The 144,179-nt window shown below is 44.0% G+C and overlaps 2 protein-coding genes across 4 annotated transcripts; both read right to left on the reverse strand.

The window, feature by feature from the left end:
• Positions 1 to 9,366: 9,366 nt before the first annotated feature.
• CCDC93 (coiled-coil domain containing 93) lies at positions 9,367 to 116,489 on the reverse strand. Of its 3 annotated transcripts, none has more exons than XM_068968087.1 (24): positions 116,372 to 116,489; positions 111,732 to 111,845; positions 109,597 to 109,691; positions 101,410 to 101,521; positions 95,326 to 95,424; positions 94,492 to 94,548; positions 81,787 to 81,887; positions 75,449 to 75,485; positions 72,497 to 72,589; positions 72,175 to 72,222; positions 71,240 to 71,326; positions 44,418 to 44,534; positions 40,589 to 40,651; positions 32,179 to 32,252; positions 31,262 to 31,343; positions 30,324 to 30,395; positions 29,023 to 29,076; positions 27,381 to 27,443; positions 24,624 to 24,732; positions 22,546 to 22,628; positions 20,298 to 20,335; positions 16,491 to 16,575; positions 14,110 to 14,223; positions 9,367 to 9,722 (listed from the first exon to the last, which is right to left on the reverse strand). In XM_068968087.1, the coding sequence occupies exons 1-24, from the start codon at positions 116,411 to 116,413 to the stop codon at positions 9,669 to 9,671; spliced, it is 1,893 nt and encodes a 630-aa protein (XP_068824188.1). In that variant the 5' UTR covers positions 116,414 to 116,489; the 3' UTR covers positions 9,367 to 9,668. The 3 variants fall into 3 exon arrangements, with proteins under 3 accessions (XP_068824188.1, XP_068824187.1, XP_068824189.1); XM_068968086.1 differs by having other exon boundaries at positions 72,175 to 72,225; XM_068968088.1 differs by having other exon boundaries at positions 72,175 to 72,225; positions 111,732 to 111,841; positions 116,372 to 116,471.
• On the reverse strand, positions 64,925 to 65,239 carry LOC138076801 (large ribosomal subunit protein eL42-like). Its single transcript, XM_068969118.1, has one exon. It carries the CDS (start codon positions 65,237 to 65,239, stop codon positions 64,925 to 64,927), a length of 315 nt encoding a protein of 104 aa, XP_068825219.1.
• Positions 116,490 to 144,179: the final 27,690 nt, after the last annotated feature.

Consider the following 144,179-nt stretch of genomic DNA (forward strand, 5'->3'; position numbering starts at 1 on the left):
AGATGGGCTCGATAAAGGACAGAAATGGTATGGACCTAACAGAAGCAGAAGATATTAAGAAGAGGTGGCAAGAATATACAGAAGAACTGTACAAAAAAAGATCTTCACGACCAAGATAATCATGATGGTGTGATCACTCACCTAGAGCCAGACATCCTGGAATGTGAAGTCAAGTGGGCCTTAGAAAGCATCACTATGAACAAAGTTAGTGGACGTGATGGAATTCCAGTTGAGCTGTTTCAAATCCTGAAAGATGCTGCTGTCAAGGTGCTGCACTCAATATGCCAGCAAATTTGAAAAACTCAGCAGTGGCCACAGGACTGGAAAAGGTCAGTTTTCATTCCAGTCCCAAAGAAAGGCAATGCCAAAGAATGCTCAAACTACCACACAATTGCACTCATCTCACACACTAGTAATGCTCAAAATTCTCCAAGCCAGGCTTCAGCAATATGTGAACCGTGAACTTCCAAATGTTCAAGGTGGTTTTAGAATAGGCATAGGAACCAGAGATCAAATTGCCAACATCAGCTGGATCATCGAAAAAGCAAGAGAGTTCCAGAAAACCATCTATTTCTGCTTTATTGACTGTGCCAAAGCCTTTGACTGTGTGGATCACAATAAACTGGAAAATTCTGAAAGAGATGGGAATACCAGACCACCTGACCTGCCTCTTGAGAAACCTATATGCAGGTCAGGAAGCAACAGTTAGAACTGGACATGGAACAACAGACTGGTTCCAAATAGGAAAAGGAGTATGTCAAGGCTGTATATTGTCACCATGCTTATTTAACTGGTACGCAGAGTACATCATGAGAAATGCTGGGCTGGGAAAAACACAAGCTGGAACCAAGATTGCCGGGAGAAATATCAATAGCCTCAGATATGCAGATGACACCACCCTTGTGGCAGAAAGTGAAGAGGAACTAAAAAGCCTATTGATGAAAGTGAAAGAGGAGAGTGAAAAAGTTGGCCTAAAGCTCAACATTCAGAAAATGAAGATCATGGCATCCGGTCCCATCACTTCATGGGAAATAGATGGGGAAACAGTGGACACAGTGTCAGACTATTTTTTGGGGCTTCAAAATCACTGCAGATGGTGATTGCAGCCATGAAACTAAAAGACACTTGCTCTTTGGAAGAAAAGTTATGACCAACCTAGATAGCATATTGAAAAGCAGAGACTTTACTTTGTCAGCAAAGGTCCATCTAGTCAAGGCTATGGTTTTTCCAGTGGTCATGTATGGATGTGAGAGTTGGACTGTGAAGAAAGCTGAGGGCTGAATTGATGCTTTTGAACTGTGGTGTTGGAGAAGACTCCTGAGAGTCCCTTGGACTGCAAGGAGATCCAACCAGTCCATTCTAAAGGAGATGGGTCCTGGGTGTTCTTTGGAAGGAATGATGCTAAAGCTGAAACTCCAATACTTTGGCCACCTCATGCGAGGAGTTGACTCATGGGAAAAGACTCTGATGCTGGGAGGGATTGGGGGCAGGAAGAGAAGGGGAGGACAGAGGATGAGATGGCTGGATGGCATCACCGACTTGATGGATCTGAGTTTGAGTGAACTCTGGGAGTTGATGATGGACAGGGAGGCCTGGCGTGCTGCAGTTCATGGGGTTGCAAAGAGTCGGACATGACTGAGCGACTGAACTGAACTGAAACAGCAAAGGGACTCAGCCATACATATCCATGTATCCATATGTGATTCCTTTTAATACAGAGTATCCGAAATAGAAATCTATTGACAAAATATCAGATTTACAGTAATTATTGCAGGAATTTCCTTAAACCTAGTCTCTGTTCTCCCTCAAATCTCTCTGCCTGTAGGACATGAGGAAGACAAGGTCAGGAAGCTGTAACTGGAATTAATCTTGTCAGGATTTATTTGCTGATTAAGTTATCACTGAAGGGTCTTCATGTCCAAATCCAGTTCCATAAAGTTCCAGGCCTGTAGGGTGGATGTGGCTAACCTAGCAGTTTTATTTTATAAATTTTGTCCTGCATAAAGCATGCTATTTTTCTCCCCTTTATCATGGCCTCCATGTTTCTTCAGGCATGTCTGAGGGAAATCTGGATTCTGTTCACAACTGCTGTCCTCTGTGAGCATCTCTTCCATGTGTGGGTACCACCCTAGGAGCCTTTTCTTTGGCCCCTGACCTGCTCCCTCCGCACTGAAGCTGGATGGTACAGAGGAGTGTCTTTTAAACTCCAGGTCAAGTTGCCATGAAATCAGTTGATGATCATCTCAGTCAGCTATGTTCTCAACATCTGCACACAATCACTGCAGAATCTGAGTGGTGTATAGCAACAAGCCTCCTCTGCTGAGGTGTCTGTGAGCCACTGGGATTTCAGTGGTTCAGGCTGGGCTCTTCTGGGCTCAGCTTCAAGCTGCAGGTTGGTCTCCGTCTGCTCCATGTGTGTCTGAACCTCCTCTGGCCAGCAGGGTAAGTTTTTCTCCGGAGAGGCTACAAGAGGGCCATACACAGCATGTCCTCAGACCTTTGCTCCTGTCAAGGCTGCTAACAACCCAAGACCAGGCCGAGCCCGAAGTCAAGGGGTGAGGAAGCACATTCCACCTGCCAGGGTGCCGTGACAAGGGTGTCTGCTCTGGGGAGTGAAGAATGGAATCCAGTACAGTAGTTAGCATTTTTAAAAAATTAATTAGAACAGGAAAAACATTAGACTGTAGTATGGAAAGGGTATGCACTGTCTCTTTAAACTTCTGTCTCAGGTGTGTTGCATATACATTATCAGTCATTGCTCAGATGGGCTCCCTGCTTCTGCCCCTGCCTCCCCTGCAGCCTGCAGTACCACCAGAGGCGTCTTTGCTGAAATCTTGTCAAAACCCTCCCATGGTTCCCCACACAGGTCCCCTTCCCGCTCCCCAGACTCACCTGCTGTGCGTGCTCCTACCTACACCCTGACACCTGCTCCTCTCTCTGCCTGGACCTCTCCTCACACAGCATCTACCTATGTGACTCATTCCTTCACTGCTGCTGCTGCCAAGTCGCTTCAGTCGTGTCCAACTCTGTGCGACCCCATAGACGGCAGCCCATCAGGCTCCCCTGTCCCTGGGATTCTCAAGGCAAGAACACTGGAGTGGGTTAGTGAGGTTTTGCTTATTAATATTTATTTAGTGGTAAGAACATAGATATCCTAAAGAAGGGGCAGACAATTAAGAAACAGTAATTTTTTCTAAATAGGATTTTCATAATGAAAACATTCGAGTCAAACCTCTAAAACAGAAAAGCACACAAATCTAGAAAAATGCAAAATACCTTTTCTCTTTTACCTGAATTAACCTGAAGTGAAAGTGAAAGTGTTAGTGGCTCAGTCATGTCTGACTCTTTGAGACCCCTGACTGTACAGCTCACCAGGCTCATCTGTCCATGGAATTCTGCAGCCAAGAATACTGGAGTGGGTAGCCATTCCTTCTCTCCAGGGGATCTTCTTGACCCAAGGATTGAACCTGGGTCTCCTGCACTGCAGGCTGATTCTTTACCAACTGAGCCACCAGGGAAGCCCTGAATTAACCTGACGACACCTAGAATATCAACTTTGAGAGTAATTTTAAATCATGAAAAAAATAGTATTTGTAGCATTAAATCATAAAAATGTATCTGGCTTCTATGTGACAAATAAAATGAAAGCAAGTAAAAGTAAACAGTTTATAGAATTCAGAGACAATCAGTGTGTCTAAAAAGTGAAAGCAAGGCAATTAGGGACAGGAGACACTTTGCAAAGCAGAATGCTACAGCGATGTCTACTGCTAGCCTAGATGGAAACAGGAGACTGAACACTGAGAATCAATGATGGGATGGATAAAAGCGTAGTATCTCTAATAGGCACAAATCACCTGGCCCTCTGGTATAAATGTCAGAACATAAACAGAAGCAGTTTTCAGTTAAGAACATAAAGTTGTATTCTCTGACTACTCATTATAAAATTGCAGCCATCACCACCATACTGGACAGTCCTGATCTGCGTCTTTGCTGAGTCAGTGAGTCAGCACATTGACGCAACATGTGACACAATGTATGTGTTACCTGTTTGTATGATTCCCCACAGAAATATAGCCCTAGGAAAACAAGTTCCTTTGCCTGCCTGGATCTATTCCCAGGGCCTGACCCAGAGCAGAACCTCAATTGTTTGTTGGTTGAATGAATGAGTGAACAGGGATTTTTCTCATAAAACAAGAAATATGGAGGCAAGTGGTCCCCAGGTTGGTTTGGAAGTGCGTCATGCTTTCAGGAAGCCAAGCTCTTTTCAGCCTTTCACTCTGCTGAGCTCAGGGTGCTGGGAGGTCCTTTCTGATGCTCTCGAGATGGTGAAGCCTGCTCCAAACCCCATGCCCTTCCCCAACGAACTGCCAGAACAGAAGCTCTTCTCTGCCATCTCGAGTTGATTATCAGTGGGAAAGTCTCCTCTGTACTGGCCATGACTGGGTTAGACACCCATCTGTAAACCAATTCTTGGCAAATAGAATTCACGACTGTTTTCAAACAGCTGTCATGATTCCTCTCCTGGGGCTGCACACATTGCCACCTAGAGCTGAACAAAATCGGTACTGTAAAAACCATCTGGAAAACAAAGGGACGGGCAAGGATCACCCACAGTGTTTCCACGCGAGACAGGTGGGGCTCCCCTTGGACCATGGCTCAGAGGTGCCATCTTCAGTTATTAAAGCCCAAAGCCAGGGGAGCAGGGGTTGGGCTGCGATCCTCAAGAGACGGAGGTGACCATGCAGTAGCCATGGTCTGACCCAGGATGCAGCCACTTCGCCGTCCATCCACCCCTGTCCCCCCGACTGCCACTCAACCCACACAGTGAGAGCAGAGCCACCCCCACTGCTTTGTCTCCCCAGAGGTGTTCTTCCAGAAGAGGAGGCCCCCTCTTCACTTCCCTGTTTTCCCTAAGACCTGAGAAAATGACATCAACCACTTTGGGCTCAAGGACTTCAAATTCCTAAGGAAAGAGGATTTACTGACCAAAAATCTGACATCTTGTTTCTTTTTTTGAAACATGTAAACAAAGTAAAAATTTAAAAACTTTATTTTTGGAATAGATAATACATGTACATGGTACAAAATTCAAAAGGTACAAAACGTAAACCGTGAAAAGTAACCCCCACCCCTCATCCCAGAGGCACCCGAAGCTGTCAGGTTCCTGTGGATCCCCCTAGAGATTCTCCACCTATGCGCACACACACAGAAGTATATATACAGCCACATTTTCCCCACCCTCTTCATTTTCAGAAATAAACACTAGTAAGCCAAGTCTTTATCTCTACTTAACCATGCATCTTAGGGATTATTCCATGGTAGTAGATAGAGGATAGCTTAATATACCATTGTATGGATTTGCCACAATATATTTAACCACTGCCCTATGTTGGTGGCAGTTTCCATCTTCTTGCTATTACAAATAATGCTGAAATGCAAATCCTAGTATATAGGAAAAATCCTTAGATGTAGCATTGCTGACCTGAAAGGTTTGTGCATTTGCACTTTTGATAGACACTGTCTGACTGTCCTCCATGTGGTTGTACCGTGCATACTTCCACCAACACAGTATCCCAGGATGCTTCCCGCTGCTTGGTTTCATGTGGCTCATTCAACCAGCCAGGTTACGTTTATGCACGGTGTACTCTGAGCCAAGACATACTCCTGACCTAATCTCTGAAAATAATACGTTCCCTTTTCCCCCCACTCTCCCCATTTGCATGGGGGCGGGGAACCATCTGCAAAAAGTAATGCCTTTGAAAGGTCTGAAACCTTGGACACCCTTCTCATCTCAGCCATTAAGATTACAGGGTAACAAACACTCTGAAACCCTCTAATGTGGCTGAATAAAATCATCCCCTCATTCTCAAGCTAAGCACAAATCAGATCAAAGGTTCAATCTGAACTCTGCTAATACAAGGATATATAGCTGCAGTTTGGAGAAGCTATTTTATCCAGCCAGTTTCCTAATCATCCACTTTAGTCAGATGCCAGGGAGACTGCAGAGAACAATACAGATGATGTCCCTGCTTTTGCCGCTTACACCCCGGAGTGGAGGGCAGCTAACAGATGTCGCACAGGACTAAGGGAGTGTGCTGTCAGACAGTGTCGTGTGCTGTCAAGATGGAGAGCAGCGGAGAGGGCAGTGTGTGGTCAGGGATGCAGGCTGACGCTGAGGCATCTGTGCGAGCGTCAGGTGTCTGGGAAAGCCCTTGTCCACAATCTTGGATGGAGAGCGGTCCAGGCAGAGGCAAAGCAGCGTGAGCCTGGCACGTCTGAGGAACTGACAAAAGGCTGACATGGAGAGTCCATCGTATTCCCCGTGTCATCAAAGAGGCCGCAGACCAGCTGCCAAATCCCCCCTAACGTTTCTACACATTTACTGTGAGAACAGGGAGACCATAACATTATTTTTTTACATAGCATTTTTAGCCTATCACTGTGTGCTATGAGACAGAACTGCCATGGCTGGGACGAAGGACCAAGAGAAGGCCTGGGGACTCTGAGGACACATCACACAAGGCCCTTCTCTTGGTCAGCGCCAGCTGCTTGGACAGTGGACCCTCGCCCTACGGGGGCTCTTCACGGTCCGGCTGTGCAGCAAGTCGTGCTTAAGGCCACCAACGGCCACGAATGACTCAGAGCACTTCCTTCCTCAGTTTCGTTCAAGTCAGTTAACTGCATCTCGGGCTCAGCCATGGTAACTTATTGCTGAAAGGCCACTTCCCTAATCACCTGCAGAGAGGGCAACATGAGGCTGTGGTGAGCTGACAGGGATCAGACGGCATAGGTTTGCAGGCCATGGGCCCAAAGTGCCCTCAGGCAGGACCGCTCTGGTCAGTGTGACAGCCTGAGGTACCCCTGTCTCCTGCGCCTGGTTTCAGGAGGCCCAGGAGCTGCAGGGATTGTCAGGGAGTGAATCCTCAGCCTGGGAAAGGTCTCCTGTCTACCAGCCCCTCTGCCTTCTGGTTTTGCTGGCAGGACACCCAGCTCTCCACAGAACACGGGCAATGAACCCAGTTAAAACCACACCCTGCAGACTCTGATGAGAGCTTAGGCCTGACGAACTTGGGCTGTGCCCACTCAGGCCCTTGATGAGTAACCTCGGCACCTCCCTTGGAGCAGTTAGCTGAGGGTGACCCAGGAGCCTGAATCCAGACCAAGGACAGTAACAAACGCAACCCGAGTATCTTCTCAGGTGCCTGGAGGTCATCAGTCTGTCCTGCTCACAGTGGCTCTGATTCCTAAGGTGCACATGGGATGGGGCCCCAGGCCAGGGGCTTCCTGAAAATCCCAGGCATCGGCCGCCAGCAAGCTCACTGCCCTGACCGAACAAGGAGGACAGACTGCTCCTGGGGAAACCTCCTTCTCCTGGTAGCACATGTTTTACAGCTGTGACGTATTTTTCATCTCCAGAAAAGCCTGTGGCCTCAGCAGAGCAGCCAGCCATCCTCTGGGCATACAGAACGGGTCCTGGGAGGCCCCCTGACCTCTGAGGCCTGACTATAAAGCACATTTAATGTCCTCTTTACTCACAAAGGCACTATCCGCACTGTGGGTTATCCGTACCAAACAGAATTCTCAAGACTGGCTTCTGCAGTTTAATTCAAGATGTGTTCAAGGAACAGAAACTGATTTATTATCTTTTTCAGGCCTTATCCCTTAGTCCTAAGGGACTGAAAAATGGAAACAACATCTCCTGATACCTCCCTACACCAAAACCGAATGAAACTCTGTTGAAACACAGCCCAAAGTCAACACCCCCACTTCCGGAAGATGCATCAGTTCCTCTGGATTAGCCATGCCCAACCTTCTTCAGTCATCCAGAAAGGAGGGCCACCGTGATCCCCAGGATAACCCATTTCTCCTCCCACCACCTGGGGACAACACACGAATAGCCTACCTGCTCACAAGTTGTTAGGCCTGTGAGCTTCTTGGCAAGATCACCAAGGTACTCTCCTGAACCTGAGACAGTTTACAGTTCTACTGCTCCCACCTTCCCTTGCCCCTGGAGCTCTACCTGTACTCTGGCGACCACTGGCTTCAGCCTCACTGAGTCCTTTTGAAATCCACAGGTTACCGGCACCCACCCAGGCGGAGAAGCACATGACCAGGAACAGTGCCATCAGCACGTGCGGGCACTGGGAGCAGCCTCCTCACTGGGCAGGCCTCGCTGGACCGGCACAGAAGCCAAGGGCCGTTGATCCAGCATGAGATTCTTTAAGTCTGTACACACCAGCCCTGCTTAAACGCACATTAGGGAACTAAAACGAGCACAATGTCCCTGCAGCTGCACACAGCATGCTCACTGCACACTTAAGCTTTTATGTTTCATACCCCACACCTGCTGACTGGTACCTCCAAAGCTTGTGTGGAATGATGTGCAAGCCTTGCCCGTGCTGGGTTCACTGATCTTGAATGATTCCTGAGGGCCGGGGCAGGAGGGGCTCAATTTGGATGGACTCCTTCCAGGGGAGAACATAAAGCCCTCTGTCTTTCCTTCAAGGTTCTGCAAAGGGTGAGTCTCTGCCCACCTTTCCGGACTGGTCTCTAAAGCCTCCTGCAGAGACTGGCCACCCACACCTCTCCCAACAAGCATGCCTTGTACTCTCCCTGCACTCTTGAGTTTTAATCACATCCGTACTTTATCCAAAATGGCTTTCCCACTAATCTCTATTCAACTGTGATTCCTCCTTTGGATCCAGCCCAACCCAGCCATCTCCGTGAAAACCCCTGGATCTCCACACACCTGGCTGCTCTTTCCGCTCGGACACCCTCGGCACCTGCTCAAGGGCGGTCCCTCCAGGATTTACACACCGGCCTGGATGGGGGTGACTGTGGGCGAGCCCACGTCTGGGTCCAGCCCTGACCTGTGCACAGCAGGGAGCATGTGATGTGAGGGGGACGCATGAGACCACCCAGAGTGGCTGAGACTCACAGGAGAGCAGGGCGCGGTGAAGTGTCATTCTTATGTGTCAAGCTGAGGTTTTTTTTTTTTTTTTTTAATTTTTGGTGAGATGAACTTGGGTGAGTGTGATGAAGCCAAGGGCAGACACTGAGTTTTCATTCTAGTTGCTACACCATTAAGGTTGCTGACCAGCCCCCGAGGGACCAGGAACAAAAGGCATCACGGCAAGTGAGAGGCCCAACTGACCAATATTCACATGGGCTGGCCGTTCAGCTAAAAGCCTTGTTTACTAAGAAAAAAAAAAAAGTCCCCGTGGTCAAGCTCTGGGGCCATGTGCTGGAAGCCTGGGTGCAGGGTCTGTGTCCCCCTACTCAGTGCTTCCTCCTTAGCAGCTGCTCAATTAACATTACTGAACAAGTGAATTTCTCTTTATTCAGAGTCCATTCAAACACAGGTACCTTCATATGTGCAATGTTACTGGAGAAATAAAAGTAGAATCAACACAGAGAACAAACACTGCCCACATTTCTTCACTGGAGGACGGGTGTTATCCAAGCCACAATGTCTGCACCGTCCGATCCCATGGACAACCACCACCATGGAGATGAAATGTGAGCAAACAGGAGGAAGGAAATATCCCATGTTGAGATCATCACACCTACATCTCTGCTGTAGTGTCCAGAACCATTTCACCATCTCAGAGCTGATACATGGTGTTTAGAGGAAGACATCAATGACGTGCGATGATGTCTGGGAATGTTCAAGAGGCCTTGGCTCTCACCTTGGACAGCAACATCTCGTTCTTGCGGCCTTCCTGCAGGGGAAACAGAAAGAGAGAGCAGAGAGGTGGGGACCGTGTTAGCGCCCACCTCTGCATCCTTCCCTGTACCCGGAGCGGCCTGTGGGTCAGTGGACAGGCCTCCTTTTCCACTGCCACCAGTATAGGGGAGGTTCCTGGACACATGCTTCAAGGAAGGCCCCAACAGTCACAAAGACCGACTGTCAGACTGAGGACAGGAGAGGATTAGGCACTGTCATCCCCAAAGACTTCAGTCCCCAAGGGGCAGAAGCAGAAAGCAGACGCTTCTCTGCTGATCTTGGATGCCTCCAGTGAGGAAGGGGAGAGTCCCGGACACCATGGCCCAAGGAGTCCTAAGAGACAGCAGATGGAGCATGTAGAAAAGCTCTTACCCCACAAGAGCGAAGGTTAAGAATATCCTCAGCTTTAACAGAGACACCCACAGCAGACAGAGGGACAGAAACATATTGAGGGACACCTCTCCCATAAAGTGAGCTGCAGGAAACCCATCACTGAGGGTGCTGTAGGATGTGGACGAGCTCACGGGCCTCATCCCGTGTGCAGAGTCTGGCATCCAGGGTACAAGGCCATCGCTGTGTTGTTTTGAATCCCCTTCTTCCAGAGCATCTCACTGTGCGTCCTCCTCCCTGTTTGCAGTGGCCTTGATAGCTCAGGATACTTCCGTCTGCTAGCACATGTCCACTTCCTCCCTGGACTTCAAGGAGCCCTGTTTACAGTGAGAGGTGAGCGTGGAAGGGGAAGGACCTCGAGGGGTCGAACCCGAGCCTTCAGTCACCATGCTGCCACTTAGTGTGGAAGAAAAACTTGGTCACCCTTGGCCCTTTCTGCATCCAAGGCGCCCAAAGTCCTCAAAGATGTTTCCCCCTCCCTGGGCTTGGCCAGATGCTCCCACTTCTCTGGAGGCCCTTTGCTCTCGGCTGCAGTGACCCTGGTTCACCTTCAGGGTTTCTGTATACCTTCCATTCAGAGCTGGGGAGGGCTGGGTGGGCGTGAAGCTGAGTTGTTCTGCCAGAAGCAAGATACTCTGACATTTTTTAAGCACATGTTTTTGGAGGGGGAGATAACTTCTAGGGGAGAGAAAGAAGGTGAAGGTGAGTAACATTTGTTGTGTCAGAGAAGTTGAGAAGACAGTTTTCTTATTTAAATGTAAATGGGGAGCAGTAAAGACGAACAAAACAGGCAGAGAGGCACACTATTACACTGGTAGACTGCTTTCTCTAGTTCTGTGTGTTTTCGAAATTTTCCATAAGAAAAAGATAACACAATATAACAAGGAATAAATAAGTTTTAATTGCTATTCACATCACCTTATGAAGGAGGAAAAAACAAAAAATAACCCCAAAACAAAAAACCTTGGAAGCATCAAAACTGCTGCTATGGAAAAGTCCCCAGCAGGGGTCATTCTTCTCATCACACCACACTGAGATGAGCTTCAAGTTTTCAGTAAAGACATTTCAGGCCGTCATGCCTGGTGTGTGAGCACTACTTAATTCATGCAATCTCCTGGAAGCCTTGTAGGAGATGACAGAATGATATTGTCTGTCTGTTCAAAGCAAATACAGAGAGAGTCCTTTAGGTCTTTCTCCGCACGTCTGCTTCTTGCCTGCTGAAGAAAGTATGGGGCCTGTTATGTGCCAGACACTGTGAGCTCCACTCACTCGAGATTACGTGCTCAAACTCAGCATCATAAAAATGTATGGCTGGCCTTCGTCAGAGCCAGGCAAGAATCTAAATATTAGTTTGGGCAACTTGTGAGAAACTGCTTTGAGAAACACGATTAGTTGGTGTAATACTGCCATTAAGGTGTTTTCAGAGTATATGTTTTTTCCCTGGCAGACTTGTTATTAACAAACCCTCCCAGGGAAAGTGAGTTGATGGCATTTTAGAGATAACTCAATGTCTCTACTCAAAAGGGTCTTGATCTCAGAGGAGGTTGGAGTCAGGATGCGGGCATGACCTAGTGCCTACATGGAGCCCACGGGGTCACAGGAGCTCAATTAATGTGGAGTCAACTGTACCCCATAAAGGGATGCTGGGGTGGTCAAAGGGAAGCTGTGGAGGCTCAGTGGTAAGGAATTCGCCTGCCGACGCAGGATATGCTGGAGACTTGGCTTTGATCCCTGGTCGGGAAAATCCCCTGGAGAAGGAAATGGCAACCCACTCCAGTATTCTTGCCTGGAGAATCCCATGGACAAGAGCCTGGCAGGCAACAGTCACAGGGCTGCAGAGAGTCAGACACGACTGAGAACACACGCGTGCCGAGTGGTGGTCAAAGACCATGTTCTGGATGACACTGCTCTGCACGAAGGATACTTACTGCCCAGCATGGTGCTGGGACCAGGAGGCAGGAAGAATTCAGAAGTGGGGAGAAGAAAACCAAGCAGGTCGGGGAAAAACAAGCAGAGGAGGCAGAGCAGAGGGTTCTGGGAGAAGATTCCATCCTGGGATGAAAATCTGATTCTTCAAACTGCTTTTCTCCCTCAAATGAGATCTTACACGAAACTGCAATATGTAAAATGGCAGAATTACTCTAACTGGAAGGAGGCGATGGGAGCTAGGGAGCAGCAAGGAAGCCTCAACACCTGCGGTGGCCCCAACTTACCTCAGAGGAGCTTGAAAAAAATTTCTAAGATTTTAGAATGCTAACTCATGGTTTTAAATTTTTACCAAGTAAAATGATTAAAAAAAAAAAAAAAGGGAGGACACACTGTCACCATCATTTTATAAGAGAGGCAATCGTAGTATCAAAAAATAAGACAATTTTTTTTTTTTTAAAGGTGAGTGCTTTAAGTGAAATCCATGTAGCCATCTGCAGCAAATAGTCCATTCCCCTTCCCCTTTTTCCATCTTGCTTCGGACTGAAGGACACTGAGGCCAGCACCTGGTCTGGGTCTGGGGTCTTCACGGGTTCTGAGGGACCCACCTCCCGTCTCTGACTGACAGTAACTGTGCCAAGGAGGCAGGAACATGGAAATCCTGTCCTTAACATATCTGAGGGAACTGCCTCCTTCAGAGATGGCCCCCAGCCTTCATTCTGAGAGCGTGCAGTGTAGTAACGAGCTTTTCCATCTCACTTTTATTTGCTTTCATTTTGACAGCTTATACTTATCCTCCCAACTCATCTGCTCTTTGTTTCTGCTGTCAAAATGGCAGTGCTAGTGTGTCCAAGCAACGTTTAAGTGTAATTCTTCTCCTCCGGGCCTTTTCTCTTTGTGTGTTATTTGGGAAAAAGAGCTCAGGTGGGGGAGCGGTGGGTCCCTGTTTACTTCCTGTAGCTCTCTTGCTGGCCCTTTGGCTCCAGCCCCTACTGACCAGAGGCTCAGCAGCTCGCCTGGTCACTTTGCCCAAGACTGAGTTCTCACTGGGGAGAGGTCTTCCCTGACCACACCACTACATCAGTCCCCTCAAGGCAAAGGCTGGAATTACTTCTGACTTGTTATTACTTGTTTATTGAAAGGATGAGACATTCTGAAATGCCTACAGCTGTGGCTCTCAAAACTTCCCTCAATAATGGGAAGAAGCGGCAGAGAAGGAAAACAGGAGGGAAGGGAGGAAGGAAGAGAGACGAGCCACAGAAAACATGTAAGAACAAAAACATTGGTATGGAAAGACTATTTTTTATTCCATTGACCACATGCCAGGATACAACTACCTTTAGCTTCCCTGTATCTTCAGCAATCTCTAAATTCACTAAAACTACACAGATTTATATTAGAAAGGGGGAAAGAAGTCCTGAAAATAAAGCTGATGAAATCTTGGCAAGTGACGGAATGAAGTCTCTTTCTGGAAAATCTCTTAAGAAAAGGGCACTTTCCTTTCTGGAATGATGGACAGTAATCCTGCCCAAATGCAAGAGAAAAGACAGGGGTCAACAACATTTGGCAGAGGGTGGGTGTGACAGGTGCCAGACACGTGCACAGCTGGTCCCTACCCATGTGCATAGCAGGCCAGTGGCAGGATGTGAACCCAAGCCTGTCACACTCACAGTTCACTCCCCTCACACAGGGCTTCTCAAGGTTCCTCGCAGCTTAAGACTGGGAGGAAGGGAAATGCTCGATCTGAATCTATAACAAATACTGTTTCCAGGTGGCCCTGCGATGTCATTTTACTTGTGAGTTTAATGTGGCTACAGAGTGTCAAGAAAATGAAGTGAGGTTTCTTGGAATTGAAGTTCAGTTAGAGCTTCAAGATGGGCCACAAAACAACACAATCGTGACCTACTCAGATGCACACTTTATTGCCCGGTCAACTGCCCACTTGCTATTTCCATTTCAGACCAGTGGAAAACCAAAGAAACGCTCTGGTTTGCAGAGGTTCATCTGGGGGCGGTGGTGTTGAACAAGAACCTTGCCCAGCCTCAAGGGCCCCATCCCCCTCTTACCTCCTTGAACTCTTTCACGGTCTTAAAGTACAGCCTCTGTTTTTCTAACAATTCCAAGTACTGGTCGTTCAGCTGGTCTCTTCTCATCTTGTTTTCTTGCTTCTTCTTCTCCATCTGTTGAAACATTTGGGGAAACAGTGATGAAAAGCCAGGTTCTGACCAAAGGTGGCTGACAATGTCCAGAAGGAAACTATTACTAACTTTTCATGGATTTCCTTCCAGTAGTTTCCTTCTATGCATCATTTCTGAGGTTGTTTTTATTTATCTGCATGATACGGCATAGGAACTATAATCTGTTCAGCAATTCTCCTGTCATTGGGAATTAACTGCTTCATCTAACTCTTTCTTTGTGTGTGTGTGTTTGTGTGTGTATGTGTGAGTACAATTTCACAAGCAACAGGTAGGCAGTTTCCTCTTTACTCAGGAGCCTTTCCACAGGCCACAAACACCTATTCTATTACTTGCACTCCCTGCTGGTCTGTTCTGTGTACACCCTGCACCTGCTGGTTCTGGGGGAACCTGTGCTCTGGGGCACAGACACTCCCCTGCCACCTCTATCCAAGCAGAACCCATCATGGTACCCAGATACAGGGGGCTGTGTTTTTGTTTCTTTTAAACAAACACAACAAAAGACATCCACTCAAATAAGTGCTGTTCTGCAGAGCAGACAAGACTTAATCCATTCCAGTGCCAACCAACATTCAAAGTCTACCTGGAACCCTCAATGAGAACTACTTTTGGACTCAATGAATTCACTTGTTCAACAAAGAATTCTTTGGTGCCAACTATGCGTCAGGTGCTGTGCCAGCCACCAGCAACACAGACATGAGAGGAGACAGCCCTCCCCATTCAGGGACCTGAGCAACCTCCTGGTGCCCAGCCACCTCGTGGGGGTACAGACACAGCAGCAGCCTCCTCTGCTGGCCAGTACCAAGATGCCTTCACCATGAAGCTTAGGGCAGAATGGAAGGAATGAAGGAGTCAGGCCCATTTCCTTCCTGGGGAATGCTTCAGATAGTAACAGAAAGGGAAGCCAAAGCAGGGGAAAAAAACCCAGTAACTTCCTCTTGTTCTTTGCTATGAGCAAGACTATCTCCTTGAGGATGAGCATAGTGAGTGGAAAGCCCCTGCACTGAGGGTTGTTACAGGCCTGTGGTTGGCCAGGTTCTCTGCTCCCCACCTCCCTCTAACCCCCGATCATCAAGAAGGGACTCCACTCCCTCCTGCAAGACAGTCTGCCTGCCCTGGGGAAGTGGCCCCACACATGGACAACAGCTGTCTCACTGTGCCCTCATTTTTGTGGCTGAATAGTCTTGTGACCAGTGACACTTTTTTTTTTCTCTTTTGACATGATTTTGTTGACATCCTTAATAAGGAGATGAATATTCTGCTAGAGGGAAAGGGACATGGCAAGCTTTTGTCTGCCATCCCTCTCTGGTGAAATAGGATTACAGACAGCTTGAAGGAGTAGATTTTTAGGACAGGTCCTAAGGCTATTCTTTCATGTGTTTACATTCTGGCCACACTCTCTGGACTACTCTACCCCAGGACTGTGAAAGGAGATGCCCTTTGTCCTCAGGAGGTTTCGCTGCCATGCCCAAGGACCAGGTGTGTGACTATTTGGTCCTACTATTTCTAAAGTAGGACCAAAAGCAAGAGACATTGGAAGTGTTAGTTAGGATTTGTCTGCTGCGGTAGTGGGAGCCTATGGCTGCATGTCTGGCTTCCAGACCATCAGCGAGTCTTCTTTTCTCCTGACAAAGTGTGCACGCGAGGAGCCAGAGTGCAGAAATGCTCACGCTGCCCCTAGCCTGGACAATTCTCTGCAAAGCTATCTCTGGAGCCCCCACATCCCTTTCAGTTCCTCTTTTCTCTTCTGAGGCTCAGTATCCTCTCACTTTAGCAGAATTCAGCAATTACTTGCATTTTTATAGGGGACTCCTGGAAACTAAAATGCTCTTGAGGTGTAAGGAATGGATCTCTGATGGTAAAATGTCAGGAACCAGACAGCCAGTGAGGACTTGATTCTGGGCAAGAGAGAAGGCCTGCTGGTGAAAGCCAGCTTCCCATCTGTGAAACGGGGCACACACTCACGTAAGAGGGCTTCTGGGAGGATGAGCACAGTGCTTGACCCTCGGTGGGTATTACATCCACAGAGCTGTTGGTAACCATCTGAAAGACTGATGCAGGCAGCCTATGGAGCTGGCCTGCCCACTGTAGGGTCAGAGACCTTAGTGGGACCCCTTGCAGAGACATGAAGATGTGTCTTCAGAACTGAGAGCACATCCCCAGGACAACTGGAAGAGACCTGCTTTCTCCAGGGCCTTCTCCCATCACCAGTGTAAAACTCTGGCCACATTACAGAAAAAAAGCAGTCTGACCTTCATTCGACTTTGCTTAATTCCTTCTACGATTTGTTCCATCTGACGTAAAAACTGGTCCCGGGAAGCAGAGGAGGCCATGGCTCTGAAAGAAAGACCAGCAGAGGTATGACCAGCAAACAGGATTCAAGAAAGGGGAGGAATTGAGGAGTCAGTCCAGATAATGCCCCAGGAGGTAGATAGGCCGTTGCAAGGCAGGAAGGACCCATGGGGGCCCTGTGATCCCAGGCAGCCAGAGATTTTAATTTGTGAGCAAGGCATGAAAGTTAGCTTGGTCTTACAAATAAATATTAATCTGTTTTTCCCCCAACCCTCTCTATAGTTTTCTTACTAATAGACACTTTCATAAATAAAATGTGACTGAAATTAACAATTAAAAAAAAATTTTGAATGGTGACAGGTACTGCTTAAGGAATGAATTTCAGTTCAGTTCAGTCGCTCAGTCGTGTCGAACTCTTTGCGACCCCATGAACTGCAGCACACCAGGCCTCCCTGTCGAGTCGGTGATGCATCGAGCCATCTCATCCTCTGTCATCACCTTCTCCTCCTGCCCTCAATCCCTCCCAGCATCAGAGTCTTTTCCAATGAGTCAGCTCTTCACATGAGGTGGCCAAAGTACTAGAGTTTCAGCTTTAACATCAGTCCTTCCAAAGAACACTCAGGACTGATCTCCTTCAGAATGGACTGGTTGGATCTCCTTGCAGTCCAAGGGACTCTCAAGAGTCTTCTCAAACACCACAGTTCAAAAGCATCAATTCTTCGGTGCTCAGCTTTCTTCACAGTCCAACTCTCACATCCATACATGACTAATGGAAAAACCATAGCCTTGACTAGATGGACCTTAGTTGGCAAAGTAATGTCTCTGCTTTTGAATATGCTATCTAGGTTGGTCATAAATTTCCTTCCAAGGAGTAAGCGTCTTTTAATTTCACAGCTGCAATCACCATCTGCAGTGATTCTGGAGCCCAAAAAAATAGTCTGACACTGTGTCCACTGTTTCCCCATCTATTTCCCATGAAGTGATGGGACCAGATGCCATGATCTCCGTTTTCTGAATGTTGAGCTTTAAGCCAACTTTTTCACTCTCCTCTTTCACTTTCATCAAGAGGCTTTTTAGTTACTCTTCACTTTCTGCCACAAGGGTGGTGTCATCTGCATATCTGAGGCTATTGATATTTCTCCTGGCAATCTTGATTTCAGCTTGTACTTCTTCCAGCCCAGTGTTTCTCATAATGTACTCTGCATATAAGTTAAATAAGCAGGGTGACAATAAACAGCCTTGATGTACTCCTTTTCCTATTTGGAACCAGTCTGTTGTTCCATGTCCAGTTCTAACTCTTGCTTCCTGACCTGCATATAGGTTTCTCAAGAGGCAGGTCAGGTGGCCTGGTATTCCCATCTCTTTCAGAATTTTCCGCAGTTTATTCGGATCCACACAGTCAAAGGCTTTGGCATAGTCAATAAAGCAGAAATAGATGTTTTCTGGAACTCTCTTGCTTTTTCCATGATCCAGCAGATGTTGGCAATTTGATCTCTGGTTCCTCTGCCTTTTCTAAAATCAGCTTGAACATCTGGAAGTTCAAGGTTCATGTAATGTTGAAGCCTGACTTGGAGAATTTTGAGCATTACTTCACTAGCGTGTGAGATGAGTGCAATTGTGTGGTAGTTTGAGCATTCTTTGGCATTGCCTCTCTTTGGGAATGGAATGAAAACTGACCTTTTCCAGTCCTGTGTCCACTGCTGAGTTTTCCAAATTTGCTGGCATATTGAATGCAGCACTTTCACAGCATCATCTTTCAGGATTTGAAATAGCTCAACTGGAATTCCATCACCTCCACTAGCTTTGTTCATAGTGATGCTTTCTAAGGCCCACTTGACTTCACATTCCAGGATGTCTGGCTCTAGGTGAGTGATCACACCATCATAATTATCTTGGCCGTGAAGATCTTTTTTGTACAGTTCTTCCATGTATTCTTGCCACCTCTTCTTAATATCTTCTGCTTCTGTTAAGTCCATACCATTTCTGTCCTTTATCGAGCCCATCTTTGCATGAAATGTTCCCTTGGTATCTCTAATTTTCTTGAAGAGATCTCTAGTCTTTCCCTTACTGTTGTTTTCCTCTATTTCTTTGCATTGATCGCTGAGGAAGGTTTCTTATCTCTTCTTGCTATTCTTTGGATCTCTGCATTCAGATGCTTATATCTTTCCTCTTCTCCTTTGCTTTTTGCTTCTCTTCTTTTCACAGCTATTTGTAAGGCCTCCCCAGACAGCCATTTTGCTTTTTTTGCATTTCTTTTCCACGGGGATGGTCTTGATCCCTGTCTCCTGTACCATGTCACAAACCTCCGTCCATAATTCATCAGGCACTCTATCTATCAGATCTAGTCCCTTAAATCTATTTCTCACTTCCACTGTATAATCATATGGGATTTGATTTAGGTCATACCTGAATGGTCTAGTGGTTTTCCCTACTTTCTTCAATTTAAGTCTGAATTTCACTTAATTTTTTAAAATCTGCAGCTTTAGAGGCACTGATCAAGGCACTGGCTGTCCAGTGGTTAAGACTTCACCTTTGAATGCAGTGAGTTGAGTTTGATCCCTGGTGGGAGAGCTAAGATCCCTCATGCCAAAAAACTGTAACATAAATAACAGAAGCAATACTGTAACAAATTCAATAAAGACAAAAAATAAAAGGCACTGTTCAAGACTGGAAGACATTTTCTGAGATTTTCCTAAAACCAGGCTGGTAAAGCTGTTCCTGTTTCCAGGAAGAGCAGCTAAACAAGTGATGACCTAAAAAAACATGCCTGTTCACCTCCAGTCCTGCAGAGGGACTGATACGAGAAGGATCAGAGCACACGATACAAGGATGAGAAGAAATCTTTCAAAGGATGGGCCAAGAGATAGCAGAACTTCCACAAAAACACTCCAACCTCAGCTTCTCTCAATGATCAGGGATACAGATGAAGGCATCATTTTTAGAAATGTCACAAGGTTGTAAGTCACTAACTGAATCTGAATATTAAATGGAGCTGTTTGTTTTCAATTAGAAGTGAAACTTGAAGTTCAGAGCTTGTAATCCAGCTAAGATCTTAGCTGCTGGTCACAGCAGAGTCAGTGCTGGTAAGAGAGGAATTCTTCTGGACAGAGTACCAGCCTGGGGTTGCCTGGATGGCAGACAAGGGAATGGTTATCTTTGAGGGCTGGTATGATTTCAGTAGAGGTGGGCTTTGCTGTTCAGTTTTTAGAGAAAACATTTATATTTGAACACGGTAATTTAGAGTATGCACATGACTTAAAATCTACCACCAAATTTGAAAACTATTTAAAAAAATATATAGATTATTTTATTACCTAGATTTTATTTTTTAATTTACTTTTTTCCCCAACCAAGGATTGAATCCAGGCCCTCCATGGTGAAAGAGTAGAGTCCTAATGACTGGACGGCCAGGGAATTCCCTCATTATCTAAATTTTAAAGCATCTATATGTGTGCAAAAACAAATGTTATTAATCTAATCTTAGTAGGACAAAAGTAATCTACAAAGAAATTATAGTAGTTAGGCATAGTCAAATTATTTGAAAGCTAACTTTTCCCCTAAGCTACTCCTTGGTGTTTTTAAAATTTGCTGTAAAATCATTATGTTTTTGTAAGAACTCAAGGTCTGCATAAACCAAGACACATATGCACACAGCAACAGGGGTGGAAGTATAAGAATCCCAGCCTGGGCACTGAGCTTTGCTGCAAAACGGAGGTGAGCTGACGCCGTGCAGGGCACACGGATGGTGACTGGAAGAGAACACTTACTGTGAGAAGTTCTCATGAATGGAGTTCAGCAGGCTGATCTGGGGAGGAAGGAAGAACAAGAACAATAAGCAAAGGCCAAAAGATGCCTGTGCCACCCCAGCCACTGAAAGCCTGGCGCCTGTCTCTGGATACTGCTGAAAGGAACACACCTTGTTCATGCAGGTAAAAAGTAACACAAAGACAAGAGCAACGTGTTCTCAGCCTCATAGTTTCCCCAGAGCCTCCAGCTGTAACAAGCATGACCTTGGTAGCATAGGAGGAGGGCTCCGCGATGGGACCTAAACCCCAGCTGAGACACATCTAAGCCAACATTAGGGTTCCTTGGGGAAGCTGCACCACTGTCCTTTCGATCTCACCAAACACGGAACTTCATTTTCAGGGCCATCAGTCCAGCGGAGAGTCAGTGAGGGAGGGAAGGTGAGAACACTGTGCCCACCCTACTCCTTCCCACAGAGTTTCTGCCAATGGGTCTGCTGCCAGGCAGCTCTGAGAGCCTCCAAGGGTACGTGCCCCATTCAAGGTCCCTCCCCCATGGAAATGCCGTGGCCCGTACACAAGACCCTTTATCTGCCCCGATGACAGTCCAGGTCAGGGCTCTGAGTCTGGAGTCTAGAAACCTAGGTTGTCTTTCCAGCTCTGTCACTGACCCTCGCCTGTGAGCCCAAAACTAAGCATTTACTATACTTGGACTCAGGTTCACACTCTGAAACATGGAGATGATATTCTTGTCCTTGACTCCACAGGCATGTTGAAAGCTAAAATATCACAAGTATAAATAGATTTGGAATAAAATGTACAATTTACCCAAATGAAAAGTTCTAACTGCATTAATATTGCTTGGAATTAAAAAGCTGCCACCACCCTGCATACTCCTAAAGGAATGCAATAACCTTAAACACTGCTGATGAAGGGAAGTCAATGGGGTTTAAGGCTTTCTCACAAGGAGCTGGCCTGTCCCTGAGTTAGGGGACAAGTCTTCTCCTTACCAGGCGGGAAGACCCCCAAGTCAGGGTATGCAGCAGAGCAATCCCCCAGGTCTGATGAAAATCTCCCAAATGGACTCATCTGTTCAAACACCGATCAAATGTTTGTTATGTGTCTATCACTGTGTAAGGCCCTGGATACAGAGGAAACAGAACCCAAACCCTCCTCAAGGAGTGCCTCTCGGAGGAGAGAGATTGATCTGGCTTGACTGGCAAAAATAGGTAGTCAACAGGGAACTCAAACTGGGGCTATGAAACAACCTAGAGGGGTGGGATGGGGTGGGAGGTGGGAGGGAGGGTCAAGAAGGAGGGGACACATGTCCACCTATGGCTGACTCATGTTGATGTATGGCAGAAACCAACACAAGATTGTAAAGTAATTATCCTTCAATTAAAAAAAACAAACCCCCAAAATGAAAAATAGGTAGTCAAGATAACTATAGCCACAGAGGCTTCCATTTGGGTCCAGGTAAAAGATACATCTGTAATAGTATTCTTATTCAAGTGGTAATTAGTGCAGGCTACAAGATGATAACGAAATAAACAAAGATTCTGTCTCCCTCAAGGTGAGGGGTAGGAAGGAGCTCATACGTATCACTGTGTGCTAGGTACTTCAGGGACACTGTCGCATTCATTCTCTATCACTGTAGGGTATGTGCTGAGGGTCAGGAGAAGGTCAGACTAAAACCCAAACCCAGTGACTCCAGAGCGCCTGCCCCCGCCACCACACTGCTGCATGCTGCAGCTGTAAAGGTGCCGCTGCTCGTTTCTAAATACAGCTGCACACCCGCCCCGAGCCACTGCTTTCCACGGAGGGAGCTGTGAATCACCAGCAGATCTGACCTGAGGGAGAGTCGGAGCAATATGGAGCGGCTGCTCACGGTCAGCCCTGCCACTCCTGCTTTCGATTTTACAATTGAAAGCAATTCTTTCAGTTCATGCCTCTGTCTGACGCTGATGACTAAACAGCCATTTCCCCAGGTCAACTCTGACGGCCCACCTTCCCCATTTCCTTCAGTTGGTTCTTTCCTTCATTTAAAGCTCAAACTCAAGTTTCACCAAGTCCAAGCCCTTCTCCGTATCTACCTCTTGTGCTTCCAGGATGTTTCTTTTTAGGATGGTGCCTCTTGCAGGGCACCATACAACCGCTGCCCACTCTGCACGGTGACAGCCCCAAGGAATCATGCACTTTCTGACCTTGTACCCAGCACTGGGCACATGACACACACGCATCTATGTTACCTTCTTTCTATAAAGGCTCTTACCTCTTTCTCCAAATAAACCTTCTTGTCGTCCAGGGTATTATATAAAGTGAAGAACTGCTTGGTTTCTTTGTGCACTGCCGAAACTGTAAATGCAGAGAAATCAGCGAGCACATGAGTGAGAAAATATGTCAATGATCCCAAGTGCCCTCTCCCTGCTGAGGCTCTGCAGGACTGGGACCTGCCAGGCTGGTGCTCACTCTCATTTGCGAGGAAGCCCCATGGTGCACAGAGGCCGTGTGTGGGGGGCTGCTGCGGGCTGGCAGCAGGTGGCAGCCGTGACAGCCCTGCCAGGACAGGAGCTAGAGGAAGCTCCCTGCCAGCGTGCAGGATGGGGCATTTCTCTGAAGTCCTCCAAGTGAGGGTTCCAGGAGAAAGGGGGCAGGGAGGAAGCAGCCCCACGCCAGCTCTTCCTGTCTGTGTGGCTCCCTCCCTTTCCAGGTTCCTCATGAGCAGGAGCCATAGTTGGCTCACTTTTGTAAACCCTGTGCTTAAAGGGAAAGATTTAACTTAGGGAAGAAACTATTTTCTGCTGAGAAACTGCCACTGTTGACACCTACCCTGATCATCTGAATTAAATGTGAGGACTAAAACATCTGGGTGGGGGTAAAACATAAAAGGAAGCACATATGCTCTGAGGAAGACAGTGCTCCAGCTAGAACTAGGAAGGATGGCTGAGAGGTCAACATCTCAAGGGAAAATTGGGTGTACTTTAGAGAAGACTGGGAGTTTCCCAAGTGGGAACTGTAGGGCCCTGGCCTCCTGGACCTGCAGACCAGCTCACAGGGGTGAGGGACACAGGGACTGCAGGGGCCCAGCTGGACCAGACAAGGCAGGACTCTGCTCAGGATTCTGAAGACTGTCCATCCAGTTATGGAGAGCTATGACATATTAAGGCTTTTAAAGCAAGAGTGTAAAATGATGAAATTTATGTGAGAACGCGCTCTCAGGCAGGAGTGAGGAGAAGGCGGCTATAGTAGGAGTCCAGAAGAAACAGACATGATACTATTCAGAAACAGAATTGGCAGAGCAGCATGAGTCAGAGAAGACAGAGGGTCTAGCCGGGCTCGACAGCAATCACAGTGAGTGAGGGGAAAGATGGGAGGGAGGCAAAGTCTTGTGCCTGCCGAGTCTGAGGTACCCAGGAGATATGCAAGAGTGGAGCCTAAGGAAGGGGTGATAGTCCAGGACCTGTTTACTGAGGGTAAGTGAGGAGGTCCTTGAAGGGTTTGTCTAACAGAATGGAGAAAGGGTCCCAGGTGCAGGTAACAGGAGGAGACAAGGCCTAGGATGTCAAAGTTCATGGTGTGCTGAACAGCAGTGTGTGGACTGGGGAGGAAGAGGACGACTGAGAGCAGGAAGAGGCCTCCTGGCAGGCCACCTAGACTGGGGAGGATCCTGGATAGAATGAGAGCACTTTCCTTCAGTCTAGGGAGCTTGTGTGGGTCTGTCACAGGAGAGAAGTGATGCAACTGGATGGGTGGATGAGAGGGATTCAGAGAAGCAGCTGCAGACCAGTGAATGGTTACTGGGCTATGATACAAGGAAGCAGAGGTACGGCAGAAGCACTGCGAAGAAAACAGCAATGGCAGCTTTGAGGGTCACTCTGAGCCTGATGAGACGTGATCCCTGATTTAGGTTGAGGGACACCCAGTCTTGAATGACACGACGCTGTTAAAGGCAAGGATCACATGAGAAGAAGGTTCACAGAGGAGGACAGTGAGTGAGGACTGATCTAGAGATGCTGGCATCACAAGGTTCCATGTGCAGTTGGAAAGCGGAGTCTTTCCAACTCCAGCTATAGCAGGAGTGATGGCTGATGCGGATGAGGGTGGGCTGAAAGCATTACTCCAAGAGCTCAATCAGCTTAAGCCATCTATCCATGGAGAGGGAGTCAGGCCTCTACAGTGTTGTGCCTGGGATTCTGGGCTACGTGGAATGAGGGGGCCTGGTGATGAGCTAAAGCCCTTTCCAGGGCTGGCTTCCATGGACAGAAACACCACGCTACAGTGGGTCAGAGCCCCTTGACCCCTGCCCCTCCCAGGGCCAGCCTCAGGACAGTATGTGGTCGATGCACCTACTCTGGCGGTAGAGTTCAATAAATCTCTTCTGATACTGTATTAGCTCGGCTCGGCTGGGCACTTCATCAATCTTGCGATGCAAAATTGCTATTTCTCGATTTCTTCGAGCCTAAATGCAAAAGAGATGGGGAGACAACACTATTTGATGAAAGGCCTTATTTGTTCCCACAAAATATTGCCTCCACTCACCCTGTGCCTGCAAACCAGCCCTGGAATGCAGGCACACAACACCAGCTGGCTCCGATTCTGACTCCCACCTGGCAACACAGAGAGAAGGCATGGCTGTGAACTGGTGCCACCTGTGTACACGTGTGCTAAGCTGCTTCAGTCATGTCTGACTCTTTGCAACCCTGTGGACTGTATCCCCCCAGACTCCTCCTTCCTTGGGATTCTCCAGGCAAGACTACTGGAGTGGGGTGCCATGCCCTCCTCTAGGGCATCTTCCCAACCCAGGAATTGAACCCGCATCTCTTAGTCTCCTGCACTGGCAGACGGGTTTTTTACCACTAGCGTCACCTGAGAAACCCCTAAACTGGAGCCACAGGAGGCAACAAATTAACAGGTCCAGAAGGAAGATTCTGAATGGGACTGTAGCCCCGGCCAGCCCACCAGGCCCCAAGGACTCTGGAGCAGCTGATTCCCCAGAGCCAGGCGGGGACCAGGAGCGCTTCCCGGATGACGAGAGACTGATGCCACCTTGCTGTTCCACACAACTTCCAAATCCCTGAGCCTGTCTGAAAAGCTCCTAAAGCATCTTTCTGGCATTTGCCCCCTCCCATGAAATGAACTGGGCTCTATTAGTCAAACTGCTCCTGATTGCATCTGGGAGGCAGAGTAGTGAGCATGCAGGGGAGACCTTGGGCTCTGAGGCAGGGAGTCTTCTGTGGGCAGCACTGGAGAAGGCTGTCCAGCTCCCCGACACACTCACAGTCTCAATGTTGCCCTCTCCTGTGCCTCCGTGTCCCTCCCTCTCCCAGCTACTTTATCACAGTGGCAGATGGGGACCTCTAATTTATTTGGGTACAAAACCCTTTCCAGTGCAAAACCCACTATCAACTCTGGTGACCAAACCAAAATCAGGTCTGTGGCTTGAGCTAGAGAAGAGGAACAGATCTATTTCTCCTTTTGGCCAAGGCTATATTCCTCATGGGTGCTTGGGCTCTGATGCCTATGTTCCGCCCCCTCCCCCCCCCGGAACCTATAGATGTAATCATTCATTCTTTTCACTGCATCTTTAACCTCTCCTTTTCTATTGGTTTCTTTTTACTGGCATTTAAATATGCTGAAGTCCCTCATCCCTTTAAGGCCCTTCCTTAAACCCTGATCAGGGCCTTCTCTGTGGCCCAGTCCTTAAGAATCTGCCTTCCAATACAAGGAATGTGGCTTTGATTCCTGGTTGGGGAACTAAGACCCATAAGCCGTGGGGCAACCAAGCCCTTGAACTGCAACTAGAGCCCATGCACCACCATGAAGACCCAGGACAGCCAGAAAAGAAAGAAAGAAAAAAGGAAACCGCAAAACCAAGTACTCAAGTGTCTCTGACGTCCTGACTCCCCTCCCCACAAGCCACCCTTCAATCCACTGCCGCTGGCTGCTCCCAACACCCACTGGAAATACTCTCGCCAAGGTCACACAGACCTTCTCTGTGCACCTGTGGCAATTCTCAGCCTCCAGCTCCCTTGACTTCTGGCAACGCTGAACCTTCTTTCCACTGAGCCCTCTGCTCAGTTGCCAGGAGACCTCAGACTCCTGTTTTCCCTGGCCTCGAGCTGCCCACTTGGTCTCAAGCCTCACTAGTGGAGTCCTTCTTCCCCTCTTCACAGCCCAGCCCAGACTATTCCTACTTGGTGGAGTACCCTAATCTTTAAAAGCCCCACAGAGATCTCATGAACATTTCTTTTCACTGTCCCATTCCCTTCAGCCCTATCCTTTTTAATTTAGGCTTTTCCTCAATGAATAACACAAGAATCCACGTTAGTGCCAAGTCGGAAATTCTCCACCACCCTGACTCTACTTTTTTCTCTAACCCATCCCAAGTTCCATCGATACAGCTGCTCAGCCTCTCGGCCACCAGTTCACATCCATACACCCTCACTGAGCCAGCCCTAGCTCGGGCTTCAGCACTGACTCCTGTAGCCCCTTGGCCACTCCCACCAGAACCTGGCCTTCCTTTCCCAGAGAGCAGAGAGAAGTTCCGGGCCAAAGTGCAACAAAAGTTAACTCTTGGCTTTTAAGTGTCCCTGAGCCAGAATCTGGCAATGGAAGAGATTTTACAATGCAATTTTGACTCTGCATGAATTTAAAGCCAACTCTGAAGCCTATGTCCCCATATCTGATGGCGTTCTCACCACCCTGCCTCCCCCTGCACGCCCCTGCCACCCCAGATCATCAACTAACAGCTCATACGGGCACTTACTATTTGAAGAAAAGTACTTGACAAGAACATTAGACCTTGAATCCTGCCTCCGGCACTTTCTAGCTGCTTGTATTTAACAGATTTGAGTCAATTTCTTCATACAGAAAATAAGGCTGATAGCTACTCTCCAGTAAAGGTGATAACCAAGTCAAACGAGATGTTGGTGAAATAACAGACCAATGTGAGGTGTTATAACCAACACCTCAATCCAGAGTTACACTCCAGACAGAACAGCAAACAGCCTTATAACTGAGTCTCCCTGGCTCTTAAGACACTGAGATGCTCTTGTTCTGCGACATGCAGACCTAGTCAGATGGGTTTATCAGCTCGCTTTTACTCACCTGTAGTAGACGGATCTTGTAAAGTTTCTCTTTCTCCATGTTATACCGTCTGTCTAGGTCTTCCTGAAATTGGAAAAAAAACTCCACAATTACCTGCAAATTTTTATTTTTTTGATGAAGTCTTTTGAAGTTGAACAGTTTTTATATATCTCCTTCACTGTGAGGCTCCAAATTTCTTTTTTGAAATGGCTGAGTTCAGGGTTGAGTCCTCATCCTGTGAGACCCTCGACACTCTTTCACATCACTTTGTAACAACTCTTTCTTCTTCTGGGACCCAGGCTGATCCCCCAAATCCATGTGCCCTTCCTTCCCTTAACAAAAAAACCATGAGGAGGAGATAACTAATATTTAAAGAGCCTGCAGTTCTGTGTTGCTGTGTTAGATGATGCTAGCTTGCTTATGTTTCTGTTTAGAGCTGCAATGTCCAATGTGATTGCCACCAGGCACATGTGGCTATTTAAATTCATATTATCTAAAATTGAAAAATATTCAATTTCTCAATTGTCCTAGCCAACCTTCAGATGCTCAGTAACCATACACAGCTAGTGGCCACCATATTGGATAGAGCACAGATCGAAAACACATCCACCACTGTAGAAAGGCCTTTTGGACAGTATTAAAAGGCAGAAACCAGCCCCTCACTGAACCCAATGAGGTAAGAAACGTGGCTGGATGGCTCACTGTGCTAGAGGAAGCTACAAAGGTGTCAGAGGTGCCCCTCTCCCCCTGTGTTTTTGCACACACACACCCCTGCCAGCTCCTCCATGGGGCTCAGCTGCAGGCAAACCCCAACAGCCTTCACTGTGGGAGTTCTGAAGTTCCCTCTCTGGGAGCCTCTGAGGGCATGAAGGGAAGAGGAACCTAGAGGAGGTGAATGGTAGAGGCTTTCCTGTTGCTCCTTTCCTCCTCCTCTTCCTTTTCTGTTCCTTTCTCCTGGAAGCATTCCTTTAACTCAGAACAGGGGTTGGCAAACAGCCCAATGGCTAAATCCAACCGCCCTTGAGCCAAATTTGCCTGTGCCTAGTTTTTTTTTAATTTGTAAATTTTTTCACTGAAAGACAACTGCTCCACAGAATTTTGTTGTTTTCTGTCAAACCTCAACACAAATCAGCCACAGGTATACACATATCCCCTCCCACCTGAACCTCCCTCTGTGCCTAGTTTTATAAATAAAGTTTTATTGGAACATAGCTATGTCTTTTCACTTATATATTGACTCTGAGGACCAGAGTGGAGCTGGCCCACAAGGTTGACAATATTCACTACCTGGCCCTTAACACCCCCTGACCTCGAAACGCAAGCCCATAGACACAGCTCTCTCCCTGCACACTGCCCGCCCCTCGAAGCCTGTGGGCTGTGACCAGCAGGTGTGGCCCTTTACAGGGCTTTCCCCTTCCCAGCTCAGAGGCCAGGCTGGAGATGGAATGCCTGGGCCAGGTGCAGGGCCTCAGGGCTGTCCACAGGGAAGCTGTGCTCCACCCCAGGGGCGGGTGTGCAAGATGGACCAAGGTCCTGAGAGCCCACAGACGAGGAGGTGGCCACAGAGATGATGGAAGGCGGTGTGAGAAGCTTTTGAAGACACAAAGCTGGTCACCACGCCCACAGAGGACAGTACTGGTCCTGAGAATGGGCAGGTACTTACATTGTGCGTCATTGCAGAGGTTAAGGCACCATGTGACTCTCCCCCAGAGAGGGTCTGCAATGAGGAAAAGTAAAAAAAAAAAAAAAAAGAAAGAAAAAATCATCTCTGAGGAAAGAAGCTGAGGGTCCAGAAGTAGGAAGGGGTGGGCTGGCAGTTTGCCGATCATGTCTGAACAGGAAACAGCCCATACATGAGTGCTAGATTTTAAACTGTTCTGAAATGTCCATCAGTCACATATTAACAAGCTAAACTCTGTTTCTAAATGCGAGTCAATCCCTCTAGCGAGGTGTGATGGCTAAGAAGAGAAATGCCGCCCTTAAAGTCTGAGTTCTATACAAACCCAGAGGCTGGCTGAGCTGAACTCAGAGTTTCAGTCTTGGAAACAACTGGAAAGTTGGGGTGGTCCCAATTCACCACCCACGGCCCAGCCATACTCTGCCAAAGCTGCACCAGTCCTCATGGCTGTGGCTGAAGTGACAGAACCCGTCACGAAAGGGAGGCAGCACCTCCATGGCCTGTCTCCCTGATAGCGGGGCAGTGTCCATACAGGCCCAGGCCCAGCCCTGGCAGAAGGCCCTGGCTGCTCCAGTCCCCTCCCTTCCCTGAGCCCCAAGTTCCCCATTTCCCCAAGCAAGAGGGTGCAGTTGACGAGGTCTGAGGCCATACCCTGACCTAAGCACAGAGAGCCTCAGCAAAGAAGCTTTGAATGGAGTATGAGAAGGGAAAACAAACCAGTGATCCCTAAGGTCTCATTTGGTGAGAGAAACAGACTTTATTTTCCATCCTTGTCTACAACAGTTCCTTGGAAGATCAAGGCCCCTGTTCAGAGAGCCAGTGGGACCTGTTCTGAGCCAGGTATGCTCCCCACAACCAGAGCCCCGACCTTACATCTCGAGCGAGCTGCTCTCTGCAGCATCCATGTCCCGGGGCAGGAGTGCAGGGCGAAATCAGCAAACTGGCACACAATTGAGAGGTAAATGGGACAAAGGGGACCAGAGCTCCAGGAGTTCCTAGAAACACCCATTCCTAATGGAGGGGCAGCCGGGCTTGTAAACCGGTTAACGCTTGCCCAGGGTTGCTGCCGTCCACACTCAGAGCTGCTTTAACTCACAAAAAGAAGACAAAGTTCAGGAACACATATCAACGAAAACCATTTGAGAAATGAGTGTTCAGAGGACAAGGTTGAGGAAAAGTCTGGTCCCTTTCAGCACCAGACTCTGCTGGGGAGTCCTCTAGAAACCCTTTCATGGTGGACGTCACAAAGCCCCCAGCCGTCTGGAGCACCCCTCCACAGCCCGTACCTTTTCATCTCTGCCTGGCGCCCTCTCAGCCTTCAGGCTTTCGATCTCCTGCTGCAGCCGTGCCATCTCCTCCTTTAAAAGTAATATGAACATTTACAAGATCTGGACAGGCTAGTAACTGGATGTAATGATTTATCTTGATCTAGAGTCTTATTTTCACATTCGCGAGTTTATGTGGGGACAAGAAGTCCATAAAGAACTAGCCCCCCAGGCCTCTGATTTTCAGCCTGGGAACGTCTTTTTAGGAGGGTAGAGGCAGCCGTATCTCAGTCAGAAGGGGTCTTTCTTCCCCAAGGGCAGGTGAGGCTCGCAGTAATCACTGGGACATGGGATGAATGAGTGGCTTAGAGTCAGTCCCAAGCCGCCTCCTCTTTTTCAGCTCTTCCCCACCTTTCCTGGGACCTTCCAGCCTGGAGCCCTGCCTCATCCAGCCCTCCTCCACTCGTCACCCTCATCTGCTTAAGTCAGGTACAGCTTCTAGAGGGCTCCTACGCCGTAGTGGCCTCTCTTCCCCTAGACTCACAGAACTCAGCCCTCTTTTCCTGTCTCCCACATAGTCACCTGTGCACATATCACCCCCACTATTGGACCATGTGACAGAGACATGTTAGGATTTTAGGGCGGCCCTAGTTTCGTATGATACTACTCCTCTTGTAGAACTTTTCTTTTAAATACGCTTGTAAATTAGAAAACACTGTTTGTTAGACTGTGCTCTCAGTTTGGGGTCTGGCACACAGAGTTACTCATCCAAGTCATTTCTGGTGTCCTCTGATCACAACATAAGCACTTTACTCCTCTTGCACACTACCACGTACCTGCCTGGTGAACCTCCTCTTCCTATCACACCTGGATAGGACCCGCAGCAGCACAAGAGGAGGGAAAGCAGGAGACTGTATGAGAATCTTTGTTAACATCTGATGACACCAAGCAACACTTACTCGACAATGTGCTTTAAACTCCTGTTCCTGACTTTTCAGATTTTCATTCATGGCTACAAGGGCTCTCAAGTTCTGCAGGATGCTGAAAAGACCAAAAAACAACTGACTTTCAACAAACCACTATGATTTTATGAATCACAGCTAAAACCAAGACCCCAGAAAAAAAGGAACTTTTTTCTTAATTTCTTTTGTCTCTCCCAAGAGTGTCTAGTAGGCTGCCCACCAATGATAATGACCACCATTTAACAGACATTATTTTTCATCTATAAGCTGAGTCCATCAGGTCACATTCAAACACATGTAACAGAATACAGAATTAAAATATCAACTGCAGAAACATCAATGTGTTTTGAGATTACTGTATATTTTTAATGATACCAACTACTTAAGACTCAGAGCACAGATAGAATCGTAACTTTAATTCCCATTTAAAATTTTAAATGTAAATGTAAATGCTTTTATTTAATTTAAATTGTCTAAAGACAATTAATTAAAAAAAAAACAATCAACCCAAAACCCAGTGTCTTGGTAAAAAAAAGACAACATTTTCATTCTTGAAGGACAGGGTAACATCAGTGCTGTTAAAACCTGGTAACCATGGTTGACTCCAAGGGAGGAGGACTGGGTAGCCGGGGGCAGGGGCAGGAGAAGACTTTTCAGTGTATGTCTTTTTGAACCTTGCAAGTATTACTTACTTTCTAAAAAGGAGGAAACAGACAAAACAAAATACAAAACATAGCTGCTCCCGAGCCAAGGGGAAGTGGGAGGAAGAGGAAGAAGGCAGCCCCGGATCAGGATCAGCGTGAAATAACCGGCAGAATGGCGCCAGCAGCCATGACCTGGGCTCCTCAGCCCTGCTCTCCAACCACCAGCCACACTCACAGAGAAAATAAACACCACGTGTTGAGATCTCCTACCTCGGATCAGCTTTGGCCTCTATCTTCTCGAGAGCTGTCTGCTCTTTGTCCAGTTTCTCACTGTGACCCTTGAGCTATGGGAGAGAAGGAGGCATGTTGCTGTAGACTTGCCAGGACAGGAGGCGAGGGTTTCCATTCTCCTTCCTGGCCCACACCTGTGCCCTCTCTGGACAGGTGGCCCAGCCCACTGGACATGGCCATACATTGAGAAAACAGGTACACAAGGGGAACAGGATGGGGCTGGAGGGACAGCACAGAAACATTAAAACCACAGCCCTCCTGACACAGGCTGTGGGTAAAAGAAACCTTGGCAATACCTTTAAATCACAGCAGCAAGTGGGTGGAAAGCCAAAGTAATGCTGGCAGCAGGTGTCTCTCAGTGGGAAGAAGTAAATAAAAGCAGCAGCTATGAGAGACAGACCTGGGTTTCAATCTCAGGATACCACTATTGGGGCTACTCACAGGGCCAGGGTTAAATCTCCTATCTTGAAAAACTCCATTTTCTTTCTCTGAGTCAGTGGAGACTTTAAAAAGCAAACTTTAAGGAAACTCAGATTTCAATTTTTAAGGAGTGTAGATCTACTGTACAATAGACTATTAAGCTGCTATTAAAAAAGAATAAACAGTTTTTTTATGATGATCTCTAACATTTACTGTAAGCTGAAGAAAACACATAAAACCACTATTCCAGTGTGCATCAGGGAAGGTATACATGTATACATCTTGTATACACATGCATTAAAGAACCCACACGTTATTTGTATATGCACAAAAATTTTCTGAAAAGATTCACAAGTGATTGGTTACCCTCTAGGTAGAGTAGCTGCTTGGGTTACAGGGGGACACCATTTGTACTTTTTGAATTTTGAACTATGTGAATGCGCTACCTATTAAAAAAAAAAGTTAAAGAACTTCCAAGAGTTCTAGCTGAGAACAAGTGGCAGCAAGTCCTTCCTTCTCAAGGCCTGGGAAGTTCAGGTGATTCTGTTTGATGACAGGAGCAGGCACCTTGGGGACAAGAAAGATGGTAGCAGGTAAGACCGGCCAGTGGAGGACCACCGTGTGGATCCGGCAGGTGTGGGAAGAACTGGGCGGCAGGACTGGGGTCTGCATCAGGAACAGCCAGTGGGCTGTGCAGTGAAACCTGCTTCCCTTAACCCAAAAGCTGGCGCAGGAGTCCCAGAGGCAGGGCGGCTCCCAGAGACCTGGCAAGACTCAGGAGGAGGGACAGTGTCCTGACCCCAAATATCAGTTAACACTGGCTGATCTCACCAAACAGCAGGACCCCCTTTCCAAAATAGTTATGTGGAGGATGCTGCATAAAATGAATACAGAATCCACACAGCTGATAACAGAAAATTTCAGAATCACAAACAAGCACACCATTAAGAATTATCATGTATTTTAAGAAAGACAAAACTGTAAGAAAGGTTATCAACTCAACAAATGAATTCTGATCTGAAGGGATAGTTTGTAGATCAAGGAAAACGTTAGACACAGTCAATGCCCTTACGCTGGAGAGGATCCTCCATATATAAAAAAGAGTCAACCTCCACATAAGAAATTAAAGTTGTACTGCTGAAATTAGGAAGTGCACAGGCTAGAAGGGGCCCGCCACTGATGCAGGGCCTGCAGCGCCTCCCCCACACGTCAGGGCTGCCATCCATGCTCCACCTTTCACACCCTGCTTTATTCTCCTATATTCCAGGGAAGGCAGGTCCTCCCTGTTTTCCAGGGCCACTAGGTTTTGCTGAAGAGGTAAAACCTGGCACACTGGCAGGAAAGGGCTCAGAGTGCTCATGTGCCCAGGCCTTGCCTTGAGCAGATAAGGAGACTGAGGCCCAGAGGCAGAGCTCATTACTGATTCAGGGTCCCGGTCTTCAGTCTTCTGACTAAATCAGGCTTCTTCCTACATTGTTCAGCATAGCCTCCCATCTTCCTAGACGAGAATTAGTTTGACTGCCTGACTCCCTGAGAGGTCATGGTGCCAGGTCTCCAGCACTGGAATCTACGTGGCCTTTTTGCCTCAGTTTCTCCAGCAGCACAGCAGGGATATTAACAGTGTGCTGCCAGGGTTGACAGGACGATTCAATGGTAACAAAAATGATGTGCCCACAGCACAGCCAGTACATCGCAATGTTGGTTGCCATTATCATGTGAGGATAGGGAGAGTATCTCCTATTATTAACTTAATTCGAAACTTCCACCTTTCTAGCACATGCAAGGATTCAAAAAATATTTTTTTAATTTATTTTTTTATTGAAGGATAATTGCTTTATAGAAATTTGTTTTCTGTCAAACCTCAACATGAATCAGTCATAGGTATACCTATATCTCCTCCATTTTGAACCTCCCTCCCATCTCCTGCTGCATGCCATCTATCTAGATTGACACAGAGCCCCTGCTTGAGTTTCCTGAGCCATACAGCAAATTCCTATTGGCTATCTATTTTACATATGGTAATGTAAGTTTCCATGCTATTCTTTCCATACGTCTCACCCTCTCCTCTCCTCTCCCTATGTCCGTAAGTCTATTCTCTTATGTCTGTTTCTCCACTGCTGCCCTGAGAATGAATTCTTCAGTACCATTATTCTAGATTTAGAATATTTCTCTTTCTGACTCACTTCACTCTGTATAACAGGTTCTAGGTTCATTCACCTCATCAGAACTGACTCAAATGCATTCCTTTTTGTGGATGAGTAATATTCCATTGTGTATATGTACCACAACTTCTTTATCCGTTCATCTGTTGATGGGCATCTAGGTGGATTCCATGTTCCAGCTGTTGTAAATAGTGCTGCAGTGAACCATGGGATATATGTGTCTTTATCAATTTTGGTTTCCTTAGGGTATATGCCTAGGAGTGGGACTGCTGGGTCATATGGTGGTTTTCATACTGTTCATGGGGTTCTCAAGGCAAGAATACTGAAGCGGTTTGTCATTCCCTTCTCCAGTGGACCACATTCTGTCAGACCTCTCCACCATGACCTGTCCGTATTGGGTGGCCTCACATGGAATGGCCTAGTTTTACAAGACAGTTCCAGAAAAACATCTATTTCTGATTTATTGACTATGCCAAAGCTTTTGACTGTGTGGATCACAATAGACTGTGGAAAATTCTGAAAGAGATGGGAATACCAGACCACCTGACCTGCCTCTTGAGAAACCTATATGCAGGTCAGGAAGCAACAGTTAGAACTGGACATGGAACAACAGACTGGATCCAAATAGGAAAAGGAGTACGTCAAGGCTGTATATTGTTACCTTGCTTATTAACTTCTATGCAGAGTACATCAAGAGAAACGCTGGGCTGGAAGAAGCACAAGCTGGAATCAAGATTGCCGGGAGAAATATCAATAACCTCAGATATGCAGATGACACCACCCTTATGGCAGAAAGCGAAGAGGAACTAAAAAGCCTCTTGATGAAAGTGAAAGAGGAGAGTGAAAAAGTTGGCTTAAAGCTCAACATTCAGAAAACTAAGATCATGGCATCTGGTCCCATCACTTCATGGGAAATAGATGGGGAAACAGTGGAAACAGTGGCTGACTTTATTTTGGGGGGCTCCACAATCACTGCAGATGGTGATTGCAGCCATGAAATTAAAAGACGCTTACTCCTTGGAAGGAAAGTTATGGCCAACCTAGGCAGTAATATTAAAAAGCAGAGACAGTACTTTGTCAACAAAGATCCATCTAGTCAAGGCTATGGTTTTTCCATTAGTCATGTACGGATGTGAAAGTTGGACTATAAAGAAAGAGCCCCAAAGAATTGATGCTTTTGAACTGTGGTGTTGAAGACTCTTGAGAGTCCCTTGGACTGCAAGGAGATCCAACCAGTCTATCCTAAAGGAGATCAATCTTGGGTGTTCATTGGAAGGACTGATGTTGAAGCTGAAACTTTGGCCACCTGATGCGAAGAGCTGAGTCATTTGAAAAGACCCTGATGTTGGGAAAGATTGAGGGCAGGAGGAGAAGGGGACGACAGAGGATGAGATGGTTAGATGGCATCAATGACTCAATGGACATGAGTTGGGTAAACTCCAGGAGTTGGTGATGGACAGGGAGACCTAGCATGCCGCAGTTCATGGGGTCCCAACGAGTCAGACACGCCTGAGAGACTGAACTGAACTCTGTCAAAAATAAGGTACTGATAGGTGCATGGGTTTATTTCTGGGTTTTCTATCTTGTTCCATTGGTCTGTATTTCTGTTTTTGTCCCAGTATCATACTGTCTTGATGACTGTAGCTTTGTAGTATAATCTGAAGTCAGGAAGGTTGATTCCTCCAGCTCCATTCTTCTTTCTCAAGACTGCTTTGGCTATTTTGGATATTTTGTGTTTCCATACGAATTGTGAAATTTTTTGTTCTAGTTCTGTGAAAAATGCCTTTGGTAATTTGATAGGGGTAGCGTTGAATCTGTAGATTGCATTTGGTAATATGTTATTTTCACAATATTGATTCTTCCTACCCAGCAACATGGAATCTCTCTCCATCTATTTATGTTGTTTTTTAGTTTTTTTCATTAGTGTCTTATAATTTTCTGTGTACAGTTCTTTTGTCTCCTTAGGTAAGTTTATTCCTAGATACTTTATTCTTTTTGTTGCAATGGTGAATGGGATGGATTCCTTAATTTCTATTTCTGATTTTTCATTGCTAGTATATAGAAATGGAAGTGATTTCTGTGTATTGATTTTATATCCTGCAACTTTGCTAAATTCACTGATTAGCTCTAGTAATTTTCTGATACTATCTTCAGGGTTTTCTATATACAGTATCATGTCATCTGCAAACAAAGAGAGGTTTACTTCTTCTTTTCCAATCTGGATTCCTTTTATTTCTTTTTCTTCTCTGATTACTGCTGCTAGGACTTCCAGAACTATGTTGCATAACAGAGGTAAAAGTGGACACCCTTGTCTTGTTCCTGATCTTAGGGGGAATGCTTTCAGTTTTTTACCATTGAGACTAATGTTTGCTGTAGGCTTATCATAAATGGGCTTTACTATGTTGAGGTAGGTTCCTTCTATGCCCATTTTTTAAAGGGTTTTAATCATAAATGGGTGCTGAATTCTGTCAAAGGGTTTTTCTGCCTCTATTGATATTATCATATGGTTTCTATCTTTCAAATTGTTAATATAGTGTATCACGTTGATTGTGGAAAAGGAAATGGCAACCCACTCCAGTACTCCTGCCAGGAAAATTCCATGGTTGGAGGAGACTGCTAGGCTACAGTTCATGAGGTTGCAAAGAGTTGGACATGACTGAGCGACCTCACTTTCTTTCTATAGTTCCTTTTGGAGAAGGAAATGGCAACCCACTCCAGTGTTCTTGCCTGGAGAATCCCGTGGACAGAGGGGCCCGGTGGGCTACAGTCTATGGGGTTGCAAAGAGTCGGACCCGACTAAGCAACTAACACACAGACAGATCACACTGACTGATTTGCATATATCGAAGAATCCTTGCATTCCTGGAGTAAACCCAACTTGACCATGGTTTAGATCTTTTTTCTTCCCTTGTGTCTCTTAACTATATAAGTCCGAATGGCAACCCACTCCAGTGTTCTTGCCTGGAGAATCCCAGGGACGGGGGACCCTGGTGGGCTGCCGTCTATGGGGTCGCACAGAGTTGGACATGACTAAAGCGACATAGCAGTAGCAGCAGCATTTGTTGTAAAGCTGGTTTGGTGGTACTGAATTCTCTTAACTTTTGCTTATCTGAAAAGCTTTTTATTTCTCCATCAATTTTGTTTGAACGATATCCTTGCTGGGTACTGTAAGCTTGGTTGTAGATGTTTCCCTTTCAATACTTTAAATATATCCTGCCATTCCCTTCTGGCCTGCAGAGTTTCTGCTGAAAGATCAGCTATTAAGTGTATGGGGTTTCCCTTGTATTTTTTTCTTTGTGTTTAGCCTTTGTTAGTTTGATTAGTATGTGTCTTGGTATGTTTCTCCTTGGGTTTATCCTGCATGGGACTCGTTGTGCTTCCTGGACTTGATTGACTATTTCCTTTTCCATGTTAGGGAAATTTTCAACTATAATCTCTTCAAATATTTTCTCATACCCTTTCTTTTTCTCTTCTTCTGGGACCCCTATAATTTGAATGTTGGTGCATTTGATATTGTCCCAGAGGTCTCTGAGACTATCCTCAGTTCTTTTCATTCTTTTTACTTTATTCTGCTCTTCAGAAGTTATTTCCACCATTTTATCTTCCAGCTCAATGATTTGTTCTTCTGCTTCAGATATTCTATTATTGATTCCTTCTAGATTATTTTTAATTTCAGTAATTATGTTGTTTGTCTCTGCATCTTTAATTCTTCTTGGTCTTTGTTAATTGATTCTTGAATTTTCCCCATTTTGTTTTCAAGGTTTTCGATCATCTTTACTATTATTATCCTGAATTCTTTTTCAGGTAGTTTGCCTATTTCCTCTTCATTTATTTAGACTTCTGTGTTTCTAGTTTGTTCCTTCATCTGTGTAGTATTTCTCTGCCTTTTCATTCTTTTTTTTAATTGATAGTGTTTGAGGTCTTCTCTTCCCAGGCTTGAATTCTTTCTTCCTTTTGGTTTCTGCCCTCCTAAGGTTGGTCCAGTGGTTTGTGTAAGCTTCGTATAGGGTGAGATTTGTGCTGAGTTTTTGTTTGTTTTTCGTCTGATGGGTAACACTGAGTGAGGTGGTAATCCTGTCTGCTGATGATTTTGTTTGTATTTTTGTTGTTTAGATGAGGCGTCCTGCACATGGTGCTACTGGTGGTTGGGTAATGCTGGGTCTTGTATTCAAGCGGTTTCCTTTGTGTGAGTTCTCATTATTTGATACTCCCTAGGGTTAGTTCTCTGGTGGTCTAGGGTCTTGGAGTCAGTGCTCCCACTCCAAAGGCTCAGGGCTTGATCTCTCTCCAAAGACCAGCCTAGATCCAATCTACCAAGAATTTCACCCAAAATGAAAGGGCTTTTGAGTTCCAAAAGCCAGTGCACAGAACACAATGGAGATCTCTGACTCGGCAGAAACTGCCACCCTGCCCCTAGCCTGAGCCACGAGACCTTAGAAGGTAAACAGAAATACTGAGAGCTTGGATTCTTGGAAGAGCTTGGAAACTAAAGCTCAAAATATATTTGATCCAGTGTTTAGTACCAAAAGTGACTTGACAGCCACTTAGGATTTTATCAAGATGTTCTGCCTTGAATGTTTTCCAGACTGTTATACAAAGATGGGTCCATGACTTGGCACCTTTTAAGCCAGGACTGTGGAGTGTGCACAGGAAGATAGCAGCAGGGGTTCCACCAAGCTTCCCATCTAATCCAAAAGGATTGGAGTCACAGAACAGTGTAAAGAAAGTGGATGTGTCCAAATGCAACACGGGCATCTTTAGAAAGAATTTTTAAAAATTCCTCTAATTTGTTATCCTCATGCCTGCCTTCTCAAACATTCTGACAATAACTGAAGAGGCCAGTCCAGGTCAGAATCACAAAGCTTTGCCAGGTTTCTTTGCCAGGTTTATAACAAGTCAGGGAACTAAGTGCTGCATACTGCTAGAGAAACAACCATTTTAAAAGGGCAAATTTCACGTGAAATTTAAAAAATAAAAAAATAGGGACTGCCTTGGCTTCAGAAATGTCTCTGAAGATCAGTCCCATTTCCACATGGTTCAGAAAGTACTAGGACCTCACAGGGATAGATCTTGCCTGAGCACCAAAGTCACAGGGAGGAGAGATTTTCAGACCCGGATGAGGACTAGCTTTCTGTAGAAACAGGGACAGAAATAGAAAGACCTAAACTCCCCTCATGCCAGAGCTGGCATCTTGTGTATTTGCTTTTCTCGCCTGGTTTCCTAGGTAATTGGAAGTGGTGGGTAAGCTATGCTGTGATGCTGATGGAGGACAGCACCACTGCAATCTGGGTTAGGAAATGGATCATGGGGTCAAAACAGACTTGCAACCCTCTTTTCCTCCAGAGACTCCCTCCCCCATTCTACCAGGAGATCTCTGGCAATTTTGAACAACAAATTATACCCTCTGTAGTTGTGTCATTTTACAGAAAGAGACCTTCTCACTCTCAAGGAATCCAGTGTTCTGGTACTTTCTCCAGCCTGTGGCTTGGGGAGCAGGAGTTATTTACCATGAATGATCTTCTGTGTTCTTTCACATGGCAACCCTGCTTGTCAGGCTCTCTGTCCTCAGGAAGCTTTCCTGAGCCTTGCAGCTCATGGCAATCTTCCCCTCCACCCAAGACCCTGATGGTTTAGAACATGGTAGCATGGATAAACATGGCTTGAGACATGCTACTGTGTGACTGTCCTTTGTCCAGATGGACCTGAGCCCTGAGAAAGAGATCGTGACCCCTCCACACGGACTGATGATGTGAGTGTACAGGTCAACAATTCCCAACAAGACCCATGAAGGAAGGAAATCTGCTCACCTCTGTCAGGGTTTTCTTTTTTCCTTCGTATTTGGCTTGTAGGTCAGTATGACTTGCCTGAAGCTGTAAATGAAAGATAAAAGATATTTGCTCTCATTTGATCCTCACAACAGCACAGATACGGTGGTATCCATGTTTCACAGATGAGAAAATGGGAGCTCAGAAAGATTTAAGCTGAGCAAATGTGGACATTTTAGATTCAATTAGCACCAACCATGTGTCAGGTGATGTACTAGGTATTCTGCATGGATCCTAACAATGAATCCTTACATTCAATGGAAGAAGACATTAGTCTTATTTAACAAATGAGAAAGTAAAGATTCAGAAGAGGTAAATCATTCAAGTTTCATAGTTGATAACTGATAAAGCTTAGATTCAAATTCAGGTCTGAGTTTACTATATGGCTACAATCAATTCAGTTAATGGACATGCTGGTTCATAGGATACAAATTGCACTGAAGTACTCAAGAATCTAACATAGAATTTGTGTGTGCATGTTTAGTTGCTCAGTGTGTGACTCTTTGCAACCCCATGAACTGAAGCCCACCAGGCTCCTCTGTCCATGGGATTTCCCAGGCAAGAATACTGGAGTGAGTTACCATTTCATACTCCAAGGGATTTTCTCAACCCAGAGATTGAATCCGCCTCTCTCATGTCTCCTGCATTGGCAGGGGGATTCTTTACCACTGTGCCACCTGGGAAGTCCTAGCATAAAATCTGACAGGAAGGCAAATAATGTCAGATTGGAGAAAGGAGTCAGGACTTCAATGAAGAGAAAGAAGGTGAATTACATTTACTGCTCAAAATCACACAATCATAAACTTACATCTCAAAAATGTCATTTCCCTTTTCTTTACCAAAAAAGGTGTATCCCATGCTGTCTATGAACTTTACAGATATCTGAAAACATTCTATTCAAAACTCAAAGGGTTTGTACATTTCTACTTTTGAAAAGGCGATGTGGTAGAAAACCAGTTAGACTCATCAAACACTTCAGTTGTTATCTGCATACAAATTAACAATGAGAAATTACATCTTATATCTCAACAATTATTTCAAAATAACTCAGCCCATTAAAAATATATATATTCGTTTACTTACTGGCCACGCCATGCTGCCTGTGAGACTATTAGTTCCCCAACCAGAGATTGAACCCAGGCCCCGGAAGATAGAGCAAGGAGTCCTACCCACAGAACCTCCAGGGAACTTTCAACTCAGCCTATGTTTGAGCCCGTAAGTGACCTATTAGAATTACATCATCTACAGATGTAGTTAGAATTAGACCACCTACACCATCACTACTCCTAAATCGTGCTTTGGGTTACCCGTCTTCATGACTGATGCGTTTCCAGCCAGGCCTCTCAGGGAGCCATCACAAGCAGAGGGCAGGAGAGATAAAGGCAGGGGAAGCTGGGAGTTCTGGCCTCTCACTTTGCAAAGGGAGCCATCTGTGCAATGGCCTCCTACTAAACTATCTGTATCACTGGGGGATGAGAGCATTTCTGGAGAAAGTTGTTTTTCTCTTGAAATCCTAATGGTTTAACTCTTGAAGCTCCAGGAAGAGGAGCTGCCATTTCCCACCTGTTTCACCCACCTTCCTGCACCACCCTGCAACCCTGTACCCACCCACCCATCCGACATTTACCCAAGGTTCTGTTCAAATGAAGTGTACGGCGGAAGACAAAGAACACAGCACAAACCTTGCCCCTCAAGATGCTAAACCAGTAAGCTGAAGATTAAAGTATGAGAAGAGCTTGGTCAGAGACAGGCCTGGGGAAGCCAAGGAAAGAGTCATCTTGCTCATCAAGGAAGGCTTCCCCAACAAAAACCCAAGGGGGCTGGATCCTGCCAGGGAAGTAGGAACTTGCTAAGGAAGGGAAGATTCTTCTCTTCTCTTTGATTAACTAAACTAAGAGCTTCCTTCATCTTTGCTCTAACAGGAACTGTCCCAGTAGCTTAGCTAAGTTTTTGTCTTGCTGGAGTCTTCCATGATTCTCCCACCTCCATCCTCTTACTCATCATGAACCCCTATACTGACCTCCCAACACTTAGCCCACTGGTTAATACCTCCTTTGGGTCCTCTTTCCTCAGTCTCAGGTTTCTTGTCAGTTAGCTACTAGCTACCTTCCTGTTCTCTGCCTTTACAGCATATCCCCCTGTTGGACCATGAGATGTTCTGCATTCCTTCCCTTATTGTACTCCTCCCCCCATTTCTCTGTGGCCTAAGACTCGCTCTGTGGCTCCCATCACTAAGGCTGCAGGGGTATCCCAGTTGCCTTCAATCTACAGGACCTTGCAGGAGATCATCTCGGATTTAAAGAGTCTGGATTTTCTCACATACTATTATGTGTAGAAGTGTAAACTAGTAAAATAATTGGTGAATAATTTGACAGTTTCTAGAAAAACTGAAAATGCATATATTTTTTGATCCAGCAGTTCCACTTCCTAAAATCCATTTTACAGAAATATTTACATATTTGCACAAAGATGACTGTACAAAGATGTTCATCATAGCATAAACTTACAACTGGGAAAAAAATCCTGGGGAAAAACCCTCATGAAAAGAGGAACAGGTTAAATAAGCCATAGCACATATGTACCATGTCACACTAGGCAGCATCAGAGAGAAGGAGGTAGACCTATATGCTCTGGTCTTGGCTCTGCTGTTAAGAAGCTGTGTGACCACAGGCAAGACTACTTCACTTCTCTGTTGCCTCAGGTTCCTTGTAAATGAGAATAATAATAGTACCTCCTTCATATGGATGTTACGCGAACTGAATGAGTTAATTATGAAAAGTACTTTGTAATTACTCTAAAAAAAATAGTCCTTTATAGCCATTACTGAGAGATACATGTAATAAAATGAGTGAAAATCAAACTCAGTTTTTATAACCAAACAACCCCCTCTTCCCCAGCTGAATGAGCAGATTTAAGACCTTGCAAAGCCTAGAAAAGTGGGTTGCTTTAAGGAGCGGGACTGGACGAGTACCAGGAGAGTTTAATTTTTATCTTCATACAGTTCCATAGTAGCTGGTTTATTTACAGGGAACTTGGATTATTCCTATAATCTTAAAAAAGGCGGCTGAAGCATTTAAATTGATAAAGACAGAAAAAAGTGATGGCATATGTCTTCCCATCACTACCTCCAGACCCTGAGAGCAGAGATCATAACTTGTTTTTCTTTCACCACCATGGCCTATTTCAGTGCTCGGCACAGCAGTGCTCAGCTAATCTGTGTGAATTAACTAATGCTCTTCTTGCCCTGTGATCTTCTTTTAGAGCAGAGGTTGGGAAATCTTCTCTGTGAAGACCAGGTAGAAAAATATTTTAGGTTTTATAGATCTCAATTCTCCCACTGAAGCTTGAAAAGTAGCCACAGAAAATATGTAAACAAATGCATATGCATATATTTCAAAAAACTATTAATATTTACAAAAACAGGCTTCCCAGGTAGCTCAGTGGTAAAGAATTTGCCTGCCAATGCAGGAGACACAGGTTCAATCCCTGAGTTGGGAAGATCTCTGATGTAGGAAATGGCAACAACCCATTCCAGTATTCTTGCCTGGAAAATTCCATGGACAGGGGAGACTGGCAGACTACCATTTGTGGGGTTGCAAAGAGTTGGACATGACTGAGTGATTGGCATGCATGCATGCATTACAAAAACAGGTGGAGGCTGGATTGCCCAAGGGCCAGATTACATCGATCCCCTGTTCTACAGCCTCCTTTGATCTTTCTGACACAGAGATCTTGACTCCTTGTTAGTTTCTCCCTTCTTGAAGAATGGCTTTATTTTACTAGAATGAAATTATGAAAAGAAAACACCAACCTCTTCCAGTTGTTTGGTCTTCTGCAGAATCTGCTTGTTCAAGGAAATGACTTTTCGCCGATGTAGTTGGGAGATTCCTAACTTTTCTGGACTTTCTTCAGATGACAGTTCAGACTGCTATGGGAAAAAAAAACACAGAAGAACCAAAGGGTTTAATCAGCTCACCTCAGTGGGCTAATCAGCCTGCCTCATCTGGGAGGAACACTGCTGGGCAGGTGTCCACAACCAAGCACATGGTGCCCCGGGGTCCTGTGTAAAACTCACTCCAGAGGAGACTGTGACATAATGACCAAAGGCCATATGGAGAGAATCTACATTTCTGGCAAAGCAAACAGCATGTGCAGAAGCATAGGGATATACAATGGGTTAGGCTGATAATCACATAAGTAATAGGATCTCAATTATGAAGAAAAACATAGTCATCTTAATATCTACTTGAGATTATTCTGGAGCTATCAAAAATGATGAACTGATTCACTTTCATCAAAGTATTATAAGTATATGGTTAAAGAGTTTAACCATTCAGTAGCACTTATAATGAAAAGAAACAGCATTTCAAAGTATTCCCTCATCCATGGGACAATGTGTTATTTCTATTCTTCTGGTGTTCACAGAGGATGGATTTGAAAGGGGTGAGTGTTGCTGAGAGAGACCAGGATAAAGGTCCTGAAACTATGTAAAATGATGAGGGGATGAAGAAGAAGGGCTGGACAGGACATAGAGACTGTCAGGACTGGAGGGGAGGAAGGGAGAGAGTTCTGGTTGGGGTGATGAGATGAATGTAGCAACAATACCAAGAAACCATGCACACAAGGGGGCAGATGGCCACTTGGAGGCAGCTTGGCGCAGATGATGAAAACAAACACTTGGCTCAAGATACCAGAGGGAAGCCCCAGGAAGAAGAAACAAGAAAGATGATCCTATTCCAAGAGAAGTCCTTAAAACCTGTCTTGGGTGATCACAGAATAGATAGCTTCATTCACCTGCCAATGAACACCCATTATAGCCGCACTGCCTTCTCTACTGGAAACATCCCAATTCCAAGCTAATCACTGGTCTGAAGCTCAAGTGCAACAAAACTATTTGAATATTTGATTCTCTGTGGATGTTTTAACAGTGATCATAAGTTTGAAAGTTATGGGGAAGAGACAGAAATGTGAAAAGGAGGAACTGGACGGTACAGTCAGCATTTATATTGGTTAAGAATTTCCCTGAGGAATTCAGAGGCACCATTAACAGACGATGAGTGTTCCTGCTGCTTAACGACTCTGGAGGTGGGAGACAACCAGCTGGATGTGGCTGCCTAAAATGGCAAGAAACATCATTTTCCATCTTGTGAGCAGGGAGGCCATGCCGTAAAGGAAACAGAAAACATAAGCATTTGGTATTACAGCACAGCTAGCCCTGACACCTGAAATTTTGGAAAATGTCAACTAAGATGCTCCAGCTTATCTGAATTTCTTCAAATTGGAGTTAACTTTTAAAAATGTAACATTGGGCACATCAAGATATTTACCACTTGTAGTCTACGGAAGAAGAACTATTTCTGAAAATTATTTGAGAGTATTAAAAAAGGGGGGCGGAAGGAAAGAGCACTCCTTGATTTTCAAGCCACTTGTCAGAAACATAATTATAATTAATTATATCTTGGGCTTTGCAGGTGGCTCAGTGGCAAAGAATCCACCTGACAAAGCAGGAGATGCAGGAATCAGGGGTTCAATTCCTGGGTGAGGGATTCCCTGGAGAAGGAAGTGGCAACCCACTCCAGTGTTCTTGCCTGGAAAATTCCATGGATGGAAAAAGCCTGAAGGGCTACAGTCCATAGAGTCAGACGTGACTGAGCAGCTGAGCATGCACACATACAATCTCACCAGTTATATCTCCTCCATTTTGACTGCATCATCCTGAACTAAGTTATCAATTTGTCCACTTAGCTTGTTACGTATTTAGTAGCTTTCTTCTTAATTTCAGATTTGGGTTTTAACCTTTATCTTAGATTCCTTGATACTGACTTCCAAAATGTCACTGGCATATCCTCAGAGCATTTTATTCAGTACTTTACTAGCAGATTTACACAAACCTTCTATCTCATGGTTAATTGATATCTGAAACGGAATTAACTCCCCAACACAGGGACTACGCCCATGGTGTGTCTCTAGGTTTGACGTCAGGATGCCTTGACTGCCCTGACCACCTCCGACTGTCCTTTTGCCTCTGGATCAGGCCAAACTATGAGCAAGAGGGCTGCAGGGTATCCCCATCTCAGTCACCTCCCAGCAAGGCTTTCTCCAGGCTGCAGGGGTGAGGGGGTAGGGATGTACACATCCAGTGCTATTCTGTACCTGGCATGAGTTGGATGATGTTTCCAACTCTCAGCATGCTTTCCTGCTGGTAAACTGCTTTTATGGCCACAGTCCCGACTACATTTCCCACTTAGCTTTCACACCCTCTTATCAGTGTACCTGGCAACAAACACAGCCTTGTTAGAAACTGTGCCTTTGACACTTTCAAGAAACTTTCTTACAGGAACATCAGTAGCTATCCTGCTATCTGGAAAGAGGACTTCCAGGCTCACTGGCTCTCCTGCTCTCTCTCACTTAAAATTTTTAGTCACATGGTTCTTTAAGATCCTTTCAGGGTTCTTTGAAGTCAAAATACTTTTCACAATGATACTAAGATACAATTTTTTTTCTCTCATTCTCTCATGCTCATACATTGAAATTTTCCAGCTGCTATATGACCATGTGATGGTATCACTGCTCTGATGCTAATGTGTAAAACATTTATCATTATTATTTGCAAGTGAATTAATATGTAAGCTTTTAGGACCTCCTTGAATCCCAGGGACAGCGGAGCCTGATAGGCCGACGTCCGTGGGGTCGCACAGAGTTGGACACGACTGAAGTGACTTAGCAGTAGCAGCAGCAGTAATTTTTAGCTTCCCAGGTTGGTAAGTGGGAAAGAATCTGCCTACTAATGCAGAAGACTCAGGAGATGCAGGTTTGATCCCTGGGTCAGAAAGACTCCTTGGAGTAGGAAATGGCAACCCACTCCAGTATTCTTGCCTGGAAAATCCCAATCCCATGCCTGGTGGGTCAGTCCATAGGGTCACAAAGAGTCAGACATGACTGAGTGATGAACATGCAGTAACTTTTAAGAGTTCGTACAGGCTCTTGAAACTAAAAATTTTGAGCCCTGTTACTTTAAGGGGCCTAGCTAACTCACCGACTGGCACAGCCTCACTAACACAGCTCTACCAGTGCAGTGGGCCCATCTGTAACACCAAGAGGGGACAGTTTTCTGATTCCACTTTTACTAGACAACTGCTTCAAACCAATCAGAGAGAAAATATTTGTAGTTCACAGAAAGGATGCTCAAGTCTCCATATAAACTTACTATTAAACAACTCTCACAACAGTATATGTTCCAAGCAAAAATGGGCTTTCAAAATCCTTTCTCTTGTTGCTAGGTAGCAATTCTCATTGCTCTGTGTAGCCCCTTAAATTTGCATCTGCAAAGCATTCATGTCAGTATATTAAGTGCCATTTCCACATCTGACATTTCTCCAGTGCAATTAACATGAACAATATGCACATGAACAAGCTCCCAGTACATATAAATCTGCGAATTCCTCCATTTGCCTACGTCTAGAGATGGTGCTATGCAAACTTCTTTGTTTAATGGGAAGTTAGTTTTAGAACAGAAAAAATCATTTATTCTAGAGCTGAACTGAAGAGAGTTCTTAATCTAGTCAACAGAAAGCTGATTGTTCTCTATTTGAAACACACTTTCTGTGTTAAGTAACTGAAAATTTTCATTTCTTTCAAATACCCTCCTCAAAGCCAAAAGAACTAGACCAAGGTCTCTGAAACAGTATGGCTCATTTGACATTCTGTTCACTGAGTCTTCTCAAAAGAAAACTGGAACTGACCAAGTTGGATCTTAAAGGATGAGACTACATTGGACAGATGGAGAATAGAAGGGGCTTTATAGTAAATCCTTGACAGAAAAAAATTAAGTTCTTGGGGTAAGTTAACTGATTTCTACTTGAAAAGCCCAATGTCTCTCAAAGAATGCCAACCACCTATAAATATTCCATTTGTGTTTACATTAGAGCAAGGGCTAAAATGCCAATCTAATTTTGTTCAACAATTTCAGATTAAGAACGTGCTTTCAAAATGACAGGGTGGATTAAGATGGCATCTAGTGCAGATTCAGTGTTTTCTAATAACTGACAGATGTTTGCAGCTTCTATTCTAAGGGGAACCAGATATAAATGTCATTCAATAATATTAGTCCAGTTCAACATAGTAAATTCCTAAGAGAAACAAAAAATGATTACTTTAGCTAAAACTATATACTTTCATAATGGAAGACACCCAAAAGGTCATATCTACACATCTATCTTCCTAAGTAAACTCCAGGAGTTGGAGATGGACAGGGAGGCCTAGAGTGCTGCAGTCCATGGCGTCACAAAGAGTCGGAACAACTGAACTGAACAGAACCTTCCTGATACAGGAATCTCTCCTATGTCCCGCCATTAAAATATGGCCACTAAAGCTGTCAATAATAAGGGATCCCTAAAAAAATGAGGGGTCCCTATATCAAGAAGATGCCACAAATTCTCCACACTGAGCAGACGAATTTCAGTTGTTGGACCCTGATGAACCCTCCCACTGAAAACATGTAAACAGGCAATATAAAATATTTATTTTTTAATCTTAAAAAAATCTGTGAGCTAGAAAGGATGTAAGAAATCCTAGAAATCCAAAAAGTGAAAGTGAGAATCCAGGAGGTAGGTGTACCCATGGAGGCTGGCTTTTTTCTTGAATGTGTGAGTGAAGTTGCTCAGTCATGTCCAACTCTTTGGGATCCCATGGACTGTAGCCTAACAGGCTCTTCCGTCCATGGAATTTTCCAGGCAAGAGTATTGGAGTTGGTTGTCATTTCCTTCTCCAGAGGATCTTCCTGCCCCAGGGATCAAACCCAGATCTCCCACATTTCAGGCAGATGCTTTACTGTCTGAGCCACCAGGGAAGCCCTTTTTCTTCAGAGTATTTGCCAAAACCAATTGATCTCAACCTTTAATTTTTAGAATTCAACAACTGCTTTGCATAATCCTTGGCACAGATGTAGGAAGGAAAAAAGTCTGCAATCAGATTTTGTTAGAATGGATTTGCCCTTGTGCAGTTCTATAACCTAAACGCACGCACTACCTAAATGATACCAAAAACCTACTACATGCACAATGGGCCTGAGCTGGGTATGCCCAGGTGCACGTAAGAGCAAAAGAAAATCCTCTCTGGAAGAACAGAGCTCCAATTCCAGGTCTCAATAGAGAAATGTCCAAGCAGAATGAACTCACAGTCAAAAATCAAAAGCACACACAATTTCATGAGCAAGTCAGCAGAAACGAAGAGCAGAAACAGACATGCAAACTCAAACATACATGCTCATTTCTCCCTGAAGCCACAGAGATAAAATATAATCACTCTCATATAACAGTTCAAGTTTTCTAATACAGAAGCATTCCAAGCTTTACAAGAAGATGTCAGCTCCTTTCACCATCTTGGCTGCTCTCCCTTGGACATACCCTAGCTCATAATCCTTTTCAAGCATTCCTGATGGAATCTGAGCATGGCAGACTGGGATGGGACCACCCACTTTCCCTTATCTACATTCTACTCCCATTAATGAAACAGCATACATAAATGTGCTTTTCAATATTCTTGACTCCCACTAATGAAATCCCATGAATTTCAAAGACCCATATTCATGCAGCCTTGGTGAGTTTTTGAAGCATAATTTTGGGCCCCAAGGTGAGCAGAGGCATGTACAAAACCCCAAACATCCTATTTTTACCCACACAAGCTAATGTCAGGTCAGATGGCATGCTCATCAAATCCTGAATTGGTGTAACTTATTTTTCTGAAATAAGAGAGTTCATGCTTACTTAAAAAAAAATAAACTTAATAGTTTGGGCTTAAAATTTCAATCCAAGATATTTTTGAATGTTGATTCCACTCTCTAATGTATTAGTCACCTATTCTTTTCTAGCTTTAAATGACACTTAAATCAGATGAAGCTAATTCCTCTGTCTTCATCCAAATTGCTGAAGAACCTGAAAGGGTATAAGCTATATAGGCTGTGTGGCTTGGGACAATCCCATCAGGCCAGTTCATTAGCTAATACCACAATACCATTCTCTGCACTGTTAGTTTTTGCATATTGCATAACTTAGTCAGAATTTAGGAAATCCTGGAGCAGTTCTGAGACACAAACATATTATTAGCATCATTCTTTCCAGATTTACAGGTTTTTTTGGATTGTTGTTTAGTTGCTAAGTTGTATCTGACTCTTTTGCAACCCCATGGACTGTAACCTGTCCGTGGAATTTCCCAGGCAAGAATACTAGAGTAGGTTACCTTTTCCTTCTCCAGGAGATCTTCTCAACCCAATCTTCTGCATTGGCAGGTAGAGTGTTAACCACTGAGCCACCTGGGAAATTTCTTCATCTCTAAATTTGGATCGGTTTAAATCTCTCTCACCACTTTGTTTCATCAACTAACTTTTACTCAGATCCTATTACATGTAGGACAAAGTGTTAGGCATTTGGAACGTGGAAAAAGACACAAACCTCATCTCTGGACCCTCACAGTCTAGTCAGGTAATACCTGCTCATTTATAAATAAAGGTGTTGTACCTGCCACCTTCTCCCCAAGCCTTCACTGTTTCAGAGAAAGAGAGAGTTTTACATGGTCTTCTGGTTTCTTCTTCCTGCCTTCCTTTCTTTTTTCTTTCCTCCAACAAATGTTTATGAAAACCCCATTATGGCAAAGGTGATATACAATGTTCCCAGCTCTGGTTGACAGCATGCATTCTAGTCCTGGGAAAGAGGCAGAGACAAATGAAACAGTGCCTTGTGAGCAGTGCTATGAAGAAGACAACAGGAGCTGATCCACACATCAGAGGATCCACAGGAGGGAGTTACCCGTAATGGCTATGGGTGAGTCTCCACCGAGGTTGATGGACGACTGGAAGAGGCTTCTGCTGAGTGTTATGATCTGCCAAGCGGCAGAGTGGTTAAGAATCAGCCTGCAAGGCGGGAGATGTGGACTTGGTCCCTGGGTTAGGAACATCCTCTAGAGAAGGAAATGGCAACCCACTCCAGTATTCTTGGCTGGAAAATTCCATGGACAGAGGAGCCTGGTAGGCTGTGGTTTACAGTCACAAGAGTTGGATGTGACTGAGCACAGCATACACACATGATGGGTTAGGTGACAGAAACACAGAGATGGAAGATGAAATCCTGGCCTTCCAGAAGTTTACAGATTTAGAATATGACCAGTCTAGTACCTGTGACCTTATGTAAAGAAATGGGAGTCTAGGAGGAAAGGGTTTAAAAAATCCCTCCCTCGCCAGCCCTCATCACCCTGATTAGAACCTGTGTTCTTCTGTGTCGCAGTAGTAGGGCCCCAAGAGGGCAGCTCCTCTCCTGTATCCTGCATGCCATTGTCGAAATGGTTTTTCTTTTTGGGTGGGGATAGGTGATGAGATTAGAAACATTCACACCTAAGCTTATCAGAAATCACACTGGCTCTAGCTCAGGACAGACTGTCTAGAAGAGTCAGGGACTCCTGGTTGCTTAGCATCCCATGACCTTCTCTGACTCAGCCAAGGTCCTGGGGACTGGTATCTTCACCCAGTCCCTAGCCCTCTTGAACAATCACTTTCCATTTCACCTCAGTGGGGTATAATTTTAAAGTCATCCATTCTGTCTATTAACAGGAGAAAAGTTCAGTATCAAAAATACCCAACTGTCACGTCTCTTTGGGCAGATACTGACATTTCGACTGGCAACACCAATCAAGTAGCAAATGGCTACTTGATTTGAAAACATGAATTACATTATTCCGTAATTCTTTTTACAGGCTGACTGACTTCTACCCAGGGGCTCCTCAGGGGAGCACCATGCCTCAGTGAGAATTTATAACTCTATCCCTGTCCTTATACCTGACACTGCCTGGGACATAGTACTGCTCAGTAGCTGAAGAAAAAGATCATTCCATCCAAGGGGTTAATTCTGTCAGCTGTCTGGCAGGAAAGAAATCATGCTGAAGACTTAAAATACCTATAAATTATAGCAACTTTCTTTATTTTGAGAAGACTTTGTAACACTAATTGGAAATACAACATCAGAGCAGAGAAATAAGAGCATGAAGAGGGCAGATGACATATTAGCCATTGATTCTCGCGGGTCAATGCCTTAGCGAGATGGAATCCCTAAGGACCTTCTGTGAACACAGGCTCCTGGCAGTACCGCCATCACAAATACCCAGCACCCTCTGGTTTAGTAACAGCGATGCCCTGCCTTTGGGGAATCACTGTTTCCCATCCTCTCTCTTGTTCCAGAGGGACTGTCGATCAACAAGCCCACTTCCTGGCCAGAGCAACTGGCTGAGGAGTATGTGACCTGACCTGTAACCAACAAGTGAAAGTGAAGTCCCTCAGTCGTGTCTGACTCTTTGCAACCCCATGGACTATACAGTCCATGGAATTCTCCAGGCCAGAATACTGGAGTGGGGAGCCTTTCCCTTCTCCAGGGGATCTTCCCAACCCAGAGATAGAACTCAGGTCTCCTGCATTGCAGGCAGATTCTTTACCAGCTCAGGCACAAGGGAAGCCTGTAACCAACAAAGGAGAACCCCTTCTTAGGACTTCACCCACAGATGTGGGAGGGTGCTGGAGACTGCAACAGTCTGTGGTGAGGTCCCCCAGGCGACAGACAGGAACGCAGAGTGAAGCAAGTTTTCAAGGGCAAAGAGAGATGACAAGGCAGGTGAGTCCCGGGGACCCCTGCTCTCATGGACACCCCCACTTCCTGTTATGAGAGCTGAAAAGGCTCTTTTTTGCTAGAGTTTTTATCACTTGCAAGCAAAAGGCTCCTAGAAGGCTACTCTTGAGGTGAAATGAGTGACAGAACTTTTGGCAATTTTCTCGGCTGGCTGTACCATGTAGAGCGAACGTGACCATGGTTGAGGGGGCACAAAACCTACTCTAATGCAGCCCACACCTGCCAACGTGGCTGTCTGCTTTCTTTAGAGGAGACTTTCCTTCCGTTGGGTTTTTATATGCGCATCCCTGACCAGACCATGGCCATTACCTCTCTGTGGTTACACCCAGGTCCTAATCACCTAATGAGATGCCCCAAATGCTCTTGAAAAATAAAATTTCAAGACAGAATACAGGCTTCTGATGAAATGCCAGAGAACCGCTCTCAGAATCAAAAGGTCAGAAGTAATTTGTGTCAGAATCTCTTAATTGCTGGACAGGAAAACATTTCAAAACCTACTGAGAAAAAGAATTCCTTCTAAAAATAAGTCTCCTGATGACCCAAAATGCCTCATCTTAGAGTAAGATTGAGATGTTGACAGTCTTCTGGCTAGGATATTACACTCTGGAGAGGTGGATGAGAACATTTCAGTGTGGTATTTTCCAGTGATATCAAAAACCACTCACATACTCCAAATAGAAAATTCCACAGTTTTCAGTAGCTTAGGTGCAACTGTGTGTGAGCGCTTGGGCTGCGTCATTTTCCTTTTTACTTGCTTCTGTGGTTAGTTTCCAACATGACCTGGCCTCTTCACTCCACTCAGCCCAAGGTGGGAGGTTAGACACTGGGAGAGCCTAAAGATGCTTTGTCACTGAAAAAAGCCTGGGAGGCAGACACTAAGGATGGCCAAGGAGGCTGCCCTCTGAGCACACTATCCTGCCACAGAGACTGGTTTCGAAGTCAGCAGGCATGTATGCAAACCTGGGACTTATTATTAGCTACATGGTAGTGGACAAATTTCCACTGATCTTAGTTCCATTTCCTAAATAGATACATTGTCACATGCTTATGTATTGAGTACCAACTCTGCCAGGTGGTTGGTGAGGCTCCAACATTATAGAGAACGGTAAAATGTGATCCAATCTACATAGGTAAAAGTAAACGTATTATTTACTGAGTCATTACTCAGTCATTAGCCCAGCAGGCTCCTCTGTCCACGGGATTTCCCAGGCAAGCATACTGGAGTGGGTTGTCATTCTCTTCTTCAGGGAATCTTCCGGACCCAGGGATCGACCTTGGTCTCCTGCATTGCAGGTGGATTCCTTACCATCTGAGCACCAGGGAAGAGGAGAAGGGGGTGACAGAGGATGAGTCAGTGATAGTATCACTGACTCAATGGACATGAGTTCGAGCAAACTCCAGGAGATGGAGAGGACAGAGGAGCCTGGCGTGCTGCAGGCCATGGGGTTGCAAAGAGTGAGACATGACTCTAAACAACGATAACAATGTACACATAAATCGGTTAACTTCAATTGCATACTGAGTAAGTATAATGACGGAAGGAGGCAGAGGATTATAAGCAAAGAGGCAACATGCTCTTTTGAAAATTAAACAAGAAAATAGTATAAAAAGTATTTGGAATGGAAATTGATAAAGACAGTGGAGAAAGAAGACATGGAATTTACCTCCTCCGTGAATTGTCAAAAATACACTTATATATGGAACAGTTCCTACTGAAAACTAACTGGGAAGTGGAAGCAAGGTCTGTAAGAAAAATCCACATGTAATCAGGCAGGAGAGGTTCCTCGGTGGCTCAGTGGTAAAGAATCCGCCTGCCGATGCAGGAGATGCAGATTCGATCCCTGAGTCAGGAAAATCCTCTGGAGAAGGAAATGGCAACATACTCCAGTATTTTTGCCTAGAGAATCCCATGGACAGAGGAGCCTGGCAGGTTACAGTCCATGGGGTCACAAAAGAGTTGGATACAACTTAGTGACTAAACAACAACAAATCAGGTAGGAAGGGAAGAAAAGTGATCAGGTCAGGTCCCCTAGCAGGGAACGTAGAGGAAAGGGGAGATCACACAAGTGGAGATCCGTCCCAGGGAGTGAGCACTTCAAGCTCATGTTGGGTTCCTCATGGTCTGGGGTCCAGCACACGGAAGATGAGCCCCCTGAGCTGACTGGAGGGCCAATGGGACTAACAGGGGGGCTGTGGCAAGCCTAGACTGTGCTTGTGAGAAGCACATCTGCTTGCTCTCAGGGCAGAGTGGAGGGTGGACTGAGGACTGCTCCAGTGGCAGCCCGGTTTCCTACAACTGCCCTGGCATATGCCCCAGCCTGAGACAAGCAAACATCCCAGCCTCACTCATTTCATATTGCAGCTCCATAAGGGGCTGAGGGTTGTCATGACTCAGGTGAGAGCCCAGCCACTGCTGGCACTCACTCGGGCAGCGCATCAGAAGCAGCTCCAATCTCTGATGGCGCCCAGGCCCCACAGCCTGCAGTCTGATCAAGACTGAAAACCCACACGGGTCCCCATCTGTCCTGTGACATGGCTCTATGACATGGCAGGGGAGGCAGAGGCTGGGGGTAGTGATTGTCTATGAGGGACAACAGAAGACTTGGACCCAAAGCCGTCTGAATAGGGTGGGGGCAGCCTTTGGTGGTGCTTGCACAGGTGGCACTTGGGAGGCAGCCCTGGCCTCTGTCTATGGCTGGCCCACCACAGCCTGCAACCTATCTTGAGCTGAGAGCCCACAGAGGCTCCTCTTGCTCCAGCACTGCTCCCCTGTGAGAAGCATGGGTCTCAGCGCCAAGAAAGGGAAAAGCACACACTTAAAGGGAACAGTTAGCTTGGAGTCAGCCCTCAGGGCTTCTGTTTCAGCAACTGGGGATCTATCCCTGTTCCTGACACAGCAGTAATGGGCACTGAGCAGACGGGAAGCTTTAGCTTACAACTGGCTCCAACTCAAGCCCCTCCAACTACAGCCCCACCTTCTGCCAAGGTGAGAGCTGCCAGTATATCTCTGAGGAAAGACGTGACTTGCTCTGATGTCAAATCCAGCTCTCCCACCAAAGGTAGTAGGCACATGCAGTCTGTATAGGGACACACACATAAAGACACCCTTCATGACTGCAATAGGTAACTATTTCATGTAAATTCATAGAAGAAGAGAAATTTAAGTAAAACGAGAAGGCAGAGGAGCTGGTCTCAATTGAGAGAGCAAAAGAAATCGCTGGGAAAAAAAGAAATACAAATAAACAAATTACCAGATAAAGAATTCAAAGCATTAGTAATAAAAATGCTGACTGAATTATGGAAAAGAATAGATTAATACAGTGAAAATTTTAACCAGGAACTAGAAAATATAAAGAATGAGTCAGAAATGAAAAATATGATAACAAATGAAAAACACACCAGAAAGAATGAAAGCAGACTAAGCAATAAGGAAGAACACAGAAGTGATCTGGAAGACAGAATTACGGAAATCATCCAGTTAGAACAGCAGAAAGAAACTAAATATGAAAAAATGAGAGCAGTTTAAAAGATCTCTGAGATAACATCAGGAGTTATCAACATGGACATTAAGGGATATCAGTAGAAAAGAGAGAAAAGGGAGCTAAAAATATATTGATTAAATTATAGCTAAACATTCCCAAACCTGAAGAAGGAAAGATATCAAGGTACAGGAAGCACAGAGGGTCCCAAACAAGATGAACTCAATCAGACCCAGTGAAGATATAGCATAATTAAAACTGCAACAGTTAAAACTAAAGAGAGAGTTTTAAAGGCAGCAAGAGAAAAACAGAGTCATATACAAGGGAACCTCCGTAAGGCTATCTGCTGAGTTTTCTGCAGAAACTCTGCAGGATAGAGGGAGTGGTATGATATACTCAAAATGCTGAAAGAGAAAATCCTACAACCTAGGATATGCTACCCAGCAAATTTATAACTTAGAACTGAAGTTGAAAGAGAGATAAAGAACTTCTCAGACAAGTAAAAACAAAGAGTTCATCAATACCAAACCTATCCTAAAATGTTAAAGCACTTTCTCTAGAAGGAAAACAAAAGGCTATAACAAAAAGTAAGAATGCATAGAAAAGGAAAAATCCCACTAGGAAAGGCAAATATATAGTGAGGGCTGAGGATCATTCACTTAAATAAGCTAGGATGAAGGTTAAAAGACAAAAAACTGTAAAAGCAACTATGACTACAAACAATAGTGAAGGGAGAGACCTAAAGATGTAAAATGTGACATCAAAACCACAAAATGTTGGGGGGGGGGAGTAAAAAAATTCTTTAGAATTTTCTAGATTCTTTAGAATGTGTCTGAACTTACATGACTGTAAGTTTAAAACAAGTAGATATAGTTGGAAGCCAAGGTATATGAACCCCATGGTAATCACAAATCAAAAGCTTGCAATAGATACACAAAGACTAGAAGGAAACACAAGCATACCTTTAAAGAACAACAAAGGAAGAAATAAAAAAAGAAGAACAGAGAAGAACTATAAAGATAATAGGAAAACAAGTTATAAAATAGCTATGTATGTATAAAGTAGATATGTATAAGTACATACTTATCAATAATTACTTTGAATATCCATAGCCTGGGGCTTCCCAGGTGGCACTAATGGCAAAGAATCCACCTGCCAATGCAGGAGATATACGAGACACAGGTTTGATCCCTGGCTCGGGAAGAATCCCAGGAGGAGGAACTGGCAACCCACTCCAGTATTCTTGCCTGGAGAGTCCTATGGACAGAGGAGCCTGGTGGGGTACAGTCTACAGGGTCACACAGAGTTGGACATGACTAAAGTGACAGCATGCATGCACGGATCCATGGACTAAATGTACCAATCAGAAGACACAGGGTAGATGACTGGATAAAAAAACAAACCCAAAACAAGACTCATCTATGTACTGTTTATAAGAGACTCACTTTACAGCTGGAGACATACACAGACTATAAAAGTGAGGGGAGAAAAAGACATTTCATGCAAACAGAAATGACAAGAAAGTAGGTGTAACAATGTTCATACCAGACAAAATAGACTTTGAAACAAAGTCTCTGACAAAAGATGAAGAAGGGCACTGTATGATGATAATGGGATCAATACAAGGAGAGGATATATGTTAACAGATACACATCCTATATAAGAGCACCTAAATATATGAGGAAAATATTAACAGACACAAATGAAGAAACCAACAATAATACAACAGTAGTAGACTTTAGCACCCCACTTATATCAATGGACGGATCACCCAGAGAGAAAATCACTATGCTAACAGAGGTCTTCAATGATATAACCAACCAATTGGATGTAACAGGTATCTACAAGACACTCCATCCCAAAGCAGCAGAATACACATTCTTTTCAAGAATACATGTAACACTCTCCCAAGACAGATCACATGCTAGGCCACAGCTAAGTCTCAACAACCCTAAGAGGACAGAAATTGTATAAGCATTTTTTTTACCCCACCACAATGGTATAAAACTAGAAATCAGTTATAGAAAGAAAAACAAGAACAGCACAAACGTGAAGACTAAGCAACATGCTACTAAAAAACCAATGAGTTAATGATAAACTCAAAGGGAAAATCAGAAAATAACTACAGACAAAAGAAAATGGAAATACAACTTTTACTGCAGCAAAAGCAGTTCTAAGAGGGAAGTTTACAAGAAACAAGAAAAACAGGTCTTCTCCAAGAAACAAAAAAGGTCTCAAATAAACAACCTAGCATGTAAAGGAATCAGAAAAAGAACAAAGCCCAAAGTCAGCAGAATGAAGGAAATTATAAAGATCAGAGAGGAAATAAACAACATAGAGATCAAAAGAACAATGCGGGGTGGGGGGTGGGAGGAGGGAATCAATCAAACTAAGAGCAGTCTTTTTTTCTTTAAAAGATAATCTTAACTGAATACATTTAGCCAGGCTTATAAGGAAGAAAAAAGAAAGAGGACTCAAACAAAATAAGAAATTAAAGAGAAGAAATAACAAATGATGCCATAGATATATAAAACTCATAAGAGAATGGTATAACTAGTTATATACAAACAAATTGTACAACTTAGAACAGGCAAGTTTCTACTAACATACAGTCTGCCAAAACTAAGTCAAGAATAAATAATTTGACAGACTACTGGATATGAAATAGGAAAAAAAACCACCTCTGTAAACAAAGGTCAGGACCAGGTGGCTTCACTGTAGAATTCTACCAAACATACAAGGAACTTATACCTATCCTTCCTGAACTATTCCAAAAAAAATTCAAGGATAGAACACTCACAAATTCATTCTATTAAACCATCTTTATTCTGCTATCAAAACCAAAGACACTGTCAAAAAAGAAAATTACAAGCCAGTATCTTTAATGAATGTAGATGCAAAAATCCTCAGTGAAACATCAGGAAACTGAATTCAACAATATATACAAAGAACCATTAACTGTGATAAGTGGGATTTACTCCAAGATTGTAAGTATGATCCAACATTTGCAAATCAATGTTATAAACCACATTAACAAAAGGAAAGATGAAAATCATAGGATCATAGACACAGAAAAAGCACTTGACAAAATTTAACATTCATTCATGATAACAACTCTCAAAATGGGTATAAAGGGAATATATATCAACACAATAAAGGCCAGTTATAACAAACCCACAGCTAACATCATACATAATGGGAAAAAGCTGAAAGCCTTTCCCCTAAAATCAGGAAGACGACAAGAATGTCCACTCTTACTACTTATATTTAACACTGTATTGAAATCCTAACCACAGCAATCAGACAAGAAAGAAAGAGAGAGAAAGAAAGGGTGAGGAAGGGATGGAGAGGGAGACACAGACAGAGAAGGAAAGAAAGAAAAGGCATCAAACTGGAAGGGAAGATGTAAAATTGTTATTATTTTCAAATGACATGGTACTATATATAGAAAATCCTAAAGTCTCCACCAAAAAACAATTAGAACTAGTAAGTGAATTCTGTAAGGTTTCAGAACACAAGATCAATATACAGAAATCTGTTACATTTCTATATGCTAATATGAATTATCAGAAAGTTAAAACAAAATCCCATTTAAAACCACATCCAAAAAAGTTACCAAGGAATAAACTTAACCAAGGAGGTGAAAGACCTGAATGCTGAAAACTATAAAACACTGAAAAGTGAAAGTGAAGATGATTTAAATGGAAAAGATATCCTGTGCTCTTGGATTGGAAGAATTAATATTATTAAAATGACCATATTACCCAAAGCAATCTACAGATTTAATGTAATCCTTTTCAAAATACCCATGACACTTCCACAGAACTAGAACAAATAATTCCAAAATTTATATGGAACCAGAAAATACCCCAAATTACCAAAACAATCTTGAGAAAAATGAACAAAGCTAGAGGTATCACGCTCCCCAACTTCAAATTATGCTACAAAATTACAGAAATTAAAAACAGCATGCTACTGGTACAAAAACAGACACATAGATCAATGCAAACAGAAAGCTCAGAAATAAATCCACACACCTATGATCAATTAATCTAAAACAAAGGAGGCAAGACTATACAATGGCTTTTAAAAGATTCTTTACAAGTAGTTCTGGGGAAACTGGATAGAAACACATAAAAATATAAGATTAGAACATTTCTTAACACCACATGCAAAAGTAAACTCAAAATGTATTAAAGACCTAAATGTAAGACATGAAACCATGAAACTCCTAGAAAAGAACATTGGCAGAACACTCTTTAACATAAATCATGGCAATATTCTTTTGGACCTGTCTAAGGCAAAATAAATAAATAAAACTAAAAATAAACAAATGGGACCTCAGTTCAGTTCAGTTCAGTTGCTCAGTCGACTCTGAGACCCCATGAATCACAGCACGCCAGGCCTCCCTGTCCGTCACCAACTCCTGGAGTTTGCTCAAACTCATGTCCATCAAGTCGGTGATGCCATCCAGCCATCCTCATCCTCTGTCATCCTGTTCTCTTTCTGCCCTCAATCCCTCCTAGCATCAGGGTCTTTTCCAATGAGTCAACTATTCGCATCAGGTGGCCAAAGTATTGGAGTTTCAGCTTCAGCATTAGTCCTTTCAATGAACACTCAGGACTGATCTCCTTTAGGATGGACTGGCTGGATCTCCTTGCAGTCCAAGGGACTCTCAAGAGTCCTCTCCAACACCAGAGTTCAAAAGCATCAGTTCTTCGGCACTGAGCTTTCTTCACAGTCCAACTCTCACATCCATAGTTGACCACTGGAAAAACCATAGCCTTGACTAGATGGACCTTTGTTGGCAAAGTAATATCTCTGCTTTTCAATATGCTATCTAGGTTGGTCATAACTTTCCTTCCAAGGACCTAATTACATTTAAAAGCTTTTGCATAGCAAAGGAAACCACTGACAAAATGAAAAGACAACTGTCGGAATGGGAGAAAATATTTACCAGTGATATGATCAATAAGGGATTAGTGTTCATAATACATAGACAGCTCATACAACTCAATCTTTTTTTAAAAAACCCAATTAAAAAATGGGCAGAAGGTCTGAACACACATTTTCTCAAAAAAGATGCACAGATGGCTAACAGGCCCATGAAAAGATGTTCAACATCACTAACTATTAGAGAAATGTAAGTCAAAACCATAAAAAGCTATCTCACATCTGTCAGAATGGCTATCATCAAAAAGCCTATAAATAACACATATCAGGGAGGATGTACAGAAATGGGAACCCTTGTACACTACTTATGGGGATGTAGACTGGTGCAGGACCTATGGAAAACAGAATGGAGGTCCCCCAAATGCGTAAAAATAGAACTACTATATAATCCAGTAATTCCACTTGTGGGTATATATCCCCAAAAACCATAAATGTTAATTCAAAAATGGTACATGCACCTCAATATTCACAGCAGCATTACTTAAAAGTCAAGATGTGGAAGCAACCTGAGTGTCCATCAACAGATGAATGAAAATGATGTCAGTGTACATACACATGCACACAAAGGAGTGTTCAGTTCATTCAGTTCAGTCGCTCAGTCGTGTCCAACTCTTTGCGACCCCATGAATTACAGCACGCCAGGCCTCCCTGTCCATCACCAACTCCTGGAGTTCACTCAAACTCAGGTCCATTGAGTTGGTGATGCCATCCAGCCATCTTATCCTCTGTTGTCCCCTTCTCCTCCTGCCCTCAATCCCTCCCAGCATCAGAGTCTTTTCCAATGAGTCAACTCTTAGCATCAGGTGGCCAAAGTACAGGAGTGTCAGCTTTAGTGTCAGTCCTTCCAAAGAACACCCAGGACTGATCTCCTTCAGAATGGACCGGTTGGATCTCCTTGCACTCCAAGGGACTCTCAAGAGTCTTCTCCAACACCACAGTTCAAAAGCATCAATTCTTCGGTGCTCACTTTCTTCACAGTCTAACTCTTGCATCCATACATGACTACTGGAAAAACCATAGCCTTGACTAGACGGACCTTTGTTGGCAAAGTAATATCTTTGCTTTTGAATATGCTATCTAGGTTGGTCATAACTCTTCTTCCAAGGAGTAAGCATCTTTTAATTTCATGGCTACAGTCACCATCTGCAGTGATTTTGGAGCCCCCCAAAAATAAAGTCTGCCACTGTTTCCCCATCTATTTGCCATGAAGTGATGGGACCGGATGTCATGATTTTAGTTTTCTGAATGTTGAGCGTTAAGCCAACTTTTTCACTCTCCTCTTTTACTTTCATCAAAAGGCTCTTTAGTTCTTCACTTTCTGCCATAAGGATGGTGTCATCTGTGTATCTGAGGTTATTGATATTTCTCCCAGCAATCTTGATTGCAGCTTGTGCTTCATCCAGTCCAGCGTTTCTCATGATGTACTCTGAATATAAGTTAAATAAGCAGAATGACAATATACAGCCTTGACATACTCCTTTTCCTATTTGTAATCAGTCTGTTGTTCCATGTCCAGTTCTAACTGTTGCTTCCTGAACTGCAAACAGATTTCTCAAGAGGCCGGTCAGGTGGTCTGGTATTGCCATCTATTGAAGAATTTTCCACAGTTTATTGTGATCCACACAGTCAAAGGCTTTGGCATAGTCAATAAAGCACAAATAGATGTTTTTCTGGAACTCTCTTGCTTTTTCCATGATCCAGTGAATGTTGGCAATTTGATATCTGGTTCCTCTGCCTTTTCTAAAACCAGCTTGAACATCTGCAAGTTTACGGTTCACATACTGTTGAAGCCTGGCTTGGAGAATTTAGAGTATTACTTTACTAGCGTGTGAGTTGAGTGCAATTGTGCAGTAGTTTCAGCATTCTTTGGCATTGCTTTTCTTTGGGATTGGAATGAAAACTGACCTTTTCCCGTCCTGTGGCCACTGCTGAGTTTTCCAAATTTGCTGACATATTGAGCACAGCACTTTCACAGCATCCTCTTCCAGGACTTGAAATAGCTCCACTGGAATTCCATCACCTCCACTAGCGTTGTTCTTCGTGATGCTTCCTAAGGCCCACTTGACTTCACATTCCAGGATGTCTGGCTCTAGGTGAGGGATCACACCACTGTGATTATCTGGGTTGTGAAGATCTTTTTTGTATAGTTCTGTGTATTCTTGCCACCTCTTCTTAATATCTTCTGCTTCTGTTAGGTCTATACCATTTCTGTCCTTTATTGAGCCCATCTTTGCATGAAATGTTCCCTTGGTATCTCTAATTTTCTTGAGATCTCTAGTCTTTCCTATTCTATTGTTTCCCTCTATTTCTTTGCATTGATCTCTGAGGAAGGCTTTCTTATCTCTCCTTGCTATTCTTTGGAATTCTGCATTCAAATGGGTATATCTTTCCTTTTCTCCTTTTCTTTCTGCTTCTCTTCTTTTCACAGTTATTTGTAAGGCCTCCCCAGACAGCCATTTTGCTTTTTTGCATTTCTTTTTCTTGGGGATGGTCTTGATCCCTGTCTCCTGTACAATGTCATGTACCCCCGTCCATAGTTCATCAGGCACCCTGTCGATCAGATCTGGTCCCTTAAATCTATTTCTCACTTCCACTGTATAACCATAAGGGATTTGATTTAGGTCACACCTGAATGGTCTAGTGGTTTTCCCTACTTTCTTCAATTTAAGTCTGAATTTGGCAATAAGGAGTTTACGATCAGAGCCACAGTCAGCTCCCAGTCTTGTTTTTGCTGACTGTATAGGGCTTCTCCATCTTTGGCTACAAAGAATATAATCAATCTGATTTTGGTGTTGACCATCTGGTGATGTCCATGTGTAGAGTTCTCTTTTGTTATTGCAAGAGGGTGCTTGCTATGACCAGTGTGTTCTCTTGGCAAAACTATTAATACTATGTATAAAATAAATAAGCAACAAGGGTACCCTGCATATCAAGGATACATTACAGCCATTATTTTGTAATAATTTTAAAAGGAGAGCAGTCTATAAATATATTGAATCACTACACTGTATACCTGAAAGTAATATAATACTGTAAATCAACTATATTTAATAAAGTGTTTTTAAAGTACCTGGCAATGATATGGAACTTAGGGTGGATTCTTTTTTTTTTTTTTGATGGCACTTTTATTTCCCTTCTAAAAAAACCAACTGAAACTAAATGAAGTAAACAATCTCAAATTTTTATTGTCTTTATAATAAAACAAAATATGAAGCTCAAAACTAGATCACTTGGCCCTTTCTCTTTTTATCACTTCCCAGCTCAAAATTCTTGCATCTCTTAATAGCCAGCATGCTCTTCAATCTGCAGTTGGGCTCAATGCATTCAAGACTCAGTACAATCTTCTTTGTAGTTTTAGCCTTTTTCCAGAAAATCGGCTTAGTCTGCCCACCATGCCCACTCTGCTTCCTGTCATAACGCCAGTTTCCCTGGGCACACAGAGAATCCTTGCCCTTCTTGTACTGTGTCACTCTGTGGGGCTGGTGCTTCCCACACTTCTTACAGAAAGTCTGGTGGGTTTTTGGAACGTTCACCATGTTTGCGAGAGCAGTAACGGCACGGAAACAAAGCAGGGTAGATTCTCCTGATTCCCCAACAGACTTGCGATCTACAAAATGGTTTCATATCCTGTCTCAGGGAGACACTGACCAGGAAAGACTTAGCTGCATGAGTCAAAATGGTGTACCGCTGGTTAGCACGTGGCACTGAGTAAGAGTCCCTTCCTGCCCTTGCCTGGCTCTGCTTCCTTCCCCTTCCTTCTGGTATAGTAGAGTGGAAGTAATTTGGGGACAGCCAAACCCTTTGTTTTCTGCAAATCACACTACTAGATTCCTCTTCCCTCTAACAGTGAATGATAAGATGCAGTAAGCATGTTAGACAGCAGTACCACAAGGCACAGTGATGACTCAGCAAGCACATTCTGGGAAGGGTGCACCTTCTGGAAACAATCAGAGATGGAGCTCCCTGGCTGGACTCTGTCAACGCTCATAAATTACGTACATGGAAGCTTCTTTGTGTTCTTCTTCCCTATTGCTTTACAGGAACCATATTAAATTGAGTTACACATCTCAGGGACTTGCTTTGAAACACATGAATTAGGTACCATGCTATACTGTTATAAGAACTGCTCAACTTTACCAGTGAAAGAGAAGCCTGCATGTTTTTCACTTCATTTTTATTTTTCAGTGCCTGCTGACCATCCAATGACTTGCACCAAGCAGGCTGTTTGATTCATTTCTGAGGCACAAAATCATTTTCACACTTTCATCTTCTAAAAATTATTGTTCCTTTTCTTCACTAAGCAAAAATTCATCCTGATCTCAGCCCAATTTGAGTTTCTTTCAAGTTCCACCAAAAGGCTTTCCTCTTGAGCATTCTTCAATTCCATCTTTACTTTCAAGCATTTCATTACTGAGGCCCTGAAGGTAGGGGCATGGATTTTTAGATGAATTGCCTTATTTCAGTCCAATTTATGGCAATAAGATTAAAGAGAAAAACAAACACACCATGGTGGACAACTCTGACAGAGCCCCACAGTCTCTGCAAACATGGTGGGATGAATGTGACCACATGCACATCAATACGTCACATAAAACTAACGTGTGGAGGGGCTTCACTTGCTGAAACAAGTGGTGAGGTTGGAGAGGCATAGCTGGCAAGGGACTGAGGGCAGTCTCTAGCTGACAGCCAGACCCGCTGACCTCAGCTGACAGGTGCCGAAGGACTGAATGCGGCCAAGCACCATGTGAACTTGGAAGTGGATCCTTCCCCAGTCAAGCCTCAGATGAGACTACTGCCCAGGCCAGCACCTTCACCAACTTTTTAAGAATCTGAAACTAAGGACCCTGCTATACTGTGCCAAACACAGAAACCATGAGATAATACACTATGTTATTTTAGGCCACTTATTTGTGTAATATTGCTATGTAGCAACACATACTAAATTCACAGAGAAAGAGAAAAGCAACCCCTGACATTTGAAAGCCAATCTGGTACTCAGCAAGGCCCTGGTGTTGCTGGGAGCTGGGCTGCATTCACACTAAGCTTTTGTGTTAAATATAAATAACTCCAGAGGACATCAACATCAGACAGGGTCACAAGGATCAAGGAAAGAGACATGACCACTCTGTAATGCTTGTATATGGGCAAAAACATGAACACTATTCAAATCCCCTAAATGATCAAACATCCCCCTATATTGGCTAACATGAACACAGAGCTTTAACCATGATTCTTTTCCCTTGGCCCATAGAGAAGATTTCTTTAGATACTCATTCACCGAATTATCCCTCCTTAATGCATCTAACACAGAGCAAAGCTCTACTTTCTCTAATCTTCCTCTAAATCACCTAAAAGAAGTCTGAATCCCCTAAGTCTTTTCTAAGGCCTCCTTATTGAGATGCTGTATGATTCCCCACTGCTGTGTGGTCTCCTTCACTACAACCAGTAATAAGCCCAACTTGTCTAACTATGGGTGTGTTCCCAGGGATCTTTGACTGGAGGACACTGACAACAGCAAAAAAAGCAAATTAAGAAAAACAAAAAGCAAACATGACTTTTTCATGGTATGTGCATAAAAACAGAAGCATAAACCAAGAAAGCAAGAAAATACAGAGCTTAAATTAGATCTAAAAAAAATTAAAAAAAAGTATCTCCAAATGAGTATAAAGAAATTATTTGATAAACAGTATTAAGGTAAGTGGATAAGAGCAGGAAAACTAGACGGATCCAGATTGTGGACTAAATAAGAATGAACTCTATGTAGCATAAAGGATTAAACATAAATAAAAAATTATGAGCTGAAATGTAATGAATTACTTATCAGATCAATGTAAAAAGAACACTGCCATTTTGAAACAAAAGGACTGATCAATTTGGGTACCAATGCCTTGCATGAAAAGAAAAGCAATAAACAAATCAAAGAACAGCCTGAGAAATATGTGCATCACCGTGACAAAATATTTAAATCTAGAATAGAGATTTTAATCAAATTTACAAGGAAAACATCAGATACCCAAAGGATAAGTGAGTAAAGGCTTCAACAGATCAGTCAAATAAGCAGAAAATAGAGCAAACAAAAACATGCAATCATGTTCAAGCCACTCAGTGGTCCAAAGAGGTACTATTTTATAGCCACTAAGGCAGCAAGTTAGACAAATGAACAGAGGGGGAGACGCTTGGATCATCCTGGAAGCCCCTTCATGGAGGCAGTATTTTATATTGCCACAACTTATTTATGAAGCAACACAGAGGAGTCAGAATCCAATCTTTAGACTCCTAGGAAATCTTTCCAAAGAAACCGTTTGTTCAGATTTTACAAGAGGATTATCTATAATGGTAAACAAAAGTCTAACAATAGGGAAATGTTTAATGAATTGTGCTAGATTATCTAGTATTCACACAATTATGAAGACTAGAAACATGGAAAATATTTAGGACTTAATGTGACCCAAAAAATGCAGTTTATAAAAGTATAAATAAAGGTTACCATTAGCTGCATGGCTATAATGTGCCCCAGGCACTGTTTTGGGCATTTTCGTCACATTTCACTTAATCTTCACAATACCCTGCCACCCTGCTAGGAGAGTTACACTATTCTCATTTTATAGATGAAGATACTAGGGCAAAGCGATTAAATAAAGTGGCCAAGGTCACAGAGCTGGGCAGCTGAGGAGACAGACATGAACCAAGATAGGACTCCAATGCTGTATTTGTAACTGCTCTGTTTTACCTCTTTTACATACACATGATGGCTGCAACTAGGTGCCACCATGGGTATCTGGGACACATACTGGATTAAATATGCAAATGTGTAATAACTGTGATACGGGAATAGGATTAAAGTCAATTTAATTACAAAAACCCTCATCTTTAATGATATATGATCTACCCAATACAAACAACATTATCAAGCAATGAACTGCTGCTGCTGCTGCTGCTGCTGCTAAGTCGCTTCAGTCGTGTCTGACTCTGTGTGACCCCGTAGATGGCAGCCCACCAGGCTCCTCTATCCCTGGGATTCTCCAGGCAAGAACACTGGAGTGGGTTGCCATTTCCTTCTCCAATGCATGAAAGTGAAAAGTGAAAGTGAAGTCGCTCAGTCATGCCCAACTCTTAGCAACCCCATGGACTGCAGCCTACCAGGCTCCTCCGTCCATGGGATTCTCCAGGCAAGAGTTGCTGGAGTGGGTTCCCACTGAACTCCAATTTCATGAGAAGTTTTAATTATATGTATGCGTGTGTGCTCCGTCATACCTGACTCTTTGCAATCCCATGGATTGTAGCCTGACAGTCTTCTCTGTCCATGGAATTTCCCAGGCAAGGATACTGGAGTGGGTTGCCATTTCCTACTCCAGGGGATCTTCCTGATCCAGGGATCACACCTGTGTTTCCTGCATTGGCAGGTGGATTCTTCACCATTTAGCCACTAGGGAAGTCTTTTAATTATACACATCCTTTGAAAAAGACCTGTCCGAAACTACTTCTAATTTCATTCTTTCCTGGCAGGGCAGAACAGAAGGACAGAATACAGAATATAGCCATCAGATAACTGCACAAGGGTGAGGGAAGGGAAGCCCAGGGATACAGCAGGAAACATCGAATCGCAGAGCTGATGGGGAAGACAAGTTAGCTTCATGACTACCAGGCAAGGACATGTGTACTAAGGAGACCTATTTGCTTCCCCTCTTATAATAATCTAAGCTCCTATCTACTTAAAGTGGGCAGGTATAAAGATAAAAGTCAGAGTCCCCAGAGGAAGAGCAGTGAGTACCCCGCATGTTTGTCTTTCTGTAAAAACTGAATCAGTGATGCTATGTAGCAACCTAAGGGCAGGTACAAGCTCACCCCCTTGTCATCCAGGTGTGTGTGTGCTGACAGCAAAGCAAGACACTTCTTCTCAGGGCAGTGAATTAATCACTCTTGCCCACAACTATGTCTTTACGTTTTTTGATTCTACTGGTACTTTCAGGATGACCTAAATCCTTGGTCAAATGTCAGATGACACTCTAACCACTGTCACCTTTTCTAGGTGGTAAATTAAAATAAGAGGATGCTTTGGATACTATTAGGCTTCCCTGATAGCTTAGTTGGTTAAGAATCTGCCTGCAATGAAGGAGACCCGGGTTCGATTCCTGGGTCGGGAAGATTCCCTGGAGAAGGGATAGGTTACTCACTCCAGTATTCTTGTGCTTCCCTTGTGGCTCAGCTGGTAAAGAATCCACCAGCAATGCAGGAGACCTGGGTTCGATCCCTGGGTTGGGAAGATCCCCTGGAGAAAAGAAAGGCTACTCCCTCCAGTATTCTGGCCTAGAGAATTCCACGGACTGTATAGTCCATGAGGTCACAAAGAGTTGGACACAACTGAGCGATTTTCACTTTCTTTCACTTTGGATTCTAATATGAAAGTTGGATCAGAAAACCTATGTTAAGAAGCACAGACTTTGGGGGTGGCGAAAACAAGAGAACCCCATCCCTAGACATTCTATGCTATTTTTTCTTAAGTTGACTTGTAACATGAGTTTTTATTTTTATTTCAACTTTATTTCTACTTCTGGAAGTGAGCTCACCAACAAAAGTTTGATTTCCATCCTTCACCATATTACTGACCCCCTTTACCCATTTCACCCTCCCTCTGTTCCCTTCCCCTCTGCTAAACACTACTCTGTACCATTTTACTCAGTCTTGCTCAGAAAGCCCCTCACTTTGTGTGAGATGACCACTGTTGTGCTTAGAGCTGATTATAACTCCCAGATTACAGGTGACATCCACTGTCCAACTACATCATCTGTGCAATCTCTTCAGAAGACCATTGCACAGAGGGTCAGGGCAGAACTCATTTGTTGTCAAGGCTTTTGAGACAGGGAAAGTGAAAGTGGATGCTTGAACAGACATCAATGTTTTAGGCGGGCAGAGGGAGCAGGGTTGGGGAAGGGAGGATGTGAAACAAGGCCCTGTAAATCTGATTTTACTGATACTATATCTCGGCCAGACCAGAATCAGTTATGTGCAAAATGATTAATCACTGTCTCCCTGAAATATTCAAGGTCTTGCTGCCTATTCTTAGGATGGAAAAAAAATCTAATGCTGAAATATGACTTTCAGGCTTTTGCTCATTCTATACCCTTTTAATAAAGCAGGACACAAAATTTTGCCTTGGGCTTGGCTGAGTTATGGGGTTTATCTCCTAAGTGGCAAAGCTTCATCCCTCAGCCTCATCCACCAAACTGTGCCCAAGTTATAGGAAGCCTGCTAGAGAAGGAAAAATGTGGGTGCTGTCCCTAAGGCATCCATCTATCAGATGCAATAATTGCTCCAAGAGACAGGTTTTCTCTTTATATTTATAGAAAAATAGTCACTGCAGAAGAAAATGAATTTAGCTAATGGGCAAATGTGGATGGCACTGCATGGTGGATATTCTGACAAACGTGGCTGATGAATTACAACTTGCCTCCATCACTGCTGGGAGGGCTAGGGAAGCAGAAGGACAAAGTCTTGGGCATTACTGAGGCGACGGCTTCAGCTGGGTCCCCACCTACCTTTTCTGCATACTCAGACACGATCTGCTTGATCTCGGCAGAGCATAGGCCCACGATCTGGCCCACGGAGCTTGCGGTCAGCCGGCTCTGCAATCACAAGGCAGGGTGTGCCCTCAAGGACATGCACTGGCTTTCACACATTGGAAACCCTGAGCATGACTACAGTAAAACAGATAACATTCCTGGGGGGAAAGTAATTTGGCTTTTCCTCATGTGTTCATCAACAAGGGAGAAAACAAGCCTCAGGACAAAGGTTACCTCACCTCACTCCCTCCTGAATCACTCAGCAAACTCTGTTAAGATTCTCCTCGGACCCTGGGTATCTCTAGAAAATCATTCTTCACCATTTACACCCCATCCCACGGTTTTTGTTGCTGAGGATCACTAAAAAGAGCCTAAAGGGAACTTGGCAGGCATAGGACTCAGAGGAAGAAAGTGGAAATGGGAGAGCAAGAGGGATCCTAGAATTCTTGAACTATCTCCTGTCACAGGTCTTTCCTGCCGTAAAGAGGAATTCTCTTTCAAAGCACCTGGATAGACCTTCAGGACAGGTCGTGAGCTCTGAGAAGAGAGAATATAAATTCAATGCCCTACCATCTACCCAGATGGTATAGGGAAGAAACAGGAGACAGGGGCTCCTGTGGCCTGAATGCCACATGTGGTTGTGGACAAGCAGAGGTGAACCACAGCTCTCCCACATGGGTCCTGTGATGCCATCCAGCTGGGACATCCTGTCTTCACAAAGGTCCTTCAGGTCTCCCTCCGAGAGGTTCCCGTGAATGGCAACACTGTGCATGTATAAAAAGTTCCCCAAAGAATATCCCAGGAAACAAGAAGCAGACTGCTAAAAAGCGAGGGCCCTCCATGGCAGAGCAGGCTGGTTCCAAGCCTCCCTCTCCACACCGCGCCCACCCTCGTGGCCACGCCCGCCTCACCTCCGCATGCGCCATGGCGGTCATCTTGGTCATCAGGGCCTGAATACGCTGCTAAAAGAGGAATGGGGAGAAGCGGCAGTGAGCAGGTCTGCCCACAAAAGGCTTAAGCTGGGTATCTAAACAGGGCTTTTCAATGGAATCCAAGGGCCGTTTTACCCAGTCTCATTTTATGGTGAATTTCATGAGAAGTGATGGAAGGAGACTGAAAACTGTGAAAAGACAGCCAACGGTAGCTGGCCATTCTGGAAAACTGGAGATGAAAGTGACATTTCTCCCCAAAAGATTTATGCAGAAACCCTAGAGGGCCACACGGAGCACTCACCTCTTCAGCAGCTTGAAGCTCATCCTCCTCATGGGCATCAGCTTTTCCTGCAGTCAACAGCCCTGTCGGAAGTGCTGCTTTCTTGTCCTCAGCCTGGAAGGGAAGATGAGAAAACTGCAGCTGAGCACTATCAGTGGAGACGGTAGAGAAAGGGTAACACTGAAAAGAGCCATAAGTCAGTGAAAGAAAACACATAGATCTGGACAAATGACCCAGCCCCTGGGAAAGGATGCAAAAATCCAGAGACTTTAACCTCCACTCCAACCACATGCAAAGCAGGTGGAGTCTTGGGCCTTGTTCAATGCCTGCCTCCATCTCTGAACTACTCGCTGATTAAATTCCTATCAGGCCATACACCTTTGCCAGACTTATCCATGCACTGTGATTGGGTCTTCCCTTACTTTAATTTCTTTAAGACTAGATCACTGCCTTTTTTTCTGCTGAGGTGCATTAGCGGATATGAAAGCAATTTAGCAGGTATGCTGCTGCTGCTACTAAGTCGCTTTAGTTGTGTCCGACTCTATGCGACCCCATAGACAGCAGCCCACCAGGCTCCCTCGTCCCTGGGATTCTCCAGGCAAGAACACTGGAGTGGGTTGCCATTTCCTTCTCCAATGCGGGAAAGTGAAAAGTGAAAGTGAAGTCACTCAGTTGTGTCCAACTCTTCGCGACCCCATGGACTGCAGCCCACCAGGCTCGTCCGTCCATGGGATTTTCCAGGCAAGAGTACTGGAGTGGGGTGCCATTGCCTTCTCCATTAGCAGGTATGGCTGGCATCTAAATAGAAATAACAGAACATATTAGAGTGCATTAGATGTAGTAAAGAGTACTGCTTTGTGAAACTTGCTTTTAGGGTTGCGTGTGTGTGTGTGTGTGTGTGTGTGTGTGTGTCTACTAAACCATGATGAAAACTGCTTTGTGAAACTTGTTTTTGGGGTTGTGTGTCTGTGTGTCTATTAAACCATGATGAAAATAACCCCTACTAACAAGAGCTGTCAACAAAGTTTGAAAATCGCTGGTTTAAAGGATAAGACTCTAAGCTGCTTGTCCTGATGCTCAAGCTCCATGCTATAAATCCAGTTCAGGCTCAAAATGTACCACACTCAGGACACCTGGAATCATGGCTGCTCCCCAAGCCTGTGCTATGAGTCTAGAGTTCTTGGTTTTAGCTCCATCTTTGCCATTCACAAGCTGCTGATCTCAGATTTACCTTCTCTGGATATTAGGATCTCTTGGGGTTGAATGAGAGGATTGGCCTCAGATATCCCTCTGAGACCATCCCAATTCTGGGATGTGCTTCTATAACAAGCATATGACTGGCTCCAGGAGCTGGCCTGAGCACTTGTATATATCTGCAGGGGAAAAGACTGCCAGTTCAAATGTACCATCTAACACAAGAATGATAGTCAAGGCCAATGTGAATAATATTTCATGGACATCTCATAATTTTTCCAACCATAATCAAACTGCCTTATTTCAGAATACAGTCATATACATGGACATTCTTTTCAGACCTAAAATTATATATACACATACACATCAAATTCTTATGTACAATACAGTTACCCCATGACACTCTAATCCAGAAAAGCCTTGCTTTGGAGGAAATGGCTGTTTGGTTGAGTGAAAACACAAATGTGGAAATGAGAAAACCAAAAAAGATATCATAATCAATGCATAAATGATTATTAATGATAATAATGATGACAGTTTACACTTAGTAAATGTGCACTATGAGTTGGATTATTCTACATCGTTTACATTTTAATCTTCACAACAGTGTTGTGAGATGGTACAACTTCTGTCCCCATTTTACAGATGCCATAAACTGAGGTGCAACAATTAAGTGTACGGACGGAAATCACGCAGTGAAGGGGAGGAACTAGCATTTGAAACCAGCCAGTCTGGCTTTAGAACGTATGCACCTCAGTGCCCTCTGAGGACTGAAACAATGACCACAGGAAGCACAGGGAGGCTGGGGTCAGGGAAGGCTTCCGGGAAGCACTGGGAATGGGGTCTAGACAGAGGAGGGGCGGCGGGAGAATTGTAGGAGGAGAGTGTCTCACTCAAGAAAATCTAGGGGTCAGGTAGGGGATGAGAGAACAGGTTTCCTGGACCTCAAGCTGTGGACTCTTTAAGAGGTCACCAGCCGCTTTGGCCGGCACGTTAATACTGAAAAGGCAGTAGGTAAGAGCACAGGTTTTGATGTCACACAGACCTGGGTTCAGATTCTTTTTATGGCACTTTAGGAGCTGTGTGATCTTGGACAAATCACTGAGCCTCTCTGAACCTCAGCTTTTTGATCTGAAAAACAGGAATGAGTATCTTCCTCACAGAGTTGTTTAGCCTGACCAAAGGGCCTGGACCCAGGAAAGGGTAGCACTATAAGATTTATATGCCTGCCCTGCTGCTCTCAATTAAGAATCATGAATAGACACCGTTCCTCCTACACAAAAAAATATATGAATGAAGAGAAAACTTTGAGACACCTTTATGAAGTTATAAAACCCCATCTGGACTTCCTGTTTTTTCTACTCCAGGCTTAGTACATAGCCAGCCTGTAATGTACACCACGCTCTCTCTCACTGCCAGCAGGCTGTTCACACCCATCTAGGGTGTCTCTCATCAGATGAGGATGCTCAGGCCCCCATTTTAGAGTTATTAAAGCCCACGTTTGACCCCGGGGCCATGATTTTCAATCACCCTTCACTTCCAGTCCCATGATGAGGAGTTGTCGCAGTTCCCCAACCTGCAGAGGCAGCAGATTGGGAACGCCAGGAGGGAGATGCAGGGATCAAAAGCAGCTGGTACACCCCTGCTGATCGGGTTGCTCAAGGACCAGAGCCTTGTTGTCCCATCCCTTTTGGGAGCCTGTCAGTGTCAGACAGAGGCAAAGTAGAGGGATACTTCCATATCTCAAATGTGCTTTCCCATTAGCCAAGCATTTCTTACCTTTTCTGTTTTGCTCTGGCGGCTAAATCCATATCTCCTGCAAGCCACAGAAGGGAGGAGCTCAATTATTACTCCAAAACAACAAAAAAAGTTGATCAAATGAATTTTAGTTGCACTTTTATATAAAAAGCACCAAAGAGAATTTTGGCTATTTGGTGACTAGAGAACGTGTTTCAAGTGCCAAAACCACAAACATATTTCACTGTTTTTGAATAAAGGGCCCAGCATTCAATTTGCCACATAAATACTATCAATATAAATGGGAACTCTCCATGCAAAGCACAGCATTCTCATAAAGTGTGATTACTACTGTTTGAATCAGGAACTGTACCGATCCATAGTTTAAGCTAGAAGCCTTAAAAATATCTGTATATGTGAATGTGTTTACTCAAGCTTAACATGCTCTCTAATGACTACTTTCATAAACTCACATACAGCCCATTTTTTATTCTCAAACACAACCCAAGCACAATGCCAAAAGTGTTGTATGCTCACTTCACGCAAGTTTAAATTCAAAGACACTCACAAATGCACTTTAAACTAGCTTATTTTCAGGTTCTAATTAATATCTTTTTTTTTTTAAAGGAATACAAAAACCATTCGACCTAAAACAAAAGCCATAATGCAAAACACCCAAACTCACTTACCTTTAAATGGTTTATAAGGAAACAAAATCACACACAACCATTTAAGAAAAACAAATTAAGGGACCCTGCTCTGCCCTCACTCACAGTTCACCCCACTTGCTGGGTTGTGTGCTGGCTTCTGCCCTTGTCTCAAGGCTCCACTTCCACTCTCCCTCCCAATCCCTTATTCAACCTCCTACTGGCCTTATAAGCATCTGGCAAGGCAGGGAACAGAAGCCCCCCTGGTGGGCACTGTCACTAGGGCCTCCCTTCCATGGAGCCAGCTAACAACCGCTGAGCCTCACCCCAGCAGCTCACCTCCTCTGCTCCTGGGCATCGGCGCCCCGAGCAGAGTTCTGCGTATACTGTGCTGTTCTCCTGTCTCCTGCTACCGTTCTATCCACTCCTCACATCTCAGCTTTAAAGCCACCTTTTCCTCTGAAGCCTTCTCAGACTTCACTTTGGATGCTTTTGGTCATTTCCAAAAGTCAGTTCCAGTCAATCCGAAAATCTCAATCTAGGACCAGTGCTTTGCCAGACATGTGATGAGTGTGAAGGCAAACACACACTTGGGCACAGGATTTCTCAGGACTGGGCTGACAAATCACAGGCTTAGTTTATAGTTGGATCTAGTGTACAGAGTAGGTTGGATAGTAGAAGGTCAGGGTTTAGATTCTTCACCCTGATGACAGCCAGTTCTGTGACATGGGGAAACTGCTTCACCTCTCTGAGCTTATCTGTACCACCATACCTGTACCACTGACACGGGATTATAGACATGATCTCAAGCCCTGTTTAAACAGCTTCCATATGATTTCTATAAATTACCACTGACGGTATAGGAGGGTTAGAAGGAGACACAAACTACAGGCTGCGTAGTTTGCGTTGGACACTAAACTACACCAGCGCTCTGCCCTGGCTGATCTATCCCTGCGCCTGTATGTGTTCCCCCTACTTTCTGATCAGCAATCATATCCAGCTGCCTGTTTGCATGTCTGCATCCTTCTCCAAGAAAATGCAGAAATCAAGAACCCAAATGTATCACCTGTCCTTGCAATAGGCTGTCTTATAACTGGAGAGACTAGAAGTCATTGCCAGGTACACTGTGCCCATCCACAGATCAACAGGCCCATAGTGCAGGAGATCAAAGTTCAATTCTGAGTGTCCACCCAAATCCTGTACAAGACCTTACGGCAGATTCTGTGAACTGGCTTAGTCATCTTTCTATACTGTACAGGCCAGAAAACCAACAGCTCTATTTTCCACATTCTCTTGTACCCAGAGTTCTGAATACTATTTAAGTTCCATCAATGAGATGTTATTGCTGGAGTTTTGAATGTGCAACAGTTAGAGCAGGAAACTGAGAGCATAAGGGGTTCACTGTACTCATGGGGATCATAGCAGAAGTAACCTGATTCTGGGCCAGAAGCTGTGACAGTGGTTTTCTGATCTTGGAAAAAGCGGGTGGCTCTTTTGCCAGCAGCTGTGGTACCAGCTTCCCAGAACCACAGGCTACCTGCCAGCTTCTTGACCACAGAGGCAGCAGCAGCATCCTCAGCAGCCCAGATCTACTGTGATGCTTGGGCAGTAACCCTGCTCAGTCCAGATCACGTGCCTTAACTCTTCCCATCCACCCCTGTAATCAATCCCTTCTGCTGGACCTAGTGGGCGGGTGCTGAGTCCTGAACCAGGGACTCAAACCAGCTGACCAACAGAGGGTCTCTCCAAAGTTTGCCACTCCTTGAACTGTCCTTGCACCCCGGGTATTCTTTTGTTTCCCAAGCCTTCATTCTCTGGAGACTTTTAAGGGCAGAAGACATACCCTCAGACAGGCAGGTCTTATCAAAGATCCGGGAACTTTATGGATTTTCCAAATAAAGAAGTAAACAACTAAATATGAGTAAATTCAATTCCCAGGTCCAAGCTACTTCTCCTTAAACACAGAAGCTGAGGAAGACTTTTCTGACCACCCCAAACTAGGCTTCTGTGCCTGTCCACCTGTATGCTCTCACTGTTTCCTCCTCTAACTGCTGCACTTTCAAAACTCCAGAAAATGTGTCTCAAGGGCAGAACCTAAATAGTATTAACAACTCTAGGTGCAAGGGAATACGGAAAATAGAGTTGCTTGTTTTCTGGCCTGCACAGTATAGAAAGGATGCTGGATGTTGACTAAGTAAAGTCTTGTACAGGATTTGGGTGGACATGCGCTTCTGTGTTGACGCCAAAAAAGCACCTGCACTCACCCCACAGGGTACAATTATTCTGTATCATATGCACTCTGTCTGTTGAGCCCTGGAGGGGAGGAAATCTTCTCCACTCACTTTTTTTCTCTATACTTTTAAAGGTGAGGTTTAATTCATACAACATAAAATTCACCATTTAAAAATGCATATTTTAGCAGTTTTTAGTGTATACACTTCTTTGTGTAACCACTGCTGCGCCACACATATAACTTTAGTATTCACCTACCCAAGTTATTCCAAACATATTTAAACATACTCAAATAACTAAAGCGTGTATTTAAAAATTTAACTTCATTATTAAGATTCTGTTTCTAAGCCACACTAGTCACAGTGTAAGTGTTCAACAGTCACAGGTAGCTAGTGACCACTACATTGGACATCATCATTCTAGAAAACAAACATTCTAGTCTTCTTCCCTGGGGCACATTAAGACAGATATCAAATTATCTGGAACCCAGAACAAATCAGGGACATAAAAAGACCTGAATACTGAAGACAATGGATTCTGTTCTTTGTTCATTCAATGAACATTTACTAAACACCTTCTGTGAACATGTCATGGGCCTTCAGAAGGGACACAGGTTAGGAGAGATATGTTACATGCACTTAAAATGCACTTCCTCACTGGCAGTTTCATAGTCTGGTTAGGTGTGTAAGTTAGCTCCTAAAAGTTTACTGAACCCATAATATAACTGAAATATTATAAAGACACCATTGTGTTTCAGTCTAAAATCAAAACTGTGAGTCTTGTCTTTCCAACAACATAGTATTTAAAGAAATATACCTAAACATGTTTTTAACAAGACATACAGTCCTTAAGGCCCTCAGCAAGTTGTCCAGGTTCAAAATCTACCCTTGAGCAACTGAAAGTCAAAAAAGGGAGGAGAAACTGAGATGCTGGTCTCAAAGCCAGATGTTTTGTGGACCTAGGCTGAGTGACCTTTAACTGCAAAGAGGATACACTGTTTTCAGACCTTCTTACTTAACAGTCAAAATATTTTCCCTCTCATCAAGAGGAGAAGTGAAGAGGAAAACAAGCACTGACAACAAATGAGGGATTTAGAGTCCTGGGGGGGGGGGGGCGGCAACTAAGGGATGCCACAATGGTGAGGGAGAGGCTGGGAGGAGCAGAGTGAGTCCCAGAACAAGCAGGGGGCCAGCCCTGCTTGATGAGGAAGGGAAGCAAAGAGGGTAAGGCTTCTCTTAAATGGGCTGGAGGGAGGACTAGAACTGGGGGGGATGAGAACACAGGGACAAGGAAACCGAAAAGAGAGGCTCAGGATAGGATTCTCATTTGAATCCAAAAGCTCGTATTTATGAGCATCTGAGAACCAAAATCTGCTGCTGCTAAGGATAATGAAGATGATGGTGGTGGTGGTGAAGATGCTGCTGCTGCTGATGACGTGGTGGTGGCGGTGATAGCATCTAATAGTTGACATTTACTGTTTTCTACGTGGAACAGACTGTCAAAGTCCCTCATAAAGACACTGTTATATGACCCTCATCTAATGGGAAAGATCTCCATGCAGTGGAGAGCACTGACTAGACCCCTACGAGTCAAACAGCCAGATAGGAGGATAGGGGCCTTCCCAAGGGAGGGGAATAAATGAACCACTTCTCTGGGCTGTAAGTTTCATCCAATTTGCTCTGTCAGTTGTAATAACTCTTTAGTTGTTCAGTCTTGGAGCAAACTAAAAAGACTGGGCCTGTCTTCCTACGACCAAGAACCAAATTCTCACCAGAGGCTCAAACAACATTTTTAGATAATGATGATGACATGCTTTTGGAGTCCAACAGACCTGAGCTTAAGTTCCAGTTTGAGGCTCTTACTAGTTAACAGTTGACCTTGGGCAGGTTACTTTTTAACCTCTGTGAATGCTGTCTTCATCATTCTCAAAAAGGGGAATGAACTGAATAAACCACCAGAATTCCCCACCTTCACAAATTCATCCTCCCCTTATCAGAAAAGCTAAAAAAAAAAAAAAAAAGAAAGAAAAGAAAGAAAGAAAAATAACCCATCTCCTAAAAAACAACAACAAAAAAAGCCTTCACCAAGCAGCTACCCCAGGCTTAGAAACCAGGAGCCAGCATGACCCCACCAACAAGAACTAAGGTGAGTACTGAGACACATATTGGATATTGGAAAAAATGAAGGTATGAACCATACAAACTAACAAAAACACATTTCCCTGAGTTGCTTTTGGCTCTAGGACATGTGAGACTCACAGAGGCTGTCTCCCCAGCTCTGGCTCCTGTGGACCAGCACAGCCTTGTCTGCCCTCTTACAGCTGGGGGGTGGCTAGAAAGCCCCCATCACAGTGTCCAGTTGCACAAGGTCCCACACCTCAAAGGACCCCACACTTGGTTGTTGTTGCTATCATGAAATTCTTAATGGTTAATCATTACTTATAACTCTTAACATGGGACCCTGCATTTTCATTTTATATTGGCCCCTGCAAATTATGGAGCTGGTCTGGAGGTGCCTGATTCAGAAGAGGAGTTCAATTCACAGCAGCAAATGGTGAGCATGGGGCAGCCCTCACATCTAAATAAGGGCCAGAAATAACTTCCTTTTAATGAAACAGACTAGCTTTCATTCTTAAGAGCCAGCATTACTCTCTCAAAAACAAACAAAAAGTGGCAATTGCAATTCCATTTGAGAGATGGAATTAGTAAGGCAATTAAACCTTAATTTCCTGCTGGTTCTCTCCAGCATCCTAGAGGGAGAAGCCACAGATGCTCACTCGGAGACGCTAGCGGCAGTGCCCTTAGCTCCAGCCCCCCGGTGAGGGCTGGGTTATAGCAGAGCAACACACAGCAACCACTCAAATGAGAGCGGAGGAAAGCACCAGGAGACATACTCACATCAAGGAATCAGTGACCCTAAGTAGAAAATGCAGGACATAAAGGAAGGTTAATACTCAGAGTCGAGCAAAAAAAAATTCAACGAGGAAAGGCACTTCTGTGTGTTTAAGTGAAAACTGAGGCCAGAAGAATTTTTTTTTAAATTAGAGATATTTTTAAGAAGTGACAAAACAACTTTTAAATTCTTCATTTTTCTGGTCAGGACAATTCACAGGAAACCAAAACTAGTATCTAACACAAAGTGAAGCTGCTTTAACTGAGGTTTCCCTGAAGATGTTTACAAATGGCAGGGACAAGGAGGGCAGCCCACCCAAGCCTCCATGAACACCCCCACATGCCTTGACTCCCCGAGGAGGGCAGAGCTGGGGTGAAGGAGGAACTTCAGAGATCAGGCTTCTACCACCATCAGGGAAGCTACCCACAGAAACTGGACTCATTTAACACCGGAGGGAAAAGTACTCGGTGTCGGAAATCTCGGGCCCAAAATTGTAAACTTGACCAGGTGAAAACCAACCAAGTTCATCCCAATGAAGTGATTTAAATCAGCTCTTCTTTTCAACGGTTTTATCAAATAGACACTTATAGACAGGGCCCCCTTCGTTACCGGCCATATTCCAAAAGCGTGGCATGGATCCGCGACTCTTCATCTAGCAGCTCCTCTGCTCCCTGCTGGCGTTTGTATTTCCGACGAGGTTTGTAAGCATCCTAAGAAGTGGATGAGGTGGAGAATTACCAAGGGTGAAGAGGCGAGTCTGGCCTCTCAGGGGCGGGCCTTGCTCCCCGTGGTGGTGGGTGTACAGCTCCCCTGCAGGTAAACAGCCAGCTGGGGTGGCTGCCTTCAAGGCGGCTGCCCTTTATTTTATGTTGTAGCAAATACTTCCACCCAAGCCACTACTGTCAACTTTATCTTGGCTGGGGCTTTTTCTATCCTATGATGCTTTAATATTTCATGCCGTCAAATTCATCAATCATCTTTTTTCCTAACTCAGGGAGTGGTTTATATGTTACTTTTATAGATTATATTTAGCCTTTTAATCTATTTAGAATTTTTTCTGGTATAGTGAAAAGTTGGTATGTATAGATATATTTTTCTCTGAATGGAAAACTAAGAATCCCAACATCATAAATTTAATAGTCTATCCTTTTCTTGATTTAAAATGGCAAACATATATACACATAAAACATGTACCAATATTATCCTCTGCACTTCTTGTTTAATGAGTATCCTGTATCCACTATTCTTTTTCAAATTTCCTGGACATTCTTACACATTTTCTCTTTCAAATGAATTGCAGTATCAGCTTGTCAAGTTCATTATGAACAACTGTTGAGCTTGGATTAGAATCACACCAAATTTATAGATAACTTTGGGAAGATCCGACATCTCTATAATACTGAATCTTGCCTTGAAAAGCAAGATTTATCTCTATTTAAATCTGTTTCATCCCTTAATAAAATTTTCCAGAAAGAAATACAAATTTTTCACAGTCCCTACATATACAGACCTTTCTACCATCCAGAGACATAAAACTGCAACAATCACCGATATAGACGTTAACCTAGTATACTTAAAAATATTCTTTCATGGCAAAAGAAATCTCAAATTCTTAAACTCTAATACCAAAAAAGGAAAGTTGATATAAATCCTTCAGAGATATATCTATTTTTACAGAAGTGTTTGAGGTTTATCCTCAAAAAAAAAAACATAAAACACAAAATGCATTATAAACTTCCAATGACTTTTAAATTATTAAGAGTATTATTTAGTTATAAATATAGAAATAAATATAGATCCATCTTGTGTAGGGCACATACTGAAACTGCACATATATATATTTTCTAAACAAAGTATATGGCATGCAGTAGGTGCTCAATTAATTTAGGTCGTCACCCTGAGATGACCTGGTTTACCATTCTACCCCAAATATACGTCCTTCTTGACTGCCAACTGGCATCAAATAATACCTTAATAATATTTGTTCAGGGCTCTAGGTACAAGTAGGCAGTTGTTTGTGCAAGGTATTTCAGTTTGCTCCTGGATCTTTTCTTTCCCACTGGCAGAGTTTGCTTGGTGGCTCAGATGGTAAAGACTCTGCCTGCAATGTGGGAGATCCAGGTTTGATCCCTGGGTCAGGAAGATTCCCTGGGGAAGGTAATGGCAACCCACTTCAGTATTCTAGTCTGGGAAACCTCATGGACAGAGGAGCCTGGTGGGCTACAGTCCATGGGGTCACAAACAGTTGGACATGACTGAAGCGACTCAGCACATACACATACATAAAATCTCCACTTGGACATCAGCAGGACAAGTGCTACCATCTGGTTTCTCCAGACCATGGTATTTTTAGGCTAATCAAAATTGTTCCCCTCTTGATAATTCTGGTTAACTATTATCATCTCACTTTTTATTAAAAGTTTCAAGCATACAGAAAAACATCCTTTCTGTAACATCTATAATTTCAGCTATTTTGTGAAAAAGAAATGAAACAGGTTCTGGGATGATCCTGGAGGGTTGTTATAACTCACTGCCACAAGTATTCCTGTTTGCTGCTGGTGCTTACATGAACATGAATAGGAAGCTATAAATAACAAATCAGATTTATGGGGAAATGAAAACCATAATAAACTGGTATGACATCAGTTACTGTGTACAATTTAATTTCCATGGAGCTCTACTATTACAGCAGCACTATATAATTGAGCTTAACTGCTACCTTCCTTAGTTACCATTCATAGAATCAATGACCCAGACAGGAAGTTGGGCTCTTCTAAAAAAGGACTGACTCCAAAACAATAGCATACTTGAAACCAACAGCACAAGGACCTTTTATTCAGCCAAACAATGACAACGTTGGCCTTTGTGCAATTATTCCTTATACTTTCAAGCACCTCATACACATCTCACTTTTTGCATTTTATAACTACACTGTGGGCAGAAGCACAGTAGATGCTATTACCTCCACCTTGCTACTAAAGAAGCAGAGAACAAATAATTTGCACAGGATTGCTCGAATAGGTACCCAGGTTGCTAGTCCCAAGGTTTCCTACTATACTAACTTGCCTCAGCCACTAGTCACTTCAGCTGAGCCATCTCACGAGACTAGACAATGTGAAGAGGCCACATGGATCATTACAATGGTTTGCTTAAGTAAAGGACCTATATGTTCCCAGGCCAAGTATAAAGAACTATTACTAAGTCACCCTTTAAAGAAATGAGTCAGGAACACTGATGTCTAGTCCTGTCTCTGTCATTAACAAGCTGTATGACCCTGGGACCCAGTTTCCCTCAATGGACCTTTTTCCATATCTACACAATGAGGGGTGGACTAACAGATTTTGAAGGAGACTCCTAGTCTCTCATTCTTTGTGTTCTTTTAACCCTGAAAAGATGAGTTGATAGCATAATTCCATCAGTAATTTAAAGTCAGAGGTTATTTTTTAACTATTCTTTCTAAAAAACATGACATCAACTTCTCTTTGGCCATTCAGTTCAGTTCAGTTGCTCAGTCATGTCTGACTCTTTGCAACCCCATGAATTGCAGCACGCCAGGCCTCCCTATCCATCACCAACTCCTGGAGTTCACTCAAACTCACATCCATTGAGTCACTGATGCCATCCAGCCATCTCATCCTCTGTTGTCCCCTTCTCCTCCTGCCCCCAATCCCTCCCAGCATTAGGGTCTTTTCCAATGAGTCAACTCTTCGCATGAGGTGGCCAAAGTACTGGAGTTTCAGCTTTAGCATCATTCCTTCCAAAGAAATCCCAGGACTGATCTCCTTCAGAATGGACTGGTTGGATCTCCTTGCAGTCCAAGGGACTCTCAAGAGTCTTCTCCAACACCACAGTTCAAAAGCATCAATTCTTCGGTGCTCAGCTTGGTAGTAATAGTAATTGTTATCACTTATTGAATGTGTGGTATGTGTCAGGCATATACTGCTCTATATGCGCTACCCACTTGATCTTCACATCCACGAGGGCAGTTATCTTTGTCTTATGTATACAGATGATGGAACAGGCACAGAGGTTAGACAGCTTGCCCATGGTTACAAATGCAATAAATGAAAGAGAAGACTTCAGAACTGAGACTCTCAAGCATCTGCATGATGTGTCCTACCTCAACTGTGATCACCCTTCATGCTGGACCCTGATCATCTGCTCAGCATATGGCAAAGGAAACTTGAGTGTCGTTGGGGTTAAAAAGTTAAGGTGAACCCTCTGTAAAGCAGAGACTTGCGTACAGTGAGTGGCCCAGCTCTCCACTTCGCAGGACTGGCTACAAGTCAGGTTCACCCATCAGAGCCATTCCTCTGGGTCACATTCCAAATGGCAGGGAAGGGGTGGAAAGAGTTCAGCTGTGTCCGCAACAATGCCCCAGTCACTGCCCCTCAGCTACGGCAGGCGACCCCTTCATGAAATAACCAGTGGGCAGCAAGACAGCCACCGACAGCCACTGCCCTCCAGAGCTCCAAGGGGCCGGACCACACCATACTCTGCAGGAAGCACATCTCATTTTCCCAGAGCTCACCTGGCAGCCCAAAACTGACTCTAACAGATAACTCCGCCCACCAGTCGCTGAACAAACACTGCCTTCCACCTAAAGGGGCTCCGCCGATGTCCCCACCAGCAAGCACAGGGCCCTAAAACATTTCCTAAGAAAAAATTATTCTGAGACAAACAGGTTTGTCTTCATTTTCGCATTAATAAAACCACCACTACCACCACCACAAAAACGCAGCCCCTGGGAACTGAGCGGAGGGAATGATGAGATGGATGGATGGCAGTCATGTCTGTGGGTAGGAAAGTTAGCTGGGGAGGAAGGTTTTCTCCAGACATCCCCTAAATCTTGTTCGTTCACTATTCTCTCTTACAAGAGCTCTGGTGTGCAGGTCTGTGTTCTGCTGTGAGGTCTAGCGTAAGTCCCACTTCAGACCCCCTTCAAACTGTATCAAACAGCTTAACTCGGTGGGTAAGAAAGAGGCTGCTGTTTCGTATACATGAGCCAAGATGGCTTCTGTATATTGACTCCTAGGTTTATTTCTTCACAGCATGCTGAGACCCACTGCTCAAAACCCTCCAACTCTTTACACACCCAATTATTCACAAGATGCCCCACTAAGCAGAGTTTTAGCCGTTTACAGCCTGTCCACACTGCATGCTCTGCAAAACTGCCCCATCATTTCTGAACCACAGATAGGAGAAGCCCAAGACTATAAAAACCCCAGACTGCAGCTGCCCTCAAATATCTCTAATCCACCAGGGGCTTCCTGCCCCAGCCCTGCCCTGTGTTCCCTTGCTTTCTTTCCTCTCCTTCTGGACTGTGGCCCCCGTGCCTAGGCCTCAGGATGGCTGCACACTGTGAGAGCCTCCCCACCCTGCAGGCAAACCTCTTAAAGCATTGCCTAAATAGAGCCTGAGGTGCTACTGACTCTGACCCATCACATCTTTCCCCCTGATGAGCCCCAAAGTCCCCTGCATCCCTTATAGCTGCAGTGTCCCTACTTCCAGCCCACACTCTAGAATGCAGCTGGGCACACAGTGAATGCCTAGTTATTAATGCTATTACTGAATGAACATATGGAGTCAGACAGACAGGGTTTAATCCTTGCCCCTTTGCTATCAGTCTGGTTTGGGGCAAATTAACCCCTGAGGTTTACCATCTGTGAAACAGGTATATGGAGAGAGACATAAGGATCAGTCAATCTATCTGTTTAACATATCTGACACAAGGAGATCCAGCCAGTCCATCCTAAAGGAGATCAGTCCTGGGTGTTCACTGGAAGGACTGATGCTGAAGCTGAAACTCCAATACTTTGGCCACTTGATGTGAAGAGCTAACTCACTTGAAAAGACCCTGATGCTGGGAAAGATTGAGGGCAGGAGGAGAAGGGGAAGACAGAGGGTGAGATGGCTGGATGGCATCACCGACTCGATGGACATGGTTTGGGTGAACTCCGGGAGTTGGTGATGGACAGGGAGACCTGCAGTGCTGCGGTTCATGGGGTCGCAGAGTCGGGCATGACTGAGTGACTGAACTGAACTGACACACATTAAGGGTTAAGATATACATACATGTGTGTTTTTGCTATTATTAATAAAATGTACCAATACATATTTTTTCTCATGTTGCCATATGTACATTTTACGTCCTAGGTGGAAAGGCCCCCCTCGTGGTGTTTCCCATGGAAGAGCACAGTGGAATTTTAAATTACATAGTCTTTTAGGGGACCAATAAGAAGTCTTTTTTTTTTTTTTTAATTCTGTCCCCTCTGGTCTCATACAGAATTCTAAACATTACCAAAAAATGCTCAACAAACCATAACTAAACATATTTTGGGGGCTCTGGATAAAATTTCACAGCTGTTCTTTACTCAAGGCTGAGATGGAGCAAAAGACCTCACTGCACAGGTCCCAGGTACTTCATGAATATGTAAGGTTGACAGCTCAGAAAAGGAGGAAGTAATCTGTAAAATAGCACATAAGGTGAGACACATAAGCAATTATGATGCTGAAGTGGAAGGGGTAAGGGGAGGACTGTCCTGGGTGGCAACAGTTTCATTTTTTCATATCCTTTGAAAATACCACCTCCCATCAAGCAGGCCTTCTACAAACCAGTCAGTTATTCTATAAAACAGGGATATGGCAAGCCAAGAAAAGAATACATTTCAAAGGTGAAGCAGAAGTACTGGGAATAATCCCTAGGAGGAAGTAAAATGAGGCCAAGACAAAAAGAGCTCAGAAGTTAAAAGTTCACACAACAGCCTTTCTGCCAGGCAATCTGGCAAGAGGTCCTACAGACTGGGGCATAACCTCTGAACCAATTTCACTTCAAGGAAATGTAACCCAAGCAAATAATTAAAGATGAAAAAAAGTTAGCTATGGGGATGCCCTACATAATAGCCAGAAAAAAAAAAAAAAAAAAAAACCCCAAACCAAAGAACAAAACAAAACCCAAAAAAAACAAACTAAGCTAGTTAAATTAGTTCCACACAATGTGTAATGTTCAACCACTAAAAATGCTGCGGGGGCTTATTTACTGGCATGGAAATATAACCTTGATTATATTCTTGAGCAAAACAAGCACACAATAAAACAGAATATACAGTACCGTGCTATTTTTTTGTAATCTCTAATTCTCTATATTAATATCCATAACTCTCATATTTCCTACTTGGAATATCAGTGGTTATCCCTGGCTGGTGGTACCAAGGGTGATTTAGTCTTTGTACTCTTTCTCCATTTCCTAATTTTTCCTTATTATTACTGCAGCACTAGTATATAAGAAAAACAATATTTTGTAAAATTAAAAATCATGCACCAAAAAATACAGATGAGCCACACAACCAAGGACAAGGGCAGAAAATTGGAACAGTCCTACAAAGATGGATAAAGACAAGAATAAGCTAAAAATTTTTGAAAAAATTAAACATTTAATATTTATTTTTGAAAGGATGTTATATCTAAGCAAGAGTAAAGTCTGCTTATTGAGGCACAATGAAACATGTTAATAGATGGGAAAAAAGGCAACACAACACAACCGTCTCCACTTGGCATCCATTCTCCAGCTAGACAAACGGTCTTCAGTGGGGCAGGCACAGCAGATGCCCTCGTAAGGGCAGTGCACCCAGCCACTCTGCATGCATTTGACTCTCTGGGACCCTGATGACTACTATCCCAAGGTCCTGAAATCAGTCAGGAACATTACTGCAGAGTTAGTGTCAGGGATACGTGCGAAATAAGACACCAGGTGAAGAGTGAGAAAACTAGAGAAGCACCAGCACCTGTTGTGTCTGAGGAGTCAGATGGAAAATCAAAACCTGGCTGCCTCTTCTCAGCTCTGCAACTGTGCACGGATTTTACTAGCTTTTCTCAGTTTCAACTTCTTATAAAATGGAAAAATAACACATAAGTCCTTGAGTGTTGATGAGAACTAAATGAGATAATGCTTGTACACCTAATTATATGCCAAGCACACAGGAGGCATTCAATCAGTACATGGTAGCTGCATTCATCTTTTATAAAAGGCTGGCTCTAGAAACCTGCCACCATATGTTAAACTGAATTATAATCCTTAATTTATCATTCAGAATTTAAATTTGGGATTCTACGGAATAGACTGGCCTGTAAGGGGCAGGTAAGAAACAGTGATGAACCATGTGGAGGGCAGAACTGGGGAGGAGAAGAAAACATCCTTCAGAACCTGACACTTGCAAAGAACCACACCCTGGTAATGTAGGAAAGACTTCATTCCTTTTCCTTGCTTCCCTGGTGGCTCAGACAATAAAGAACCTGCCTGCAATGTGGGATGCCTGGGTTCCATCCCTGGGTTGGGAAGATCCCCTGGAGAAAGGCATGGCAACCCACTCTAATATTCTTGCCTGGAGAATCCCATGGACAGAGGAGCCTGGTAGGCTACGGTCCATGGGATCGCAAAGAGGTGGACACGACTGAGCAACTTTCACACTTCACACTCATTTCTTTTACAAGGGGAGGGACTCTCTGTGAGGAGAGTGACTAGAAACAAAACCCAGCAAGCTGTTCTATGTCTTACAGGGGTCACAAGAAGATAACTGAGATGCACACTTGACTGTCTGACAAGTTCCTGGGAACTTGTTCCTTGTCTCATTCCAAGGCTGCAAGGAAGCATGTGCAGAGCTGTGGGTGAGCAGGAAGGAAATTAATGGCAACAGGGTTCAATTAAGAAACCTAAGAAGGCAGCATCTGGAAGTAAGAAGTACTTTCAGTAGACAAAGAAGAATATAAACAAACAAAACCCAAAGGCCACCTCTGGCCATCCATAAAAATTCTTTATCATTACAACAGTAATGTAACACCAGATGGTCAATACAGAAAACAGACTGATTATATTCCTTGCAGCCAAAGATGGAGAAGCTCTATATAGTCAGCAAAAACAAAACCAGAAGCTGATTGTGGCTCAGATCATGAACTCCTGATTGCCAAATTCAGACTTAAATTGAAGAGGCAAAAACCACTAGACCATTCAGGTATGACCTAAACCAAATCCCTTATGATTATACACTGAACGTGACAAAAAGATTCAAGGGATTAGATCTGACAGAGTGCCTGAAGAACTATGGACGGAGGTTCATGACATTGCACAGGAGGCAGGTATCAAGAAAAAGAAATGCAAAAAAAAATGGTTCTCTGAGTAGGCCTTGCAAATAGCTTTGAAAAAAAGAAGAGAAGAGAAAAGCAAAGGAGAAAAGGAAAGATAAATGCATTTGAATGCAGAGTTCCAAAGAATAGCAAGGAGAGATAAGAAAGCCTTCCTCAGTGATCAATACAAAGAAACAGAGGAAAACAAGAGAATGGGAACCACTGGAAATCTCTTCAAGAAAATTAAAGATACCAAGAGAACATCTCATGAAAAGCTGGGCACAATAAATGATAGAAATGGTATGGACCTAACAGAAGCTAAAGATATTAAGAAGAGGTGGCAAGTATACACAGAAGAACTACACAGAAAAGATCTTCATGACCCAGATAACCATGATGGTGTGATCACTCACCTAGAGCCAGACATCCTGGAATGCGAAGTCAAGTGGGTCTTAGGAAGCATCATTACGAACAAAGCTAGTGAAGGTGATAGAATCCCAGTTGAGCTATTTCAAATCCTAAAAGATGATGCTGTGAAGGTGCTGCACTCAATATGCCAGCAAATTTGGAAAACTCAGCACTGGCCACAGGACTGGACAAGGGCAGTTTTCATTTCAATCCCAAAAAAAAGCAATGCCAAAGAATGTTCAAACTATTGCACAATTGCATTCATCTCACACACTAGCAAAGTAATGCTCAAAATTCTCCAAGCCAGGCTTCAATAGTACATGAACTGAGAACTTGAAGATGTTCAAGCTGGATTTAGAAAAGGCAGAGGAACCAGAGATCAAATTGCCAACATCTGTTGGATCACTGAAAAAGCAAGAGAGTTCCAGAAAAATATCTACTTCTGCTTTATTGACTACACCAAAGTCTTTGACTGTGTGGATCACAACAAACTGTGGATAATTCTTAAAGAGATGGGAGTACCAGACCACCTTACCTGCCTCCTGAGAAATCTCTATGCAGGTGAAGAAGCAACAGAACTGGACATGGAACAACTGACTGGTTCCAAATCGGGAAAGGAGTATGTCAAGGCTGTATATTGTCACCCTGCTTATTTAACTTCTATGCAGAGTACATTGTGAGAAATGCTGGCCTGGATGAAGCACAAGCTGGAATCAAGATTGCTGGGGGAAATATCAAAAACCTCAGATATGGAAATGACACCACCCTTATGGCAGAAAGAGAAGAACTAAAGAGCCTTTTGATGAAAGTGAAAGAGGTGAGTGAAAAAGTTGGCTTAAGACCCAACATTCAGAAAACTAAGATCATGGCATCTGGTCCCATCACTTCATGGCAAATAGATGGGGAAACAGTGGCAGACTTTATTTTTTTGGGCTCCAAAATCACTGCAGATAGTGACTGTAGCCATGAAATTAAAAGACACTTGTTCCTTGGAAGAAAAGCTATGACTAACCTAGACAGCATATTAAAAAGCAGAGACATTACTTTGCCAACAAAGGTCTGTCTAGTCAAAGCTATGTTTTTTCTAGTAGTCATGTACAGATGTGAGAGTTGAGCACCGAAGAATTGATGCTTCTCAACTGTGGTGCTGGAGAAGACTCTTGAGAATCCCTTGGACAGCAAGGAGATCCAACTAGTCCATCCTAAAGGAAATCAGTCCTGAATATTCTTTGGAAGAACTGATGCTGAAGCTCCAATACTTTGGCCATGTGATGTGAAGAACTGACTCATTTGAAAAGACCGTGATGGTGGGAAAGTTTGAAGGCAGGAGGAGAAGGGGATGACAGAGGATGAGATGGTTGGATGGCATCACCGATTCAATGGACATGAGTTTGAGTAAGCTCCACGAGTTGGTGATGGACAGAGAAGCCTGGCGTGCTGCAGTCCATGGGGTTGCAAAGAGCTGGACACGACTGAGCAACTGAACTGAACTGAACAACAGTAAATGTACTGGCAGTCAACTGAGGAGTAAGTTCACACATTTCAAAAAGGAAATAAACTAAGCAATTTGAACTATTAATCAAAGAAGACCTCCAATTTTTTCTCCATTTTCCTGTATCTTGATTTTTTAAAGAGCTGCAGACAGCATTTTATCTAGCATTTTTTTGCATCCTGGCTCTGTCATCACCAATGTGACCTTGGGCAACCTAAATAACCAATCTGTGCCTTAGTTTCATCAACTGTCAAAAAAAAATACTATTACTTCATAGGGCTGTTGTGAGGATTAGATAAGTTACATACAAATGTTTAGAACAATGTTTGGACACTACATATTTGTCATTATCTCCTTAAATTCCTTTAAGAATTTAAGTCACGTTGCTAAGCAGAAGACAATTTTCTTTAAAAACTCCACTACAAATGAAAAGAGGAAATAATGTCTCTAGAGGACTGAAATATTTAATAGGTAAAGGGATATCAGGCCCAGTTTCATTGACAGGATAATCAACAGCTACCCTGGCCTGTTTAATTCTTGGTGACACAGTCAAAAAATGTAATGTTTCTCACTCTCTCTTAAGGGCTCCAAGTGAGATTTACACATGAGGATATTCAATAAACATGAACTGTTGTTTTTTTTTTAACTTTTGGGCTTCCCCGGTGGCTCAGTGGTCAAGAACCTGCTTGCAAACGCAGGAGATGTGGGTTTCATCCCTGCGTCAGGAAGGTCACCTGGGGAAAGAAATCGCAACCCCCGCCAGCATTCTTGTCTGGAAAATCTGAGGGACAGAGGAGCCTGGTGGGCTACAATCCATGGGCTTGCAAAGAGTCAGACATGACTTAGCAACTAAACAACAAATTTTTCATTTTACTGTTTTTGAAAAGGTGATAAGAGATTTAGTATAAAATTCAAATAGGACAGAGTTTATGGGGAAAAGAGAATTTCCCTTCCTCTCCTGCTCCTGGCTCCCCAGCTCTCTGTATCTGAGGTAACACTGTCATCTAATTCTCAGTTCTTTCCAGAAATGAAGCATCACTTAAAACAAGGGAAAGCAATAGCGCACCCAACCAACTGGTTATTATTTGTCATGAAAATGCGATCAGGAGAAATCTTTAACAGCATACGATGCTCTACCGGTGAGGAGGGAAAAAACTATAAATTTATATTCAAAGTATAATTCTAATTCACTGTAAAAATACACATTAAAAACACAGAAGAAATCTGTCCAAAAGTGGCTGTTTCTGTATCGTTAGATTAAGGCTGACCTTTTTTCCTCTGATTGATCAACTTTTTCAAAGAAAACTTTAAAGATGTTCTAAACTCAACATCTATTTCACAACAAGGAAAAAAAATTACTCTGTTTTATCATATATTCTTATTATTAACACTTAATACTGCCACCAAATCTGAAAACCACATCCAGGTTCAGAATGTAACTAAAAGGTTTTCCATACCTCACATTTCCCAAATGGAATTGTGGGAAGATACAAATTATAACCATAAGCTGACAAGACTTTTAAATGAGCATTTCATGTCTTTCATCCTCAAGCTACTGTTACTCTTTTCAGAGTAATCACCTGGGAAGATTACATATTTATTCTTAAAGTTAAAAAAAAGGGGGGGGGGGCAAAATAATTCAATACATTATTTTCTAAAGAAAGAAGAACTTACACCTAGGCATTGAGGCTTCATTTTCATGTAGGAAGGGTGGGGGGGTGAGGAGTGGGTGGCGCTGACTAGGTTCTGCTGGGCTCTGGCCCTGAGTGTTTAGAGAAGGCCCAAAGCTCTCCTCTGGCCCTTGTGCTGGGTAACTGCGCATGTGGATACAGACCCTGTGGTTGAGGCACGCTGCAAATGGGACAAAGGTCATCTCAGAGTTTCCCACACAAAGCTCAGAAGCTGCCTTTCCAAAGCCACCAAGGCAGTGATAACCTCTGCATCAGTTTTAGTTCGTCATTTGTTCTCTAGAGCTATGTGAAGTTTGAAGTTTATAGTGACCACTGGCACAAATGAGGAAGGGCTCTGAGTCTGAAAACTAAGGAAAACACAGGGCAGCGGCTGTGGCACGTTCTACCCTGAACGCCGGCATTAGATACTGGGCACGCACAGCAGGCAGCACCTCCCTCACACATTGAGGTCGGCTGCTGGGCAATCCCCACAGACAGAAACCTCAGGGAGTGCTGGTAGGGGGGCGGTGGGGGCAGAGGCTTCTGCGATTTAAATCAAAGGGCTACTTGGAAGCTATGACCCTATGATTTTCCCTGACAGGAGAACTCGGGCAGGGAACTCACAGAGAGGTCAACAACTGTCCTGATGGCCTTTTCTTTCCTCTTGATGAAGTCATCATCCTGCAAGACAAGAATACACAGGGATGAAACAAATCCTGTGAAAAGACTGAAACTCAATTAGACTGCTCAGCAATTCGTCTTATAAACTGACTTCTCATCACAACTTTGTCTGAAAAAGTCTCCATTTTCTAATAAATTGGAATACACTGAGCGTGAAAAAAGTAAGGGCCTCTGTTAAGGGCTCCAAAACAGATCCCTACAGCTGGTAAGAAAAAAGGGGACCACAGAGTGTAGAGGCGAAGACAAGTGTTCTCAGCTCAAATCCTCTGAGTTCTGAGACCTCAGCAAGTTACCTCACCTCTAAGCCTCAGCTTCTCCAGGGGTGGGAGCGATCATAAGGATCAAGAAGCAGAAGGCATGTAGTGCTCTGGGACTGGAAAGTAGCAGGTACCTGACAGGAATCAGCAGTTACTGTTGCTGTCATTATCACTCAACTGCTTCTACAGCTGTGTTATCCTAAGCAGAGAGTCTCTTGAAAAGCTTCATACAATTATACAGAAATATGCTCATGTTCTTGTAATTCAATAAAAGGTCTGGATCAAGTACCAAAATTGAGAGAAAAGGACAAAATTATAGAGCTTGGCACTCAGTGCCCATTCAAAGAGCACAATTCAAATGAACCAAGAGGTCCAGTTTCAGTGCTGACCAGGTGGGCGCAGAGATGCCATACAGTTGGGTAGGAGCACAGGGGAGCCTGAGCTTACTCTGCTTCTTCCAGGGGGTCCCTAACTGTGCACTCAGGTTCTCAGCTGGACAAGAAAAGAGCAGAACACTGACCTCAGGCAGACTGTAGGTTTTCTGGAACTGGGATATGGAGTAGGAGCGGATGTAGTCACCCATCTCTTCTTTTGTTTCTATAGCTCGCTTCACCAGCCACTGGGGAAGAAAGTGCAGAAATGTGAGCTAATGGGGATGAAACGCGGCGAAGTAAAGGGTAAAGACCAACTCAGTGATGGCGCAGGTCCTGAACCTGAATCACAGAACATGAAGTAACCAGATGACAAGCAACCATCAATACACACTGCCCTGCAGGGAAATCAGCCACTGGTCATCTGGATGCTGAGATCAGGCGGATTGGAGCTGACAGCCTCAGAGAAACCTTTGAGCCTTGCTCCAGGTGCCCAGGCCTCAGTTTCCTTCTCTGCTAAAGTGGAGGGCAGAGTATCATTTCCTTTCACCTCACAGAGCGACTGCAGGAGCAATGAAACACAAGTACCAGATGGCTCTGTAAATACTGGAGCCCAACACAAACACAGCTGCTCCCCAAAGCTTCCTGCGTCTAATGGCAGACCTTAATGGAACCCTCTCCAACTTGTGCTGCTTGTGCCACAGACCAGAGGACGGAAAGAGAGCAGTGAGAATACCTAGCATAACCCTTGTCTGATTGATAGGTGAAAAAATCCCTTGGATATTCAGATTTGAGACCACGTGTACCAAGGACAAGCCTCAGACCTCAGATGTAGCTTAGCACTCACAGCATTCATACAACACTGTAAGCTAATGGGCACTGACCGCGTTTTACAGAACTAGCTCAGAGGGATGACATTAATCCGTCTAGTGATCCATAGCCAGCAGCTGCTGGCCACAACCTGGAGGGTCCACCACAAGGACATGGCATGTCTGGGCTTCATGCAATGTTTCCCAGATCTACGGAGCTGACATGTGCAAGGAGCCACTCCTCATGTCTGCTGACTTACACCTCCAGGGAGCTGAAACATTTCCCTACACACACCCACACCCCACAACCTGTGGAAGGCCCAGCCACTCTGAGCGTGAGAATGCAAAGTACAAAGACAACCTTTACTTTTCCTCCTGACTCTGCACTCATTCCCATTATTACTGAAGACCTTTGTGGAGGTGTGCCATGCTCTCTTCAGGGAGCTACAAAATTTCAGGGGAAGTTTCTATACAGCTGTTGTGCTGCCTCAGAAGGCACAGCTGCACACAGTACAGGGCTCCTGCTCAGGAATGGCAGGAAACTCAAGTAAAGGAAATGCCAGGAAGCAGTTTGCCCACAAAAGCAGTTCAGTTCAGTCGCTCAGTCACATCCGACTCTTTGTAACCCCATGAACTGCAGCACACCAGGCCTCCCTGTGCATCACCAACTCCTGGAGTTCACTCAGACTCATGTCCATCGAGTCCGTGATGCCATCCAGCCATCTCATCCTCTGTCGTCCCCTTCTCCTCCTGCCTTCAGTCTTTGCCAGCAGCAGGGTCTTTTCCAATGAGTCAGTTCGTTGCATCAAGCGCCCAAAGAATTGGAGTTTCAGCTTTAGCATCAGTCCTTTCAAAGAACACCCAGGACCGATCTCCTTTAGAATGAACTGGTTGGATCTCCTTGCAGTCCAAGGGACTCTCAAGAGTCTTCTCAAACACCACAGTTCAAAAGCATCAATTCTTCGGTGCTCAGCTTTCTTCACAGTCCAACTCTCACATCCATACATGACTAATGGAAAAACCATAGCCTTGATTAGATGGACCTTAGTCAGCAAAGTAATATCTCTGCTTCTGAATATGCTATCTAGGTTGGTCATAACTTTCCTTCCAAGGAGTAAACGTCTTTTAACTTCATGACTGCAGTCACCATCTGCAGTGAGTTTGGAGCCCAAAGAAATAAAGTCTGACACTGCTTCTACTGTTTCCCCATCTATTTCCCATGAAGTGATGGGACCAGATGCCATGATCTTCGTTTTCTCAATGTTGAGCTTTAAGCCAACTTTTTCACTCTCCTCTTTCACTTTCATCAACAGGTTCTTTAGTTCCTCTTCACTTTCTGCCATAAGGGTGGTGTCATCTGCATATCTGAGGTTATTGATATTTCTCCTGGCAATCTTGATTCCAGCTTGTGCTTCTTCCAGTCCAGCATTTCTCATGATGTACTCTGCATATAAGTTAAATAAGCAGGGTGACAATATACAGCCTTGATGTACTCCTTTTCCTATTTGGAACCAGTCTGTTGTTCCATGTCCAGTTCTAACTGTTGCTTCCTGACCTGCATACAGGTTTCTCAAGAGGCAGGTCAGGTGGTCTGGTATTCCCATCTCTTTTAGAATTTTCCACAGTTTCTTGTGATCCACACAGTCAAAGGCTTTGGCATAGTCAATAAAGCAGAAATAGATGTTTTTCTGAAACTCTCTTGCTTTTTCCATGATCCAGCAGGTGTTGGCAATTTGATCTCTGGTTCCTCTGCCTTTTCTAAAACCAGCTTGAACATCTGGAAGTTCATAGTTCATGTATTGCTGAAGCCTGCCTTGGAGAATTTTGAGCATTACTTTACTAGCATATGAGATGAGAGCAAATGTGTGGTAGTTTGAGCATTCTTTGGCATTATCTTTCTTTGGAATTGGAATGAAAACTGACCTTTTCCAATCCTGTGTCCACTGCTGAGTTTTCCAAATTTGCTGGCATATTGAGTGCAGCACTTTCATAGCATCATCTTTTAGGATTTGAAATAGCTCAACTGGAATTTCATCACCTCCACTAGCTTTGTTCATAGTGATGCTTTCTAAGGCCCACTTGACTTCGCATTCCAGGATGTCTGGCTCTAGGTAAGTGATCACACCATTGTGATTATCTGGGTCGTGAAGATCTTTCTGTATAGTTCTTCTGTGTATTCTTGCCACCTCTTCTTAATATCTTCTGCTTCTGTTAGGTCCATATGATTTCTGTCTTTACTGAACCCATCTTTGCATGAAATGTTCCCTTGGTATCTCCAATTTTCTTGAAGAGATCTCTAGTCTTTCCCATTCTGTTGTTTTTCTCTATTTCTTTGCACTGATTGCTGAGGAAGGCTTTCTTATCTCTCCTTGCTATTCTTTCTTTGGAACTCTGCATTCATATACTTATACCTTTCCTTCTCTCCTTTGCTTTTCACTTCTCTTCTTTTCACAGCTATTTGTAAGGCCTCCTCAGACAGCCATTTTGCTTTTCTGCATTTCTTTTTCTTGGGGATGGTCTTGATCCCTGTCTCCTGTACAACGTCAGGAACCTCTGTCCATAGTTCATCAGGCACTCTATCAGATCTAATTCCCTTAAATCTATTTCTTACTTCCACTGTTTCATAAGGGATTTGATTTAGGTCATACCTGAATGGTCTAGTGGTTTTCCCTACTTAAAGCAGTGGCCAGAAGTAACTCTAGGAGTACTCTTTTGTTGCTAGAATCCTCCATCTGTTTCTATCACTCCACTCCATCCCAACTCCAGACAGTAACCTCAGGCACTGACTAAAATCCAGAGGTGCAGGGGCTGAGGATCAGATGACATTTGGGGCTACTCCAGCCCCTCATCCACACCCCAGCATGGACCCTGTACATCTCAGGAGGCTGACTCCTGCTCAACTCAATTTCACTCTGCTTTCTTTCCCACCTAGAGATCCACTTTCTGACCTTCATAGTTGTTGCCTTTTCAAATCTGCCTCTGTTAATTAGATCTACATTGAGTTATTACTTGGCTGGATCCTGGAGAACGTGCTCTGATGAGGAGGGCAAAGCCCACTGATTCACAGGATTCCCTTAGAGACACCATGGCTCTGTTTCAGAGTTCCCAACCTGAAGAGCTGAGGAGGGAGCCTCTAGGAGAGCCAAGCTCTGCCGCAGGGCCCTAGCCTTCAAGAAAAATATCTACCTTCACAGGATTCACATGCCTCATGTAGGAGAAAAACATGTGACCTGGAACATGTGACCATTTCCACTGTCCTGCTGCATTCAGAGTCACCACAGCTGTGCCAAACGGCAAGAACTCGGGTGGTGGACCTAGACCCACACAAGAAAGCTGTCCAGCAGGTCCCCGCGGCTGGTCGACAGCTGTTCTCTCACTGGTGTCCAACGAAACAGGAAACAAAACCACAGGCATGTGGTGAGTTCCTCGCAGTGCTAAATGTGTTCATTTGGAAAGACTGTTCTTTATTCTCAGAGTGAGGGTTAAATGGCCTTTCTTTCAAGAAATGATAGAAAAAGCAAAATAACTGTTACTTTTAACAATGTCCTTGCCTGCCAAAATACAGGTGGCAACCACAGATCAACCTCCATTTTTGCTTTAAAATTTTGCAGGTCCACAAAATTAAGAAGGCTGGTAACCACTAGCTGAGGCTCTCATGTCCAGCGAGGAAGCCCTCAGGCATTCCATTCAGAACACAGACCATCAGACACTCAGGATACCCAAACCAACAGCAGAAAATCACCTTCACACTCTTCTCATATGTGGACTATCATTTTGGTCCTCCAACTTCTAGCACAGGACTGAGTAAAGTCTAGTCACAAGAGATTCAGGTTGAGGCAGAAAAGGCAACAACTTCACAATATGATAGCGTTGAAGGTTTTGGTAAGAATTTCTACAAGGTCCCTATTTCCTATTTTCACAAAAGGATGGGGGTACCATCCTCTAACGAACATTCACATCAAATCCTGAGTTAAAGTACTGGCCTCAAATGTACAAATTTAATTTAGAAATTTCATAGTTAATTTGAAGTCTAGTTCAGGGGAAGATTCCCAGCAGCAGTAACTACCACAGAAACAACTACGTAACCCTTAGAAAGCACTGACTGAGACACACCAGCCCTTCAGCCATGTGCTTTACACACAATAACTTATTCAACCTTCATTCTATCAGGTAGCTGCTATTGTTATTTTCCGCTTAACAGGTAAGAAGTGAAGACAGCTGCCAAGATCAGACAGCTGGAAAGTGGCAGAGTCAGGATCTGAACCCAGAGAGTCTCCACAGTCCAGGATCTTAACCGCTACACTACATAACTTTCACAGAATCAATGAACTTCTCTAGCAGGGGCTGGGTGGCTGCACGGTGGTAGAGGGGGAAAGTTCAGGCTTAAGGACAAGGAAAAATTTAGAGCAATCTGCCTCTTCACTCACTAGTTCTCTGTCCGTAAGTCAACTGATTATCCACTATGAGTCGCACTTTTCTCAAATGTAAGACTGGGATTACAACAGGTGCTTCAAGGAACTCTATTAGGACCTGAGGCTAAGTCCTGTCCATATAGCAGGCAACAAAGTGAGTCCTTGTACTCCTCCTCTCTCTGTGGTATCTGGAGGAAAGGCTGAGGCACAAAAACCACACAGCATACAGGGACCTGCACAGCATGAGCCACTTCATTACGGGGCCTCAGAAAAAAGCTGGGCTAGAGATAAGTCTCTTGTTAGAAATTCAGTCCTCAAATAAGGACTGAATGCCTACAAAGTGCCAGACATTCCATGAGGTGCCAGAGACACAGGACTGAGCAGGACAGCCCTGATACCGGCCCACGAGAGACAGAGATAAATAACCGGACACTCTGACGCACATGGTCACAAATGTGGTGAGGGAGATCCCTGTGAAGGTAGGGAATATGCTGCGTAGAAGGATATAGCAAAAGAGCCTGCTCTAGATCTGGGGGGTCAGGGGAGCTTTCTTGAGCAGACATGGAACTGAGAGCTGAAGGATGAAGGAAAGGAGAGAAGGGAAGAGCTTCCCAGGCTGAGAGAAAGGCCCCGTGACAGGAAAGACGTATAGTATGTGGGAGGAAACTGGAAAGAAAGCCAGGGGGGCTAGAACATAAAGAACAAAGAAAAACAAAGAATAAATTGAGGCTGGAGAGACAGAAGGGAACCAGAGCATGGGGGCCTCCCAGAAGGGCAATGAAAAGCTACTTGTGGGAAACATTCAAAGATCAGAACAGGTGACTGAGTGGAATGAAGGTAGACTGAATATTGGCAACTTCTGCGGATAACATTAGGGAGTGCAGTCATGCTGAGGCCACCAAATCCATGCCACGCCCATCAGATCCAGGATCTAGGCCAGAGAGCCCGAGAGCCAGACCCGTTACAGGAATGCCAGTGTTCAGAGGACAAGAAACCCCTCAGACGCTCTCACCTGGACAACAGGAAATATGTGAATAAAATCCATCCCCTGGATCTGGTGGGGCTCCAGCTGGTGTGGACATTTCATTCTTGGCAGGACAGAGACGATTTTTTCTGATAGAGCTCTGCTCGGAGGAAAACAACAAGCCAAGAGTGAGAACACACTAAGCGGCTCTTAAGACATCTCTACCATCTGGGCTGCATTCCAGAGGGATCCAGGGCTTCTCAATACCAGACCAGGACCACATTTCTCCTGGCTGACAGCAAAGTGAGAAAAATAAGCACAATTTAGACCTGTGTGCATGTAAGGCCACAGAAGGAAAACTGCATTTACCCTTAATTCCAAGATCATGTTCATCCTACTTTTTATAAGAAAATATTTTGTTTCTTCATGAAGTTATGGTGGTAGCCATTTTTTTAAACATCCTTACATGGCAAAGTAAACAGTTATTAGTGCTGCATGTTCTCCATTTCACTTTGTAGTCTTTCTTTTTGCAAAAGTCTGCAAACCACTAGGTTAAACATTTTTTAAAAATGTTCTAAGTATCATTCGTGTGTGCTTAGGTGCTCAGTGGTGTCTGACTCTTTCGTGACCCCATGGACTGGAGTGGGTTGCCATTCAATCCTCCAAGGGATCTTCCCAACCCAGGGGTTGAACTTGGTCTCATGCATTGCAGGTGGATTCTTTACTGTCTGAGACACCAGGGAAGTTGAAAAATCATCCGGGCAACAAATTAATTACCAGACTTTGTGCCAAGTGCCCAGAATATTAAGACAAAACATGAGGTCTCAGGCTTGTGTAGAAAAAAAAAAATTGAAGTTTCTACTCTGTTAAGAAATATTTTTGAAATAAATAATAGCCTTTAATTTTGATACTCTAAAATTAATCCTAGATTTGGAGGAACCACTCTTTTTCCAAAGAAGAGGAGTTTTCAGCTTCTCACAAGGGACATGACCCCTCTCCTCCACCTTGCGTGGTCCTCCCCTGAAGTGGCTGGAGGAGAGCAGGAGGCAGGCTCTCTGAAGCCCAGAGCATATCTGACCTCAGTCAGGAGGTGAGTACCCACCCCCACTGGATGCCCAGATGAGCCCTGGCCCGGGTGGGACAGTTTCATGGCAGGAGTGAAAGAAGAACTTATGTGCAAGTTCATTTCACCACAGATTTAAATCTGTGATCAGCTGCTATTTGATCTCTGATTATCTGGTTTCTATTTCTTGTATCATAGTCAGATCAGATTAAAGAGGAGAGAGAACAGAGGTTCAGTGGGCTTGCTAACCCACAAAGCCATGGTACACAGCCTAGGAACTCCGAGAAACAGTCCAAGCTGTGGTCTTGTGGGGCCATATGGAGAAATGGGGGCTCCTGGCTCAGCCTACATGGACAGTTTAGGTTATATCCTCATTTAAGACATTAAAAAATTTCAGCCAGAGTGGCCTCATCTACAAGTATCAGACTATTTTCTAGCAGATAAAGGCCATGGTTACAAGGTTAGCAGGTTCTTACTAGAGGCTTCAATTACAGCAAGTTTTGGGTCTATCTACCGAAAAGGTATCTTTTGTGCAAAGAAATCTTGCACACTTTTGTCTTTCTGCAGTTCCACAATCCTTTCCAGGAGACAGACACCCATAGGACCAACACCTAACTCAGGCCCAGATAAGAGAAAATATCTAACTTAAGTTTTCCTTAGCACATTTCATGCCCTCGCTCTTGGCAGGAACTAAGTAACCTTGAAACAGAAGCCAAATGACTCCCAGAGAAGGCTCCCCAGAGAACACATCACACAACCATGTTTGTATCTACAGTAGCGTCACAAGGCAGGACGAAGCTTAAAACTGCTGAGTGGAAACAGTCATAATCATAACATCAAGTCCAATATGTTAAGAGAAAAACATGTGAAGAGGCGAAGTCTGCTCCCTTACTGCACACACTCACAGAAGGCAGGACTACCCACCTTCCAGGAGGGAAGGATGCGGGAGGACATGTTCACTGCAAACAGAAGCGGGCTGTGATTCATGCGAAAGGTCTGAGGCGTGGAAGCAAAGTGTCATCTGACTCCCAGAGCCCCTGTGGGCCTCCTTTCTGAGTAGCTCGTCCACAGGACACAAGTATCTTCTCTGTCCCAGTAGGGAAGCCTGTGGTTGCCCAGCTTCTCCTGGGGTCTGAATGGGACAGTTTGGTAGAAAGGACTGACACAGTCATTTGGCAATGTTATCTAAAGCTCTCTCTTAAGTTTTACTTTTTAATTTAATGTCCATAAGACTCCCATGTCTTGTTCCTTAATTTCTTTGAAATTTGTGAGGGGAAGAAATGGGTGCTTAATTGGCTCTGCTCCCCAGATTCCAAGCTTAGCAAGTGAAGATGGTCACACTCTGGCTTCCAGTCCTTGCTTGGGCAGGTCTAAGAATTCACTCACACCGGGACCACCTAGTCAAGTCGTGTTTTGGTTTGGTAGGAAGTGAGCTCCCTCTAGTGGCTACAGATTTGTGGCGCTATGCAGGGAGGGTTGCTGATAGCCCATAACCATTCAGAAGCTTAAAAATCAGAGGCTGACACCAACACCATCCAGCCAACCCTCCACCTTCAGGCAAGGTTCTCTCTGGCCACTCTTCAGAGACGGCCCACTCTCCCAGTTCATAAAGGCCCTGAGGGAAGGATGCCTAGGGTCATCTTGCAGTTTATAACCCTGTTAAACCTGCCTCCCAGAAATGACTGCCAAGTGTGCAGCGTCAGCAGCGTGTAGAAGCTGAAGGCACTATTACTGCAAAGGGCCGTGGGGATGTGGGAGAAAACAGGCTGGCTTGGGGGCAAAAGTCAGGAAGACTTCCGACAGAAACCTACCAGTCTCCTTTTGGCTTTTCCCTGGGGCTCAGAGTGGATCCTCTGACTTTCTGAAAATCAGGGAAAATAACAAGTGCAGAGGTCACCAGACAGGCTTCCCAGTCTATGCTTTTAACACACCCACTTTTCATTACTGGAGGTAAGTTCGGTTCCTTTAGTTTTCTAAGGGTTCATGCACTGTTTCCTCCTCCACTGCACAGTTTGAAAGAGAGCGAGTTAAACCAGGGTCTAAATTCCAAGCTCCATCACCCACTCTGGTACTTTTGGCGAGCCACCCGGTCCTTCTGGTCCAACACTACAATCATAAAATGAGGGTTAATCTCTGTCCTGCCTATTCAAGGGTTGCTATGAAGGTTAAATAATAAAGGGCACGTGATCTGTACACAGGTGCCTAATAATGTGTGTTGACGTGCATTGTAGAAATGAATCGGTTACAAGCCTAAAATCTTATTTATGGACCTTGGAACACAGCACTTTGTGGTGATGGGATTTCAGGACAAGCTGGGGATGCAGAGGGGAAGCTCAGGGAACCCAAATGAAAGAAGGATCAAAAAGGAGGATGAGGCCCCAATGGAGGCCCATCCACAAATGAGGCCCATCTGGGCCCCAATGGAGCACAGATGGAAGATAAGCATGCCCTATGAGGCGAGTGCGTACTTTAGGGATGCTGCTGCCCCCTCCCATCTGCTGGGATGCACAGAGGCACTGCAGCACACGGCAATAATATCTGAGTTGTACCAAACCAGAAATTTCGTGGGAGGTCCCTAAACGCAGAACACAGACTCAATGGACACGAGTTTGAGCAAACTCCGGGAGGTGGTGATGAACAGGGAGGCCTGGCATGCGGCAGTCCATGGGGTCACAAAGAGTCAGACATGACTGAGCGACTGAACTGAACTAACTGTAGCAAACCAGAAACTTCGTGGGAGGACCCCAAACACAGAACACGTCCCAAAACCAAACAGAAAAGATTTTGGATAATTCAGTGCCCTGCGGCTATGACATTTCTTCTACAGATAATAAAGAATCAACTGCCTGATGAATCTGCTAGGAGTCTGCTGGGTCTTTACAAGTAAACCCAGTCCCCAGCTTTGCTTTCACATCAAGTACTTATCAGGAAAAATAATACACCCTCCACTCCTTAAACAAACCCTGTGGGGGCAGATGTGCTTCAGAACTCACAATTCTTTAGATGTTGTAGCTTAGTAGATTAAGGAGTATATACTATGTATTCCAGATGTTCAAGCTGGTTTTAGAAAAGGCAGAGGAACCAGAGATCAAACTGCCAACATCCAAAAAAGCAAGAGAGTTCCAGAAAAACATCTATTTCTGCTTTATTGACTATGTCAAAGCCTTTGACTGTGTGGATCACAAGAAACTGTGGAAAATTCTGAAAGAGATGGGAATACCAGACCACCTGACCTGCCTCTTGAGAAACCTATATGCAGGTCAGGAAGCAACAGTTAGAACCGGACGTGGAACAACAGACTGGTTCCAAATAGGAAAAGGAGTACGTCAAGGCTGTATACTGTCACCCTGCTTATTTAACTTATATGCAGAGTACATCATGAGAAACGCTGGGCTGGAAGAAGCACAAGCTGGAATCAAGATTGCCGGGAGAAATATCAATAACTTCAGATATGCAGATGACACCACCCTTATGGCAGAAAGTGAAGAGGAACTAAAGAGCCTCTTGATGACAGTGAAAGAGGAGAGTGAAAAGGTTGGCTTAAAGCTCAATATTCAGAAAACAAAGATCATGGCATCTGGTCCCATCACTTCATGTCAGATAGATGGGGAAACAGTGGAAACAGTGTCAGACTTTATTTTTGGGGCTCCAAACTCACTGCAGATGGTGACTGCAGCCATGAAATTAAAAGATACTTACTCCTTGGAAGGAAAGTTATGACCAACCTAGATAGCATATTGAAAAGCAGAGACATTACTTAGCCAACAAAGGTCCGTCTAGTCAAGACTATGGTTTTTCCAGTAGTCATGTATGGATGTGAGAGTTGGACTATGAAGAAAGCTGAGCACCGAAGAATTGATGCTTTTCAACTGTAGTGTTGGAGAAGACTCTTGAGAGTCCCTTGGACTGCAAGGACGTCCAACCAGTCCATTCTAAAGATCAGCCCTGGGTGTTCTTTGGAAGGAATGATGCTAAAGCTGAAACTCCAGTACTTTGGCCACCTCATGTGAAGAGCTGACTCACTGGAAAAGACTCTGATGCTGGGAGGGATTGGGGGCAGGAGGAGAAGGGGACGACAGGATGAAATGGCTGGCTGGCATCACTGACTCGATGGACGTGAGTCTGAGTGAACTCCGGGAGTTGGTGATGGACAGGGAGGCCTGGTGTGCTGCAATTCATGGGGTCACAAAGAGTTGGACACGACTGAGCGACTGAACTGAACTGAACTATTTATTATGTAAGACCCACTGAAATCCACAACAGCATCCTATCATCAAAGAAATGAGTATTTCTGTAGCAAAACTTATGAATATTCACATAAGTGGGATCAATAAAGACCATAAATAACCTTAAGTCAGTCAGATCATGTTTTGCTTCCAATTAAAGTTTTATATCCACACTTCAAAGAAAAAAAAAAAAGCACCAACATTTTCACTTTTTTTTTAGATTTCAGAAATACAGATTGAGAATCCTAGCTCACAAAGAATGCAAAAGAAATCCCAGAACATCAGAGGTCCCACAGGTGTAAGAGGCAATCAGCTCAGACTGGAACAGCAAGAGGCTTCAACCAAGAGTGTACTCGAGAAGGCAGAGAATTCATGTTAGTCAACAGACTGATTAAGAAGCTGGCTGATCTCAGCTACAGGTGAAAGTACATGCTTCTTTGTCAACAACAACAAAAAAAAGGCAATCAGAAACGCAAGGGGGAAAAGAAGCTTTGTAAAAATGCAGTGTGCTTGATTCTCAATGACTTGCAGAGACCACCTCCACTTGCTTGGGCCAAATACTTCAAAGTCATCCTCCATGCTCCTCTTACTCACACTCTAAATCAAATATGCCGTGAGATCCTGTTGGTTCTACCTTTCAAACAGATCCAGAATGCCACCACTACTGGCACACTGCCCAGGGGAGGATTACTGTAACATGCTAAAGAATCTCCCTGATTGTACCTTCACTCCTTTAATTCAGTATTCAGATGAGGGGTCCTTCTTAAACACAGAACAAACCGTGTTCTTGCCCTGCTCAACGCCCCCTACCCCCGTGGATTTCCCACCTGACTCAGAGTAAACCCCAAGTCCTAAACCTGACCTACAAAGCGCTACCTGATCTGTCCCATGACCTCTCTGCACTTCGGTCTGCTGCTGCCCCCTCCCCATGGCCCCACCCCCCACCACAGTACACTCTAGGCAAGCTTCTGCATAGGCCTTCACACTGGCAGTTCCCTCTGCCTGGAACCCTCATTCCTCAAGTCTTAACTCTGGTATCACTTTCTCAGTGAAGCCTACACCGACTTAAACCACAACTGCTTGCCATCCTACGTCTCTCCTCATACCCTTTCCTGGGTTTAGTTTTTTTTCATGGTACATATGTCTACACATACTGTACTTATTTATTAGATTAGTTTTTGTCTGTCTCCTCCAACAGACTCTAAGTTCCATGAGGATAGCACATTTTTCATTAATGCATCCAGAACATTATGAATGTAAGGGTTCAATAAATATTTGCTGATTCAATGAATAAATGAAAAGAGATTGCTTTTGACTGCAATACTTCAAATATTCTCCTTTAAACAGCACCATTACAGTCCAGAAAATTACCGTTCTTTTTCTGACCCCATCACAAGTCTTAGTTCTTATTGAAAATACTGTTTATAGATTTACTTTTAGAATTTACCTGTAGATAAAGCATGCACAACTTAACTGCTACTATAGAACAGACTATAAACAGGAGAAACTACTTTATATTAATGGGTCAAGAAATAGAAACTTAAGTAGAGCAAAATTATGCAAGCGATCATAGAAAAGAAAGATAGTAATTAAGAGCGGAAGTTGGAAGACAAAGGGGATGTCGTGAGTGGTACAGGTGAGCCAACTTCCTCCTCTCGTTGGACTTGAATGAAACCGAGTATACAAAGGTGGAGACATATCAGTGACCACGATGAAGAATCTAAAACCTAGACAGTCAAAGATGACTCTTTCCAGGGAATAAAACTAGGGTGTAAAATGGCAAAGAGGAGAGACATCAGCTGCATGTTTTGCTCCCTTTGGTAGTATCTGAATGTTTCTTGTACGTTCACGTATGTAACACCTTAATAAACAAAAGAACAAGGACACACTCCCCTGCTGGGTTGGACTGGATCATCGGGAGTACAGCCACACACCTGGACTCCATTGGACCCCCCAGGTGAACTTTTCTCTGTGGGTGACTGGACATGATGCCACAGCCTCACACACACAGGTGTCAGGATGCAGCGCCCACTATTCATGGCCGGGCACTGATGGCAGTATTACTGTGTCAAACAGCATGAACTCCTTAACAAGGAGCCAAGAATGCCTTTTGGTCTTAGTGTTAAGGATTTTGGTGATTCCCAGGGACTTGCTTTTCTTCTACTATATGGAAAGTATAAATTGGATAATTTATTTTTTCTTCTTTTGATGTCTTTTTCTTCTTTTCAGCCAAATCTGTGTCCCATCCTTAGGAAAACAGGGCCTTCTGGCTCCTCACAGTTGTGTTCTTTACCCTCAACTCTGCCTTTCCTTCCCTTTTTGCTTTGCTTCACTTTTCCACTATTACTGCTCCCTCATGCGTGCTCATAAACCATCTTTAATCCATTTAGGGGAGGACAAGGCTTCAGAAAAATAAGTAAGTAAATCACAGACTCCTATAGATCTGAGATCACAAACCCTCTTTCTGTACATAAAGGAAGGCTTGCCCAAGGTCACACAGCTGTCCACTGGCAGGGCTGGCAGAACTGGGATCCCAGTGATCTCATGAAATCACCAAGTCCCTGGTGAGCTACAGAAGATCAGCCAGGGCACCCTTCCAGGATGTCTTTGGCAAGGACACAGGCAAAGTGAGGCTCTGCCTCATGCAGAGGCAACAGGGCGGGGAAGATTCCCCTCCCTTCAACTATCCAACTTCCATCCAAATTCAATGCCTTTGGAAGGAGATATTCAAGCAATCAACAGAAATTCTGATCAACAAAAAACACCAGCAATAGCCTATTAACATCGTAATAATATTAGATGACTCTCATGTGTTAGCTGTGTGACCTTGGCTTCTTTTAGTCCATGAGTGAAGCATCTGACACAACCTTTGGCACACAGCAAATGCTCAAGATTTATCTCCTTTTTCACTGTTCAGGCTCATCCATGGAAAGCCCAATAACTTACATTTTCTGACCTATTGTAGAGTTCTCCTGAAAGAGTAAATCAACATCCACGTCAAAGTTGCAAGTGGTGATGCACCAGGTCATTCCTCCCACCACCTGCAAGACATAAAAAAATACCTATTTTCTCTTCCTAGTTTGGGAAGAAGCGAAGAAGTGCAAGGCAGATAAAATAGAAACAGTTTTTATATATAAAATTGTGTATCCTCAGAGAGAGACAATATGTGTCCTGGCTCCATCCACTGCAACTCATCTAAACAGCTGCTGCTGCTGCTGCTAAGTCACTTCAGTTGTGTCCAACTCTGTGCGACCACAGAGACAGCAGCCCATGAGGCTCCCCAGTCCCTGGGATTCTCCAGGCAAGAACACTGGAGTGGGTTGCCATTTCCTTCTCCGATGCATGAAAGTGAAAAGTGAAAGTGAAGTCGCTCAGTCGTGTCCTACTTTTAGTGACACGATGGACTGCAGGCTACCAGGCTCCTCCATCCATGGGATTTTTCCAGGCAAGAGTACTGGAGTGGGTTGCCACTGCCTTCTCCCATCTAAACAGCACTGCTGAATAAAGCTTTCTGCCAGAACAGGAACAGTCTGGATCCACACTGTTTAGTGTGGTGCTTCCAGCCACACATGGTTACTGAGCACTTGAAACATGTGGCTAGTAGACTGAGAAGCTGCCTTCTAAGACTAAATGGATGTATGATGCAGATTCTCTTTATACCAATGGGGACAGACATTAACTCTCAGCTGAGAGAAGCCTTAATCCAGTTAAAGTCAAGTGCAAGACGGCAGAAGAATTACGAGTTTTATGGACCAGATATGTGGGTAGCAAGGGGCACATTCTGTGGCTTATTACTTAATTTCCATACATCCCATATTTTCTTTTACCTAAAGGAGATGAGAATCTGTACTCTATTTTGTCATGGGACTTCTCTGAGATGCAAATGAGACCAAGGCTAAATATCCATTTGAAACAAAACCTTTATAGACACAGCTTGATCTTAGAAAAGATCAACAATGAATCTTATCCCTGGCTATAGTGTAGACTCATGCGAGATGCCTAATAAAATACAGATCCCAGTCCCCAGCCCACACCTAACAAACCAGAATTTCAAAGGCTGAGACCTATACATCTGTATTACAAAAGAACCTGTTACATGCAGACAGGGCTTTGGCCCACTGGCGAACTCAACGCTTCCTTCTACCAGGAAGCTTGCCTGGCGTGTCCTGGTTGATCTGGATGCTTCACTTCTGTGCACAGTTCATTGTGGCACTTAATGAATTGTGCCACTTATTCTACGTGTGCTGGTTTACCGTCTCTCTTTCCAGCTCTTCAGAAGTCAGGCTCTTTGAGTACAAGATCTTTGTTCTTATCCTTGTGCTCTCAACCCTACTACTATTCCTTATGTGTAAGAACTGTTCAAGGTTCGGCCGAATTAAATGACTTCATCCAATAGCAACTTCTTTCTTCTCCAAACCTAGCATTCAGAGCCCAGAGTATACCTGGCAACTATCTGTGAGCATCCCAACTTGGGAAGAAAGTGAAAGTTAAAGCTGCTCAGTTGTGTCCAACTCTTGGTGACCCTGTCGACTGTACAGTCCATGGAATTCTCCAGGCCAGGATACTGGAGTGGGTAACCATTCCCTTCTCCAGGGGATATTCCCAACCCAGGGATCGCCCAGGTCTCCCGCATTGTAGGCAGATTCTTTATCAGCTTTATCAACTTGGGATAGCTCCCTATTAACTCAAATTACTTTATCTTATGGACTTCCCTGGTGGCTCAGACGGTTAAGCATCTGTCTACAATGTGGGAGATATAAGCTTTATTTTCCCACCCAAACTTTAAGCTCCTTGAAAGGAGAAACTATTTTGCTTATGTGTACTTCTCAATCTTCATGCACAACATGACTTGAAGATGTATTTTACTGATACATGATTATTTTCTTTTAATAGGAAACAAACACTTCCATAATGAATCTGAATCCTGGAGAAATGCAACATGGGTACAGAGAAAGAAAAATACAATCTCTTCTTCCTTTCCACGGTAAACCATGCCATCCTAAAAAAAATACCCTGCTGCCACAGTAAACCATGAGATCCTGACAAAGACTAGCCTAATGGTTAGAAAGATTTCCTCTTACCTTGTCAAAAGGTGATAAGCCTTTAATTCTTGCCCTGAAATACCCAGCTGCAACCAAGAGCTCCAGAATTTCAGTCAACTTGACATTCTGCTCTTCATCTTCTCTTGTTTCTACCTAAAACGAAAGCAAAAGGCTGGTAAAAGCTACCTTGAATAAAGGAACACCAGGTCTATTCCCTGATACCACAGACTCACTGCCACGGAGCATATGATATTGGCAATTATCACTGTGTTCATGCAGTAGCGTGGGGACACAGTGCTGCCAGAGTCAGACAGAACAAGGTCCCTGCTCAACAAGCTGTTAATCATCATAGATGGGGGAGAAGACATGCACAGGTGTATCGACTGTTCAGCAGCTGCTGAAGGAATCCAGGGAAAGGAAGACTTCAGCACATTCACCACCCTGTTCTCTAACATGTGACTTATATAGCAGCTTCTCAACTGGATTATAAACTCCTTTCAGATGGAACAGGTGGTTTGTTTTGTTTGAACTTTACACTCATCTTGGTTCTAGAAGTTACTGACAAGAGGGGCAAGAACAAAGAATTCAATCATGTGCCCCCTCTGCACTTTGATCTCTATAGCAAACACAAGGAAGGCTTTCAACACAGACACATTACAGGGCGATTACTACCATGTAACAGGGCTGCCTTAAAGATAATATTTACTGGATACATTTAAATAGGGATTTGATTTAAACATTCTTTATTTATATCCTACCTTCACTCCAGGCTGTTAACTCCAAGTTCAATACATCTAAACAGACTAGTACTTTTGCCTCCATACACTTTACTGAACTGTACCTTTCCTGTCTTCCATTATTGCAGAAAATAAACAACTGCCTCTCTACAGAAAACAATGTCAAGATACCCTGGTTCATAGCCTCATACCCACCTCTGACTATTCCCTTAGCCAACAATGCCTGCTAAATCTTCCTTAATTATGCAACTCACATTTCTCCTATCTTCCATTTGCATGTCATGCCAGGACAATGGCAACTGCCTCTCAATCTTTCTTCCCTAATAGTCTATCCTGCTCACTCCTTCCTAAATCACAGCTTTCTCATCACCCCTCTTTAGCGCCCAGCCCTCATCATTAAGGCATCACTCACTGTCTACCAGTTAAGTTCCAAATGTCTTGGTTTTGCATTCAGATCTTGGGTTGCAACCTATCTTTTCAGCTCCATCCTTTAGCTCCCACCAAAACAATCCAGACACAGCTGTGGCCAACCTAAACAAGCCCTGCTCATTCTCATTCCTTCACTGATCTCCTGATATTCTCCACCCACCCAGATACCACCTTCAAACTCCAGCTCCCATTCAATGTCATCTCTGCAGCTTAAAATGGTCATTCCTTTGCATTTCTATTTTATTTATAGTCTGTCATTCATACAATTACTAACCTCTTTTGAGTGGCATGCCTGTCTTTCCAAACAGACTATTAGCTGGTTGCGTGAGGGGTGGCATATATTCCATCTATTAGCCACCCATGTTTATCTCTCTATTCTGAACAGCATTAGGCTCCAAGGACACACTTATTAAATATGGAATGACATGCTTAACCATCAGTCACATAAGCTCCATGACCTAAGCCAGTCATGTATTAACAACATATTTTCATAGTCATGACACTGATAATGGAAGGTCAAGTTTATTTTAAAAAACAAACTTTCAGGCGAAGGAGCACACATGTTAACACATAGTCGAACATGGAATTATTAAAGACACTGTTTATCTCCTGCAACAGGCAGTGCTGGAGCGGACAGCCTTGCAACACTGCTCATTTCACTTCCCTCTCAAATGACGCTGGTCCAGGCTAGCAAAGATTCTTTTTTTTTTTTTTTAATTTTAAAATATATTTTATTGATTTTAATTTTCAAAAAATATAAATTTATTTATTTTAATTGGAGGTTAACTACTTTACAATATTGTATTGGTTTTGCCATACATCAACATGAATCCGCCACAGGTATACACATGCTCCCCATCCTGAACCCCCCTCTCTCCTCTCCCCCCCGCACCCTGTAACTTCCCTCTGGGTCGTCTCAGTGCACCAGCCCCAAGCATCCAGTATCATGCATCGAACCTGAACTGGCGATTCATTTCATATATGATATTATACATGTTTCAATGCCATTCTCCCAAATCATCCTACCCTCTCCCTCTTCCACAGAGTCCAAAAGACTGTTCTATACATCTGTGTCTCTTTTAGCAAAGATTCTGAAGGTTAGCATTCACTAATTCCTAGCAGACATGCAAAAATAAATATTAATTATTCACACCTTCTCTTCCTTGCAAAAGGTTTGTGATGGTTGAGAACCATCTACAAGTCAAGAGATTCAAATAAGAGAAAATAAAGAACAGTTATGGTTCACAAAAATAGAACAGAAAAGGAAAATGGGATAATATAAGTATTTTCTTAAAACTCCTGGGATGTAAAAAAGGAATCCTTCATTTATTCAATCACGTATCATGAAGATACTTCCAAGAAAAGGACAATACATCAGGACAATCCGGGAGGGTCCTCCCTGCCACACCTAATGGGCACCCTCTGCCCACACCTTGGGGAGTGCATGGCCCACACTTCCCATCCACCCACCCTCAGAATGGAGAAGTGTACTTCTGCAATATACCTTGTGAAGTAATTTTCTTGCACAACACAATGAATGGGGAATGTTAATAAGACACCAAATCCATTTCATAGGTTAACATTAAAACAAAATGCAAAAGGGTCACTAGCTAATATGCAGTGAAAGAAAGAATACTCTAGCTTGAAGCCATAAACATCACCAGGCTGGGTAACACATCCAACTCTTAAAACTAAAATTCGAATAAAAAGGAATGCTGTAAGCTGTTAAACTAGGAACACTAAACTGTCAGTTGTCTTGGACCATAGTTCATGTAAGCTGGAAGGCAGGGCCACGTCTAGCTATCTCTCTTTCCTTCACGTACATAAAAGCTTTTACAAAATTAAATTTAATGAAATAACCAGACTAGTGACAGCTTAATGACACATACTATTCATATTCATACATACTAGTCTTTGAACTAAGTGAATCCTCTTTGCCTAATTGCCAGGAACTTGGAAAAGCGACAAATTAGACCCAGTCTCCTGACAGTGAAAGATTAAACAAAGGACAAAGGAGGTGCAAGTTGTTGTTGTGCTGTTTTTTTTTCCTAGAAAGACCCTACTGGTGGTACACTGGGGCAAAGAATTGAAGGGATTTGAGTTAGAACCTGGGAGATCAGACAGAGTCCACGGCAAAGTGCCAGGCAAAAAACCTGATGAGAGCCTAGAATTTAAAAAGGCAAAAAAGAAATATCAAATCAAATCAAATCACAGAACAGATTCTAGTCTTCACAAACCCTGGTCCATCAAAGCAACTCGAATGTCAAGTGTTAGCTAACAGAAGGGTTCTGACATTACACTTGCTAGGTTTCCTGAAGATGCTGAAATAGATTTCCATTCTGGGAGCAAACACTGACAGATAAGTCTGTTCTGCAATCGCTACATCTCCAGCTTTTACGCACAGAACAGTGTTCCCTCAATAAATGGTACTAGCGGGATTTAAGAACTAAAGGATTTGGGGAGGAAGGCAAAGAAGCAAGACTGGCCCCAGGCAGTTAAGTGTGAAGGGACCACGCACCATGTCAAGGAATCAGTCCCTCTGACAAATACCTGCTTCAGAACCTTAGGAAGGGGACAGAGGCGCAGCATGGACTCCATTTCTTTCAAGAATCTAGTAAGCTAGACTAGTTTTTGAGTAAATCAACTGGAAGAGAGCACAGATGCAAATTGTCTAGATAAGTGATATTTGCAGCCAAAAGGAAATGCACTTTTCCTCTCCTCCCAGATAATGTGTATATAAATCCAGAAACCGCTGATCACCCTGTCCCTCGGGATCGACTGAGTACTTAATAACAAACATCTCTGGAAGGAGAGGCACCCGCTCTCCCTTCTGGAGAAGCAGCGACGTTTCCGCCCGGCCACTCCGCACGGACGGAGAGCGCGTCTCCACCGCGAACACCGCGGTGCGCTGACCCGGCCGGACACGACCTGGCGCGCGCCCGGCTCCCAAACTTCCTCCAGCCAGCCTGGCCCAGCGTGGGGACAAACGCAGGGAGGCAATCCCCCCCGACACTACGGAGGCGGGTGCCGGCCGCCAGGACCCCGTGGGCCCGGGGGAGGCGGCGATAGGCGCCACAAGGTCACCGCCCTTTGCACAACCCGAGCCCGGACCGTCCCAGCGCGCGTCTCGTGACTATTGGGCGCAGAAGCCTCGGTCCTCGGGGCGAGCCGTGCGGCGCCGGGGGTCGGAGAGAGACTGCCGGAGGGAGCCAGAGAGGTGGGGATCCCAGGGCCTGGGACGCCTGGGGCAGCGTCGGGGCAGGTATTGGCCAGAGAAGGCTCCCTCCGTCCCAGGAGACCCGGCACCGTTTGAAGCTGGTCTCCGCCCATGTCCACACTGGGGAACTAGCTTGGCCCCCAGAGGACAGGGCCGGTGCTTGGGGAAGAGGTCACACCTGAGAAAGGAGGCGGGGAGCCCTAATCGCTGCCGGATCTCCCAGTGCTTGCGACCCCGCAGGCTCGGCCCTCGCTCGGAAACCCGGACGTGTCAGGGAGGGAGGAGGGGTTCCTTACCTCCGGGAGACCCTGGCCTTCCGGCCCCTTTGACAACCCCATGATCCCGTCAGACCGCCCTGCGGCGGCAGCGAAGCCCGCGGAGCGTCCAGAGGAAGCTGTCCCCGGCCCCGAAGCTGCTACCGGGGTGGAGGGCAGAGCGGAAACTTCCTCCGCGGCCGCTGCCGCCGCAGCCGCCGCCAGAAGCCTGGAGCGCAGGGGCTCGGCGGAGCATGCGCGCTGGGGCGGGAGCGCTGCGCGATTGCGCCTGCGCGAGGGCAGCCCCGGGCCAGGCCCGGACCCACGCCGGCGAGGAGGTGCAATCCAGGCCTCTTGTTGCGGTCGACGTTCCGCGTAGCTTCGCGCCGGGGCTCTGCATGTTCCTCCGAGGTGCTTTATAAAAGGATTATTCCTCAATCCTGGGGAAGATTTGCATCCTGCCTCCCCTCTCTGCTTCTCAGAGGCATCGGATGCCCCAAGTGGGTTTGGTCCTCTCCGCGAGCCGAACTTCGGAAGCCCGGTTGCTCCCGGATCAAGGCTTGAGCAATGATCATCTTGGCGATTCAGACCCGGGCTGGTTCTAGTTCAGAATCGGGGTGTCCCCTGAGTTACACGCACTTGGGCAAACTTCTTGATATACGGACCAGGGAACCGAGTCCCCCAAAAAAGAATTGTTAGGCTCACTGCCTTCCCTCCAGCCAGTGAGTACATCGTGTTCACTCACCCTAACCACCCTCCGTTTCATGTTCTTCCTGAGAGGAAAGTCATCTCTGAGGATGCAACTCCTGTAATGATGTCATTTTAGTTACACCATTTACCTGAAGCACACCTTGTCTGTCCCAGAGAATGGCATTTATATAAAGGAGTTATGTACCTAGCCACAAGCCTTGGGCACCAGCTCTATAATCATTTACTTTAAGCGATGAAGGAAGAGGTGACGTGTGAAAACTTTTCCTATAGAAAAGTTTCCTCTGTGAGTGTGTTGGGTGGGAGGGGCCGAGTGAGGAATGTGAGGTTGTGAGTCCCTTAAACTCAAAGAGGTTGTGTGTGTGTGTGTGTGTGTGTGTGTGTGTGTGTGTGTTTCTCTCCTCATACCTAGCATCTTAAAAAGCAGGTACTCAATTAATGTTTCTTTGAAGAAATTCTCTGCGCCTTTTGCACTCCTCCTGGGCATTTTCTTGACAGAGGAGAGATTTCTCTGGAACCAGAGTATACAAGAGGTTGGAAGCATCGTATGAACGACCATTTCCTTTTAAAATATACTTAGTAAATATTGCTAACAATATTTAGCAGTAAGTTGAGAAATTTGAATATGCAAATTATGGTGTTATGAGACTAGTCTTGCCTGTGCTGTGTGGCAGTTTACTCTTATCCACTGAGAAGCCAGGGAAACAATGTCTAAGGTGCCCACTTTCATAACTTCTTCAGTTTAGTTCAGTTGCTCAGTCATGTCCGACTCCTTGTGACCCCATGGACTGCAGCATGCCAGGCCTCCCTGCCCATCACCAACTCCCAAAGTTTACCCAAACTCATGTCCATTGAGTCAGTGATGCCATCCAACCATCTCATCCTCTATCATCCCCTTCTCCGCCTACCTTCAATCTTTCCCAGCATTAGAGTGTTTTCCAATGAGCCAGTTCTTCACATCAAGTGGCCGAAGGATTGGAGTTTCAGCTTCAGCATCAGTCCTTCCAGTGAATATATAGGACTGATTTGCTTTAGGATGTACTAGTTGGATCTCCTTGTAGTTCAAGGGACTCTCAAGAGTCTTCTCCAACACCACAGTTCAAAAGCTTCAATTCTTCGGTGCTCAGCTTTCTTTATAGTACAACTCTCACATCCATAATCACTGCTGGAAAAACCATAGCCTTGACTAGATGGACATTTGTTGGCAAAGTAATGTCTCTGCTTTTGAATATGCTGTCTAGGTTGGTCATAAATTTTCTTCCAAGGAGCAAGCATCTTTTAATTTCATGGCTGCAGTCACCATCTGCCATGATTTGGGAGCCCCCCAAAATAAAGTCTGACACTGTTTTCACTGTTTCCTCATCTATTTGTTATGAAGTGATGGGACTAGATGCCATGATCTTAGTTTCCTGAATGTTGAATTTTAAGCCAACTTTTCCACTCTCCTCTTTCACGCTTATCAAGAAGCTGTTTAGTTCTTTGTTTTATGCCATAAGGGTGGTGTCATCTGCATATCTGAGGTTATTGATATTTCTTCCGGCAATCTTGATTCCAGCTTGTGCTTTCTCCAGCCCAGCGTTTCTCATGATGTACTCTGCATATAAGTTAAATAAGCAGGGTGATAATATACAGCTTTGACGTACTCCTTTCCCAATTTGGAATCAGTCTGTTGTTCCATGTCCAGTTCTACCTGTTGCATCCTGACCTTCATACAGGTTTCTCAAGAGGCAGGTCAGGTGGTCTGGTATTCCTATCTCTTTCAGAATTTTCCACAGTTTATTGTGATCCACAGTCAAAGGCTTTGGCATAGTCAATAAAGCAGAAATAGATGCATTTTTGGAACTCTCTTGCTTTTTCGATGATCCAGAAGATGTTGGCAATTTGATCTCTGGTTCCTCTGCCTTTTCTAAAACCAGTGTGAACATCTGGAAGTTCACGGTTCACGTACTGTTGAAGCCTGGCTTGGAGAATTTTGAGCATTACTTTACTAGCGTGTGAGTTATTTTTGTAATCTTAAAACTGTCCTTCCCTGAGATGGCATAGGATGAGGGGGACTAAAGGTGGATAATTTGTAGCCACTGTTGAATGACCAGGCAGGTACTGATGCCAATGGACTTATAGCGCTAACTCCCACAGCAGAAAGCTGTATTTAAAGCAGCCTGGGGAATAGGGCCTGAAGAATAATAGGAATCAGGTAGGCCACACAGGAGTTCCCTGTTGTAAATGCCTTTATCATGCTTTAAATAAACATGAGCAGCTATCTTTCCCAGTAAGAAACCATACTGTTTTACTGTTTGTGTAGATTAACAGTAGCAGAGTCAGTGTGCCCTCGACCCCCACCATTTTTTCAAAGATTCAGCAAGTCAGCCAAGACAGCATTCAAAAAAGTTTGAGTAGCTCATGTTTACCTTGGAGAAGGCCTCAAACAGACTATATCAGAAGGAGGTTTGTGGGGACTCAGTTAAATGCATCTCTCCTCTTCTGGCTCAGGGTACCCATACACATATTTTACTTCCCAACTGGGATATTTGGGGATTAGGGATCAGTTTGCCTCTCCTCTGCACATCCAGTACAGAAATGTGTGATGTTCTTTTAAGTGTGAGATTCTCAGAAACCTTGAAAATGCTTTCCTTTTCTAGGTAAAATGTTGCCATGGTAAAGAGCTTTCTGTTCAGTTCAGTTCAGTCGCTCAGTCGTGTCCGACTCTGCCACCCCATGAATCGAAGCACGCCAGGCCTCCCGGTCCCTCACCAACTCCCGGAGTTCACTCAGATTCACGTCCATCGAGTCAGTAATGCCATCCAGCCATCTCATCCTCTGTTGTCCCCTTCTCCTCCTGCCCCCAATCCCCCCCCAGCATCAAAGTCTTTTCCAATGAGTCAACTCTTCGAATGAGGTGGTCAAAGTACTGGAGTTTCAGCTTTAGCATCATTCCTTCCAAAGAAATTCCAGGGCTGATCTCCTTCAGAATGGACTGGTTGGATCTCCTTGCAGTCCAAGGGACTCTCAAGAGTCTTCTCAAACACCACAGTTCAAAAGCATCAATTCTTCAGCACTCAGACTTCTTTACAGTCCAACTCTCACATCCATACATGACTAATGGAAAAACCATAGCCTTGACTAGATGGACCTTAGTTGGCAAAGTAATGTCCCTGCTTTTGAATATACTATCTAGGTTGGTCATAACTTTCCTTCCAAGGAGTAAGCGTCTTTTAATTTCATGGCTGCAATCACCATCTGCAGTGAGTTTGGAGCCCAAAAAAATAAAGTCTGACACTGTTTCCACTGTTTCCCCATCTATTTCCCATGAAGTGATGGGACCAGATGCCATGATCTTCGTTTTCTGAATGTTGAGCTTTAAGCCAACTTTTTTGCTCTCCTCTTTCACTTTCATCAATAGGCTCTTTAGTTCCTCTTCACTTTCTGCCATAAGGGTGGTGTCATCTGCATATCTGAGGTTATTGATATTTCTCCTGGCAGTCTTGATTCCAGCTTGTGCTTCTTCTAGCCCAGTGTTTCTCATGATGTACTCTGCATATAAGTTAAATAAGCAGGGTGATAATATACAGCCTTGATGTACTCCTTTTCCTATTTGGAGCCTGTCTGTTGTTCCATGTCCATTTCTAACTGTTGCTTCCTGACCTGCATACAGGTTTCTCAAGAGGCAGGTCAGGTGGTCTGGTATTCCCATCTCTTTCAGAATTTTCCAGTTTCTTGTGATCCACACAGTCAAAGGCTTTGGCATAGTCAATAAAGCAGAAATAGATGTTTTTCTGGAACTCTCTTGCTTTTTCAATGATCCAGTGGATGTTGGCAATTTGATCTCTGGTTCCTCTGCCTATTCTAAAACCAGCTTGAACATCAGGAAGTTCACGGTTTTGTTAGGATCATCGTTATTCTGGGTGCATTTTTATAAAGCCTCAAACATGCTGTCCTCATGTTTCTTGCAGCTTTTCCACTCTAGGACCCTTGCTATAACCAAGAAGGGGAATTGTGAATTCTTGAAGCAGGAACTTGGAAGGCAGCTATGGGTGTTTAGAAAAGTAGAGTGACACAGTTTAGGATACATAGCACATTATTGGCAGTGCTAGAACTAGAGCCTCAGATTTCTGATTCACAGTGTCCTTTTATCCTTCTGTCATTCATTCATCCAACCATCAATCCAACAAATATTCCTGAGTTCCTTTTACATTGGTGGCTCTCAAACTTGTCTGCACTTTAGAATCACCAAGGGAGTTTTAAAAGTTACAAATACCTTGGGTTCCACCTCCAGAAATTCTGGTTTAATTGATCTGGAAGGAAACATGAGTATTGAATTTTTCCCTTGGAATATATTGTTTATACACAAAACAATGCAGGTATGTGTACTCCGGCAACATGATAGTAATTAGTGACTACATTGTTATTGTTAGGTTTCTTTTTAGATTACTGTGGCACACAAAATTTAAGATCTGTAAGCAAGCTAAAAGTCTTTAAGTGAGTTCTTCTTGGAAATTCTTAATTGTATGCTGATCTGTTCTCACACAGTAAAATTTTACAACACACATCCTATATTAAGCATGTCATATTTCTATAGTAAAAAAATAGAGGCACCAACAGTGTACCATTAGTGTACTCTATTTTGTGTACCAAAAATAGAGGCAGAAGCAAACCTAACCCCCTCTGCTTTCAGACCCAACCCAGCATGTGCACGCACACACACACACACACACACACACACACACACACACACACACACTTGGATGAGTTCTACTGCATCTTTCCAAACATTATACTTTTATTAAAGAATTCCAACAATTTCCATCATTTTCACAACCACAGTCTATTAGCAACATTAGAAAGGACTTGGCAAAGATCCAGCTACACAGCAATGAATAAATGCTTGAGAACATCTGTTATATTCTGTATCTCCTGTAGAAAATGATATCCAACTTTTTCTTGATAAAATTATTTAACATTGCTGCTGCTGCTGCTGCTAAGTCACTTCACTTCTGTGCGACCCTATAGACGGCAGCCCACCAGGCTCCTCTGTCCACGGGATTCTCCAGGCAAGAATACTGGAGTGGGTTGCCATTTCCTTCTCCAATTATTTAACATTATACATTTCTTATTTGGGGGAGGAAGTGAATTTTTGAAACTTCACTGGTGACTTCGGTGAGCAGCCAATCCGAGAACCACTCTTTTTGTGCCAGAGACTTTCCTGTTGCTGGATATATTGCAGTAAGCAAACCAGATGAGATGATTAGTGACAGCAATTAAGTATGTAAATTAATGTTAGTATTGGATAGGTGTAAGTGGTCTTCAACGAAAAGAAACAGTGTAATGTGATAGGGAGTAATGCATTGGAGTCAGAGGCTCTTTTAGATCCAACAGCATGTACATCTTCTAAATAAAGGGGTCAGGATAGTGTTCTTGGGAGCCATTTGAGGGAAGACTCCAGTCTTGAGAAGGTGCTATGGCAAGAGCTCAGGGAAGAGCATTCCAGGCAGAAGGAGCATCTAGGGTGTTCTGGAAACCTCTGTTTGCCCCTCCAGACCCACTCTCGCCCACCCCACCCCCACCCCACCTCACCTTGCCTGCTGCCGTACAAGGCTGGCTGGTAAGGGTTCATCAGCAGGGCCTGGGGTGTGGCTGACTAGGAGATGAAGATCTGAAGTGTGGAATCCAGTGTGGGGCCTGGAAAGCAGAGTATCAGCAATAATTTGACAGACTGTATCAAGAACTGAAAAAATATCCTTGGATGTGATACTTCCACTACTAAGACTTAAGTACAAGATCTTCACCATAGGACTTCCCTGGTGGTCCAGTGGTTAAGACTTTGCCTTCCAACGCAGGGGGTGTGGGTTTGATCCCTGGTTGGGAAGCTAAGATCCCACATGCCTCCTAGCTGGAGAACCAAAACAGAATAGAAACAGTATTGTAACAAATTCAATAAAGACTTAAAAAAATGGTCCATATTAAAAAGAAACCTTAAAAAAAGAGATGGTCTTCATCATAGTATTATTTATAAGAGAAAAACCTGTAAACCATGTAGTTCAGTTCAGTTCAGTTGCTATAGCCCACTAAAAGGGAATGGGCAAATACATTATAGTATATATGCTTTTGGTGCAACACCATGTTGTCAGTAAAAATATTCACTGCAGCAGACCAGGAAGGAAAAGGGTAAGAGATGAGGCTATGTAAATATTAGCAATGTCTGCCCGTCAGAAAATCATTAAAACATTTAAAAGACAAACTAGGAAAATATTCCTTACCCGTGACAAGAGTTCTTGCAAATGAGGAAGAAAAATTTAATAGGAAAACGAGCAGAAGACTTGAATAGAGAAATACTCAAAGCAATTGTCACTAAGTATATGAAAAGAAAAAAATCCAAAGCTTCATATTAAAAAGTTGTAACCTTTGCCTGGAAGAAATAATGTTGTAAGGACATTAAACTAATTGCTGTAACACTCCCTCATCATTGAGTAAAATTTTCAAGGGTTCTGGAGGGCAGTTTGGCAAAGTTAATTCTGCCAAACTGTCCCCAATGGATATCAAATATCCATTGAATATTTGTGCCAGTGACTGAGAAGGGTTCTTAGTGGGGGTGAGGGGACATGATTCAGCACCCAAGGAGAATCTGCAGTTTTCACAGTGACTGGGAGGGATTACCAACAATTTAGCATCCAGCTACTATGGATGTCAAGTGTCCTGTATTGACTTTGAGTCAAAAGATTGATTTGGCTGGAAGAATGTGGGAAGATATGAGGTTGTGCCGGTTCTGGGCAGAGATACTAAGAATCCTTCTGTTCATTCTGTCCATCATTAGAATATACCCCGGCAGCCACAGCTCCTTCTGCCTGGGCTCTTGAATGAGAAACAGAGAAGGGAGAGGACCTGAGACCCAACCCTGCCAAACCCAGCCCAGTCAACTCCCTGAGAGGGCTGTCAGTATTTGCAGTGAGCAGCGAGATTTGGACGGAGAAGGCAATGGCACCCCACTCCAGTCCTCTTGCCTGGAAAACCCCATGGACGGAGGAGCCGGGTAGGCTGCAGTCCATGGGGTCGCAAAGAGTCGGACACGACTGAGTGACTTCTTTCACTTTTCACTTTCCCGCACTGGAGAAGGAAATGGCAACCCACTCCAGTGTTGTTGCCCGAAGAATCCCAGGAACGAGGGATGCCGTCTATGGAGTCGCATAGAGTCGGACACGACTGAAGCGACTTAGCAGCAGCAACAGCAGTGAGATTTCAAGGTTGTTTGCTAACATTGTCCTCACAGTGTAGTCTGACTCATTCACCACACAAGGAGGAACTGTCCCTCCAGATGCCACAAGCACCCCCAAATCTCTGGCGGAAACACACTGGATACATAAAATCAACAAAATGGAGATGACCGTGCACAGTCAACAAATAATCACATCAAAACTGCATGACCGTATGTGAAATAAGTGCCATCAATGGGAGGTGGAAACGCAGAAAGAAGAGGAGGAGCAGGAGGAATGGTTTGAAGTGGAAAGTCAGTGAGAATTACTCCACTGAAGCCTGGGCGGGATAAGAGGCATAGCAGGGGAAAACCTCTGGGCTGAGGGACCTGTGTGGGCGGAGAAGGGAGGAGCTGGGTGAGCCTGAAGGGATGGAGCCCCGAGAGCAGTGGTGGAGGGGCTCCACTCCCCAACCACCCAGTACCTTGTGGACCACCCCCAAGGTGTTTGGATTTCACTTAAGCACAGGACAGGTATCAGAAGGTTTGAAGATAAAGTATTTCATAAACATGTTCATCTTATCAGTAGAGTCACTTTAGCTTTTGTTCTACAGAGATGGACTCTGATTACTCATGTAAAACTCCTACCATTTTATGTTATGAAAAGCCATTCATGTTATGGGGATTCCAGTAAACAGCAACAGCTGAAACCCAACCCTTACACCATCTGGAAATGGTAGGAGAGGAAACAACTGACTCAGGAAATGTACTTCTAAATAAACTGCATTTATATAACATTTTCCAAGGAATGACAGTTTCGTCAAGTTTCCATGTGAAGCTAAACGAGAAAATCCAAAATGACTTTAGGAGAGAGACCAAAAAATGAGTTTTTCTGGGTCAGTAGGAGAGACTTCTTAAATAGTCGTAAGTAGAGATATATTATGCTTTCATTATCTTGAAATCAAATAAAATGGAAATAATTTACAAGTGAAAGTCACAAATATGTTGTATATTTCTGAAATTTTATCCTAAGACCCTTTACATTTCTTGTAAAAGACAAAAGATTGCAGCCGTGTTTCTGGATTGTTTAGTTGGATTTGTTAAAACAACAAAAATAATCTGCTACACCTACAAATGGAACGACATAGAAGTCATTAATTTGTAAGATTGGCACTTAAATCATCTAAAACTATGAATACCATCCTAAACATTATAATTCTAATAGGCTTCTACTTGAACCATTGCATGGATACATACTAAGTTGGTTCAGCTGTGTCTGACTCTTGCGACCATAGCCCGCCAGGCTTCTCTGTCCATGGGATTCTCCAGGCAAGAATACTGGAATGGGTTGTCATGACTTCCTCCAGGGGATCTTCCCAACCCAGGGATAGAAACTGAGTTTCCGGTGGCTCCTGCATTGCAGGCAGATTCTTTGCAGCTGAGCCACCAGGGAAACGTTATTTGAACCATTACTTAATAGCAATAGTTAGTTAAGTCACTCAGTCATTTCCGACTCTTTGCAACCCCATGAACTGTAGCCCACCAGGCTCCTCCGTCCATGGGATTCTCCAGGCAAGAATACTGGAGTGGGTTTCCATTTCCTTCTCCAGGGGATCTTCCTGACCCAGGGATCGAACCCAGGTCTCCTGCATTAGAGGCAGACACTTTAACCTCTTAGCCACCAGGGAAGAGCCTTTTTTTTTTTTTTCTTACTTTTATTGCTATTAAGTAATTCTGATTTCTTTTTTCTTACTTACTTAATAGCAATAAAAGTAAGAAAAAAAGAAATCAGAATATATTAGTAAAGAGAGAAGAAATAATGTTGTGTATTGTAAAGTAAAATAAAGTAAAATATTTTAAAAAATAAATAAATTTAAAAAATAAAAAATAAAAGAACTCTATAACGTCTGAGGAAAAAAAAATATTGTTGTAGTTATGGATGCTCAGAAGTAGACTCATTACACCGTGGCATCAACTTGGCAGGTAAGTAACTTCTGTTCTCAGGTTGTGTGGATAGAGGACTGAATCCAGTGTTTAGGGCAGTGCATTTCTTGTCTCCAGCAGCGGATGTGATGGGCTGGCAAAGACCCTCAATAGACAGAACTCTTGGGAAGTTTCTTCCTCACTTTCCAGAACAGGGGCAGGACAGAGGGTCCTCTTTTCGAAAACTACACATGTGAGCAAGGAGATGTACATGTGATTGTTCATGGCAAGCATTGTTTGGGATAGAAAAATACTGACTGTGACCTAAATATTCATCATATGAAGGCTGAATATATATAATTCAGGATATCTTCATGCTATGGTTTAATATCCAATGGTGAAAATGAACTAGAGTTATATGTTTGACTATGAATAAATATGAAAAATACAAAGTTGAATTTTTAAGGAAAGCAACTTTCGTAATGATTTTATGAATTTACAACCATTCAAAATAATATTATTCAATGCTTGAAAGTGAAAGTGAAGTCACTCAGTCGCGTCCGACTCTTTGCAACCCCATGGACTGTAGCCTACCAGGCTCCTCCATCCTTGGGATTTTCCAGGCAAGAGTACTGGAGTGGGTTGCCATTTCCTTCTCCAGAGGATCTTCCCAACCCAAGAATTGAACCCGGGTCTCCTGCGTTGTAAGCAGACGCTTTACTGTCTGAGCCACCAAGGAAGTCATTCAATGCTTATGGATACATAAATATGAACTGAAAGCATGGAAGTCTGCGTGGGAATTATGCCCATGATTGTGATTCTCCCTGGGGGCAGGGAGGAGATGGGTCAGGAACAGAGTGGGAAGCATGGCCACAGAGCATCTTTTCAATCTCTAATGCTTTACTTCTTGGGGAAAGAAGATCTAAGGCAAGTATGATATAATGTCAATATTTGATAAAGGTGGGTGATAACTTGGGCAATTTTATTATTATTTTCTGCATATTTTAATTATTTATGAGACAGGGTGCTCAGGGCTGGTACACTGGGATGACCCTGAGGGATGGGATGGGATGGGGAGGGGGGTGGGAGGAGGGGTTCAGGATGGGAAACACATGTTCAACCATGACTGATTCATGTCAATGTATGGCAAAAACCACTACAATACTGTAAAGTAATTAGCCTCCAATTAAAAATAAATAAATGTAATATATATTTTATATATATATGAAAATGAAATTAAAAACTTTAAATTATCAGCAAGAAAGAGAGGACAGAGGGTACAGACTCCTCTGGAGAAGCTTACTTATGAATTGAAGGAAAGGAATAAGATGGTAAGGAGTACATGATTGATGGAAAGTTTGTTTATTTGGATTTTTTTAAAAGATGGCAGAGACATGAGTATCTTTTATTAAATTTCAGGGGAAAAGCCAGTTGAGAAAATAAAAGTTAAAAATACAGACTTGAACCTTAGTCCCTAAGCTCTTACAAATCACCCTGAAATGCATGCATATTTTTTGTCTCCCCATTACACTGTCAGCTCCTCAAGGACAGGAGCTGAAGGGCAGGAGATGTGTGTTTTCTGTTTTTCTTCATACCCCGAACGTGCCTTGAACAAGTGTACCAGGTACGTGTAGATGGGTGATAGACTGATGGAAAGCTGTAGGCCAGGCGTGGTAATATTAGCATAATGTGTGCATCAGAATGACCACCAGGTGGCAGACGTGTCAGTCAATGATCTGGCAAAAGAGTTCAGGTGGGCCACAGTTAAAACTGTTCTCCGAGGTAAGCTAATGCAAGTGAAATACACCAATATTTAAATGGGAATTTGAGACTATCCTACCATCTATCGATCTCTCATTTCAAATATCAATAGGTTAGCTTATTCTTGGAAAAAGCTCTGGGAGTAAAAAAAATGCAGTTGCATTGATCTGTGGTTGGAAAAGGGACTGGACATGTGTGCCCATCTTCTCTCTGCCCTGAAATGCAAATAAAATGATAGCAAGAGTATGATTCCACAAGGACAAAGGGAATGGAAGAAAATGGAAGAGGAAACAAATGTGCCATTATATCCAGGTCATTAAATGAGTTATACTCAATAAGGTGCAAGCAGGAAGCAACCTGGGTGTCATCCTAACCCTCTTTAAGTTGTTGTCAGAGTTCCTTTCTCCTGCACATGGATCAGACCTGTGCATACGCTCTTATGGGCACTTTGGGAGGTTAGAATCATTTCCTTTTTGGGTAATTAAACAGTTCAGTCTAGTCTCACCTTCAGTCTTTCTTCCAATTCATACCCTCTCCCCCTTGAATCTGATCCAGAATTCTGCAAAATGAAAGTGGGGCATTCATGGACTATTCTTTTATCACTCTCACCCTACTTATTCCCACATCCACTAACTGATGCTTCTGCCCCTCCCAGTGTCATGCCTAAGGGAAGCTGAAATTAGAAGGACACTGTATTTAATTGGGCTATCCTGCCTGTCACTGATGCCTTTGTGTGATAGTTGCCCCAAGCTGATCCTTTCTTTTTTTTTTTTCACAGAAATAAATACAGCATTTATTGGGTAAATGTTTTAGACAAACTTCCTACATTTTGCTTATTTCAGTTCAGTTCAGTCACTCAGTCATGTCCGACTCTTTGCGACCCCATGAATCGAAGCACGCCAGGCCTCCCTGTCCATCACCAACCCCCAGAGTTCACTCAAACCCATGTGCATCAAGTTGGTGATGCCATCCAGCCTTCTCATCCTCTGTCATCCCCTTCTCCTCCTGCCCCCAATCCCTCCCAGCATCAGGGTCTTTTCCAATGAGTCAACTCTTCACATGAGGTGGCCAAAGTATTGGAGTTTCAGCCTCAGCATCAGTCCTTCCAATGAACACCCAGGACTGATTTCCTTTAGGATAGACTGGTTGGATCTCCTTGCAGTCCTAGGGACTCTCAAGAGTCTTCTTCAACACCACAGTTCAAAAGCATCAATTCTTTGGTGCTCAGCGTTCTTCACAGTCCAACTCTCACATCCATACATCACTACTGGAAAAACCATAGCTTTGACTAGAAAGACCTTTGTTGGCTAAGTAATGTCTCTGCTTTTGAATATTCTATCTAGGTTGGTCATAACTTTCCTTCCAAGGAGTAAGCGTCTTTTAATTTCATGGCTGCAATCACCATCTGCAGTGATTTTGGAGCCAAAAAAAATAAAGTCTGCCACAGTTTCCACTGTTTCCCCATCTATCTGACATGAAGTGATGGGACCAGATGCCATGATCTTAGTTTTCTGAATGCTGAGCTTTAAGCCAACTTTTTCACTCTCCTCTTTCGCTTTCATCAAGAGGCTTTTTAGTTCCTCTTCACTTTCTGCCATAATGGTGGTGTCATCTGCATATCTGAGGTTACATTTTTTTAAATGTGGTATGCTCTCCATGATTTTCTCTAGCCATTTTTAGCAAAACTTACACATACATAGATAAAATTATTTTTTCTTTATTTCAGTAACCACATGTTTATATATAATGCATGTAATATGTGCACCAGAATTTAATTTTATCAATCACTATTTCTTGACATAGAACTAGTTTGCTTTTTTTAAAATTTTTTAAAAATTTATTTTAGTTGGAGGCTAATTATTTTACAGTATTGTAGTGGTTTTTGCCATACATTGATATGAATCAGCCATGGGTTTACATAAGCTGATCCTTTCTGGTAGTACTTCTTGCCTAGGAAATTTTGACCTTGTTCTGTTCTTCCCACACTTCATTGAGAGGAACACCATGTTGCTGATGTCTCATGCTGTTACCCCTGTTCTTCCATCTGCTTGTGCAGAACTGTTAGGTGGTGGTGGTGGTGGTGGGGTACTTTCAAGCTCTTACTTTCCTGGTTTTCCACTTAGTTCCTGGAACTCAGGACTCATCCATTCTACTTCCTTCCCTTCTCTCTTGTATGAAAATTTAAACCATTTCCACTATACTCTCTTATTTGTCCTACACAAGTATTACCAGACAGTCTCAGGTGACCAGAAGGCACTAACCTCTCTGCCCCCACCCAGCTGACCCCCTAAGTCCAGAGGACATGGATCTAGTTCTCCCCTAAAGCTCTCTCTCCCCAGACTTTGCCAGTTGCCTAAGTGGCAGCATAGGTAGGTCAAGCCCACAGGGGCCTGCAGCTTAGCAGAAGCTGGCTGGGGCCCAAGATGCTGGTCTCCACCCATGGCACACAATCCCAGGGGACTTGAGTGTGTGTTGAGAAGTGTCTCCTGGGTGGGCCTGAGGGAGTCGGGGGAGGAGAACCATCCACATGTTCCCACTCCCATGTATACATTTCTTTAAAAAAAATCTTGACTCACTTTGAAAAGTCTCTAGCCTTTCTCCCTTCCCTCCTTCCTTTCTTCCTTCTTTGTTTCCTCCCTTTCTCTCGTCCTTCCTTCCTTCTTTCCGTTCTTCCATGCTCTCAACCTCTGTTTCTCCCTCCCTCCCTTCACTCTTCCCTCCCCTCCTCTTTCTTACTTTCTCTTCATATATGCACTTGAGCTGAGAGGTAGACTAAGAGAACAAGACCTGTTTTACTGTCTCATAGTGAGCCTTGGGTGATGGTCTAGCATCTCTCTTTGGAATATAGGGGTACATTACATTCTGGGTTTTAAACAAGGGTTTTCAACTCCAAATTTATTTTTAAAAGCCTCACTTAACAACCTTGTATGCTCTAATTATATAATTATAATTATCATTCATTACTAATTATAATTAATAATTCAGATATGAAAAAGTTCTCAGTGATTAAGAAAACGCTGACTAAAAATTCAGAAACAAAAGGTATTAAGAAGAGGTGGCAAGGATACACAGCAGATTTATACAAAAAAGGTCTTAATGACCCAGATAACCATGATGGTGTGATCACTCACCTAGAGCCAGACATCCTGGAGTGCAAAGTCTAGTGGGCCTTAGGAAACATCACTACCAACAAAGCTAGTAGAGGTAATGGAATTCCAGCTGAGTTATTTCAAAGCCTAAAAGATGATGCTGTGAAAGTACCAGACACAATATGCTAGCAAATCTGGAAACTCAGCAGTGGCCACAGGACTGGAAAAGGTCAGTTTTCATTTCAATCCCAAAGAAAGGCAATGCCAAAGACTGCTCAAACGACCGCCAGTTGCACTCATCTCACACACTAGCAAAATAAAGCTCAAAATTCTCCAAGCCAGGCTTCAATAGTATGTGAACTGAGAACTTGCAGATGTTCAAGCTGGATTTAGAAAAAGCAGGGGAACCAGAGATCAAATTGCCAACATCTGTTGGATCATGAAAAAAGCAAGAGACTTCCAGAAAAACATCTACTTCTGCTTCACTGACTACACTAAAACCTTTGACTGTGTGGATCACAACAAACTGTAGAAAGTTCTTAAAGGGATGGGACTCCCAGACCACCTTACCTGCCTCCTGAGAAATCTGTATACAGGTCAAGAAGCAACAGTTAGAACCAGACATGGAACAATGGACTGTTCCAAAATTGGGAAAGGAGTACATCAAGGCTGTATACTGTCACTCTACTTATTTCACTTCTGTGCCCAGTACAGCATGCAATATGTCAGGCTGGATGAAGCATAGGCTGGAAGGTGACACCACCCTTATTGCACAAAACGAAGAAGAAATAACGAGCCTCTTGAAAGTGAAAGAGGAGAGTGAAAAAGCTGGCTTAAAACTCAACATTCAAAAAATAAAGATCATGGCATCTGGTCCCATCACTTCATGGCAATAGATGGGGAAATAATGGAAACAGTGACAGAATTTATTTTCTTGGAATCACTGCAGAACTGAACTCAGTTCAGTTCAGTTCAGTCACTCAGTCGTGTCCTACTCTTTGTGACCCCATGAATTGCAGCACGCCAGTCCTCCCTGTCCATCACTAACTCCCAGAGTTCACTCAAACTCATGTGCATCAAGTTGGTGATGCCATTCAGCCATCTCATCCTCGGTCGTCCCCTTCTCCTCCTGCCCCCAATCCCTCCCAGCATCAGAGTCTTTTCCAATGAGTCAGCTCTTCGCATGAGGTGGCCAAAGTATTACACCCATGAAATTAAAAGATGCTTGCTCCTTGGTAGAAAAGCTATTACCGACCTAGACAGCATATTAAAAAGTAGAGACATTACTTTGCCAACAAATGTCTGTCTAGTGAAAGCTGTGGTTTTTCTGGTAGTCATGTATGGATGTGAGAGTCAGACAATAAAGAAGACTGAGCACCAAAGAATTGATACTTCTGAACTGTGGTACTGAAGAAGATTCTTGGAAGTCCCCTGGACTGCAAGGAGATCAAACCAGTCAATCCTAAAGGAAATCAATCCTGAATATTCATTGGAAGGACTGATGCTGAAGCTGAAGTTCCAATCCTTTGGCCACTTGATTGGAAGAACTGACTCATTTGAAAAGACCCTGATGCTGGGAAAGATTGAAGGCAGGAGGAGATGGGGATGACAGAGGATGAGATAGTTGCATGGCATCACCAACTCAATGGACATGAGTTTGAGCAAGCTCCAGGAAATGGTGAAGGACAGGGAAGCCTGGCGTGCTGCAGTCCATGGGGTCACAAAGAGCCAGACACAAGTGAGCTACTGAACAACAGCAAAAAATTCAATAGAAGAGATGAAAGATAGAAGGAAATGTCCAGGAGGACAGACATTGTAATAGAAGACAATAGAGGATGGAATTTTCAAAGAAATAATAAAAGATTGGAAAGATCCTCCAAATGCCAGGCATAATGAATGGAAAAGTAATCCACATCAAAGCCCAGTAGAATGACATTTGAGAACACTAGCTATGAAGAGAAGATGCCAAGATTTTGCAGAAGGAAAGACCAGATCACAGAGAAGTGAGAATTAGAATGTCATGATTTCACAAGAGTCAATGGAACAGCGTGTTCAAAATTCTAAAGAAAAATTATTTTAACCTAATAGAATCTGTACCCCAGTAAGATGTTAATTAATCAGGGCAAAAAAATAAACATAAGCATGCAAAGAGTACTTGCTACTCAACTGTGATGTCCCTTCTTCCTTGATTCCTTTCTAGTAGAATCTGTTGGGTGCAAAAGTATGCTCAGTTAATCTTCTGTTAACTAATCTTGAAACCTTCCTCTGTCTGAAGAAAATAAGTCCCCCCTTTGATCAAAGTTGCTGTCTTAATATGTTTTGTTGGTGCTTGTATTCCCAATGCCCAGCAGAGTAGGTTTTCAATGGCAAGTTTTTAAAATGAATAAATGAGTCAAATAGTGAAGATATATCATCCTTTTCTATCATCTTCCACGATATTCCCTCCCTCCTTTAAGACTTTAGCATTGAATTCATACTTTTTCCTCACCATCTTTGGCTCACAACCTCCATAACTTCAACACCCACAAGATCCTTCCAACCTCAGACCTCACTATGCCTTGACTTCTAAAGGGATGAATTAAATGATTCCTAAATTCTGCTCCTTTTTGCATCTTTATTTTCTTCTTCAATGTTTGTTTTTTTTATCGCCTCTCAGTAGAACAATTACCTTTCAGTACTCTTTCATCCCATGGCACAGCCACCAGATTTATCATTTGAACAATGCAGCCCCCTCATTTAAAAGATCATTTATTAGAAATAGTCTGTGGGCTTTGTTTCTTCTACTCAGTCTCATCCCAGCATGTCCTCCTCTTATCACACACAGCCACCCTAATTTCTCACCTCTTCTCAAAACCTACCTAGAATCACCCTCATTCTTTGCAATTGTTTGTACTTTTCACTCTGCCTGAAATTGAACTACTCACATTCTCTCCAGCCCTTCATCTCAGCCAATTAAAAATGTACCCCTTAAAAAAATGTACCCATTGCCCTAGAACTTGTTCCAATGCCATTTTCTCCCATGAAGCTTTCCTCAATGATTCAAGTAGAATTAATCCCTGGAGCCTCTATGACTGCCAAACACTTTGGTATTATGTCTATAACAACATTTATTATGAGAGTTAATACTATGCATGGGTACCTGCCCATGTACACTTATTGAGGATGTTCCATTTCTGTGATACTCCAAGACTTAGCACATAGTGCCAGGCACATAGCACATACCAAACAATTGTTAGATGAACTGAATTGAAATTCAAGGAGCTATCTCTGACTGCGATTTAAGTCTAGTGACTTGTGGAAATAGGCAAGGGCAATGCATATCTACTCCCTTAGGAACATTGCCTCATAATTATTTTAAAAGTTTTCTATTTTATCAAAGAGCCTTAGAAACTGCTCCTTTTCAAAGCTCCACCAAAGTATTATTTTCCTAATTAATTATTGCAGAAGGATAACTATTGCATAAATCAATTTTCAACTTAGTTTGATCGTGACCACTAATGAAATAGATTGAAGATCTGGAGCCCCAAAGAGAATGTTTTCAGAAGAATAATATATTTTATTTGTCAGCAGTCCTTAGGCTCAATTTATGGTGAAATTAACTGAAAGTGGATTGCATATAATTGTCAGTTCATTGTCAGTCTGCATTTCCAAGGCCCAGAGTAGATAGAATGACGAAAGGTAATTTCGTTTTTCTTCGTAATTGCTTCTGGATAATACCAGAGCCTTTGAAAGAGAGCGTGAGGCTCTGCATTTTGAAAATTGCAAAGAAAATGCAAAGCTTAGGTTGAATACTAAAAATTCTGAATATGTCAGCTATAGCAGAATTTCTAGATTTTTTTTTTTTTTTTGCAGTCTGTTTCATGAAAATTGTCTACAACAGGTAACACAATTTGGGACTTGAGATATGGAAAACACTGTTTTATGTGTCATCATTGAGAGGATGGAGATCTGAGCCCAGTTAGCTTTATGATAATTTCTAAAAAGGGTTAAAGATCAACAAACTTTCTTTCAAACAATACAAGGAGTTGGTGGAAGTTTTTTAGGTACTTGAAATTACCAAGGAGGAGAATAATCTACAGCCAATCAGATGAATGAGCATCCAGTGAACAAATACAGAAGATGACCAGATGATGGTGAAGGAAGAATTAGAACTTGATGAAAGACAAAAATAAAATAACAACTGTAGTGTTCTGTCATTTATTTATATTTATTCTGAAACTAAATTGAGATAAGGGAGGCTACTGCTTGCTGTAATGTCATGAATCATAGCTAGTTAGAGGGACTGGAACGCTATGCTGTCAGACTTCACATCACCGTTTCTCAGAGCATGTTCCGCTGAATAGTACCTTGACTTGCCAACCTTATTTACTCCACAAAAGGGCTCCATGGTTCAGATAAGTCTAGAAATGTTCCATATTGTTTCCAACCCACCCACCCTTAGAGAGTCAAAATGCATGTTCACACAGGAAACACGTGGAGAAGTCCTACAATAGAAAAACGGTGTGTGTTGTCTGCTTCACAGGTGTGTTTGGCTGTAGAGACTGACTGCTGCCTCTTGGAGCACTGGTGTTTCCATGGGAGCCTGGCTGGGCAATGGTGCACTCGAGGACTGTGCTGGCTGTCATGCAGGCGGGTCTGGGTTTGTACATCCCAAATGTTGTATCTGGGAGAGGCGTGCGTGTACGATCCTATGTTCGTGTCAGTCTTCACTCAACAGCACTGTTGTCGTGCACAGAATGGGCAGGAAAAGTGAGAGAGAAGTTATATTAAATGAAGGTGTCTGTATTAAATCAGGGGATCCCCAAATGCAAATTGGACGATAAAGTGTTGCTACAGAGACCCTCAGTTGTCAACTCAGTCTGTAGGAAAAGTACATTGAACACCCACTGATTTCTAAAGAATCTATAATGCGGCTCTCTAAAGACCCCTCCACAGGTCCCTAGTGGCTCAGACGGTAAAGAATCTGCCTGCAATGCAGGAGACCTGGATTTGATCCCTGGGTTGGGAAGATCCCCTGGAGAAGGGAATGGCAACCCACTCCAGTATTCTTGCCTGGAGAATCTCATGGACAGAGGAGCTTGGTGGGTTACAATCTATAAGGTAGCAAAGAGTTGGACATGACTGAGAAATACTTTCACTTTCTACAGGTCCCAGAGCTGAGCGCCACACCTTAACAACAGACTGAACGTGGCTGCCTGGCTCTTCACACGAGCCTCGCACCGCTCCCTCTTGTTGCTCCAACCTTTCTGGTTCTCTTTCCCATCTTCCAGAAGTCAAGCTCTTCTCTCCTCAGTACCTCCTGCAGGCTCATCTCTTTGAACCCCTTTTTTCTATTTCCGACTTCCTTGGGGAAGTCATGCCCCAGGTCAGATCAGGTCCTCTTGGAGGCTTGGCAGCACTTAAAAAAAATTATTTATTTATGGCTGCATTGGGTCTTAGTTGTGGCATGTAAGATCTTTTGTTGTGGTGTGCAGACTTCTCTCTAATCAAGGCTAGCAGGCTTAGTTGCCCCACAACTATGATCTTAGTTCCCTGAACAGGGATCAAACCCATATCCCCTGCTTTGAGAGAGGATTTTTAACAACTGGATCACCAGGGAAATCCCTTCTTGGTAGCACTTATTACAAATGATTAGCTTTCCTGGTGGCTCAGACGGTAAAGAATCCACCTGCAATGCAGGAGACCTGGGTTCGATCCCTGGGTGGGGAAGATCCCCTGGAGGAGGGCATGGCAACTCACTCCAGTATTCTTGCCTGGAGAATCCACGTGGACAGAGGAGCCTGGTGGGCTACAGTCCATGGGGTCACAATGAGTCAGATGTGACTGAGTGACTAGGCACACACACCCAACTATATATGGGGTTGTTTTTTAGCATTGTATTGTGGTATAACATACACCCAGTGAAGTGGCAAAATCTTGAAAAATTTTTGTATGTCTCTAAATCCGAAGTGCCACCACCCCGATTAAGCACAAAACATTTCTAATATCCCAGAAGGCAGGGCTCTCTTCTTCCATAAATGATTTTCTATTTTAGCTTTTATCATCATAGGCTAGTTTTCCTATTCCTGGACTTCTCACAGATGCTCTCCACTGTAGCTGCGAGAGGCACCCAGATTAATGTGTATAACAGCATTTTATTTTACTGCTGTAGCATTTCACTGTGTGAATGAACCACAGTTTATTTATTCTAAATATTGTTGACTCTCAGGGCTTCTGGAGAAGGCAATGGCACCCCACTCCAGCACTCTTGCCTGGAAAATCCCATGGACAGAGGAGCCTGGTAGGCTACAGTCCACGGGGTCGCTGAGAGTCGGACACAACTGAGTGACTTCACTTTGACTTTTCACTTTCATGCACTGGAGAAGGAAATGGCAACCCACTCCAGTGTTCTTGCCTGGAGAATCCCAGGGATGGTGGAGCCTGGTGGGCTGCTGGCTATGGGGTCACACAGAGTCGGACACGACTGAAGCGACTTAGCAGCAGCAGCAGCTCGGGGCTTCCTTGGTGGTCCAGTGGTTAAGAATCCACCTTGCAATGCAAGGGACACCATTTTGACCCCTAGTCCAGGAAGAACCCACATGCCACGGAGCAACTAAGTCCATGGGCCCCAGCTACTGAGCCAGTGCTCTAGAGCCTGTGAGGTGCAACTACTAAAGCCTGATCTCGCAGAGCCTGTGCTCCGCAACCGGAGAAAGCCACTGCAATGAGAAGCCCACACATGACAATGAAGAGGAGCCCCCGCCGGTCTCAGCCAGAGAAAGCCCGAGTGCAGCCCCGAAATCCCCACCACAGCTAAAAATAAATATATAAATAAATCTTAAAAGAAAACAGTGTTGACTCTCATCCCTTCTATACTGTAAAGTTCATGAAGCTGTAGAGCAAGTGCCTGGAATGTCCTTGGGCTTAGAATTGTACTTGGCAAAGAGAAGGAACCCAGACTTTCTACTGAATAATGGAATGTTTTGTTGTTGTTATTGCTGTTGGTGTTAATCCTTTTAAAAAGGTAACACAGTTCTCTCCTTTTATGGATACAGCATTAAAACCTGAAACATACAGTGAAGCTAATGCTAAAACAAATTCTCAAATCCAATCACATACAGCTATGCACCTGCACTGCAGGAAATGGCACAGATGGCCAGCAAGCTGCTGGAAGCCAGGAAGAGACAAGAAAGGGTTCCCCTGTAGGTCTCAAAGGGAGCATGGCCCTGCTGACACCTTGATCTAGACTTGGAGCCTCCAGAGCTGTGAGATGATAAATTTCTGTGGTTTGAAGGCACCTAGCGTATTGTATTGGGTTGGCCAAGATGTTCCTTCTGGTTTTTTTTTTTTTTTTTCCATACAGTGTTATGGAAAAACCCAAAAGGACTTTTTGGCCAACCCAATTCTTTGTTATGGCAGACCTAGAAAACCAATACAGAGTGTGGGAAGAAGGAAAACCGTAGGTCTCCCCCGGCCCTCCTGGCTGAGGGCACCTTTGTGGCGCCTGGAGAACACACCTCCTGGATCCCCCACTGCAGTGAGTGCAGTTTGCCAGAGGCTCTGATGCATCATTGCACTGACCTCAGGCCCATGCCACCCCGCTCCAGCGACTGGGTGCAGGAGAGGCACTCAGGACACTTCCAGGCAGCTTCGACTCAAGGACTCCTTCCCTCCTCTCCCTAACTTCCTCTGTAAGATGGGAAAGGGGCGGGGTGGCTGCAGTGGGGGCTCTGGCCACCTCAACCTCAGTGATGCACGCGACCTGTCAAAGAGGTTGGAGCCTCCCACCGCAGAGCTGTGTACATGCATGAGCCTGAATTGGGAGAAGCCGGAGGAGATCCGTGGGGCTAGAGGAACTGCCCTGCACCAGCAGAGTGAGCCTGCAGACCCGTGACAATGTGTGGGGCTAAAGTGGTGAGCATAACAGAGGCTGTTTCCCTTTTCTTTTTTCCAGACTTCACACTGACTCCTCTTTTGTTACCCTAATGCAGAACCACACTGGCAAGGGGTTCTCCTGGGTGCAGTTCCTACTTAGCTAAAGTGCCACAGTACAAACCACCACTGTTTGTACTCTGCATTGTTTCTGGAGAGTTCTTTCAATGTCTTGGTTGGGGCATATTCCCCTAACTACTGGTGTCCTGGTAAAAGACAGGAGACAAGAGGGGGTTTGAGTCATGAGCCACCGTAATCCCTCAGATGGTGGCACAGAACCTCATCCATGATCCTTCTCTGCTAGAGGTTCCAGGGTTTCAGTGTTTCCAGACATTAATTTTCTGGTTTCTTGTGGGAATCAGGGAATCAAGGACCCAACCGTAAAAGATGGGGAAGACTGGGGACATGTCAAATTGCTCTGATAGAGGCTTCAAACAATATTCCTGTTGTCAGCGTGGAGCCTTGCTCCTGCTCTCCAAGCTGCCTGGTGCCTTAGCCCTGCAGATTTCATGGTTCTTGGTGGTAAATCACTTCCCAACATTAACCCAAGTGGGCTCGGAGGGGGTCTCTCTTCCTCTCTTCTGTGAAACCAGACGCCAGTTCTCTGTCTGTTTTCCCACTTCCCAAAATGTCATCACATTTTTCACTGGCAGTCATCAAATTTCATCCACTGTGGTCTCTTTTGCGCTCATTGTTTTTGCAGGTTAAACTTTTTCCCCCTTTCCCATTTTAGCCGTGTCTCAGGATGAAGTAAAATGTGAGCAGTACATGGATCTAACCTCCTGTTTTCAACACAAAGATTTTACATAAACTCTTTAATCCCCAGCTCACTGGCTTTCTTTCCTACCATCCAAGGAACTCCTGGTGGGTGTCTCCACTGTCCTGATTGCTGGGTCCCTAGACTCTTCAAGCTCCATCTTGATTAAATTGTCTTTCCTGGCCTTGTCCACATCTGATTTTCACTCCTGTCTGATGGACATTCTCTCCTGTGACGAGTCTCTTGAAAACTCCCTGATCACTCCTCCAGTCTCCTTTACTGGCTTCTTTTCCTAAGCTCTGTCCTTATATGAACTTCCTTAGAGCTTTGCCTTTGGACCTGTTTACCCTGAACGCTCATCATGGTTTCAATGACAATGCCTACATGATGATTCTCAAATCTGCATCTTAATTTGTCTTAGGGCAGGACTCCTTGCTGCAAGAGGCAGAAATCTGGTTCAAACTAGCTTAAGAATAAAAGGGGGGATTTATTGGCTCATGGATGTAACTGGAGACAACTCAGATGCTCAAGGCTGTACTTACATGGGAGTTTGTGTCTCTCTGTGTCTCTCAGCTCTCCTCTCCTCCATGTCCACCTCAGAGTCCCACACTCCCTCTCCACGTAGTGACAGTTTGGCACCTGGATGCTCCATCATTTCATGGTCCTTGTGTCTCAAATCCCAGAGGAAAAAGGGGGTGTCTCTTTCCCCGTGGCTGGAATGTGGTCCTTGTGAAGCACATGGCTTTGCAGACCTGCCTGTGTGCCTTCTCTGGCCCTGGTACAGAGACTGAGTGGCTGGGTATGGCCTAGGGCAGAAGGGTTCCCAAGGGAAGGGTGGGGTGGGGAAGTCGTGATGTGCTGGGGGGAAGACATACTACACTTATTTTGAGGTCCGGATTCAGGACACCAGGGCTGTTATCCTGGCTTTTTAGATGTTTTGTCCCTTGTCTTTACAATGAGGAGGTTGGATCTCTAAGGCCCTCTAGCTATCATCATCTTTATTTTAATTCTATGAATAATGGACATAAAATAGAACCTTTTGGGGGTGCCTCTGAGCACCAACTGAGGGGCAGCAGAGCATGGTGATTAAGAGCACGGACTCTGGATTCCGATTGCCTGGATTCTTCATGTGTCCATCATCTCGGTGACTACTTTGTGGGTGTGTGACCCATGCAGTCTCACAGGACCCCACAGACAGGGAGCCTCACCCTTGGTTTAAGGCTCTGCTGTCAGATAAAACTATCAAGAATTCCAAGAGACCTCTATACCCTGCATACTCATCATGGTTTCAGTGACGATGCCTACATGATGATTCTCAAATCTGCATCTTAATTTGTCTTAGGTCAGAATCTCTTGGAATTCTTGATAGTTTTATCTTTGACCTTATATGTTGTGAGTGAAGTCAGACCAGACATGGAGTATGCATGTGGGTACAGTAGATGAGAGCGTGTGGGTGTCTGCTGTTCCCTGCCAGCTCATCCCCTTTTAAAACTCATGGTGCCTCATGAGCACAGGCTTCTGGTGGACCTGCCACATGTGGGAGCTCAGAGAGACTTCGAGTGTGACAAAGGAAGTGTGTTATGTCTGTGCCTGACTTTCTCTTTGAATCAGAACTAGCTGTGAAAGTGGAAGGAAGGTGGTGACATTCTAAGAAACATGGATGACAAGGAACCCAACCACATTCTCTCTTATTTCTCTAGATTAGCCAACCATTCACACTAATAATGTCATAGAGGGAAAAAGAATTATAATCCCTTTCCCTTTCGGTCTTTCCTTACTCATCAGCAAGCCACAGGTAGAGAGTACTGGCAGAATGCACATATCAAGTGAGGTAAAAACAGCTGAGTTCGTCCTGTGCAGGCTTTCTACTGCTCTGATAAGAGCAGAATACATGCTACAGATATAGCTGGCAAAATAATGACTTGTATAATTTTGGTTATTTTGCATATGAGTTAAATATTTACATTTAAAACTGGCATTGCGCCATATGAAAATGAATGGCAAAGTTCATACTGATAACTTAAAATTAAATTTTTCTTTGCTTAGAATGACATTAAACAGCAAATAACAAAGATCATAAGTTGAGAGAGAGACAGAGACAGGGATGAAAGAAAAAAAACTTTATATTTAGTACCTTTAGTGACACCTTTCCCCTGCTTTTGGAACAAGAAACCCCATATTTTCATTTTGCACTGGAACCTGCAAATTATGTAGCTGACACTTCATCAGCAAATTACTTTTACCTCCCAGTGTCTCAGCTTCCTTATTTGCAAAATGAGCACATTAACAGTGTCTCTATCATTGGGTTGTTGCAAGAATGAACAGTGATGGGCACCCAGCAATCAGGGAATGTGGGCTTTTGTTATAAAGATGAGCTCAGTTCAGTCACTCAGTCGTGTTCGACTCTTTGCGACCGTTTAGTGTAGAGTAAATCCATAGGTGATCTGATGTATCAATATTAAATTTCCTTGAATAACGACTATGTAAGCCAATTAGTTAACTAGCTAATTCCCTCTCTTTTACTCTACCTGTGTCTGCTTACTTTGACTATTCCACTGTAATTTAATGGGTTCACTTACTTTACCAATGAGATGATGCTATTTAAATTAGTCAGTAGAATACTGCAGTCAGTGGCAAGACAAAGTCTAGAAAAATATTTTAGGAACAGAACACTGTGGATCAAACTTTTTCAATTCCAAATAAAAGCGGAGAGGTAAGGAAGAATTCGGAGAAGGCAATGGCAACCCACTCCAGTACTCTTGCCTGGAAAATCCCATGGACAGAGGAGCCTGGTAGGCTGCAGTCCATGGGGTCACTAAGAGTCAGACACGACTGAGCGACTTCACTTTCACTTTTCACTTTCATGAGTTGGAGAAGGAAATGGCAACCCACTCCAGTGTTCTTGCCTAGAGAATCTCAGGGACGAGGGCGACTGGTGGGCTGTCGTCTATGGGGTCGCACAGAGTCGGACACGACTGAAGCGACTTAGCAGTAGCAGCAAGGAAGAATTAAGCTATTGTTTCTGTGAAAAACAACAAAACAAAAAACCAGAAAAGGATATTTTCCACTTCCCAACAACAGGTGGCGATGTCGCTAAGCAAATAGAAGACGTTCCTTGTTAGAGAAATTCTATGATCAAGCATGAGGAAGCAAAGCTATAAACAACATATGGAAAACAATGCATATTTTAATTAGGTGTTAATAATGAGATATTGAATCCTTGTCTTCCTCCTAATTCATAACAGTGTTATGACAGCTAATTAATAAGTGATTGTAAAGGAAATGATTAATTATTTACAGTAATTATTGGAATAGCTTACATGCTTGTAATCATAAAATGGTTTTCAAAAGTAGATGGAGGCAAAGCAAGTTATTGTTCTCCTGTTGGAAAGATATGGCAGTGTCTCTTCTGGAATAATTTCTATTATCTTTCCACACTGTCTGGCTTTATTAAACAGGTACCATTATGCGTTTGTTCCATCAAGTTTCATGCCAGCCATAGAATATAAAATCATATATGTGTATTTTTTTTAAAAGATCTCTGTCATCCATATTTGAAATTAAGTACATAAGGATAAACATGAAAGCTTCCTTGTGTGTGAGAACTCTCTGGAAAGATACCAACCATAGAACAAACCAAAAATAAAACCTTGGACCAGAAGAATAAAGCCTCCCCCAGAGTCTCTGTTTCTAGTGTCTGCTTCTCATATATAAAAGCAAAACTAAAAAAGCAAGTGTGTAAGCCCAAACTTCTCCTCCTCCTCTTCTCATTCCATATTTCAAATCTCTTTGAACTGCCTCATGTCTTCGGGATATAATGAAATCCCTTGCTCTGGAAGGAAGCCACAAAAGATAGATTTCAAGACCTTTTCCTTTCCTCTCTGCTAGTAGCAGAGCTAATGCAGTTTACTTATTAGATGAGTCACCATGGATACTGGTGTACTCAAGCCAAGTCTAACCGAGTAAGGGGAATTGGAGAATTGAGGCAATTATCCCCATAATTTAAATAAACAAAAGTCCCCCTCATTTTCATTTCGGTTACCTGAATTTTTCAGGTGAATGCCTACTTTTAGCTGTGAATTATTTAAGATGGTTCTTGGCTCTCATTAAATTTGCCAGCAGAGCTCTGGACTCCTTTGTTGCGAAGCCCTTTAAGGAAGGGTACCCAAGGCAAATGGATTCCTATGCTGCCTGTTTTCTCATCCCAAGCATTTCTACTTGGCAGTTGGGTAAATGATGGGGATAACTCAGGTCTAGGATGAAACATTTCTAAAGGGTAGGCAACATTCAGATCTGGAAACGGTTGCCTGGAAAGACCAGGTACTTTGAATCAGACAAAGATATTCCTGATACTGCGTCCTTCCTGTAAATACGGTCCCCAACATATCCTGCATGGATTGCATTTTTCTCCACTGGCTCCAGTCCAAGCCACAACCTGCACTGACACTTGCATTGGAATTTTATGGATGGTCTTGCCTGCTTCTCCCAACCTCTCTTTTTTCTTCAGGCCATGTCCCA

Source organism: Capricornis sumatraensis, chromosome 3, assembly GCF_032405125.1.
Source record: "Capricornis sumatraensis isolate serow.1 chromosome 3, serow.2, whole genome shotgun sequence".
Classification (NCBI taxonomy): Eukaryota; Metazoa; Chordata; class Mammalia; order Artiodactyla; family Bovidae; genus Capricornis; species Capricornis sumatraensis.

What these genes read in the sequence shown, in the direction of transcription:
- LOC138076801 (XM_068969118.1), bottom strand. Translation starts at nt 65,239, where the DNA reads ATGGTGAACGTTCCAAAAACCCACCAGACTTTCTGTAAGAAGTGTGGG.
- CCDC93 (XM_068968086.1), bottom strand. Translation starts at nt 116,413, where the DNA reads ATGGGGTTGTCAAAGGGGCCGGAAGGCCAGGGTCTCCCGGAG. An exon ending in GAGGCCAAAGCTGATCCGAG is followed by an intron (nt 31,344 to 32,178) that starts GTAGGAGATCTC and finishes TGGTCTTTTCAG; the next exon opens with CATCCTGCAGAACTTGAGAG. An exon ending in CCGTGAAAGAGTTCAAGGAG is followed by an intron (nt 9,723 to 14,109) that starts GTAAGAGGGGGA and finishes TTTCCCCTGCAG; the next exon opens with GAAGGCCGCAAGAACGAGAT.